Here is a 140,736-nt window from a genome sequence, read left to right on the forward strand (position 1 = left end):
ACAGTTTTTTGTCTATTTTTCCCATCCCGGCCTCCCCCGCCCCTAGCTCCCCACCTCCCTCCCATTTCTACCCCCCTTAGTTCTCGTCCCTGTGTCACTGAGGCCTCTTAAAGGCAAGGGTCTTATGTCTCAAGTATTTTTTAGCTCTTGGCATCTTGCCCAGAATGAGCCTTCAATTAATATTCGTAGAGTTGTCACTGAATTAATGTAGCAGGTGCTCCGGGATGACAGAAAGAATGAATGAATGAATGAATGAATGAATAAACACAGTCTTAAAGCTTTTTTCCTTTTCTATTCCCTACATGCACTTGGGAGTCTGTGACTGACAGGTTATTCTAGGAGGCACACTGTTTCCTGGGCAAATTACTTCATCTCTCTGTGGTTCAGTTTACTCATCTCTAAGATGGGAAGGTAAGCACCAACTACTTAACAGGGTGGCTATGAGGATTAAGTGAGAGAATGAATGGAGAGTGCGGAACACAGTGCCTGGCGTACAACCACTCCTTCGAATTTAGCAGTTATGATCTTTTGAATTATAGGAAATGTGGTATCCCTGACCCCATGAGCCTCTGGAAGACAGACGGGCCCCTGGGATCCACCTCGGCCCCCAGGGCATCAGCATCTGCTCGATGATAGGCACGCAGCCAGTGGAAGTTCGAATTGCATGGTCTGCGCTGGGGCCTGGGCATCTGTCTGTTTTTAAAACCTCCCACAGGAGTCTAAAGATGAGTCAGAACTGAGAGTGAGAGGTGAGTCAGAGAGAGAGTGAGGACGGGTCTGGGGGGCCTGCAGCTGAGGCAGGCACCTGGGTCAGCCTCAGGCAGAGCAATGAGCAACTGGAAATCAGAATTTAAAATGCAATACCATTTACATTTGCATAAAGATGGAAATACTTAGGTATACATGTATAACAATATGTACAAGATCCATATGTGGAAAACTATGAAACTCAATGGCAGAAATCAAATAATTAAATAGATATTCCATGTACCTGGATAGGAAGACTCAATATTGTTAGCATGTCAGTTCTTCCCAAATTGATCTACAAATTCAACGTAACTGTAAGAAAATCTCAGCAAGGTACTTTGTGGATACTGACAAATTGAATCTGAAATTTATATGAAAAGGCTTCACTCAGAGAAGCCAATGCAATAGGAAGGAAAAGAATAAAGTTGTGAGACTGATGCTTTGATGTCAAGACTTACTATAATGCTACAGTAATCAAGACAGTGTGGTATTTGGGACGGAATAGACAAAGCAGTCAAGAGAAAAGAATAGAGAGCCCAGAAACAGACCCACACACAGAGAATCAACCAAAAGGAGCAACGGCAACCCAATGAAGAAAAATCCCCTTTTCATCAAACGGCGCGGGTACAACCGGGCATCCACATGCAACAAAGTGACTCTAGACACAGACCTTACCTCCTTCACCGGAATGAACTAAAAATGGATCATAGCCCTAAGTCTAAAATGCTAAACTGTAAAACTTCTAGGAGGTAATATAGGAGAAACTAGGGGACCTTGTGTTTGGCAATGAGTTTTTAGATACAACACCAAAAGCATGATCCATGAAAGAAAAATTTGGCAAGTTGGGTTTCATTGAAATTAAAAACATCTGCTCTGCAAAAGGCACTGTTAAGAGAGTAAGAAGACAGGCCACAGACTGGGAGAAAATCTGTATAACACACATCTGATAAAGGTCTGTGTCCAAAATACACAAATCACTCTGAAAACTTAACAATATGGACACAATCCAACTAAAAAGTGAGCAAAATATCTGAACATACACCTCAGCAAAGAAGACCTACAGATGGCAGACGAGCACATGCGAAGGTCAAAATAATATGTCATTCGAAATCACAAATTAAATCAGCAATGGGATACCACTGCACCCTTGTTAGAATGGCTAAAATCCAGAACACTGACAACACCAAGTGCTGACGAGGATGTGGAACAACAAGGACACTCTCATTCACTGCTGGTACGGCCACTTTGGAAGACAGTTTGACAGTTTCTTTCAAAGCCAAATAGTCTTACCACATGCTCCAGCAATCATATTTGCCCAAATGAGTTGAAAACCTGTCTCCACACAACACTGTAAACAAAAGTTTATAGGAATGGTATTCATAATTATCAAAAATCAAAAGCAATGAAGATGCCCCTCAACAGGTGAGTGGATCAACAAATCGGCACACCTATACAATGGTGCATTATCTACTGATGAAAAGAAATGAGCTTCAAGCCACGAAAAGACATAAAGGAAACTGAGATGCACATTGCTAAGTGAAGAAGCCAGTCTGAAAAGGCTGCACACTGTGTGATTGCAACTATATGATACCCTGGAAGAGGGAAACCGAGAGAGAGAGAGAGAGAGAGAGAGAGAGAGAGAGAGATCGGTGGATCGGTGGTTGCAGGGGTTGTGCAGAGGGGAGGAGGGATGAACAGTAGAGCACAGGGAGCTTTCGGGGCAGTGAATTATTCTGAATGACACCATAATGGTGAATACATGGCATTATATGTTTGGCAGAACTCATAGGATTGTACGATACAAAGAGTGAACGCTAATGTAAACTACAAACTTATAAAGTTAACAATCACATCATAGGATCATCTATGGTAACAAGTATGCTTTACTAATGCAAGATGTTAATAACGGGGGGAAGGGGAGAGGAATATATGGGGTCTTTCTGTGTTTTTTGTTCAGTGTTTCTGTAAATCTAAAATTGCTCTATGGAATAAAGTATATATACATACTGAGCCATGGGACAGGGAGAATGGCACTTTCTGTGGCAAAGACCCCAGAGGCGGTTGAGTGCATAGGGGACTTGGACCAGTGAGGAGGGGGCTGAGGCCCCATCCAGACATGGGCCTCCCTTGACCCCTCCGGCCTGCCACATTCCTCCTTCCTCCTTCTTGCCCTCCCAGCGGCCCACTGAGGGTGGAGGGGAGTTGGCCTGAGAAGCCTAGTTGGGCGTCCTGGAGGACCGGGCTCTCCGACCTACTGCCTGCCAGGCCAGCATCAATGCAGAGATGGGTTTGGGTTGGTGATGGATTGAAGATGACTGGGTCACTGGGCTGGAGCCCCGCGCCAAGGGGTGCTCTCCAACGAGTCCCCGGTCCTGTGGGGGCTGGCCCTGGGGCGGGAGGACGGGGTGGAGGGTAGTGGACGCCACCAGGTCGTGTAGTTCCCGCTCCACCCGCTGTGATGCGAGAGGCCTCCGCAGCAGAGACCAGAAGAGGGCGCCGGAGGTCTAGCGGACCCGAGTTGAAGTTCTGGCTTTGCCACCACCCACTGTGTGGCTTTGGGCAGGTGATTCCCCCTTTGCGCTTCACTAACCCTTGTACCGCAGGGAAAATAAGTGCCTAGAGAAGGAGGAGGTGGTGCATGCAGGTTCAAAGAAGCAAGAGAGGAGAGTCCTCGCTCTGCGTTCCGCGTGCAGTGAGCGCACGGCCAGGGGCAGAGCGCTCGGGCGAGCGTGTGCGCCCCGGCTCCGGTCCAGGCCCCCAGAGGCTGCGGGCTCCCGGATCTCCACTTCCCGATACTTACAGGGCTCTCGCAGCTCCTGCCTTTTGGGACCACCGCCGCTGGGTCACCTCTTTCGGACGCTTCTCGCGCTGCCCTGGCAACTGTCACCAGGGAAGCCACCTGTGCCACCCTCGTTACGTCACCACGAATCTACGGTGCCCGAGAAGGGAGTCCAGAAGTGACCGAGGTTCCAGAGTCCTGGGTGCGGTGGTAGGGTCTGGAAACAGGCGCGGCGGGCAGGAAGGGGGTGTCGTGTCCCTGGAGACTTTAAAGTGGGTCCAGTGGTCCGCTTCTGGAACATACGTTTTGAAAGTTTTGTAGACCAAAGGTTCTGCACAGAGGTGCGCATTCCGCATTCCCGACCGGGAGATGAAAAGTGAACGATCCCACCAGGAGTGTCTTTGAAAAATGATTTCTTAAAAAAGTGGGGGAGAGGTCACGTGTTGATGGTGAGTGGAAAAAGCAGGACACGAAATAGTTATTGCTACATAAAGTTATGTTTTTAAAAACTGGGCGCAGAAACAAAACTGGGAGAGATGCGTGGAAACGGCGGAAGATACTGGATTTGGGGGCTGGAACGAAATATGCTGTTTTTCTGTTTGCACTTCAGAGGGTTTTAAATATAATGAACACGGCTTATTTTCATAGTGGAAAACACATCTGAATTTAAGCAGCTAGTCTATTCAGGGCTATTTGGGGGTGGGAGACAAATTTCTAGGAAAGGAGATCCGAGGAAGGTTCCCAAGTATTTATCCAGGCCTTTATAATTTGAAAATCTTCGGATATCTCAGAATTGTCTTTCTTTTTAACCTCATAAGGCACCCACTCGTAGACGTGCACGGAGATGGGATGGGGCACCAGACCGCATTTTGCAGAACTCTACACAATATCACAACCAGGATATTGACATTGATACAATCCATCTATCTTGTTCCGATTTTCCCATGTTGACAGGTATTCGTATGTGTATTTGGTTCTATTCAATTCTATCACATGTGTGGGTTTGATCGCTGAAGTCAAGACACCGACCCCCTAAACCACAAGAATCCTCCCTTGTTGGGCTTTTTAACCACACCCACTTCCTTCTTGCCCCGCCCCCTCGCAGGTTCCTAACCCGGTGACCACTAATCTGTTCTCCATTTCTAAAACTATACCATTTCAAAAATGTTATGTAAATGAAATTGTACAGTATGTAACTTATCAGAATTGACTTTTTTATTCCCTCAGAATAATTCTCTGGAGGTTCACCCAAGTTGTATCAATAATTTCTCTGTATTGCTCAGGGTTTTCCGTGGTTTGTTGAACCATTCACCCCCTGAAGCACTTCTGCGCTGTTTTCAGTTTGGGGCTATTACAAATAAGGCCGAGACGAACATTCCTGGACGGGTTTTTGTGTGAATCTAAGTTTTCATTTTTCTGGAATGCCCCAAAGTACAGTTGTATGGTGATCACACGTTTAGTTTCATGTAGAAGACACAGCCAACGACAGGATGGCTGTAGAGTGCCTGTACCATTTTACACTCTCCCCTGCACTGTCCGGGTGATCCAGTTTCTCCACATCTTTGCCGGTGTTTGATGCCGTTGGTTTTTTTAGTCATTCTGATACGTGTGTGGTGGCATCTCATTGTGGTTCTAATTGCATGACGGATACTTACACTGGACTTTTTTTTCATTGCGCATACTTATTATCTCTCTTTGGTGTGGTGTCTGTTCCTGTCTTTTTGCCCAATTTCTAATTGTTGAGTTTTGAGATTTCTTTATATATTCTAGATACTAGCCCTTTGTTGGGTATGTAGTTTGCAAATATTTTCTCCCATTCTGTAGCTTGTCTTTTAATTCTCTTTACATGGACTTCAGATAACAAAAGTTTCTATTTTGATTAGGTCCAATGTAGCAATTTCTTTCTTTTTTTGGATAGTGCTTTTAGTGTCAAGTGTAAGAACTCCTTGTCTAGCCTTGGATCCCAACGGCTTTTCCTTATGATTTTCTTGAAGTATTAGAGTTTTATGTTCATGATTTATTTCGATGTAATTTCTGTATAAGGTCATTTGCTTTGTTTTTTGTCTATGCATGACCAGCACCACTTGTTGAAAGTTATCCTTCCTCCACTGCATTGCTTTTGATTCCTTGTCAAAATCAGCTAGTTGAGCAAACTCAACAATAACAGTAAGTCCAACTGGAAAATGGGCACAGGACTTGAATAAACATTCCTCCAAAGAAGATACACAAATGGCCAATAAGCACATGAAAAGATGCTCAACATCACTCACCACTAAGGAAACACAAATCAAAACCACAACGGAAAAAAAAACACAACGAAATAACACTTCATACCCAATAGGATGGTTGTTACCAAAAAAGTGGAAACGAACAAGTGTTGGCCAGGATGCAGAAAAATTAGAACCCTTATGTGTTAGTGGAGGGAATGTAAAAGGGTGCTGCTGCTGTAGAAAACTTTGGTAGTTCCTCACATTGCTAAATGGAATCACCATAGATCCAGGAATTTTCCCCCTGGGTATATGCCCAAAATAGGAAAGCATGGACTCAAACTTTTACACTGATGTTCATGGCAGCATTATTCACAAGAGAGAAAAAGGAGAAACAACCCAAGTGTCCATCAATAGATGAATGGATAAACAAAATGGGGTGTATCCACGCAGGGGAATGTTATCTGGCCATAAAAAAGAATGGAATTCGGAGATATGCTACAGCGTGGATAAACCTTGAAAACATTAGGCTAAGTGAGATATCCCAAACACAGGACAAATATTGTATTATTCCACTGGTTAGGTACATAGAACATGAAAATTCAGAGACAGAACGTAGAATAGAGGTTGCCAGGGGTGAGGAACATGGGAAATGGGAGTTACTGTTAAAGGTTATGAAGCTCCTGTTTGGGGTGACAAGTTCTGGAGGCGGACGGTGATGATGGCTGTGTAGCACTGTGAGTGTACTTAGTGCTGCTAAATTGTACACTTAAAATGGTTAAGTGGTACATTATGTTGTGCATATTTTACAATAAATTTTTAAATGATTTTTAAAATATATTTTATTGATTATGCTATTACGGTTGTCCCATTTCCCCCTTTACTCCCCTCCACCCTGCACACCCCTCCCACCCACATTCCCCCCCCCTTTAGTTCATGTCCATGCCTCATACATATAAGTTCTTTGGCTTCTACATTTCCCTTCCTATTCTTACCCTCCCCCTGTCTATTTTCTACCTACCATCTATGCTGCTTATTCTCTGTACCTTTTCTCCCTCCTTCCCCCTCCTGCTCCCCTGTTGATAACCCTCCATGTGATCTCCTTTTCTCTGATTCTGTTCCTGTTTTAGTTGTTTGCTTAGTCTGTTTTTGTTTTTGTTTTAGGTGTGGTTGTTAATAATAGTGAATTTGCTGTCATTTTACTGTTTTTTTTAATCTTTTTTTTTTCTCGGATAAATCCCTTTAGCATTTCATATAATAAGGGCTTGGTGATGATGAGCTCCTTTAACTTGACCTTATCTGAGATGCACTTTATCTGCCCTTCCATTCTAAATGAAAACATTGCTGGAGAGAGCAATCTTGGATGTAGGTCCTTGCCTTTCATGACTTGGAATACTTCTTTCCAGCCCATTCTTGCCTGCAAGGTTTCTTTTGAGAAATTAGCTCATAGTCTTATGGGAACTCCTTTGTAGGTGACTGTCTCCTTATCTCTTGTTACTTCTAGGATTCTCTCCTTATCTTTAATCTCGGCTAATATAATTATAAATGTGCCTTGGTGTGTTCCTCCTTGGGTCCAACTTCTTTGGGACTCTCTGAGCTTCCTGAACTTCCTGGAAGTCTATTTCCTGTGCCAGATTGGGGAAGTTCTCCTTTATTATTTGTTCAAACAACTTTTCCACTTGTTGCTCTTCCTCTTCCCCTTCTGGTACCCCTATAATTCGGAGGTTGGAATGTTTAAAAATATCCTGGAGGTTCCTAAGCCCCTCCTCATTTTTTCAAATTCTTGTTTCTTCATTCTTTTCTGATTAGATATTTCTTCCTTCTGGTAGAAGGTACTCCGTTGATTTGAATCCCAGTTTCCTTCCCATCACTATTGGTTCCCTGTACATTTTCCTTTATTTCACTTAGCATTGCCTTCATTTTTTCATCTAATTTGTGACCAAAATTCAACCAGTTATGTGAGCATCCTGATTACCAGTGTTTTGAACTGTGCATCTGATAGGTTGGCTACCTCTTCATCGCTTAGTTGTTTTTTCCTGGAGTTTTGATCTGTTCTTTCATTTGGGCCATTTTTTTTTGTTTTGTTTTGACACACCTGTTACATAGTGAGGGGTGGAGCTTTAGGTGTCCACCAGTGTGGGGCAACCCACATTGCTGCGTTGTGACGCTATATGTGGGGGCGGGGTCTGAGAGGGAACAATGGTGCTTGCTCCTCTCTCTGTCGGATTTCAGTCACTTCCCCTGCTTCCCACAAGCAAACTGGACCCTTCTGGAGCTGATTCCCGGGTAGGTGGGCTTGTGTACATCCTAGGACCCTGTGGGTCCCTCCAACGACTGTGAGGCTGGGAGTCTTTCCCAGCACCTCACCCCCCACAGGTGTTTTCAGTCAGTGGTTTGAGGCTTTCTCACTGCTGGGGCCCTGGGTTGTGTGGTTCGTCTCGCTCCCCAGTTTCGCCTGGTTTATCTGCGCGCGAATGTGGGACCGCCCGGTCTGCCAGCCGCCTTGTTCCCCATGCCCCTCCACAATCTGCAGCCTCACTGGGTCTGCCAGCCACAGCCAGGCTGAGAGCCCTCTCTGCCCCGGCCGCCCGACTCCGGCCCACTTACCAGTCTGAGTGAGTATGTTTTCTTTAACTCCTTGGTTATCGGACTTCCATACAGTTTGGTTTTCTGTCAGTTCTGTTTTTTTTTTTTTAATTGTTGTCCTTCTTTTGGTTGTGCAAGGAGGCACAGTATGTCTACCTATGCCTCCATCTTGGCCAGAAGTCTAATTTTTAAAAATCTTCACCCAAGGATGATTATTGATTTTAGAAGAGAGGGGAAGGAAGACAGAGAAACATCAATCAGTTGCCTCCCATATGCACCCTGACCGGGGATCAACCCCACTACCTAGGTACATGCCTGGACCAGGGATTGAACCGGCACAGGATGACACCCCAACCAACTGAGCCACCCAGCCAGGGCTACAGTACGATTTTTTTTAAATCCTCACCCAAGGACATGTTTCCATTGAGGAGAGAAGAAGGGGTGGTGGTGGGGAGAGGAAAAAGAGAAACAGACAGGCAGACAGACAGACATCGATGGTTTGCCTCCTGTATGTGCCCCAATAAGAGACTGAACCCAGAACCTAGGTAAGGCATGTGTCTTAACGAGGAATTGAATCAGCAAAGTTTGGTGCACAGAATGACATTAACTGAGACGCACAGCCCAGGCTACAACAAAAAATTTTTTTAAACATTTATTTATCTTTAGAGGGGAAGGAGAGAGGGAGAGAAACATCAGTGTATGGTTGCCTCTAGTGTGTCCCCTGCTGGGAACTGGCCTGCAGGGAACTGGCTTGCAACCCAGGCATGTGCCCTGACTGGGAATTGAACTGTGATCCTCTGGTTCGCAGACCTGCGCTCAATCCACTGAGCTACACCAGCCAAGGCAACAAAAATTTTTTTAAATTACTTGAGCATATTCATGTGAGTCTAATTGCTCTTTTTAAATAATTCCCAGATTAGGTCCTTTCCATATTTCACTGGAGCTCCGACTTTAAAGTGGGACCTATATCCACACATTTATTTTTTTAAAGATATGGTCACCAAATAGGTTTACCTTCACCGAAATTGCACTCATATTCTCTCCCTGCAAAAAGCTAGTGTGATCTTGCTTTCAGTGTGAGAAGCAAAATTGAAGTAAACTCCATCACAAGTATAAATACCTGTGTTTCAACTCTGTGACATTAGTGAACAGGGTTGACAGAGGTTATAAACCTCACCTTTCTTCTTAAAATAGCAACAGTACCCTTATTACCATTATTCTCAAGTAGATTACGGAAGTGCTTTGTAAACTGGAATGCTCTTTAGTTTTATTACAGATTTAGCTGTTTTGCCTCAAAATGGAAGTAAGCATTGCGGCAGCTTAAAAAAGGCTCCATGTGGCTCTCCCCACCTCGGGGCTCTGTGCTGATGGGCCTCAGCTTCTCAGGTCCAAAATAGAATTTGGTCACTGCACCAGGAGTGTCTCTTGGGGCTAGACCTATGTCAGTCATGGTATTAAGTGATTGGCACTAAGCCACCAGTTTGTTTACTTTAGGGGATTGTGACCCATATATCCAGGACCTCGCCCTTCCTGGAACAAGATACCCAAGAAGCCAAGAGTCATCAAAAAAATATTGTGGGTATGGATTCAGAGCAAACACAGGCAAACTTCCTCGATATACTCTGCTCCGCCCCCCCAGGGTTAAGCCTTATTATACTTCTCTTCACAGTGGGGAGCTCCGACATAGATTAAAAATGTTCATTTTTTCCAGGTTCAAGTTCCTTCTGGCTGGAAGGTGCTGGTTATGCACTCAGTTCTGCCTCTTCCACTCACCCTGGTTTCGGGCTTTCCTGGGCCACCAGCCTCTCATATTATCCCCCGTATAGTTTATGTTTCAGCCTAGTACTGTTTTGACTACAGTCAAGTCTTATTTCACCTGTGGAGCTATTTTGTCTAAGCAGTGTTTGTATATGTGGTGCTCATTCATCATATGCTGACTTGAGGAGAAAACTTGAGGTTCTGCCAAGGTTCATTAGTCCTTAGTCCCCGGGACCTCTCTGATGGACGAGCCCGGTTCTGGCTGCCCCCACGCCCTCAGCACAATGCGTGGGTGACACCACTCACATTTGCCCTAAATGTTCTCAATTTCACTCTTAGTTCATATCGCTGTCTTTCAAGACACATGGATGAAAGTCAGCTGGTCTCAGTGACAATCGGTTTCCTCCTGTCCGTTCGGTCCCCAACCCCCGGTGCGCGTCCTACTTTTTAATTCACCTCCTCCACAGTAAAGGCCACTTGTAGGTGGGAGCCCCGTCCTCCTCCTTCTAAAGGCCAACACAAGTACTGGCTGAGGAGTGTCAGACGTGAAAGCTGCGGCTAAAGTAGGAAGAAAGACCAGACTCGGGGCCCGACGGGGAGTGTGTGCGTGCGGGGGAGGCTGGAGAAGGAAGGCCAGTGAGTGTTGTGTGAGTGGGAAGACCTCTGTGCCCTCCCTCCCTTCCGGCTCGTGTCTCTCCACGTGACCAAGGGTCTCACGTTCTGGATGTGTGCCCCAGCTCTGTTGCCTTTCTTAATATGTATTTATTTTTAGAGAGGGGAAAGGAGGGAGAAAGAGAGGGAGAGAAACATCAACGTGTGGTTGCCTCTCACGTGGCCACAGCCAGGGACCCACCTGCAACCCAGGCATGTGCCCTGACTGGGAATCGAACCAGCGACCCTCTGGTTCGTAGGCTCACACTCAATCCACTGAGCCACACCAGCCAGGGCTTTGTTGTTGTTGTTGTTGTTGCTTTTCTATTGTATGGCCTTGAATAGCTCAGAGATTTCCTCATTGAAAAAGTCAGGATAATGCGTACTTCAGAGTTTTTGTGTGGAACAAATGGAAAAGAGCATTAAAGCATTTTATACATTGCAAAGCAGTGTGCATAAAGTCAAATATTATCACAATGGAACATGGATTGTTTTAAACTTAAATATGGAGAGATTGGCAAATAGGTATAGTTCACTGTGATCTAGAAGAATGTTGAAAAGCTTGGGTTCCACTTTTGATTTAAGGAGTGCACTGAGCTCACTGGGAGTGGAGGGGAAATTCAGGGAAGAGGCAGAGCAGGAGCAGAGGCGCTGGGTGGTGACAGGCAGGGGACTCTGGCGCCAGCAGCACCGCTGGAGCTCGGTGGCAGGACAGGAGGTGAAGGGCCCAGGTTTGAAGTGGTGCCAACAAGGAAAGGAAAATGATACATCTGAATGTCAAGAGGCTTTGCTTAGGAAAGACTGGCAGGACTTGGTGACTCGTTTACTAATGACCAAGACAAGAGGAAGCAAAGATGCTTCCAAGTCTGTGCCCAGAGTGATGGTGGGGGGTGGAGCATCAGGGACAGGCACCGGTGAGCGAGGCGGGGGGCGGGGTCTTATGTCCACCAAATGTGGACGTAAGACAAGCTGACCTCAGGGAACAGGGCTCCTGCTGAAAGGCGGGGTGGCATTTCCACCTCACACGGCAGAGCTTGTCACTCTGCAACACTTCAGTTGCGCTGGGGACAGGGAAAGACCTAACACCAGCAGTGTAAGAAGCTCAAGTACTCGAGAAGACCTCTTACTCTTCTTACACTCCTCTGAGGGGGGCAAAGGGACGCTGGCCTCCCCTCAGAACCATTCATCACTGCCGAGTTTAGAAGGCCTTCCAGCTTTTGTCTTGCTAGGAGCCAGTTCTTCTGCCTCATTCCAGTGGCTGGGGGAAAGCGGGCTTCCTGTGGGAAGCAGGCTGGGATGCAGGAGCGCTCGCTGCCGGGATGCTCGCGGCTGGTCCTCCCAGGAACCCGCATCAGGTGAACCGCTCACCGAGAAAGCTGGGGCTCGTCCAGGTTCCTTTCTCCCATTTCCCCGTTCTACCTGAAGGGCTTTCAAACAGGGCCAAGTGTGTAAATAACTGGCAGTTCCACTATGTGGCACGTGAGAACTATAGAACACCTTATGTTCATTCAGCTCTGTTCCGGCCTAGTAGGTACGTTGCCACAGGCTGCAAATTGACAGCCTTGGTCCTCAATTCCAAGTTCCTGTAGCATTTCCTCATCTGAGGCCGTAGGCATGGCCCATGTCTAACCCTCCGCTCCAAAATTCTGACTGATGCAGAGGTCGGGGGTACTTTTGGGTTTTATGTAAGTGTGGAATCAAATTCTACCTCTAATTACGAGGTGTCACTGTTGTTCATTACCTAGACATATGTAAGTTCTTTGGGGACAGCAGGATCCTGGATGTGAAAAAAACAAAATCTACTTTTTCCAAGCATTGATAGGTTGCCTCCTGTACCCACCTGGACTGGGGACCAGACCCAGAATCTTTCAGTTACAGGGCAATACTCCAACCAACTGAGCCACACTGAACAGGGCCTCAGGGGTTCCTTTTGACTCCTACAGGGAACTAGGTGCCCCAGCCAGATGTTCCTGCTGCATCCTGGTCTCAGTGACAATGGGGGCTACTATTCATCATGCTTTTGGTAATCACGTAATTGAGCCCAGCCTTCCCAGCTAGACTAAGCTGTAAGCACAGGGCCTATGTACCTCCTGTGCTGTTCCATTCCCAAACTTAACAAGAGTTCACAGCAAGGATTTGCTGAGTTTACTAATGCACCAGGTGCTGTGCCCTTCACCTTCACCATTGTACTTAATCTTTCCAACAGCCCCAGGCCACTGATACTGTCACCATCTCACAGGTGAGGAAACCACGGCCCCTTGGCCAGCCGGTGGCAGAACCATGAAGTCAGGTCTGATTCAGTGAAAAGCAGCATCCCCTGCACTTCAGCTACTTTGACAAACTTCCACGATCTGATGCCAACCCACCTACTCACCCACCCTCCTTCCGGCAAGCAACCCTCTCACGCTGTCCTGACCCCATGACGGGGGCCGCCATCACCAACCCCCCACTCCCGCTTTTCTCTCCATCCTCTGGCACTTGTCTAGATCAATTCCTCACAAATTGGTATTTATCTATTTTCACAAAATCAGTAATATACTCGAAAGATGCATTTTCCGAAACTTGTTCCCAAACTGGTTCTACAGAAGGCTTATCCTTTCTGAAGTAACCTTTAGGGTTGCCTACAAGCATCTCCTACAAATGTCTACTGGAAGCTGACTAAAGTTCCTAAGTAATAGCTTATAAATCACTTTCTTGTACTCATATAACAATCTGTAAGATAAACAGGGTCATGGAAATGACCTAGACCAGCCTCAGTTCACAGCTAGGAAGAGACTGAGAAAACCTGACCTGGCCCAGGTTACGCAATCAGTGGTGAGCCAAAACCACGCTATTGCCTCTAATTTTATTTATGATATAAACAAAATTAATGCCCCCCCCCCCCCCCCCCGGCCCGCTGCAGCATTAATTGCACAAAGCCCAACATTTCAGGTCTCTAACACCTGTCAGCAGCTACCACTTGAGCGCACAGGCTCCTGACCCAAACCCACAACCTTCTCTAGTGATGTGACCTTGTTGGTTACTTGAAATGCTCACACCTCAGTCTCCTCCTTTGTGAAATGAGATCATAGCTCCTCATGCTTAAGGTTGTCAGGAAACCTAAATGACATTATACTTGGGAAGTGTTTATAGCAGCGGGCAGCACACAGTAAATGCTCAATAAACGTTAGCCATCGTTGCTGTTTGGGAAATATTCTTTAACTGTGGCTCCTACTAAAGGCCCCAAATGTTCTTTCTCTTTTCTGGGGACTTGATTTTTGTGCCACTCTGGGGAATGATTTCTTTTTCCAAATTGAAATAAATACAAGACATTCGATGTGTTCATCTACTTTAATAAGCACATGTACCATGTTATCACCATGGAATGTAAGTCGGGTCAGACAGGAGACCTTCCCAGGTGCAATCGAGCCTCTGCAGCGCACAAGTTTGTGTGTGACGTCTGACCAGAGCCTGCGCTTACATCATTAGCCACCTGCATTACAGGTAAACTGTTTAACATTTATGATGCTTCCAGGGAAAAATAAACATACTGCACACATTTAAAAATTGTTTTTCAATATCTTTGCATTAGCACTTAAAATACTTCTACTTCAAAGTGGCATTTAAAAATTACTGTCGTGTAACAGCAGCAAAAATATAATTCTGCAATTACAAAGTGGCTAAATTAGATCCAGAATCGTCTTATATTTACAAGTATGACTCTAAAATAAGTATTACCCTCTAGCAGCTGTTATCAGCATTTTAGGTTTGGTTTAAACGCACACACAGACGTCCGGCTGTGGGGAGGTTTACAACATTGTATGCGATGCACTGTCCTGAACGGGTTTCGAGCCAACCAGCCCTAAAAACAGAAGTACTTCTCCAGCCCACAAGGCAGGAGGAAAAGAAAGCTGGGGCGAGGAGGGTTCCCACATCACATCGAAAGCACGAGACATGCACCGCAACTGGGAGTAATTCAGGGCTGGCAGGATGTCTTCGTTAGAACTAATTTCACCGGAAGAGATGAACAAGGTGGACACTTCACTACTATCAAGTGCATTTAAAAGTGGCATGTTTCTTATGTGCTCATCTGACTCCTCTGAACGACCCAGTTAGTGACCTAGTCACTAAAAATTTAGGCACCCAGCAAACCAAGCCTGCAAGTAAGGAAGCCCATATTCAAATTACCATGTTACTACTGTCTGACCCACTCAAACAATTTATTTCCAACATAAATACAGAACCTCAATGTGAGATCTCTATCTACAGCAAATACCACCACCACGACCGAGGCCGCAGCTGTCCTTCTAGGGTTTAGATTTCGCCCAGAACTCCTTGTACATGGAGTAGCCCATACCTAAAGAAAAAAGAATGCTGGTTAAGCACTGAAATATTTTTTCAATAAAACAGTTCCTAAAATAGCTACGTGCAACACCTTTGCTAGCATGCAGTCTTTACAAGGGGAACCAGACTGTGGGTTGCTTACACTTTTGCCTTCTTAAACAATTTCTGTTTCTAAAATTATTTTTACAGTTTCCCAAGTAGCTTAAGGCTAGTATGACTAGCTCAGACTGTTCGATATTTATCTGGCAACTTTAAAAGCTGTCACTCTTGCTACATAATATCAGATAAAGTCAGTGAATCATAAAGCCAATAAAAGCATGTAATACCTGCATTAAAAAGATCTTTTCAACCTTCAACTCAACAGAACAGCAACCATGTCTCTCCCACATAATGGACTTTACTTACTGGCATGTCTAGCCCCTCTGGCGAAATTATAAACTCAGTGATGGACAGGGTTATCTTTTCTTTCTTTCTTTCAAACCTTAGTAAGATGTACCAGGTGGGACAAAAGAAGGTTATAGTTGTTCATATAGAAAATAATTCAATAATAAATAACAATACAAGAATAAACTGTGTTTTCTGAACTCACAACTGTAAACCCTACCTTTGCCCCACCCTGTATCAGACAGTAAAATGATGTCACTCCTTGAACTACTGTTTATCAATTCACTTCTCCATGAAAATAAACATGATATTTGGGTACTGTCTCCTAATTAGCTTTAACAAAACAAAAAAAAGGAAAAGGAAACAAAACTAGCTTTAAGTATCTACACTGTTTTGTTAACAAAGAACTCCATTCGCGGGGACCACAAATTTGAAACTTCCAGCAGGAACCCACCGAGAGTCATGGCGCCCACGACGAAGCCCTGGGCGGCCACGCGCATGTGGATCAGGTGGACGGACATCTTGGTGCTCCCCCTGCTCTTCAGTTTATACAACCCGTAGGCGACGATCGCTGCGAACCCTGCCATCCCTGAGAAAGAGCCGCCATTATGTCAGACACGGGGGGCAGGGAACCAGGATGATCTTACCATGAACCAATGTAGTTGCTACAGTTTTTAGAAAAATGCTTTAAGAAACCATTCATTAGCTAACATACACACCATGTTTTTAATCTTCTCCCCCCAGAACCAAAAGTCCAAGGATGGTAGCAAAAACTAGCAGATTCAGGAAGTTTCAATTTTAAAAATGTGGGTTTGTGACGCCAGTATATAAACTGCTGTAAGGGAGCCAGGGGAGTCCTCCTTCCTGTGCTACTTCCCCCTCTGATGGGGATCAATTAATATAACAGAGGCTGGAATAAACCATAACGGTGAGTGGAACAGCTTTTACAAAGTCTGTTGAGTCCTTCTAGCACATCACCAAGACTACTAAGGGTGGTCTTGGGATTCCCCAACATGTCACTGATATAAGAGTTAATAAAACAAGACATCTAAAGACACATAGAAGAATTTTTATAATGAGAGTTATATCATGTAAATCTCAGCATATCTGAATCACATATTAAAAATTTGAAAATAATGCTTATGGATGAACTTGATGAAGGAGCTGATTATACTTCGATTATTACAGTACACAAACTGATTATTAGAATTCTAGGTAAAACTTACCAATAGGGACAAATGGTGCCTCTTTGGCTTTTCGGATTAATTTAGATCCCTGACCTTCATCATATGAAGAAAGAGAAACATCTGTGTTGGACGACATACTGATTGAAGAATCTTCCTGAAAGACAATTTCCATGAGGTTCTGCGATTGAAAACAACTAGGACATTAAATGACTGGATGTATGTAAAATAATCCTAGTTTCCACGAAACCTGGGATATGCTATCCACGAACTGGAAACACTACTTGTAGAGATCACCCGTATCTTTGCCCCACAGCGACTTGCAGGGAGGGCCGAGTGCACGTACCCCCGCTGTTCTCACGTCCCTCCATGCCACCAGTTCCTCGACCTTGCTAAGAACAGTGAATTTTAAATTTTTGTCAATTAAAATAGTAGCTATTCATTTTTTGTTTCCATCCTTTTATTTTTTCTTCATACTTGATCATACTCCTTCTCGCCTCTTCCTTATCGTGTTGAAAATCCTGCTAAGCACTTTTAAGTGTAGTTGAGTGTAGGCTTCACTGCTTTAAACGTACAGCTGACTCATTCACCCCAACACACTACCTGGATCCAGGTACACTACCTGGATCTGAGGCGTGACGCTCCCATTGGGGTTGGAAATGTCTCACTTTAAACCTAACTCATGTTCAGCTGCACTGATACACGGCCTCTCAGTTGTTTTATGACTGAGGGTCATCACTTTTAACATCACTGCAGCAGAAAAACCAAACTACCCTCAGGGTCCTCTTAATAAAAGAACAGCTAAGCTTTAGTTCTTTCTTCCTTTACATACTTTCTATTTCCTGGGTTTCCCTCTTAAAATTCTGTACTTTCTATTAGAGTATTATTCTTTTAAATGGTATCAAAAAAGGCAAGACACTAGCCTGGTCATTATATGGATATGGGGGCATTAAAAAAACAACAAAGATTCATCTCAATTCTCGCCAGGACTGAGGGCTCCCCTCTCCCACTTCCGTCACCTCCCTTTACAACGGAAGCCAGCAGGCTGTTTCATCACAGCGAGGTGATGACAAACCTAGTTTCACCTTTGTCACTGTAACTATACACTTCCTTCTTCACAGAGAGTGTCTGAACTGCCTGTAAACTTCACCCGCAGATAAAGTAAGGGAGTCGGACACAGCATGGAAGTGCCCAGGTCTCTGACTGGTACCAACTGCAGTGAAGCCGAAAGTCAACTGCCCACCCCGCTGCCCATGTAAAATCCCACCGTCACTTCTGGGTTTTTCGTGTGCTCCACACTCCCTTTCTTACCCATAGCTTCCATTTAACACTTGGCTGTTCAAGTGTTGTTAGTGGTGGGCTAAGGCCCTCAAAGAAAACCCAACTCTAGAGGAGAGGTTTACTACTTAAGTTTGAAAAGTCATCCCTCAAGCCCCCGTCTCCCCTGGCAAGAGTGGATGAGTCTGTCATCTGACTGAGAAGACAGGCCCAAAACCCAGAGGAGTTAAACAGCATTGCAGAGCTCCATATAAGGAAACTCAGACTAGAACTAGACTTTCTCTCTCTTTGTGCTCCATTACCTGCTAATTGAATAAACCCCTACTTACTAAGCTTTTATTACAGGTCAGGGCAAAAGTAGGTTCACAGTTGTTCGTGTGGAAAATAGTACTATAATTAATAAACAATAACACAAGAATCCACTCGGTACTCACGTACTCACAACTGTAACCTCCAGCCCTCTATATACAAGGTCTGACAGCTCAAGGTTTGGGACACTCACGGTGCTATCTGAAGAGATAACACGCAAACACAGAAATAATCAGTGGTTCAAAATTAACTTTTTTAAAAAAAGAGGCATGAGTGTGATTAGTTGCCAATAGTGTAACAGAGACAATGAGAACTAAATTAAGATGGTGATATCTTTTAGCTCAAGTACATTTGGGAAATTTCACAGAGAAATGTTTGCGCATGGCCTTCAAGAAACTACATAATGGACTAGACAGAAATTAAACGCTACATTTATTTTAGGCTAGTATATGCCCATTAGTTGCCTTCATAACTAACCATAAACTTCTCAACGGGCATAACTTTGATCACAAATTCTCCTTCCGGCTCCCTCGCAAACCCCGTTTTAATCACGTTAAACGTCTCACTGATGATCCCGACGCCTCCTCCAAGTCTCTGCGCAAGCTGACTCCTCTATCGCTTCTCCCTCCCACCTCGTTCAGATACTTGCTTTCCTGGCCAACTCCTCCTGCTTTCCAGGTTATGTTAACTGACCCCTAGGAAGTCTTCTTTGATTCTCTACGTCTGCGAAAAATGTTTTGGTTCTGCAGTCCCTAGAATGCTGTTTCCTCTATCAGAAGTCTTGCAACTGCCTGTTTCTCTCGCTACAACCCTTGAAATCAGGAAGCTACACCTGCCCTGCTCCATACTGTACTACCTGGCACAATGGTTTGCGTACAGTAAGTACACCACAAAGTGCTGAACGCATTTAAAAGTAGTATTTCTCAACAATTAAAATTATTCTAAGGTAACTTATTCAGGAATATTTAGTGAAAAATAACAATTATAGACACTTGTAGAATTTAATCAGTAAGAAAAATGCCAAACTGTATATACCTAAGTGCTCACTTGTTTTATTTCTTATATTCATTCTATCTGTGAAAGAAAAAATGAGAACAAGAGTAGGCCTTGGTTTCTTGCAACCAGGAGACAAAACTATTATATACCACAATCCACTTTTAAAATCTAACCTTCTTTTGCAGATATGAAAGCATTTTCTTCCTTTGCCTTAATTATTCCTAAACTAAGAAGCCATTTGGGAATTGTCTTTAAACGTGAGAAAGCAGGTACTTTGTCCCCTACACTCTCACATCTGGATCACTACAATCGTCCAAGAGGCGACTGAGAAAAATCTCCCCCGACCCCCACAGGAAAGCAGACGCTGGCTGCTCTGTCCTGTATGTAAAAGAAGAACAGAAGGAAATCCACTGGTTTCACTGCTCATAGTCTGTGAAATCTATATGGGTAGGGCTTTCAGAAAGCAGTCCCTGGGGTAAGAATCAGGATGGGGGGGGACCATGTGGTCATTATTTCCTTTACGGGACTGATGATAATAATCTGTGTCTGACCCAGAACACTTTGTGTGAACATTTCAGTATAATATCATTAAAGAGGAGTATTAAAAATCCAACACTGAAATCATATTACATTTACACTGCTATAAATTCTAACCCTGTTATATTTATATAACAGGGCCCGAATATACGATTTTGATAATTCTTTCTAATCACAACCTAGAAACTTCCCAAGTATCATGATTTACAGCATCCTAAATGGAAAATGGTTAATTTTTAAAGTCCCAGGATCAGTAACTATAAGTCATGTAATTTGAGAACAACTACTCATGGTTAATTCTTGCTAATAGCTTTCTTTTGCAGATGGAGAAAGGATTAGAAAGGGCAATGCGAACTGCTCAGCAGCAGGGGGACATGTTTCTGGCAGGTGCCACTAGAACCAAGCTCCCCTGACACACCCCTGACACGGGCAGGGCGCTTTTGATTGACAACATATTGCCAAGCCATCGATCTTATTGTGGTGCCCATACATTTTTGATCTGAAAAATATTAAAATCCACTCCTTTACAGAAGCTGCATCTCCATCTTTGAATTGTGAAAGACAGGCTAAGACATGCCTAAAATTAAATGGAACCTCCTTCCCCAGGGACTTACCTAACAATCTCAACTGTGATTTGAAAATATTTTTTCCCCACTAGCACCACTTTCAGATTTTCCTTTGATCATTTTCTCATCCGCACACAGCAATGAACCCAGATTCCTGTTAGAAAGTTGAACAGGTGCATAAAGAGGCACCAGTAACCAAGACATTCAAAGCCAGAATAAAAAAACCAAATTATTCTGTCCACCGAGTAAGGTGCTACTACTGACGACCTTTCCAAATGCATAGGGGCCTAGAAGAGGCTTAAGGGAAGAAACGCTGCCCAGCATCAGGTGATGCAACAAACCGAAGGATCTTCACCATCTATCACTTCGCTCTCAGGAACTACTATCCACCCACAGTGATCTCACATTTTGATTTGCATCAGTCACAGCTTGTTTAGAAATGGCTGCCCAGGCTCCATCCTGAAATTCGGACGGACTCAGCCTGTGTGCGGCAGGGCCCGTGAAGTGTGTATTAGCAGAAGCACCCCTCTGTACCCCTTGTACAGAAGGTAGAAGCAGCCCTGGTACAATCGACTCAAACATGTTTGTCCTGCTGGTACTTCAATCTGTCACACCTTTTCACTCAAACCGGTCCTGCTGGACAGTGCCTTTAGTAGGGATTCCCCGGAAGAGCTGCTTCCCACACCGGTAATAAAAAGACCGGGTTAGTAAGACTGCCAAATCATTTCGGCTGCTGCCACTCCAAAACCCAGACAATGCTGTATAATCGCTACCCGGAAAAGACTCAAATTCTGCCACAGATGCTTCAGACTGGGCCCGGGGCCTTCTCACTTTCCTAGGGCAGGAGGGTCGCCGAGGGTGGGCGGAAACCCGTCAGAGAGAAGAGGAAGTGAGGGCTGGAATGCTGGATGGTTTTCAGTCCTCCTCTTAACCTTTCCACCTTCCTCCCATCTCTCTTCCTGTGACCTTGCCAGGACACCAAGGACGGGGCGCTCGCCCTCCCCACTCACTGGATTCCGCTCTCAAGGCTTGGGGCTCCCATTTCGGGTCACTCATTATTGTCCCACCCATGAGTCTGTTTTTCCAGCCGCGATTCACTGCACAAGCGTTTGCCTCGTCTCCGCGCTGGCTCCACAACCTCTCACCCGACAGGGAGTCAGGCCTCATCTTTGTACCCCCAACCTCCAGGAATCACGAGGTCTGGCCTGAGCCCCGTCACTACACCTCGCCCCCCTTCATCCCAGGCCGCGCCCCACGCCCAGTCTCGCGGCCTCCAACTTTCCTAAGGTGCTCTCGTCCAGGTCAAGCCGAGCGTGACCCCACTTAGTCCCGCCCCACATTCGGCGTCCCGCGTCCCCAAATGCCCCTTCACACTTCACTTACCAACAACAGGACCGCTCAACTACCAACCCGCCTCTGACCCCCGCCCGAGCGCGCCGTCGGGTACGCTTCTCCCGGTCCCACTCGCAGCCCGCTCCAGCCAATCATAAGGCCGGTCTCGTTAGCGGGTGGGTGCGTACGTAAGCGCGGTAGGTGGGGCGGTCCGGAGCGGGTCGCGGATTGGATGGGGCGCTGCGCCAGGACCCGGAGTTCCGGACTCTCGCGTGGGGATAGCGTCAGAGGTGAGCGCTCCGAACGTGGAGTTTTCGCGAGGGCGTCGCAGAGGCTCTGGCTCTTGGCCGGGCGGGACCTCGGGTTTCTCTCGACCTTTCCCCCTCGGGCAGGGTGGCGAGCAGTGCGAGCGCCGTCTGCGGAGCGCGGGCGGTGGGAGCGGTCGATCTTTTCTGCTCCCCCCGTGAATATCGGTCACAAACACGCGCTCTCGGGCCGCGGTGGAGCCCTTCATGGAGCTGACACTTTAGCTGGGGGCAGCCACGAATCGCCAGCACCGGGTACCTGGAGCTGTCACCTCAGCCAGAGCGGAGGAGGTATCGCTGAGGAAAGAAATATCAGAGGCCCCTTGTGACGACCTTCCGGGGACAGAGGCCCTAATTTGTTCCCAGAGTAGATACTCAATAACTGTGGAGCGAATCGATGCAAAGTGTCAATGACTGTACGTTCGGGACGAGATCAGTCTCTCAGCAAAAACAGGCAGATTGCCACGCGTGCTGTCGTACTGTTGGGAACTAAGCACCATGGACCAGGGTTTTGTTTGTCTCATAATCGAGTTAAGACACATGTAGGAAACTCTCATGCTATGTTCGATAAATGAAAAACGCCATACTTGATTATGTAGTATGCATTGAGTTCCTCGAAGGCGCATATTTTGTCTGGTTCATGCCAGTGTCTCGAACACTGTTTTTGAGTTTGGCAGGAGTCTAATAATGTTAAATGCAGTCAACTGGAGGGATTCAAGGATAAGGGATAATCAATCAGGGACTCATCTAAGATCATTAAAGCGATAAAAGAGCTGAACACACTTGAAAATGAAGGTAAACCGGAAGTGTTTTCTAGAAACACAAAGGCCAGTAGCAGCAGTGACCACAACATATTCATTCCTGTAGGGGATTTATACAAATCAAAATAATGTTAGCTTATTTGCTTATTAATACCATTGCATGAACTAATCCCATTGTGGTTCTGGCGTGGAGGTCAACGAGTAGGGGAAGGGCAAACATTTGTGACTAAAGCAGAGTAAGAGAGTAATGGAAAGTGAATTTAAGCTACACTGGGGAAGACTTTTAAATACTAATTAAAGAGCTTGGACAGCATTCTATTAGGTGCCCCTTGAAGCTTTTGGAGTAGGTTGCTGACAAGGGCAGAATGCATTTGAGGTCCTTGGTAGTGAAATAGGATGGATTAGAAAAGAGATACTAGTATCCCTCAGCCAGAGAATTAAAACCTGTTCAGAATGTAGCCCGTTATGTTCTTTGTTTTGAGACCATATCCTGGGCCTTAGGGGTATGAAGGCTGCTACACGCAGTAGTGGCCTCCCTCCACCACCCCAAGAAGGACCGCTGCTGTGGGGAAGCAGTAGTCCTTACAGTCCAGTCCCCCAGGAGAATAGCTAGGGTCTGGACCATCATTAAGTTCCATGTTGGAAGACTGCCCTGAAGGGCTACTCATTATGTTACAACTCTGTACTCTTTAGACCGCAGAATCATGGAATAGTACTGAAGCTGTTTGTTAACTTCCCAGGCACATTCATAGCATGTTCAAAGTGGTTTTTAAAAAATTTATCTGAAAGGTAGGAGCTTTTAAGCAAACAAAAGAGTCTCTCAGCAAAAAGTAATTGGGTCCCTCGCTGGGCTACTTATTACATTGTCTTATAGGAAATGCTATTTCCCTCCAGAAGGAACAGCTGATAATTATATCTGACCACCATGTTCTGCTCAGGTTTAAGACAGTTTTTCTTTTTTCATAATTTATATATTCTAGAACATTAACTCTGAAGGTACCTGGTCCACTGTTCCACCCTTTAGGGAGAATAGTTCTAAAACACAATTTCAGAACTCTCTAGAGGGTGAAAAGTCACAACCACATTTTAAATTTTAGAGACAGGATGGTAGTTTTAAGAACACTGACTCTGGAGTTTGCTTTGCTACTTACTAGCTACGTGATGTTCAGCACATTACGTAATTATTCTCTGCCTTTTTCCTTTGTGCAATAATAGGACCTACCTAATAGGGCTCTTCAGAGGGTTAAGTGACGTGTAAAACCCCAGCATTGCTGGGCGCATAGTAGGTGCCATATACATATTAATGATTATATTTCTGGTTTTTTGGTGACTTCCTGCAGGTCTTAGCTTACCTGCAAACACAACAGATGGTTGCACGTGTGTGTGTGCTTTGCACTTTAAAAAGTGCTTTGGTTACAGAAGATTTACATGAAAACCATGAATATCACTTACAACCAGGCCTTGAGCAGATAAGAAGAAAGGGGCTGTCAGGCACCTTCCCTGCTTTTAGTTTACACCGTCTGCCACTTTTATGTCATTCATTTCAGTCAACCGTATAAGATGTCATTAGGAACTGGTGTGGCAGTAGGATTTATGTGTTTATGTAGTGACATTTTCCTTAGCAAACAAAAATATACTTTACATATTTTAGTCTCAACTTGACTTTTCCACTGATGCCCTCAGAATTATTTGTTGTTTTTGTTTGGAGCAGCTGCATTCTCTTTAACAAGTGCCAAGGGGGAGAAAATGAGGTGGAGTGGGAAGGGCACTGGCCTGGCGCCCCGGGGGTTGCTGCCATGTGTGAAGTCGAAGACCTGGGTCTGAATGCTTTATTATGATGTTGAACCAATCATTTGGCCTCTAGGAACCTCAGCTTTTTAATCAGCAAAATGGGGCTGTTAATAAGAACCTTGTAGGGTTGCATTGCGTAATCTAAATAACCTCCAAGCCAGCAAGATCAAAGTAGCCATGGAAATATAAGACACAGTATAGAGAATATAGTCAGTGATATTGTAATCATTGTGTGTGATGTCAGGTGGGTACTAGGCTTATTGGGGGTCACGTAAGTTATATAAATGTCTAACAACTATGTTTAGGAGAGAAAAAAATGTACATGTGATCTCTATATCTTCCCCCGTTCACTCAGTGCGCTGGTTTCTGTTCTTATCACACTAGGTAAACTACAATAGTGAAGGACGTGGTTCAGTGGACATAACTCAGGCTCTCTGCCCCCATCTTACTTGACTCCTTTATCTTATTTGACACCATAAATCTTCCCTTGACACCTTTCCTTTGGTTCTCCTCCAGGCTGGTCTTCTTTCTTCCTCACTGTCACTGAAGTCACTTCCTCTGTCCCGTAAGTATTGGTGTTTCCCAGGGCTCTACGCTCACTCTCTCTTACTTTCTTCCCTCTCGGGATGATCTCATGCATTCTTACGGGGTTTTTTTAGCTTCATCTGACTACTGATGCTTTCTTCGCTCTCTGCCGTATTCTTTGCCTCAGCTCTGAAACTGTCCAGGGTGGGGCAAAAAGTAGGTTTATAGTTGTGAGTTCATGAAACACAAAGTTTATTCTTGTATTATTATTTATTAATTATTGTATTTTCCATACCAACAACTATAAACCTACTTTTGCCCGATCCTGTATATTCAGTTGTATCGGACATCTCCACCTCAGTATTCCAGAGTCCATGATGTGTCATAAGTGAACTGAATTAATCATTCCTTCTCCTCTGCTTCCCCCTGCCTGGACTCCCTGCTCCCCATAAGCTTACAGTCTCTCCTAAACTACTTGACTTGGTTGGTGGAACTGTTTTCCATCCCTTTAACCAAACATGAAACCCAAGCAAATCCTCTATGCTCTTCCTCCTTTTGTCCACGCCCAGTCAGTGAAATCTGAGCAGGGAACTGAATGATGGGCCAGCCCTTTGAAGATCTAGGGGAGGGTCTATGGCAGAGACGAGACTTCACTCTCATAGTACTTTGCTCTGACCATTCTGGCCCCCATTTACCCAACCCCTGCAGTGAGGTTGAGAGGATCATTTCCACAGGAAAGCACTTAAACAGATGAAATTAGGAAGTACATTTGTATCATTTTAGGCTTGAGACAAAAGTGTTTTCACTGGCAATGTTTTCACACAAAAAGCTATGAAGTTGTTACTGAGAAATGGATGTTGGATTCATTGTACCTCCTTAAAATTCCCTTTTTTCTTCCTCAGTTATAAGGATGGGAGTTGGGGGGTAGGGGAGATGAGTTCTGTGATGGGCACAGAACTCCCCTAACTCAGCTGAAGCCTTCCTGCCTCTTCACCTTGTTTGGAAGGCATTTAGTTTGGGGTTGACAAGACAACCATGTCTTCTTAAAAATTTGTATACTTTTATATCCCATATATTGTGTTATTAAATGTCTTTTCATGGAGAATGAGTAGGCAGAATTTGGTCTTTTTAATAATCCATTTTATGTGGTTTATGTCCTGATTTTAAGTTAGAAATGTTTCAGCCTTACATAATCTGTCACTAAAATGATTGACTTACTTTTATACTCTGTGTTTGTACAGGTTTGGGACTAGATTACATAGAAACAGGATTGATTACGGGAAGCGAAAGCTTTCTGTTTACCGCAGGCGAACAGCTCTTTTGATCCGAAAGGCTAAACATGATCTTCCACCTGGACCCCCTGGCCGGTTCCTAACGGTTGGTAGGATGTTGAGTACCCGGTTATGCATGAATATTGGGTGACAAGCACCCTACCCTGGCAGCAAAGCCTGCTGCACCTGGACCCACACTGCCTGGGGCTGTTACGCACACAGGAGGCCTCCAGTAAAGACTGGGGGGGACTCGGCTATCTTTTTGCAGGGGCGAGCACCTGAGTTCAGTGACATTGGCTGCCTGTGGGCTCTTGTGCCTTCTTAATTCTGAAAAGAAGCCTCCCGCCTCCCCTCCACGGCCTTGGACACTGATAGCCTTTCTGCTTCCTGGCGCTCCGGCTCTCCCAACAAGGCTTTAGGGCTATTTTTACAGTCTGTTAATTCTCTGAGAATGAGGTGCCTCTTCTGGGAGGCACTGCGTACTCAATGGGCCTGCAAATAGGTTTTTATTGACTGATCTCCAGGCTCTCCAAGTCACTTTGCCCTCACGTTGAGTGGAGGGCACCATCTGTTGATCTCGATGGCTTAATGAATTGAGGGCTCATAAATGCAGCTGCCATCTGAATGGGTTCCAGTTCCAGTAAGGACAAAATAATGGATGGAAAAGCTACTTTTATGGCACTGGGAGAAAAGTGGGTTATGCAAACAGGCACTTCACTCAAATTGGTGGCCCTGCATGAGGCTCCCTGTGCTGCTGCTTTTGCTTACGGGCAGGAACCTGCCCTGTTCAGAGAAGCCTGGACCCAAGTTCAGGATGTGCTGACCCAAGTTCACTCAGCAAATCGGCAGTCAGTCTTGTTGATCTTTTCAGAGAATGACTTTGGGGGGGTTTTAATTTCTTTTTTTGTATTTCTATTCTCCTTTTCATTTATTTCTCTTCTGATATTTATTTTTTCTTTTCTTTTGCTTGTTTTGGGTTTACTTTGCTCTACTTTTTCTAGTATCTCAAGTTAGAAGGTTAATACATTGATTTGAGATCTTTTTTTTTTTTTGACATGGGCATTTACAGCTGGACATTTTTTATAAGCATTGTTTTCACACCATCCTGTCAGTTCAGTGTGTTTTATTTTTGTTTTCTTTCATTTCCAAATATTTTATAGTTTCTCTCGTGATTTCTTCTGTGACCCATTGGCTATTAGAAGTGGGTTGTTTCATTTCCACATAATTGTGAACTCCTTTAATTTCCTTTGGTTAATGATTCAGTTTAATTCACTTTTGGTTGGAGAACATGCTTCGTATGATTTCAGTTCTTTTGGATTTATCGAGACTTGTGCACGGCCTAACTCGTGGTCTGTCCTGGAGAGCACTGCGTGTGTGACAGAGGAGACTGTATGGTCTCCTTGAGCAGTGTGTTTGACTCATCCGGGTTTGTAGGTATCACTTTTCGCCCAGCAAAACATTATTGGTCCTTTGAGTTCCAGGTCCAAAGAATTTTGTTTGTCGAGTCTTCCTTAATCCCTCTTATCAGCTCCCCCAACCCTGGCATTGACTATGTCTCAAAATTGTATCTCCAAACCCCTGAAACTTTCCTTCTAGCGGTAACTTTAAAGCAGCCATTGAAAGGGTGACAGAATTTGGTGGTAATTGACCAGCTCTTAAACCGTTGAGCCCTGGAGTACTACTTTAGAGACTGGAGCAGGAGGACAAAAGCAGAGCAGTCTACCTCTGGGGAGCCTATGCCTTGTTAAGACGACAGTATTTCTCCGTGAGAAACCCTTAACACGGGATCTGACCGAGTGCCTAGCAGGGCTCTAAGAGTTTGGGCTCTTTTGCTCAGTCTCACTATCCCTGCATGAGAAAGGGACTGGTGCATGGAGTTGTGAGGTCAGAACAGTCCTCGGAACTCCCGATTTGAAGCCGTCCATCAGCGCAGAATCCTCCAGCAGCTGGTTACCCAGCCTTCACTTGGTCATCTCGCTGCAGGGAGAAGCCCCAACACTCTCCATCAGGACTTGATGATGGCTTTTCACCAACTTGGGGCAGTGAGGGAAAACTGAATTGTTTTTTAGCCACTGTATACACTTCAATCTTCCCCATAAAAGAAACTGTAAGCCTTAAAGTGTGAAATCAACAAGGAGCGGAAAGAGCTCTAGTCACAAGCTTTAATTCCAGTGGAGAGGTCAAAGGATACTTACACTGTATCATACTTTGATGTCAGGTGAGGAAAGTTAGATCAAGTTCATCCTGGGAGGGTCATTTTTGGGGAAACTAAAATGAGTCATTTTCTGAGGCCTATTGTCCTAGAGACCACCTGTGTGCTAATGTGCTGGGGATGTCCGAGGGTGTGGGGTTTGGACAGATGGATTCATCCCACATACTGGTAGGATTCTATTCCAATTCCGGATCAAGACTGATGATTTCTGGGACTAATCAGGCTATTCCTGCAGATTTCTTATCAGGAATACAGTGGGATGGTTTTCAAGCCAGAATGTAAACTCTTTTCTCTAGAAATCTCTGAAGAAAGAACTACAATAGGAAATAAAAGCCCTGGCCAGGTAGCTCAGTTGGTTAGAGCATGGCCCCAATGCACCAAGGTTGCGGGTTCGACCCCAGGTCAGGACACATACATTCAAGAATCAGCCAGTGAATGCGTACATAAGTGAAATGACAAAAATCAATAATTTTCTTTGCCCTCCCCCAAAGAAAATTATAGTGTAAAGTAAAATACCTACAATCTTGGTGATGCACATTAAATAAAATCAGAGGATAATACAAGAACTGGCCCACAGTTGCATATAATAGTGGACTAAATGAATGGTATTTTTATCACAATCGTCATGGTAACATTTATTGACAGCCAGTCGGAATACTACTGGGCAAAGCGCTCCAGGAGAGGGGACCACTAAGCCATTTGGTACTGGCAAATTACAGAAGGCTCAAAGCAGGTCCCGTGCCTGTCCCTTGAGCAGGGTGCAGGGGAGGGGAACATAGGTGAGGTCAGTGAGAGGGCCACAGAGGTTGTGATGTGTAAGGTACACACTGCACAGTACAGAAGGCTGGAAGCCCGGGCTTCGGTAGGGGCAAGGCACAGGGAAGCTGCAATCCACGCAGGTGGGTCAGGGCTCTTGGAGCTTTCCAACAGGAAGATTAGCTCACTAGGTGCAAGTCAGTCCTCCACGTGACTCTGTGCCCCAGGCCATAGCCCCAGTGAACTGATGACTAAGGCAGTCCACCTATGACCCGCCAGGAGTTCCCTTTCCAAGGAGGTCAGGGGAGAAAGTGGGAGTGGTGGGCCAGGCACCTTGGGCCATTCTGGGTGGGCCAGAGTGAGTCACCTTCCACAGCGCTGATACCAGGAGATCAGGCCAAGGGCTTTTGCTTCTGCTGCTCCTTTTCTTCACCTTTCCCCCAATTCTGGTTTTGTCAGTTTTCTTGTCCTTTCACTTTTTTGGTGGGGCCCTGGAGTTGAAATAGCTCTCCCCTGATAGGTAGGGACCCTGGGCCCAGAGAGGAGAAGGGGCCTGTCCTCCGTCCTACAGCTGGTTTCAGAGTCAGGGCTGGGAAAACGGCCTCTGGGCCACCAGCCCCTCGCACGCTGGCCTCCGTCACGAGGCTTCTCTCTTCCAGTCTTCCTCACCTTGTACCTACTGAGAGGCAAAAGGGACACAGAACGGGACATGGCAGAAACTTGAAGCGGTTGACCCTCAACCGTAAAGTGCCCCAGGAACACGCGGAGAGGCAGGAGGACCTCGGGGCAGAGGCTCGTCTCCCAGGGCCCTAATCGCAAGAGAAAACCCCGTTTTAGGCCACATTTAAAAAAATGGAAACTGTGAACTAACAAACTCTGTGACCCCTTCATAGGCCTCTTAATATTTTATTATACAAATACAATTAAACACTGAAACCTCTTTTCAGTATTTTCTCTTTATTACCCCTTTTTAAGTAGTTTTTTTGAAGCTTTTAACTTACAACTAAGATATTAGTTGTATTTTTCTCCCCTGATGAAGATGAGGAGGACGCATCTTTTCTGCCTGAACTGCCCAGTGACCCTGCTCCTCTGATGACCACAAGGCCACGGTGGAGGGCGGCTTGGGTTGTGTCCCCACGTCGAAGGGAGTGTGCGGTTTCCGTGTATGAAGAACTGGAGGTGCTGGTCTCTGACTCTGGCTGATGGGCACACCGCTGCTTCCTTCTGCAGTGCAGTTCCCATAAGTAACAAAATCTGGCTTTTAAATTTCATCTCTATCCCCCTCCCCCAACAGTCTGGCAGAGTCAAAAACAGGACACGGGGCAGCACAGACGGCAGGAGGAGCAGCAGGGTGTTGCAGGGGAACACGCGCCGCCTGGTGAGGCCTCGGTGTGGTCTCCTGTGTCCTGCTCCCTCGCCGCCCACTCCTGGCCATGCGGTGGCGAAGTTCTGCCGCTGTGCTGCCCTCCTCTTCAGAAAGGCTTCGTTGGTCTGTTCCACTGTCTGTCTGGCCTCTCTTGTGCCCCTGTCCTCTCAGACCCCTCAAAAGCAGGTGTCCTCTCTTTGTCCCGAGGCTGGATACGTGCTCTGTGGATGCTTCCGTCTGGGTCAGGAAGGGAACTCCAACTTTCCCCACGCCAGGTAATTTTAAACATTTCGGCCCCACTTCTGATTAATTTGTAATCGGGGGGCCAGAGAGGACCCAAAACTTCCAAGACTGATCCTGGGACCGTAATTTACTGAGATGTGTGTGGGGCGGGGGGAGGAAATTCTCATCATGGTCTCCTTGAGTCCAGAGATCTGTGAGAAAATGAGGCCCAAACCTTAACTGCCACCTAGGAGGAGTATATTGATAAAATCCTTTTCTAGGAAGTTTTATATATTAATGTGGGAAAAAACCCTGACAGCACAATATCAACACTTCTACCTTTAGAGGGGGTATGCGAGTTGTCACTTATGCCTCCTTATTCCAAATCTACCCCTCATTGCTTTTCTTGTATAGGAACATTTCTTCCTCGGCGGCAGGCTCACTGTCATCAGTAGGGGGAGCTAGAGGGCAGATTTCATCCGTAGGAGCTGGTGGTTTTGAATCTTCTAGCTTCTGCCTGCTGAGAACCCCAGCTGCAGGGAGGACACTCATGCTGGCCAGGCAAGGCCTGCGGCATTCTGCCTGCCAGCCTGTGGGGCTCTGGCCCAGACAGCCCCTCGGCCCTCTCTGCCCTCCAGGGACTGACGGCCACCACAGCCTCTGCAAAGAGCCTGCGTTCCGGCCTTGGGGGCATGGGGGCAGGGCGGGGGCGGGGACTCCCTTTTCAAGTCAATTCCTTCTCCAAGTACTTTCCCTCTGCCCTAGAGTAGCCCTCAGAGTTTGCTTTTATCCCCTCATAGCATTTCCCTTTAAATAATTAATAACTTCTTATATTAAACTTTTCTTTTTCCAGTCATGGTGGTTACTGTCTCCTCACTGTCCTTCCGTGGGACATCATGCTGAAAATGCAATCACTAGTAAACAAAACAGCACCCTATTCGGTCAAGGTTGTGATAAATTAAAAAATCATTGAACATGTGAAAATACACAGGTCCAGTTGTTACTAGAAGTTACACAAAAGGAGTCAGAACCAGTTTACTCAGTCAGAAATCATATCTATGAGTTTTCTACGGAGAATCGGTATTAAATCACTGAGTGGGTTAATGGGGGTAAAATAAAACTCTTACAAAATTTGGGGGCCTGGGGTTTCTGGAATCTCAGAGAACAGATTCTCCACTTTCCTTCAGCAGCATCGGCACCAAGAACAGTCCAATAGCAGCAAGCTTCCACCCCTTAAGGCCCCGGAGCTGGCGCACTGGGGAAAAGGGCTCCGGTCCTTCTTTGTGATGGAGGAACTGCACCGCTGCTGGGGGAACGCGTGGCCCAGGTCGCCCTGGACCCGTACTGCCCAGGGGGTAGATGGTGCATCAGGAATGTGATGAAAACTTTCCTAAAGGTTGCATTTAAAAAGTAAAAAGAAACAGGTGAATGGGATTTAAAAAATATGTTTCATTTAACCCAAAATACTGAAAATACTGTGTGGAGGTATAATCAGTATTAAATCTACCAGGAAGAATTACATTCTTTGTTTGTACCAAGTCTTTGAAACCTGCTGTGTGCTTTGTATTTGCAGCACTTCTCAGGTCAGACTAGTCACATTTCAAGTGCTCAGTAGCCACCTATGGCTAGTGGCTATTTAAGAAATATATATTTTTATTTATTTAGAGGGAGAGGAAGGGAGAATGAGAGGGAGAGAAACATCGATGTGTGATTGCTGTTCACATTTCCCCAATTCAGGACCTGGCCTGAAACCCAGGCGTGTGCCCCGACTGGGAATCAAACCAGCGACCCTTTGGTTCACAGGCCTGTGCTCAATCCATTGGGCCACACCAGCCAGAGCAGCTAGTGGCTGTTATATTGGACAGTACAACTCTAAGTCATGGTTTGACCACGCACACTCAATGGGACTGACACTCTGGGAGACAGTTAAAATAAAAAGAAATTGCATTAAAATAGTGAACTTCATTCTGTAGCTTTACTGATCATATTAATACTGTATTTTTCAACCATTTTCTTGTATTAGATACAAATGAACATAGTATTTATTATGTACATTATTTAGGAATCAAGATTCTCAGTATAAAGGAAAAGTACAATCAGAATCAAGGACGGGAGTGGAACACTGGAGCGTTACTGTTGATCTTGTTACTCAATCAGGTTAATGTTCGCCCACATATCGATGTGCAGAATATAGACATGGTTAAAAATAGCAGTTAGGGGACTGTTGTAGACCACTCTGCCTGGTTTTAGGAATTGTATCTTGATCCCTTGTGGCTCAGGGCGAGGGACGACCTTTGGAATGTGGCCCGCAGGAGACAAAGCTTGTCTCTGGTAGCAAACGCTGACTCAGTTCCTCTCCCTGCCCCCAGAGCTTGGTCAGAAGTCAATGACCGGTAAGACCCCTCACAGCGGGGGGCAACCTAAGCCAGACTCGATCACTTGGGAGGCCTTCTTAGAAGGACTTGGGGGGCTGCAATAAAGAGCAATAGACTCTCACACCCCCCCCCCTTTTGACAAAGCCAGAGTCCCCATGTTCTCTGGGAGAAGTGCTTCCTGGCTCTAATCCCCTTAAGCCTGAATACCTGTTGGGGAGGGGTGCAGCTCCTTGCCTTGCTAGAGCATGTCCTGGGAAAAAAATCTGGCATCACAAAGACTTTCTGAAAAACCTGTGAAATCTTCTCTGCTAGGAGTGCTTTCAGTCATATGTTAAGGGTTCCAGCAGGAAACCCTAAAACTCTGTTCCTGACAGACTGACTCATACTAAGCCCTCAGATTTCTTTGAAGTGTTATCTACTGTTTGATCCTTGCCCCCCTGTATTCCTGTGTATTACAACCCAATAAAAGGCCCTGGAGGAGGGGGTTCGGAGCCTTTCTCTCCTCAGAGAACCTGGCCACTGCCCACTTCTCTACCACAAGCAGATCACCGTCTCGACTCCGTCATGTTCACTTTCGTCCATGGCACTCGGGGACGTGCAAGGAAGTCGCTCCCACAGGGGACACTTTCTGACTCAAGGGAATGTTATAGAATGAACCTTACATTCTGACCTTGAGTCATATGTGAAATATCCCAAATTCAACCGAATCTAATTCTAAAGACCCTCGGGAGTCACACAGGTCTGTGACTATGAAAGAACATATAATTCCATCAGGTCTTCATCTCTTTTTTTTTTTTAGATTTTAAAAATTTATTTTAGAGAGAGGGGAAGGGAGAAAAACATCAGTGTGTGGTTGCCTCTCACACGCCCCCTACTGGGGACCTGGCCTGCAACCCAGGCATGTGCCCTGACTGGGAATCAAACCGGCGAGTGACAGTTCGCTTCGCAGACCGGTGCTCAGTCCACTGAGCCACCCAGCCAGGGTTTGTTTGTTCATTTACTGGGAATTGACAGGGTTCTAGGGATTGGAGCAGGGAGGGTACTTATAAATATTTACATGGTGGACCGCTTCCTCTCAACCATTTCCCTTTACATAATCCAACTGCTTTAATAAGTTAAAACTGTCCCAAGGAGGAAGTCGTACTTCCAAATCCAATGCACGAGACTTATAAGTGTTCGTGTGGACACAAAAAGAGCCCCACACTAAACCGACAAGCTCAGGGGAGGCCTGCATAGTGGGCGGGCCTTGCAAACTCAGAGACCAAAAGAAACCACATAGGATGGTCTGGACATAAAAAATTCCTAACTAAAAGCAAGTCACGGTGGGTAGGCAAGTACTACTGGACCTGCAGCTTCCTTGACAAAGGTTAATCCTTCCCTTAAGTGAGCCTATTATCTGTTTGCAACCAAGATACCATTCCTTTGGAATGACAGGGTAATCTCTTCCATACCCCTGAAGGCACAGCCTCCCACACAGAAGTATAAGGCCTGAGTTCCTCTGTAGCTCAGGCCACCTTAGAAGAAATACGGCACATGTGTTCCAGCAGGACGCAGGGGCTATGAAAGGGAATTTCAAGAGAGAGCCCAGACAGAAAGAGCCCTAGGATGTTCTCTTGACCATCCGTGAGGATACAGGATAACGAGCCACAACTACGTGGAAACCAACGGGAAACAAGGTAAATCTGGGTTCGATTCACAGACCACCAAAGCCCTGCGGCAGCTTTAGCTTAGAAGGGAAAGGGGGTTACTGCCGGATGTCCGAGATGGGCTGAGTAAAAATCACGAAGTTTTGCAGAACTGTGTGGAATGTCAGAAAACTAAATCCAGGTCTGGTGTGTTAAAAGGGAGATGGCTGAGCAAATACTATAGGATTCTCAAGTCTTGGCCTTGTTTACCACTGTAGTTCGCTGTGCATACCAGGAAGGGCTCTCTCCCCTGCCCCTTTCTTCCCACCACGGCTCTCTCGAAGGTCTTTGGTCGTGGTGGTCTGTGACCACCCAGCAGTTGGTGCACAGCAGATTTTAGCATTGCCTCTGAAGTTCTGTATTGCTGCATATTCCACCTTTGAGACACAGCGTGCCAGACGCTACAGACATTTCCCCCACCAGCCCTGGCTGGTGTGGCTCATTGGATTGAGTGCCGGCTTGCAAACTGAAAGGTCGCTAGTTCGGTTCCCAGGCAGGGCACAATTCTGGGTTGTGGGCCAGCGCCTGGTTGGGGGTGTGGAAGAGGCAAGATGTATCTCGTGCATCGATGTTTCTCTCTCTTTCTTTGTCTCTCCCTTCCACTTTCTCTAAAAATAAATAAAATCTTTAAAAAATGAGTTAGCATCTTTAAAAAATTCTTTTTCCCCTACCTAAAGACCCCCTAAGCACAGATCTTCCTTGACATCCTGTGGGTGTTGGTCAGCTGCTTTGGAACAGAGCAATCTCTTCACCTTCAGGAACTTTGGTTCTATGCCCCTTTCTAGCTGTAATCCTTGGAACTTGGATTTTTGAACTTGAGCATTGTAATCCCCATTGTAAAGCTGGTGGGGATTCTGGAACAGGGCCCAGGACAACAAGGAATGCCAAGGGGGCTCCAGAAAGTAAGACATTGGCTTTTGCCTCTCTTAACAAGTGAAGAATAAAACACCGCAGGAACTTTACCTCTGGCTCCAAGTGGATAGAAGAAGATAGTCATAGAATTGAAGAAGAATCCAGGTTCTCTGTAAGAGAGGAAAAATCCTTCCGGTGGTTCAGGTAGATCTTAGACACTGGTGAGCAATTATTAAAAGTAATAAATTACAAATCATCCTGATTGCAAGATGAACTCTAGGCATTCACCATGCTACTTAGGGTTTGCAGGACTGTGAAATTAGTTCTAGTCTGAAAGGGCATGTTTACTGTCGGGGACCACTCTGTGTGGTTTCTGAGACTGCAGCCCCACTAGAGCAAGCCCTGAAAGGGGCTAGTAGGTCTCCCTGGAAAACCAGGTAAAAATGCAGGGAGAGGGCAGGCATGACCCGACTCTAAACACAACTCTAACACTCTGACACCGAGGGCTCTCCCATGGGAACCAGGCCTGATGAATACATTATATCCTCTGAAGCCTGCTCTGCTTTGTTTTGTACAGCCTGGATGATATAAACCGGATGTTTAAGTTCAAGGCATAAGGAGTTTACTCTTTATCTCATAAAACACGTCTTTAAAGACCCTCTGGTGTCAGCATGACTAACACCCTGACCTAGGACAAACTTCTGGGTTCCTTCAGTTATCTATAGATAATACCTGTTTTTGTATAACCTTTTTGACATTGACAATTCTGCATGTATGCTGTATACACCTACACGTACCATTCCCCCAAAAAGACATTCAGGAGAAGGGCTCAGGGCATTCCCCACTAGAGGGAATCACCACCCCCTTTCCTGCCAGAACAGCAAGATTTTGTCCAGGATGACTTATTTCTCATCCCAGAAAAATGAGAGGGATGGGAGGATTCTGCGGGCCAGAGTCCCCCCACAATTTATTAGCTCCTCAGTGTATAGTATAGATAGTATATCTGTCAGAGGGAGGGGACCAAGAGGCAGGCAGCTGCTATCATCCCCAGAATTTCACGTCATCCATCCTGAAGGATAAACTCTGAAGTAGCTGAATCCTTCATGTTTGACTCTTTGCGGAGAAACTCTGACCTTCCTTGTATATCTTCAGTGCCTTACTGGACATCAACTATGACCTTTTCTAAAATATACAGTATCAGACATCCCCTTTTAAATAGCTTTCTGAAGTTTGCTAATACAGGTTCATCAATCATAGGCCTAAATGTAAAACCCAACATTATAAAACTTGTAGAAGAAAACATAGGAGGTAACCTGTGACCTTGCGGTAAGATTTTCTTACCGCAAGATTTTCTTAGCTAAGACACAAAAAGCACAATTCATTAAAGCCATTTATGTTTAAAGTGATTATCGATACTTATTTATTTATTTTATTTTTAACTATTTTCCTCTTTTTTTTTTTTCTTTTTTCCTCTTAAAGCAAGCCCTTAAACATTTGTTGCTGTACTGGTTTGGTGGTAACAAACTCCTTTAGCTTTTTCTTCTCTGGGAAGCTCTTTATTTCTCCTTCAGATTTAAATGGTAGCCTTGCTGGGTAAAGTAGCCTTGGTTGTAGGTCCTTGCTTTTCATCACCTTGAATATTTCATGCCAACCCCTTCTGGCTTGAAATGTTTCTGTTGAGAAATAGGGTGAGTCTAATGGAAGCTTTCTTGTAGGTAACTAACTGCTTTTCTCCTGTGGCCTTTAAGATTCTCTCCTTGTCTTTAAGCTTTGCCATTTTAATTATGACATGTCTTGGTGTGGGTCTCTTTGGGTCCATCTTGTTTGGGACTCTCCTCGACTTGTGAGTCTTTTTCCTTCAGCAGGTTAGGGAAGTTTTCAGTCATTATTTCTTCAAGTAGGTTCTCAATCCTTTGCTCGCTCCCTTCTCCTTCTGGTTTCTCCATGATGTAGCTGTTATTACTCTTCTTGTTGTCCCAAAGGTTTCTTGAACTCTTTCCATTAAAAAAAAATTTTTTTTTTTGGCTGCTCTGCGTGTTTTTTTCTATCTTGTCTTCCACATTGCTGATTCGATCCTCTGCTTCACCTAACTTACAGTTTAGTCCTTCCAATGTATTATTTATTTCAAGATATTGCATCTTTACATTGCATTCTTTATTTCTGACTGGCCCTTTTTGAATGGTTTCTATGTCTTTCTTCATGCTATTGAACATCCTGATAATCATTACTTTAAACTCCCTACCCGATAAATTCCATGTCTCCATTTCATTTCGTTCTCCTTCTGGAGAATTCTCTTGTTCTTTTACTTGAGGCCTGTTTCTTTCTTTGTCTTCCCATGCTGGCTGCCTGTTTGTGTTTGTTCCTATGTGTTAGGTAGATGTGCAAAGACTCTGGTGCGGCAGACCTATGTCAGATGCTGCCCGGGCGACTCGTTTGGAGCCATCAGCCATCCGCAGCATTCGGCTCCCTCTGCTGGGCCTGGGTGCGTGCAGAAAGAACCAAGCTGCACGCCAAGGCCTCAGGAAGGGTCAGCTAAAGTCTCAAAGTCCAGGATACGTAGCAGCAAACAAAGTTTTGTGTGTTGGGCCTGTAAGAGGCTCTCTGCGTCTCTAGCCACGTCTCCTTAGCAGACAGAAACCCCGCTGCTTTTCACAGCTGGGTATTGTTTGGGTTCCTTTCCTAGTTTTTCTGCTCTAGGCTATTGAGCCCAGCTTGGGGTTTAGACCCCACACTTCTCAGTGGGAACCCCTTGGCCCCCGAAATATCTTTCTGGAATTTCAAGCTGTTGCCCGTGGGAGCTCAGCCAGCCCTCTGGGGCCTTCATAGTTCCTGCCCGTCTCACTGTGGCTTCTTCTGGACGTCCTCGGTTATAAGGCTTCAGTCCAGCTCGTGTTCAGTTGGTTATTCGGGACGATTTTTCTGTGATTCAGTTGTATTTCCAATTTGGTCCTAGGAGGAGGTTACTGTAGCTTCCGCCTACTCCGCTACCATCTTGGGTCTCCCCTGATGCCACTTCTGACGCTGGACCACGGGCAGCCTTCAAGCCCCACCATGTAGTTCCAGCAGGGAGACACAGGCAGGAGAGTGGGGCAGTGAGGCAGGGGAAGGAGGGCCGACAGCAAAGGGTGTGTCATCAGACCAGTTACCCCTGTGGGGAGCTGAGGCTTAGTTCCTGCTGCAGAAACTCAGGGGAACAGTATAAAACACACACCTCAGAGTTTATTCCACCCCAGGAGTAAAGAAAGTGGGGTATTTCTGCACCAGCTTGACCTAGTCATTGGTCGAGGGCTCTGAATGGGGCGGGGGCCTATTTCCCTGGGACTTCTGGCATGCTCCATTCCGGGGGGCAGGAGGTAAAACAGGCTTTGTTGGCCAGAGAAAGGCCTCAGACAAAGCACTGCGGGTGTCGCCAGTTGGAAGTCAGCCGGTGTCCTCGGGGTAGGGGAGGCCAGGACCCCCAGCAGCACCCGCTACAGAAGCTATGCCCTGGGGTTCTGGAACTGAAGTCAACAGGAAAACATGATCCTATTTTTCTGGGACAGTTTATTTTCTTTGGAGACCCCACCCCCTAGGATATTAGAAAATAAATCCCAGTCACTTTGAGGGCTGCCCCTTCCCCAGATTTGCATCAGTTCTAGGAGATTTAGTTGGTGCCCAGGCCCAGGCAATTTTTATGCCACCTGGTTCTTGGTGGCTCTCTCCATATGGGCCTCCTCTGGGATGTCATTTTCCACCTCCCTCGTGGTCACCAGCCCTATCCATCCACACTCAGTACGGTCCACTAGCGCCTCCAGGCCGTCCGTTGGGTGCTCTGTTTAGCTGCTGCTGTGCCAGGCTAAGGCTTGGGGTGGGGCTTACTCACCTGTAGCCTTACTCATCTCAGACTCACCATGTGCCACGCCCTTCCGCCCTTGAACCCCACTGACTCCGGCACTCTGGCCAGGAGGCAGGGCACAGGGTCTCTAATGTCTAGCCTGACTTGCTTCCCTCGGGCCTCTCATCTCCACAGCCCAGAAATAATTTGCTAGCTTGATACAGGACATATGAGAACCATAACTTCCTCAAACTCTTGTACTCAAAGGACGAAGAGAAATTCGGGAAACTTTCCTGAGGCCAGGCTGTTCCGGTGGAGGGAAGGTGGCTGTGGGAAAACATCTGTCAGCATTGCAGAAGGTCCCTACCTTCCACGACCAGTGTGATATGATCATTATCTCTTCTGCAGAGGCTCCCTCTGCTTCGCCCTTTATGTCCATCCTTGTAGCGTGTGTACCAGAGATGGGAAATCTGCCATTTTAAACAAGGCAGGGGTTCTTAACTTGGGGGTCTGTGATGTAATTCAGGAAACCCTGAATCTGGGCAGAAAGAAAATTCACATTTTTATTTTGAGTAACAAAAGTAACACCTTCGATCATGACTGTAGGCAACAAAACCCAGTGCATTAGCAGGACATTGTCACAGGTATCTTGAAATGTCATTCACACTCATCGCTACGGCAGTCCTTGTAAGACCTGTCGCTGATCTCTTTAAATGTGTTAACAGGAGAATGCACGTACCACTGCAGCGTAAAGGTGTTTAAAAACACCTTCAGCCCTGGCTGGTGTAGCTCAGTGGATTGAGGGCAGGCTGCAAACCAAAAGGTCGCCAGTTCGATTCCCAGTCTGGGCACATGCCTGGGTTGCAGGCCAGGTCCCCAGTAGGGGCATGTGAGAGGCAACCACACACTGATTTTTCTCTAACTCCCTCCCTTTCCCTGTCTAAAAATAAATAAAATCTTTAAAAAAATACCCAAAAAACACCTTCACTATTTCAGGATTTTTAAACTTTTTGTTTTAAAATGAAAGTATCTTAAGATAACTGTAGACATGCATTTGTAAGAAATAACACAGAGCCACCCCACATGCCTCTCACCTGGTTTCCCTGAATGACATCTTGTAAAACCAGGCAGCGCCGCAGGGCAACCGGGAGTGGGCGCGGCTGTGCTCCTCGGAGCGAGTCCGGGTTTCCCCAGTGTGGTGTGTGCGCGTCTGTGCGTGCGCGTGCGTGGATGTGCGTGCGCGCGTGTTCAGCTTGGTATGATGTTATCATGTGTGTGGATTCAAGTGACCACCAGAACAGCTCTGTCACCACCAGGCTCCGTCATGTTGTCATTCTTTTGTTCTTCCCTCTGCGCCCCTCCCTGAGCCCTGCCCATCTACGAGTCTGTTCTCCATTTCTGCTGTTTTGTAATCTCAAGAATATCACGTTATGGAATCTGCACCCTTTTGAGGTTTACATAGTTTACATATTTGCAAAGGTATGCAACCTTTACTGATTGAGTTTGCTCCTTCCTTCCCTTGAGGGCTGTCCAAATAGTTGTGTAGATAATAGTGCGTTCCCTCCCTTCCTGAGTAGTGCGCCCCGGTAGGCAGGCACCAGACTCGTTCCACCATTTGCCCACAGAAGGACATTTGGGTTATTTCCAGTTCCAGGCTGTAACTGTTTTTTTAAACGTGTTTTGTTTTATGTTTTTTTAAATATTATTCTGAGAGGGAATCCAGCCCTTCGCCACACTGCCCCAGGGACCATTGGCACAAAACTTTGGCTCTTAGGCAAGAAGTCTGTATCTGCATATCATTCCCTTCTAGCCACAGGGACTGGGTGGGGACGGAGATGGGGAGAGGCAGCATTTAGAGCCTGGGCCAGGTCTCCTGTGCCGCCGGGTGGGACCTGAGGCAGCTGGTCTGTCATCTCGGCCACAGCCCCGAGCTGATCTCCACTCTAATGGGGGGCAGACAGGGAGGGGGAATGAGGGGGGCCCCGGCACACGGCACCCTGAAACCCAGTCGTCGCCCCCAGCCAAAGGAGTAACTGCCACACTCATGAGCGAGTCACAGGAGTGATTTTCAGGAGGCAGGTAGAGTAACGGGTCGAGCCTGCAGCTGGAGCCGCAGCAGTGGGCGGTGAGCCATGGGTGGGCCAGAGAATTCGAGGAAGCAGATGCTAAGAACCAGAGGTAACAGTGACAAGATGAGCTTCTGGGAATTGTAGCGAGGCAACAGTTCCCTGCCAGAGGCAAGCCCATTTCATTCCCATCGAAGGACAATGTGCCCTCAGCCCACACTGTGTTACACTTGACCTCACCTGCTGAGGATTTAGTCGGAGGAGTCAGGCCTCACACTGTGATAACCACTGAGATCCCCAGTCCCACCTCAAGTTTCGGGTGGAATTTGGGCTGCCTCCTGCTTGTTATGCCCACAGCTATCTGTGGTCCTTGCTGGCCTTGACAGGAGTCTGGTGGCCAAGTGCCAAGGAATGCCAGTGGGTAGGGAGCCAGTCGGGGGAGCAGGCTGCTAGAGCAAGGTCAGGGGCATGCAAGGGTCTGCGGGAGGAGACCATAAGTGGGCAAAAGGAAGCCGTCGCCATCGTACAACCAGGAAAGAATGAGCAGGTCTGGGCGTTGGCTGCCCGAGGCTGCTCACCTTCATGAGCAGAACCACAACCAGGCAGCCTGTGCCTCCAGCTGGATGAACGACACCAGCCGGGAAGCATCAAACCCGAATCAGATCAAACCCCCAAGTCTCCAGTGTCCATGAAACACAGAGCGCAGTGTCAGTCAACAGCAAGGACGCATTCAGCACAGGGCAGGCTGCGCAGAACCTCACATGCAGGATGGACACCCAGTTTCCTCAGGCAATAAGGAAAGATGGAGGTGGGAGAGAACCTATAGATTTTTAAAGATTTAAAAAATGCATCAGCCACTCACAGCATGTGGGCCCTATTTGGAACAAAGAAACTTAAGGGAAACACCAGTGAGGTCGGTGTCTGGGTTATTTGATGGTGTTAAGGAATTAATGTTACCATAACTTTTTAAAGGGTGACCCTGGTCACGGCCCTTATCTTTTAAAGACACACACTCAGGTATTTATAGATCACGTGATATGATTCCTGGTATCTGCTTCAAACAATGTAGAAAGGGGTGTGTGGGTAGAAGTGTAGGTGAAAAAGCTTGGTTACTAATAGATCACTCGAGGCTAGATCATGGACATAGGGGGGGTTCATGATTCTATTCTGGTACCCTGAGGGGTATGTGTTTGAAAATTGCCACAGTAAACAACTTACTAGAACCACAGAACTCACCTGGTGAGGAGAGAGAGCATCTGGTTGTGGAAGGGAAGTGCAGTCAGCCAGCTGGCTGGGGGTGGAGGGTAGGAGTTGGGGAGCCAGGCCACCCGGACTGGGAGAGGGACGGACTCCTGGGGAGGGCCTTCTGGGTGGAGAGACGGGGTAAAGGGGTGAAGGAGTGGTCAGGCAACGTTTCCAGTTCCAAACTGTTGATTGGCAGCCAGGTTTCAGTTTGAAAGTGTCGAAAAGAAAATAAGTTGAGGGGAATGAAATTGGATACAGAAAGCTGGCGGCTGCCCCCGCCTGCCGCCACTTCCAGGCTCAGCTGTGAGTGCTGCCAAAGATTTATAAATAGCCCCAGTAAAATCAGGGGACACTGAAGTTGTTCGTGAAACTTACTGTGCACACACCAAGGAGACAGTGTGTCAACTGGGCGCACACAAACCAAAACAGAATCAAGCCCAGGGGTAGTAGGTTGTTACAAAGCAGTTTATAAAGTGAGAAAGCGGCGAGTCTTTAGCCTTTACAGCAATTGGTTGTAATACTACAATTTTCTTAAATGATTAAAAACTTGGCCAGCCTTCTACCAACCTTGGGAAACAGTTCAAGTTTTGCTCATGATTTTTCAGAGGCATAAGCAAGAAATGACCAAGGTCAAGTTAACCTTGCAAAAGAAACTAAATTAAGTTTGTGTGTACGTCTAGACTGGTTTTGTCTGCTCTCGAAGTTTTCAAGGCTGATTTTTTTCTTTTCTTTTTTTTTTATTTTTATTTTTTACCATCACCACTTTCCAAAGCCCTACATGGCATTGTCTCCTTTGCTTGGTGCCCGAGGGTGTGCCCAGCCGCAGCTGCTTGCCTTCCCTGACGTCGGGCTGGCTGGCGGGGCGTCCTAGCCTCCACTCATTTGTTCCCAGAAGCACAGGTAGCAGTTTTCATGGGCAAAGTTCCGGAGCGAACAATGGGGGTCAGAGCTGATGGGACTATGGACATTGTCAAGTCCAACCCTCCATAACTGCTCTGCAGACAGGGGAACCGAGCCCCGGAGCAGCCCCAGGGAGTGGAGTCTGCGTACAAACAGCACTGGGGTACGTCTTCGATAAGAGCAGGTCACCTGGGGAGTCTGTCTGCATAGAAACAAGTGTTCACTCAACAGATTCATTGAGTGTTTACAGCTTGTCGAGTGCTGGCTGGGCTACACGGCAAGGGATCCTGAGATGGGTAAGAAAGAATTTTTTTCCTGGAACAGCTAACTAGGTCTGAGTTGGAGGGGCTGGCGGAAAGGGAGGAGGAAAGAGTTGAATAGAAGAGTCACATATGTTATGGCGGAGAGAGCAGGAGTGTGGGAGTCAGAAAGTCAGGGGGCCCCTCCTATGAACTGCGTGTGCGCTCAAGTGACCCTCCATCTCTGAGCCCTGGCAACCGTGTCAGCAAAATGGGCGTGGTGGCTTCAGCCGGGCCTAGCCCACAGAGAAAACATCTGGAGAATGACTGCATGAACTTTTACATGTAATTTATGGTTGAAGATGTTTTGACAAATGAGTAAAGATATTGATTCCAAACAAGTGTATTTGTACCAAGGTAAGGGACCGATCGATGAGTGGTGAAACAGTGACACCCCACCCACCCCCACCTTGGCAGAAAGAAGCCCCCACCCAAGACCCTGAGCACAAGACCCCAGGCAGATGTACAAAAGGGAGACAACCCATGTTGGGGGCCGGAGGGGGCCAGCCAGTGGGGTGATGCAGAAAGAGGACTCGGAGGCGGTGGGAAGGAGCTGGTCTGAGATTCTGGCACAACAGCTCATCAACACAGGCACTAACAAGACTTGCGGTTTAGAGATTCCAGTTTTAAGACCTCAGGGATGAATCAGACTGACTCTCCTGGGGCCTCAGCCCACAATCGGGTGACCTTTGCCCAAGGAAGACAGATGGAGAGAAAGGGACCAAGCGAGACACAGCGTAAGATGGGAGCCAACCTGGGAGCCAACCTGGGGCTCTTCCATCAAAAAGCCAGTTTGTCAAGAGCCGGCCGGGCTGTGGCGGCAAACCAACTGGCTAGCCCTTCATTTCCTGCTCTGTGTGGGCAAAGGGGGCCTGCAACACCAGCAGCCCCCCAGGTCACCTGGACGGATCCCTGCTAGTTTTACAGCCCGATGTTGAGGGGCCTCTTTTTCCCAGCCCTCCTGGTGCAGGCTGGGGAGCCTGGTGTTGGCCTGGGACCCCTTGCTCCTCCTGGGGCACCTCCACAACCAAGACATCCCTCCCGATTCTTAACTGCCACACCTGGGCATGGAATTAGCTCACCACGTCTCCATCCCTCCTACCAGTCTCCACATGGCTTCTTCTTTATGTCCTTAGTTAAAAGAGTTTTCTATTCAGCTCCTCTTCAGGCGGTCCTCAAGGGTGGTTACTGTATGATTTGGTTGTAATTTTGCTGTGGTCATGGAGGAGGTGAGCACAGTTTACTGTCGTTCACAGTTCCACCATCTTCCTCGCACATCGTAAAGAAAGGCCAAGAAGATGAGTTCAGGGGCTTCTCCCTTCAGTCCCCCTCCTCCTTGACTAGTTTCTCTAGCTGCTGGGCACTGCTATCACTGCTTTCTTACGGTAAAATTCCAACTAGTAAATATGCACATAGAAAGAACGATGGAAGTGGATAATCACCACTTGGCAAATACTCCAGTGTTTGTGGTCAGAGAGTGTCATCAGCGGACACGGCCCTGGGGACTGGTGGGAACAGCTGGCACTGTCCCCTGGGTGGGGAACACTTCCTCTGCACGAACTGACTTGGGCAAGTGCTGTCCAGCTGTCCACCCCTTGGGGTTCTCGGCAATTATCTCTGCAGCAGAGCAGAGAAGGGGGAGTCAAGAAGGCAAAACGCAGGATGTGAGGTTAGCTGGCCCCGCTCCCCGGCCGGACGGGGCCGGGACAGGGCTGGAGGTGTGACTGACGAGATCAGTGGGTGACGTGCGTCTACCTGGAACTCCCTGCCCCTGGAGTCTTCGCTGACTTCCCCTGCCTGGAACCTGCTCAGTGCCCACAAACAGGCCCAGCCCTTGCCGGGAATAGGTTTCAGTGAGTTCAAGGGAAAGACACTGCAAAGACCCTGCATTGCCCCCACGACCTGCCCTGTGTACCAGGGGATAGGTGCTTGATGGACGGTGGCTGCGAATTCAGCTCAACAGGAAACAGGTGGTTGAGATTACAAAAGAGGATGAGCCAACCGGAACAGCAAAATAATGGCGATAATGGAATAAAATGAACATCCTCGGGTTCACGCTGATAAATGAATAAATAGATAGGAGGGAGGGTCAGTTTTTTCTTAAAGTCAGATTCCCGTTAATAAATGTAGACGGGGTGATGGAAATAGACAATCACCACTTGGCCAATACCGCAGCACTGACTGTCAGAAAGTGTCATCAACAGATGCTAAAATTAGTGGGCGAAAGTATGGTAAGAAGCAGGATATTTGCACAGTTTTGAATGACCTCCTCACAAGATGCTTAGTAATTACACGTGAATAAATCGTAATTTTATAGTGAGACATTCTGGCAGACAGACACCACTTTTCCGAGTGACCAAAGTTAACACTGTCACTCCTGGGCCACGATGAAATCGTGTCCCTCTGGCATAATGGGCTGGGAGGACGCCGCATCACTTCTGTGGGGTCCCTGTCCGAATGCATACCCTCGGTCTACTTAGGAAGAAGCGTCAGACTGAAATTTGGGACATTCTGCAGTTCTTGAGAACTGGGGTGGTTAGGAAAGACGAAGAGAGACTGAGGCTGCGTTGTAGGACGGACAGACTGACACAGCAGCCGAAAGCAGTGTAAGGTTCTGCTTTAGACCCTGGACCAGAGAAAGGATGTTCGTAGGGCAGCTGCTGACATTTAAATAAGGTCTCTAGGATAGTGAATAATGCTGTGTCCATGTTCATCTCCTGGCTTAGAGCACGGTGCTGTGATTTATAAGACGTTAACATTAGGGGAAGCTGGCTGACGGGTATGCAGGAATTCTGTGCACTATTTTTGCAAGTCTAAAAATTACTTTGAAGTAAAAAGCTTTAAAAAGGAAGAGGAGGGTATGAGGAAAGAACCTGTAGCATCCCCAATGCGAGCAACAAATGTCGACGGAAGCTTTCAGGAGTTTAAGATGGAACTTTATTGGCCAAAGTTTCAAAGTTTTACCTGCGCAGGGGCGAACTCTCGGGGTGTCCAGAGACATGGTGCCAAAATGGCTGCAAATGAGAGTCGCTCCTGGCGCTTACAGCCTAGGGTTTTTATTGGGGTGAGCAAGCAAGCGAATACAGAAGCAGACGTAGCTGTTAGCAATTGGCTATCTCGAGAGAACACACATGGCTATGTTCTCTGCTTGCAACAATGGATACTTTTCTGCAAAGACAAGGTCATGCACAAGGCGGTTTATCTTGTTCAGCACTCTTTGTACTTTCTGTACTTAATGTCTTCCTTGCTGAGACAGTCTGGAGCCTGCCTCGGGTTCCTCTTGGCTACTTTTATCTAATTCCGGGCCTAACAAACCCAGGTTCTAGAACGTAACTGTTCCCCAGGACGGAACCAGGACACTATGGCTTTTGTTGGGCGGCTCCCTAGGCCTTATTCTCCCTACTGGTAACGGGCGTTTGGACTAGAGACTTGGAGACCCACCCACCTGGAAGGGCCCCCTGCCCTGTGTCGAAGTGAGAACCCACCGAGGGTTTGGTCTCCACTCTAGGTGGCCTGTGGACCCCAGAGAGAAGCAGATGTCTAGGTGCTTGGGCACTGCTCTGGGAACATGCATCTTTCACCATCCCTGTCAGAGGAGGGCACTGTCAATACGACTGGAAAACCAAGGCTCAGAGAGGTGAAGCCGCTGTATCTAGGTCACACAGAAGGTACACACAGAGCCAGACTCAAGCCCCACTCTGTGTGACCCCAATGCCAGTGCCTGTAACTACCTGGCATTATTCGATTGCTGCTCAATAGGGTAGAGGCAACAGGCATTCACCAGGCACCTGCTGCCCATCAGGCTGACAGTGAGGCCAGAAGTGAAGGTGGCTGAGACATTGACCCTGGACCACAGATGCTCTCCTGGCAGAGAGCTGCCCTCATAGTGCCCAACATACAGTGGGCAGTGCGTTACACACACACACTCATTCATTCAGGCTCTGCTCTTGCCCAGACCTGGGCTCAGGCCGGTGGGTCAGATACAGTCCTTACCCTGGGAGCTCCTGACCCGACAGGGGAGTGGGCAAGGAAATAGGCAGCTAGCTATGTAGAGACACATGCTGTGTTGGGAATGGTGGGGGGAGAGGGAAGATGGTTTAGGAAGCCTAGGAGATGAGAAGATTGCAGACACACCGTGGGTGAAGCCAACACTGTACCGCTTGAAGCAAGTTATAGTCAAAGAAGAAAAGCTGGGTCGGGTTCAAGGTAGGATGCTGCTGGGGATGAACGGAGTGGGAGGTTGGGAGGGCCGCCTAGATAGGGTGTTACAAGCTCCAGGGGTTCACCACTGGGGGTGTTCTATTCAAGGAGACGTGGTTGTCACAAGGTAGTTTAATTTACTTGCAGCAAATAGAGGAGACAGGATCTATATCCAAAGCTGTCTCCCAAAAGGGAGACTTAGCCATTGCTTATATACACTCTTCGGCCAATTACATGTTGATTTCTTCTTTGTAGTTGGCCTCACTCATCAGATTGGGTTCTTGTCAAGCTCATAGTGTTTACAGCTGCATCTGCAAAACAGTGTGCTACAGTTTAACATTTGGCAAGGCTGTATTTAATAAGAACTGCCCAGACTTAGAGACCCTTGTCCTCTCTAATGATTCCCCCCTGAGATTTGTCACTTTTCATCCTCAGGGGACTAGACTCGAGTATCATAATTCTGTAACCGCTTCCTGCTGAACAGGGGTGGCATGTGTCTTTGACGTAGAGGAGGGAAATTCTCTGGCCACCGGACTCATGAGCCTTGGGTGCCCTAGGTGCCGGGATTTGTTAGAGCAGGGGTGTACAAAGAGAGCGCAGCTCCGACAGGAGACATGTCATAAAAGGCAAGGCAGAAGCAGGGGAAAAACATCAGGGACCAAGACGCTGCCTCTTAAACTCACAAAGATGTCCGCGAGGGAGAGATGGGAAGGTGCTGTCAGGTTCGAACCTTCTTCCCATGCGATTCAGGACGCAGAGCCATGGTTTCTATTCAGGAATCAGTTATTGAGCTGCTAGGTCTATCCGGGACTTGGAAGGACAGGCAGGGTCTGGGCAGAAAGTGACCATGCAGACCCCAGTGGATGAAACACAGCAATCCCAGAGCGGGAAGGGACACCATATCCAGTCGGTGTTCCGTGATTACTCAAGCTCAGTGACACTCGCCATGTGGGCAATCGAAGAGCTGCTCCTCGTGACGCACCTCGGCCAGGGGAGGCAGGACAGCTCAGGAGGAAGTCCAGGCACAGCCCTCTGCCTCCGCTCTTCTGGGGCAGTGCACAACAGAAAGACCTCCTGTGGGGGCAGGAGACACTCCGGGGGTACAAACGTGTGTGTGTGTGTGTGTGTGTGTGTGTGTGTGTGTGTGTGTACAGGAGACACAGGCGGTGGGGAAGTCGAACACATGAGGCCACGTTGTTCAGGCCCACACAGCACGAGGCCCTCCAGGATCAGACATCCTGTTAGACACCATCCCCTAGTGAGCCAGCTGTATAGCTGCAGCTAGGAGACCAAAGCCCTTCTAAACATCAACAGACAGGGAGAAAGTACCACTAGCTCACAAACTCTCTGTCCCTCAAACCCACTGCCCAGGAGGCACTGGGATGAGCTTTCAGATGAGCAGATCATCTGGGGTCTGTATAACCCACAGATTCCATCTTTCCCAGACTGGCTACTCCCCAGCTTTGGAAACTGCTAGTAATCTTCCAGAGAGGTGTGGTCAGAGACATGTTTTCCAATAACACTGTTTGAGAGAAAGAGTGAGAGAGAGGAAGGAAGACAAAGAGGGAGAGAGAAACATTTCCTATATAAGCCCTGACCCAGAATCAAGACTGCAGCCAGGGGTATCGGGACGATGCTCTGACCAATGAGCTGCTGGGCCACAGCCAAGCTGGGCTTATTATCAGTGAGAGAAAACAGTGTGTGGCTGTGCAGCCAGGCTGGGCTGGGGCAGGGTGCCTTCAGCCTTCAGTCAGGATGTGTGGGGGATGTCCGGAGAGCGGAAGAGCTTAGGAGGAAGAAGGCATCCTCTGTACTTCCCTGAGTAAGAAGGACCCCAGACGCTGCAGCTGTCCTCCTGCGCACATCTCCAGGCAAGTGGATCTGGCTCTGGTACGTTATGTCCACTTTCAGAGTGGGCAGGGGCGGGGTCCCTGCTTAGGGACTGCAGGGAGAGATTGAACGCGGTGGCCTGGCACACAGGGCAATGGGTGGGGAGAGGGAGGTGTTACCAGGGGTCGCTGGGCAGCTTTCCTTTCCCTCCACGGCGTCTGTTGGAGCAGTCGCCCCAGGGGCTGGGGAGTGAGGTGGTCTGCTGGCCACTTCCCAGCTTGACTCCAGCTCTGACAATCTGCTTCATGGAATCTGAAAGCCCCTGAGAGTTGGTATCAGACATGGCTGAGCAACCTCAGGCGTCTACTCTCCTCTCTGGGCCTCAGTTTCCCCAGCTGTACTATGATGCAGACAGACAAAATGGTTTTTAAGGGTTCCCCCCTCCCAGGGCGGACGTTCCCCAGCTCTGTGATGTTTTGCACACATCCACGGTCTTTCCCGGTGCTCCCCATCCTCTCAGGACTGCCTCCCAAATCTCAGCCTCTCCTTCTTCCCCGAACAGTCCCAGGACCCCCCCTTATCCATGCCAGATGGAGCCAAGTGTCATTTTAGTGGCTGGAAGAGAAACCGATAGTCATTGCCGTGCATTCATTTATCACAAAAACTCCCCCAAGGAGGCATTTTATAGGTGAGAAAACTAAGGCTCAGAGAGGTTAAGTAATTTTCCCAGGGCTAATCAGCCGTTAAGAAGTGGACTGACCTATGCTGTCTACCATGCTGTGCTATGCTGCGTGTGCCACCCTCCCGGGGCTGTTGGTTGTGTTCCATTTTGAACCAACATAATGCTGAGGTACAAATGCAGGGAGCCCCAGAGGTAGACTTTCAAGCAACCACAGCAGAGGCTGAAAAGTGAGAACAATTCGGGAAAGATGTGAAAACCCCAATTTCTTTAGCTGCAACAGGTCTTTGAAGAGTCAGGCTCAAAGACTGCTTAGTTTTTATTCACTGACATAAGCTTTGAGAGGAGGGGTTTCCTTGTGGTTTATCACTGTCACAAACATCCCCATTTCCTGATGAGGGCCAGGAAAGCACTGAATAATAATGTGAGGTCCCGGGGGAATTGCTGTGGGGAGCAGGCAGACCTCACCTTCCCCGGGGAACAGGAGGCAGCATGTTAACGGAGGAGACTCCTGCCCTGCTGGAGACTGGAAAAGACCACTCTCCTCCAGCCAGACTCCGATTCTACACGTCTAGGGAGGTTTCGTACAGCAGACAGGGCTCTGGGCGTGAACACAGACAAGATACGCCAGGACGGTCCCGAGGGTAATTCCAAGATGGTGGTGGGTGGGGAGGGAGTCTAGGGTCATGGGGTGTTTTTTAGCCTCTCTTCTATTTTTTCTAGTATTTGCACATTTTACATTGAGCATATATTACTATTGTAATTAGGAAAAATAACATGTTTAAAAAGGGAAGAGAGAAAGACAGCGACTGTTCAGTGGTCCAGGACTCAGTCAGTGGTCAGAGCCGTAGGGTCAGCTCTGCCCAGCTTGTGGTGTGGCCCTGGACTTCTTGTGAAACCAGGGAGGTGGCACCTGCTGCCTCTTCCCAAGGGAGCCAGGGGGACCTGCAAGGACCGGGGTGTGAAAGAGCGTCGGGGAGTACAGAGCTGCGTGAACATGACAAGGGTAGTTACTACTGTTTTTCTTGTATTTTTTACACTGTACTGAACCCAAATGCAATGATTTTCATGGTGGACCACGCAGAGGGCAGCTGTCTCCCTGTGAATCTAAGGAAAGGGCTTACCCCAGCGTCTGGTTCAGGACACAGGCTCTGGGGCCAGCGACAGGGGCTTGATTTCCAGTCTTGAAATCCACTTGCTGTGTGTCCTTGGGCACATTACTCCCCCTCTCTGAGCCTCCTTTACTCATTGGTAAAATAGGAATAATGGGAATAATAAATAGGCCCATAAGGTTGTTGTGAGCAGTTAAGTGCATTAATACATATAGACTTCCAGCTAAGATGGAGGTGCCTCCTTGCACAATTACGAGAAAGAAAACAAAAGAAACTAAAAACAAAAACAACCAGAACTGCCAGAAAATCAAACTATGTGGAAGTCCGATGACCAAAGAGTTAAAGAAGAAACATTTGTCCAGACCGGTAGGAGTGGCGGCCTGGCAGCTGGGGTGGAGAGGGCCAGGCAGGTGATGCGGGCTTGGCAGTCCCACATCTGCGTGTGGATAAACCAGGAGGGACAACTGGAGAGTGAGATAAACCGCACAACCCTGGGTTCCAGAGCAGGAAAAGAAAGTCTCAAAAACCTGTGACTGTAAAGACCTGTGAGGGTTACTGTGGCAGGAGGAACTCTAAGCCTCACAGGAGAGTTCGTTAGAGAGACCCACAGGGTCCTAGAATGTACACAAACCTTCCCACTCAGGAATCAGCACCAGAAGGGCCTAATTTACTTGTGGGCAGCAGGAGAAGTGATTGAAAGCCCCTTGAGAGCTGAGCAAGCGGCGTTGTCCCCTCTCTGACCACTCTCCCGCGTACAGCAGGGAGGTGCGCTGCCCCGCCCTGGTGAATATCTAAACCTCCACCCTTACAACATAACAGGTCCACCAAGATGAAGAAATATGGCCCAAATGAAAGAACCGATAAACTCCAGAAAAAGAACTAAGCAATGAAGAGATAGTCACCCTATCAGATGCAGAGTTCAAAACATTGGTAATCAGAACGCCTACAGAAATGGTTGAGTATGGTCACAAAATAGAGGGAAAAGTGAAGGCTATGCAAAGGGAAATAAGGGAAAGAAACTGGGACTCAAATCAACGATGTGGAACAGAAGGAAGAAAGAAACATTCGACCAGGACTGAATGAAGAAACGACAATTCAAAAAAATGAAGAGAGGCTTAGAAACCTCCAGGACAACTTTAAACATTTCAACATCCACATCATAGGGGTGCCAGAAGGAGAAGAGGAAGAGCAAGAAATTGAAATTTTATTTGAAAAAATAATGAAGGAGAATTTCCCCAAGCTGGCAAAGGAAATAGACTTCCAGGAAATCCAGGAAGCTCAGAGAGTCCCAAAGAAGTTGGACCCAAGGAAGCACACACCAAGGCACATTATCATTACATTACCCAAGATGAACAATAAGAGAATCTTAAAAGCAGCAAGAGAAAAGAAGACAGTTACCTACAAAGGAGTTCCCATAAGTCCATGAGGTAGTTTCTCAAAAGAAACCTTGCAGGCAAGAACGGGCTGGAAAGAAGTATTCCAAGTCATGAAAGACAAGGACCTACATCCAAGATGACTCTATTCAGCAAAGCTTTCATTTAGAATGGAAGGGCAGATAAAGTGCTTCTCAGATAAGGTCAAATTCAAAGAGTTCATCATCACCAAGCCCTTATTATATGAAATGTTAAAGGGACTTATTTAAGAAAAAGAAGATCAAAACTATGAACAGGAAAAGGACAACAAACCCAGAACTTTCAAGAACTGAACCTAAAAAGGAAAAAACAAAAAGTAAGCAAACAACTAGAAGACAAACAGAATCACAGAAATGGAGATCACATGGAGCGTTATCAGCAGGGAAGGGGATGGGGGAAACTGGGAGAAAAGGTACAGGGAATAAGAAGCATAAATGGTAGGTATAAAAGAGACAGGGGGAGGGTAAGGACAATATGGGAAATGAGAAGCCCAAAACCTTGTATGTACGACCCATGGACATGAACTGAAGGGGGGAATGTGGGTGGCAGGGGAGGTGCAAGTTGGAGGGGAATAAAGTGGAGAAAAAATGGGACAACTGTAATAGCATCATTAACAAAATACACTTTAAAAATACATACAGAGCTTGGTGGATGGGACCACAACTGACTTCTTTTTTTCATTTATTAATTTGAGAGAGAGACATCAATTTGGTGTTCTACTCATTGATGCACTCATGGGTCGTTTCTTGTATGTGCCCCAACCAGGGATCGAACCTGCAATCTTGGCGCATCGTATGACGGTCTGACCTAATGTGCTAACTGTCCAGGGCCACTCTTTGCTTCCTTTGAGAGGTAATGTCACTTAGTGTTTGAGAGCCTGGACTCTGGCTTTCAGTTCCCGACTCTACTGCTCACTTGCTCCGTGATACTGGGCCAGTTCCCAATCCGCTCTGTGCCCGTGTCCTCAGCTGTAAAAGCGGGCTAATAACAGTATTCAACCTCCATGAGGTAAGTGAGAGGATAAATAAGTTGGTGTATGCAAATCCCCCTGCCCCAGCGTCCAAACACACTGGCAGGGCCCCGTGGTGGTAGCTGTTATATGATTGTGTCGGACTTAATCCTCACAAAGTCCTTGGCTGTACTTATTTTATGGGTGAGGGCACAGGCCCATGGAAGTCAAGGGCTCCTGGACAGAAGCGCTGACTTCACCTTGGGACCGTCGGGGCAAACTGAGTGGGGCTCGGAGACCCAGCCCTGCCCCGAGCTAGTCACTCCCGAGTTTTCTCCCTGCGGTCATTCCGGTGGCACTGGCTTCTTTCATACCTTTCTCATGAGGCTGTCACTTCCTTTTCCTGTTTTCCATTCACAGAGCATCTGCCTCCCAGCCGACCTATTCCGGGTCCTGAGTGATAGCAGCTTGTCTGTCTCTTCTCCAACGCCAGTCTCCCTGCTTCACCCCTATTTCTTAATGAGCTAGCCCCGACTCTGGGCCTGGTTCCACATCTCCACTCTGCACTTACTAGCTACGTGGCCTTAGGGAAGTTCCTCAGCCTCTTGGTGACTCAGTTTTCTCCCAGGTACAATAGAGATAAGAGTTTCTGCCTCGAAGTGTTAGTGCAAGGATCAAATGAATGCATGTGTGTGAAATTCTGGGAACAGATCCCGGCTCCTAGTCAGTACCATGTAGGTGGTGGGGGTATCGCTGCTGCCGCTGCTGCCTGCCCGGTGCGGTTTAATACCCGATGCCAGAAGGAGGGAAATGGAGAGCCCCACACTGTTAACCAGTCCCCCAGAGGCAGGTTGTCCGCCACTTGTGCCCCCACATCAGAGCACTTTCTGCATCCAGACCCTGCGGTCAGGGTGTGAGTAATGTCACAGCTCCTGCCTCAATGGTCCCAGCCGCAGGCCAGGCTGGGACCTCGGGATGGGAATGCCGGAGGTACAGGCAGAGGCGGGCCCACCCAAACGGGGGCGGGGCCCTGTCCAGGCCTTGGGACTCCATCCCTCCGGGTCCCTCGCCTGCTTCGGGAGGACTGAGTGGGATGGAACAGGGATAGCCGCAGGGCACATGCCGTGACACTGGTCCAGGGAGGCTGCACCAGCTGGAAGTGGCATTTGAATGTGACTCAATGGAATAGTGTGGGCTCTGGGCCAGTCACGCTGCACGGTCACGGGCTCCCAAGGCTGCTGGGACAGAGCCAGCCTGGGCGGAGAAAACACTTTCCAGGAGGGTCTTGGCTCAGCTGTGTCCTGGGTGCCGTGGGGTGGCAGGAAACCAGGCAAGGAACAAGTGAGCAGGGAGAAGGGAGGGGGAGAGGTGGCTGCGCTGATTAATCCCAGGATCCTTTGGCGAGTGCGTCTCAGCTGCCAGCAACCCCGGGGGAGACTCCAGTCCATCACAGGAGGCCAGTTGACCCTGCAAAGGTGACTCTGCTTTCAGGAGCTGGATACGGAGGCTGGCAAGTGACCTCCTGTGAGGGCTTGGGGGGTGGGAGCAGGGGTCACACTGGGGCAGTGGCCCTGGCAGGCTTCTGGGAAGGGAGGGTTCAGGTCACATTTTAAAGGATATGACTTTTAAGTTGTAAGGAAGCCAGCAAAAATGACTATCCACTGGAAGTGATCTCAAATGTTAGTTTTGGTTTTATATTTTTGAAAGCTGGGGTGGCCTCTGCGGTCCCTTTCAATATTGTTTATTTGTTCCCTGGTCTCCGCCGCACTGTGGCCAGCACTCTCAGCACGGGTGTGCTGAGGACACCTGAGAGGGGATCTACCTGTGACCCCGTCCTTGAGCTCTTGGCTCAGGAGGAGGGCAGCTGTGGGACTGATGTGGAAGGTGGAAGAGGGAAGGTGGTGGGAGACAGACGGGGTTCGGTCCAGCTCCACGGGGTCCTGATAAGGGCTGTGTTGGTAAAGGTGGCGGGGTCTGGGGCACACACAGGAGATGGGGGGAGCTCCAGCTCGTAACACATGCCATGGTGTAAGCATTCCCACCATGATCTATTTCCAGCTACCAATGTGCCATCAGTGAAAGTAGAATTGATTAATTCCATGGCTGTCGGCCGAATGCCTCCCAGACGTGGCACAGCTGGCTCCAAGTCGTGACTGACTTTGAAGCTTCTCTGCCACTCGTTGCTGAGGCTAGAAGTCCTACTATCATAGGCTCATCTTTCACATCCAAGTTTAGTCCCTGTTGAAAGGGGAGCTGGGAGGAAAGGGTTATCACATCTACCTTGTGTTGCTTGAGCCATTTAATCCTGGGTCCATCATTCAGCTGGTACAAAGCTGTGGACATCGGGGCTTCACTTCTCCAAATGTCAAGTTTCCTCATCCGGAAAATGGGGATCATAGTAATGCCACTTCCCAGAACTGTGGTTAAGATTAGATACAAAATTGCACATGAACATGTAGTTCATAGAAGGAACCCAACCAACACGGCTGCCTCCCTGTCTAGACGGGTGGGGCCTTACCCTCTCTCTCTTCGCCTCAGCGGAGACCTCTCTGAGAGGCCTTAAGACCCTCAGGAGGACACAGGACTCTCTGGCCAGAGATTCTTGCTAAGTCAAAGCTAGAGCCAGCCCAGGCCAGCAGCCTCAGACATATTCACCAAGAGGATGATGTTGTTGCCCTAGAGACAAGCTATGGTTTGCCTCTGTGCCCTTGGCTTCCTTGTAGGCGAAGCTCAGCTGACCTTGCCCTTGCTATCCCTTGGGGCCTTTTGAAAGGATCCCACTGTAGCCTGCACAGAGTTCTTTGGATTCCCCAAAAGTTCTACCAAGCTTCACCTGGGGTTGCCTTACTACCTGCTAATTCATACTAGGATGTAAATAACTGATACCTCCATTTGTTTCACTTAAGGTGTTGCTGGGTAAACTAAATGAGTTCAGGCAATTGGAAAAGTGAAAACAGAGCAAAGGAAAAACCAGAATGGGGCTAGAAGAGCGGTTCAGGGTCGGGTGAGGGGGGTAACAGAGACCTAAGGACAGGCAGAACCATGGGTTCATGGCTCAGTCCAGCCACTGACTACTCACTGAATGCTTTGCATAAGTTGTTCCCCTTCTCTGAGGCTCAGTTTCCCCGCCTGTCAGTTGAAGGAGGTGGACATGATGTGCTCTCACTCCCTCGTTCTGAGATGCTTAGAGCACAAAAGGTCACAGCAAGGATATATTACCTATTGCCACTGTATCAAATACCACACAATCGGTGCCTTAAAACAACCCAAATTTATCGTCTTAATGTTCTAGAGGTCAGAAGTCTAAAATGGGTCAGCAGGGCTGCATTCCCCTTGAGGATCAGGGGGAAATCTGTGCCTTGCCTCTCCCAGCTTCTAGAGAAGCGTTGTCTTCGACGGCGTTACTCTGACTTCTGTTCCCATCTTTGATTCAGGTGTTTCCGCCCCCTTCCCACGAGGACATCTGTGATTACGTCAGATCATCTAGGACACCCTCTCCATCTCAAGGCCATTGACAATCACATCTGTGAAGTCGCTGTTGACACACAGGTAACATGTTCTCAGGTTGCAGGGATTAGGATGTGGACGTCTCTGGGAGGCCGTTACCTGTGGACCACAGGGATGCGGAGTTTTGCTTTGCTCATTAAAGCCTTTAAGGCATTAATGGTGGACTCTAAGGAGGCTAGACCAGCCGAGGAGGGCAATGTCCTGGCCAGCTGAGACCTCCTGAACCCAAACCACACCTCTCTCAGGTGGCCCCTTTCTGTAAGCTGGATGGGTCGGAGCAAAGGCCAAGGATGAGACAGAGTAGGGACAGGACACTGTTCCTGGAGTCTGTAGACTCAGGATTCACCTGGAGCTCAGCCAGTGACTTCCTATGAGATTGTGAAAAAGTCACTTTGCTCCTGGGTTAAATGGTGCTGACAGGTCCTCCCTGGTTTGCCTTGCAGGACTGCCATAGTGGGTCTGAAGGTGCCTGGCCAGATCCCAGGTCTGCATGGGGGTGTGGCTGCTGTTGTTGATGAGAGTGATGGGAGGGGCTGGTGGCCTCAGTCCCAGAGTGAAAAACCAGGAGGCCCTGAGAGGAGAGGGAACAGCGTGTTCTAGGTGGTGTGGTCTAACCTAGGGCCTGCTGTCCTGACATCCAGCTTTGATCAAAGCAATCAGGTTTGGTTGTTTGTTAAAGAAAAAGTCAAAGACTTTGAGAACCCATGTCAGGTTCAAGTTCAGTGCTGACAGACCAGGACTGCTGGTGTTTAATCAGGGACAACTCCTGACTGAGAAATCCTAATCAGGCCCAAGCACAGAAGAGTGTTTCCTCCTTCAAACCTCAGAAGCTCACAGACTCCCAGTCATGTGTTGGGGGAATCTTTCCTGCTGCTCAGAAAAGGGAGAGGCTCAGGGACAGGAGACCCCAGGTGCACAGGCAGAATGGAAGACCAGGAAAGGAAGGTATAGGGCCAAGTTCCTGAGGCCAGTCAAGAGCACAGCCCGGCCCTGGAGAAAGCCACCCACTCTGAGCTCCTGGGGTGGTGACAGGGTGTGTGTGTGGCTTTCACAAATATCTGGCCCGGATGCCATGCCAGGAGCCCGAGGGTGGGACAAGGAGTGGGAGGGCGTCAGGGTTCCCCTGGGACAGGCCCCGCCTCCGCGGCATCCCCATCAGCTCTGAGATCACAGTGTCAAGGAAACTAGAAGCATCAACACTTATTTCAAAATTCCACCTGGAAAAAAATAGACAAAACTTCTATCAGGAAGGGCTGGGAAAAATGTGAACAACATCTGTGTAAAAAGCTAAAATTGTTACTATATAAAACCATTTGTAAAATGCGAATCCCACTCATTAAAACAACAAATTATTCACAAAAGGAATATAAACTGGCATTGAATGTATTAAATAATCCCGTCTTGAGGACTTCCGGCCAAGATGGAGGTCTAGGTAGCTACCCTTTGTCTCCTCACACAGACAAAAGAAAAACAATGACATATTTAAAAACAAAAAATAAAAATAACCAGACTGCCAGAAAATTGAACTGTGTGAAAGTCCGACAACCAAGGAGTTACAGAAGAAACATGAGACCGGTCGGTAGGAGGGGCAGAGACAGGCAGCCAGGGCAGAGAGGATGAGTGGCAAGGCGACTGGAGGGCCAGGTGGCTGAGGTGGTGGCTGGCAGACCGGGGGTCCTACATTTGCACGTGGATAAACTGGGAGGAACAACCGGGGAGTGAGAGGGACCGTGCAACCCAGGGTTCCAGTGCGGGGGAAATAGAGCCTCGGAATCTCTGACTGTGAAAATCTGTGGGGGTTGTCCCAGAGCGAGAAACTCCTAGCCTCTCAGGAGAGTATGTTGGAGAGACCCTAGAATGTACACAAACCCACCCACCAGGGAATCAGCACCAGAAGGTCCCAGTTTGCTAATAGGTAGCGGGATAAATGACTGAAAGCCAGCCTAGAGTGAAGCAGGCGGCACTGTTCCCTCTCCAAGCACTTCCCCAATACAGGGCCCCAAGGCAGTGACGTGGGCTGCCCCGCCCTGGCGAATATCTAAGGGTCCACCCCTTACAACATAACAGGTGAGCCGAGACAAAAAAATATGGCCCAAATGAAAGAACAGATCAAAGCTCCAAAAATAGAACTAAGCAATGAAGAGGTAGCCAACCGATCAGATGCAGAATTCTAAACACTGGTAATCAGGATGCCTACAGAAATGGTTGAGTAGGATTGCAAAATAGAGGAAAAAGTGAAGTGCAAAGTGAAATAAAGGAAAATATACAGGGGACCAATAGTGAAGGGAAGGAAAGTGGGACTGAAATCAATGGTTTGGAGCAGAAAGAAGAAATAAACCACAGCACTCTTATTAGGGACCGAACCAGAATGTGTCCCTCAACATGAGCCGTGCGGGAACTCTCGAGCATCTTCTTTGCCTTATCCTGTTGCTCACTGCTATTATTATAACTGTTCTTGTCCTTTTAGAAGCCCTCTGCATTCCCCAAATGCCCCAAATGATCCACACCTTTCACTTTCCCAGGAGCAGCAAGGATTCTCCCTCAGTTCGCGTCCAGACCTTCTATGACCTCTGCACAGAGGTAGCTGAGGTAGCACCACAGCACTCCACCGATCAGGACGTACTCCAAGTACAATGTACTCCAAGTACAATGTACTCCAAGTACTATGGGATGCATTCCTCCAGGGGATGTCCAGCACTCTTCCTGGGAACTAGTTTCCACGTGGCTAGAATTAGATCGACCTAGCTGGCATTTTCTTACTCTTACTCCCTCCTCTCTCTTATTCACCCTTACCAGACCCCTCTTTCAACATAGCAGTTCATATAGCCCACTTCTTAAAGTTAAATTACTGCTGCTGGCCTTGCCTCTCCGCCCGTAGCTGGGGGTATGTCCAACCCCTACCGCCAGGTCAGTAGGGTAATGTCTCTTGCAGTCTGGTGTCTTACCAGACACCTTTCTGCCCACTGGTACTGGCACTCTCCCAAGGGTCCCCTATTCTTGCACGTCATCAGTCACTTGCATGCCACCTTTCCCTTCTGCATCATCAGTCAAAGGAGTGAGGGAATCCCAGTTGGCTCACTTAACCCAAACCAGTGCCAATGGAGCTTCATAATCCCACAACCCTCTCTCAGAAACATCTCCAGACTCCCCCTGACCTGGTTACCAAACCCTGGGGTCGTTGGAATCCAGAATCCTGGAGACAAAACTGCTTTCTTACATATTCACTTCCCATGACTCTCACTGGCACAATTCCAACATAGACATTCACCTACTGCAAAGGCAGGCCAGCCAGAAAAGTTAGCTTCTCAACCTTCTTTCTCAAGAGGGCCAGGACTGTCTTCTCCCCCAGTACCGAGATCGCACTGTGGGAGTTCATTATGGGAAAGGCAGGGCTCTGTCTTCTCTGAATTTGCAGACCAACCCTTCCAAAATCCCACCATTGACCCCAGGCACAGCATCCCTAGCTGCACAGGACTTGAATACTGGGGCAACTATTACTCCAGGACTAGAACACTGGTTAGCAGTAGATATGTTTCCATGGAAACCCAGCCCATTCTGCGGACAGGATACAGAGTTTCTGCAGAAATCCACCCCTGCAGAGTATCCTGGAGAAACACTCTTCAGGGCTATATTGGATTTGTGGATCACGGGTCTAGTGGACCCTGCCCCCCAAGATGGTCAGGGATCTGCTCCCTGGGGTACCTTCTTCCTGACGTGTCAATCGCATGGGAAAATGCCTCACTCCCCTCGCGGGTCAGGGACTCTTATTCAGAAGGGTCGGCCCATTGATCCCCACGATAGCGGTGCTAGGAGTCCTCTCCAAGGCCGGGGCTGTGGCGGGTGGCGCCTCCCTAGGTGTTCATCACCAAGTTATCTCTAGAAACAGCAGAGGCACCGACCAAGACAGGGAAAACCCTAGCTGCACTCCAGGATCACCCAGACTCCCCAACAGGGGTAGCCCTTCCGAGCCAAGGGCCCTAGACCTGCTCGCAGCATCAGAAGGAGGGACATGGCTACACCCCAGAGACGAGTGCTGTTTCTACGTTAACAAATCAGGTCAGGTCCAACAAAGCATTCAGGGTACACTGGCGTCTGCTTCTAAAATCAAGGATCTGAGTCCCTCCATAAGTCCTCACTCCTGGCTTCCATGGGCTCCCTTCTCAACACTCCTGTCCTGATGCTCAGACTGACTGTGCATCTTTAACCTGCTTGTAGAGTTTATATCCTCCGGGCTGGAGCAGTTCAAAAACCAATCAGGGCGGTACTCGTCCCGAACGTTGTTATCAACCAGGGCAAGAGCAAGAACAGCTCATGGAGGTGCTCAGGGCCAGCTCTACGCCCCCTCCCAGTGGGAAGCAGTTCCAGAAGACAGACCTTCACCTATTTATCCCTGGCTTTGAAAACATAAGAAAGAGCAGCTTGGGTTGAAAGGGTCAGGCCGGTTCCCCAGCCCGCCAGAGTGCTCCTGACTCAGTCAGGCCAGTCTCCACCCTCGGGCCGGCCATGACTCAGTTGTCCTGACTCGCTTGGTAGCCTGCGGCTTAATCCAAACTGTCTCCTACCATGCACAATAGACACCTGGCATCAGCCACAACAGCCGGTGGCCAACTGACCCTCCAGTACCTGGGAACAGCCTGCCCTTTGCCTAAACCGCTGTCCTGACTCATCCTGGACCCTGAGGCACCCGCCCGTAAGAACAAGAGGCTAACCCCTCCCTTATCCCTGCCCCCCAAACCTCATGCTTTTTGTTTTAAAAACCCCACTCCTGCCTTCTTCCGGTGCTGAAGTCGACCCTGACTCGGCCCACCTCTCAGCACAGCATCATATAAAGGTACTTGGGTCAGATCAGCCGGTTCCTCCCACCTCTATTTCTCGCCCCTCGTCCATGTCTAACGCCTCTTCTCCTGCCCAGGCAGCTGTCGTCTTGAATCCTGTGCCCGTCATTCCCTGGCTTTTCCCTCTCATCTCTTTCGACTCCTATGTGTATAATACATTTCTCTTAATTTTATTAAAAGAATATCAGGTCTATATTTTTACAGGACTTCGAAAGACTGGACATTTTCCAAAGGCCGCCGGGTGGCGTTGAGGGCGGTGAGGAAGGAATCTGGGTTGCCACTCACATTTTGGTCTCAGGTGCCTGAGGCGCTGGCGATGCCATTCAGTTAAAGACCCAGGCGAGGAGGGGAGGCTGGTGGGAAGGTGGTCCACCCGGGTCTGAGTAAAGCAGTAATTTAAACTACCAGGTACTGAGCACCTACTATGTTCTGGGCATTCTTCATAGCACTGGAAGTGCTTCACATGAAACTTGAGTCCCACAAGAACCCACGAGTAGGCGCTGGTATTGTTATCACTTTGAAGATGGGGAAACCGAGGGATGGAAAAGTTTAGCTGTTCTGAATCTATCCACATAATAGATCACAACTTTCTGCTACAAACCTAAACATTCTGGTTAAAATAAAATGTAAAACGTAAAAGGAAATGTTGATCTAAAACAACATTTATAACTGGAAGTCTTTAAATAAAAGCAAGGGAAATTCTCAGAGGAAGGAAGGAAGGTTCAAAGCCAGAGTGGGCACACCAGACATTTATAGGTAAAACAAGCCCCAGTGAAGAGAAGCTCTCATTTAAAAAACAAACATAAGCTACACAAGAAATAATTAAAAGCCACCCATGAGGAAGAGAGTGGAGACACAATAAATAGATGAATTGGTAGCCCTAAATAATAGGGAAAAATAGGAAAGACAGTACCGGTCTTTCTAAACAATGAAGGAGGAAAGTTAACCGGAACGAAAGAAGTGGATACTAAGAGAACACCTGAGGCCAAGTCGCTTACCTGAGGTGGCATAGTCAGCGATAGGCTCAGCTCCCGCACCTGTGCTCATATTTGCTGGGCTGCAGGTGTGGAGGTGAGGAGCCCATTGGACGTCCCAGAGCGGTAGAAATGGGGTTAAGAGAGGTGGGATTGCCCGGCTTCACCGTCTGTCTCTCACACTACTCTCTGGTTGGCAGAGCTCCAGGACTGGGCGTATCCTCCCGGCATGGCCACCACTGCCCCCTCTCAGCCGCTGCTCACCACCAAGGTCGCCAGTTCTGAGAACAGCACCTCCTTCTATGACTACGAGGACTACCTGGACCTGGAGGCCTTCCTGCTCTGCAGAAAGGACGAGGTGCTGTACTTCAGCAAAGTCTTCCTGCCGGTCTTCTACAGCCTGGTCTTTGTGCTGGGCCTGGGCGGGAATCTCCTTCTGCTTGTGGTCCTGCTCCGGTACGTGCCTCGCAGGCGGATGACAGAGGTCTATCTGTTGAACCTGGCTATCTCCAACCTCCTGTTCGTGGTGACCCTGCCCTTCTGGGTCATCTCCGTGGCCTGGCATTGGATCTTTGGGAGTTTTTTGTGCAAGGCGGTGAGCACACTCTATACCATCAACCTCTACAGTGGCATCTTCTTCATTAGCTGCATGAGCCTGGACAAGTATCTAGAGATCGTCCACGCTCGGGCCCACCACAGGCTGAGGGCCTGGGTCAAGCGCTGGGTCCTTGTTGTCGTGGTCTGGGCTGTGGCCCTGGCTGTCTCCATCCCCGACATGATCTTCGTGCAGACGCATGAAAACCCCAAGGGCGTGTGGAACTGCTATCCGGATTTCGGGGGGCACGGGACCTTCTGGAAGCTCCTTCTGCGCTTCCAGCAGAACATTCTGGGGTTTCTCCTTCCACTCTTTACCATGATCTTCTTCTATTCCCGCATCGTCTCGGTCCTGGTGAGGCTAAAGCCCCCAGGCCGGGGCCGGGCTCTGAAGATAGCCATCGCCCTGGTGGTGGCCTTCTTCCTGTTCTGGTTCCCGTACAACCTGGTCTTGTTTCTGCACTCGCTGATGGACCTGAAAGTCCTATGGGACTGCAAGGTCAGCCGGTACCTGGATTATGCACTGCAGGTGACAGAGACCATTGCCTTCTTTCACTGCTGCTTCACGCCTGTCCTCTACGCCTTCTCCGCCCGCTGCTTTCTTCCGTACCTGAAGGCTTCCCTGGCCACGGTGTGCGGGTGGCACCATGCACCTTGCCCTCCCCAGGCCCCACTGTCCAGCTGTAGTGAGAGTAGTAACCTCACTGGCCAAGAAGAAATGACCAGCGTGAATGACCTTGGGGAGAGGCAGGCTGAGGACTCCCCCAACAAGGAGGGTGTGAGGGAAAAGGAAGCCCAAGTGGCCATGCTATAGTCTGATGAGAGTGGATGGGACCCAGCTCAGTTGGGCATCCACCCAAATTCTTCTCTCCAAGGGTCTCACTGACGATGTTGCTAAGCCCAGCGGTCAGTTTTCAGCTCTCAGCCATCACCAGCATCCGCTCACTCCTTCCAGGACATCATACTCCCTGAACTGCTGCAACAGTTGCCCAGCTGACCTCTGTTTCCTATCGTCATGCCCTCCTATCACTGATTGCAGTGGTCCCCAACCTCTTTGGAACCAGGGACCAGTTTCTGTAACTACCTCTTTGTAATTCTTAATCCCCTCACCTCTTCATTCATTCCCCCACGCCCGCCTCCCATCGAGGAACCATCAAAATGCTCTCTGGGCCCTGGCTGGTGCGGCTCAGTGGATTGAGTGCTGGACTGTGAACCAAATGGTGGCTGGTTTGATCCCAGTCAGGGCACATGGCTGGGTTGCGGGCCAGGTCCCCAGTAGGGGGCGCATGAGAAGCAACCACACATTGGTGTTTCTCTCCCTCTCTTTCTCCTTCCCTTTCCCTCTCTCTAAAAATAAATAAATTAAATCTTAAAAAAAAATTCTCTGGGTCTGTGATTCTATTTCCGTTCTTCCTGTTTGCTTTGTTTGATTTTGAGATTCAATTGTTGATACATAAGTACTTTTGGCCATTTTATTGTTCATAGTTTTTATCTTCCTTTATTTTATTTTTTTGGTATTTATTTATTTATTTTAAATTTAATTTTTAATTGATTATGCCATTACAGTTGTTCTATTCCCCCCCTTCATTCCCCTCCACCCTACCCCCCATCCCTACCATTACCCCCCCCTTTAGTTTATGACCATGTGTCTCAAGTTCTTTAGATTCTATATTTCCCATACTATTCTTGCCCCCCCATCTATTTTCTATCTACTGTCTATGCTACTTATTTTCTGTACCTTCTCCCCCCTTCTCCTCCTCCCACTCCCCTGTTGCTAACTCTCCTTGAGATCTTCATTTCTATGTTTCCACTGCTGATCTAGCTGTCCTTTTAGTTTGCTTTTGTTTTAGGTGTGGTTGTTAATAATTGTGAGTTTGCTGTCCTTTCACTGTTCATGTTTTTTTTTTATTTCTTTTTCTTAGGTAAGTCCCTTTAACATTTCATATAATAAGGGCTTGGTGATGATGAACTCCTTGAATTTGATCTTATCTGAGAAGCACTTTCTCTGTCCTTCCATTCTAAATGAAAGTTTTGCTGGATAGAGCAATCTTGGATGTAGGTCTTTGGATTTCATGACTTGGAATACCTCTTTCCTGCCCCTTCTTGCTTGTAAGGTCTCTTTTGAGAAATCCATTGACAGTCTGATGGGAACTCCTTTGTAGGTGACTGTCCCCTTATCTCTTGCTGCTTCTAAGATTCTCTCCTTCATTTTAATCTTGGCTAATGTAATGATGATGTGCCTTGGTGTGTTCCTTCTTGGGTCCAACTTCTTTGGGACTCTCTGAGCTTCCTGGATTTCCTGGAAGTCTATTTCCTTTGCCAGATTGGGGAAATTCTCCTTTATTATATGTTCAAATAAGTTTTCCACTGGTGGCTGTTCCTTTCCCCCTTCTGGTACCCCTATAATCTGGATGTTGGAGCATTTAAAGATGTCCTGGAGGTTCCTAAGCCTCTCCTCATTGTTTTGAATTCTTGCTTCTTCACTCTTTTCTGTTTGGCCACTATTTGCTTTCTTCTGGTCCACTCCATTGATTTGAGTCCCAGTTTCCTTTTCATCGCTATTGGTTTTCTGTGCAATTCCATTCATTTCAATTAGTTTCGCCTTCATATGTTTCTCTAATTTGTGGCTATAATCAACCAGTTCTGTGAGGATTCTGATGACCAGTATTTTAAACTGTGCGTCTGAGAGTTTTGCTATTTCTTCATGGCTTAGATTTATAGGCTCTGGGGCTTTGAGATCTTCTTGAGCCATTTTTGGTCTGTTCTCACCTATTAAGTATGAGGAGCGGAGCCTTGGACTCCCAGGTCGCTGGGTTGTGATGCTGTATGTGGGGGCGTGGTCAGAGTAGGGAAATGGCGGCCCCCTCTGCTGTTTCTCGCCGCTGAGTGAGGAGCAGGGCCTTAGGTGGTTCAGCAGGGCCGGGCCACTCAGGTCGCTGGGTTATGACGCTGTATGTGGAGGTGGGGTCAGAGCGGGGAAATGGCGGGGCCCTCTGCTGCCGCTTGCCGCGGGGACCCGCTGGGTCCTGTTTAATCGCCCACTCCCTCGCTTGTCTATCCACGCACGAATGCACGACCACATTCAACCAGAAGCCCTGCTCTCTTGCTGTTTCCCCCGAGGTTGCTCACTGAGTTGCCCACCAGGTCCAACCCTGCGCCTGGATTCCACGCGCCTGAGTCCGTCTGACCAAGTTTTCCTGTGCTACCCCGCTCTGCCAGCTGCTGGTTTCGCCCCTCTTACCGGTCAGGCTGAAGAATTTGTTGTTAACAGACTTCCGAAAAGTTCAATTTTCTGTGTTCTGGCTGTGTTTTCTGTTGCTAATATTTAGTTGTCTCTAAACTTGGTTGTGTGAGAAAGCACGTCATTTCCACCTATGCCTTCATCTTGGTGGAAGTCTATCTTCCTTTTTTAAAATAAATCCCTTTAACATTTCATACAATAATGGGATGATGATGATTAACTCCTTTCGTTTTTTTCTTGCCTACGAAGCTCTTTCTCTGCCCTTGATTCTAAATGATAGCTTTGCTGGGTAGAGTAATCTTGGCTATAATGCCCTGCTTTTTCATTACTTTGAATATTTCTTGCCAATCTGGTCTAGCCTGCAATTTCTTTTGAGAAATCAGCTGACAGTCTTATGGGAACTCCATGTGGGTAACTAACTACTTTTCTTATTGCTGTATGTAAGATTCTCTCTTTATCTTTAATCTTGGGCATTTTCATTATGATGTGTCTTGGAGTGGGCCTTTCTGCACCCATCTTTTTTTGGATTCTCTGTGCTTCCGGACTTGTATGTCAAGTTCCTTCGCCACATTGGGGAATTTTTCTTTCAAATACATTTCCTTTTTTTGTGCTCTTTCTCTTCCCCTCCTGGCACCCCTAGAATGTGAGTGTGGGACCTCTTAATGTTGTCCCAGAGGCTGCTTACCCTACCCTCATTTTTTTGGATTCTTGTTTCTTCTTGTTCTTCTGATTGGTTGTGTTTTGCTTTCTTATGTTCTGAATCATTGATTTGATTCTCAGCTTCATCCACTCTACTGTTGTTTCCTTACAAACTGTTCTTTATTTCAATTAGTGTACCCTTAATTTCTGACTGGATCTTTTTTTTATACTGTTGAGGTCCTCACTAAGTTCCTTGGGCATCCTTATAACCAGTGTTTTGAACTCTGCATCTGACAGATCGCTTATCTCTATTCTATTTAACTCTTTTTCCTGCCGGGAGGTTTGTGTGTGTGTGTGTGTGTGTGTGTGTGTGTGTGTGTGTGTGTGTGTCCTGTTCTATTTTTTTTTTACATTTTTTAATTTAATTATTTTTCAAGTACAGTTTTCTGTCTATTACCCCCAGCCCAGCCCACCCCACTCTGTGCTCCCCACCTCCCTCCCATTTCCATCCCCCTTAGTTGTTGTCCATGTGTCCTTTATACTAGTTCCTCTAAATCCCTCCTCCTTTTCCCCTGAAATTCCCTCCCTTCTCCCCTCTGGTCTCTGTCCCCCTGTTCTCTATTTCAGTGTCTTTGTTTTTATTTTGCTTGCTTGTTTGTCTTGTTGTTTAGCTTCCCGTTAAAGGTGAGATCATAGTTTTGATCTAGTCTTTCATTTGGACCATGTTTCTTTGTCTCTTCATTTGGCAGCCTCCCTATGTTTGTTTCTGTGTATTAGGTACAGCTGCTTTGACTCCGTGTCTTGGTAGTGTGGCCTCATGTAGTAGGTGTCCCGTAGGGTCCAGTGGCACAGCCTCCCCTGTCACCCAAGATGGGTACTTGAGGTATGTGTTTTGTGTGGGCTGAGTAACCCCTCTTCTTGTAGTTGAGTCTTGGTTGCTGTTGGCAGATCAATGGGAGGGATTTACCCAGTCCAGTCAGCTGCAAGGACTGGCTGTGACCACTGACCATCATCCTCTACCCTCTGTGGAAGATCAGCTGTGCAGGGGCAGGGTGGTGGCACTGTGATGTCTGTAGCTGCCCACTGGTTGTGCAGTCTCTAGGGTTTCCCCAGTGGTGGAGGCCAAGGTCTCCCCGCACCTGTGTTGCCTGGCGCCACCCAGTCTGAGCTGTAAAGCAATCTGAGATGGCTGCTACTGGTGCTGGGCCTGGGGCTCACAGAGGCCTGTTGTTGCTTGTTTAAAAGGATTGAGGAAGTTGTGAATCGTGAGCCAAGGCCAGCCCTTCGTGTGGAAAAGATGCTTGGGTGGGGCCGTAATTTCATTGGGGTGGAGTCTCAGGGGATCTCCAGGGTGAAGCAAACAGTGTTAGCCAGGTGGATGGAGTCTCAGATATGGCACCAGCTTGCTAGATCAGTTGTGGGGAAGGCTTAGCAAAGGGACAACGGCCTCTGCTCACCTTGACGCCAGACATTTCAGTTTCTCCCTGTGTACCACTGGGGCCTTTCAAGCTGCCACCCTAGTGCTGGAGCCCAGAGAGAGTGAGCCTGAGTAGGTGAGTCCATGTGTGGGTTCTCTAAGAGGAACTGCTTGGGGCTCCAGAAGTTTCTGCCACTGACTCAGTCCCCCCTGGTTTTTGTAGCCAGAGGTTGTGTGGTTGTCAGACTTCCATTCAGCTCAATTTCTGATGGTTCTGAGTGCAGGTTGTTCTATAGTTTAGTTGTAATTTTGATGTGGTTGTGGGAGGAGGCGAACCATCTCTGTCTTTGTTGTCATCATGAGTGGAAGTGTTTGTATGGCCATTTCAATATTTAAGATGAATGAAAATACACAACTTTTTGGGCACAGTATGCTTTATTATTTCAAGAAAGGTAAAAAGACAACTGAAATGCAAATAAAATACTTGTGCAGTGTATGGAGAAGGCACTGTGACTGATCAAACGTGTCAAAAGTGGTTTGCAAAGCTTCTTGGCACTACTGACATTTTGGCCAAATAACTCTTTGCTGGGGGGCCGTCTCATGCATTGGGAGATGTTCAGCAGCACCCCTGGCCTCTCCCCACTAGAAGCCAATAGCAGGAGAGAGCGGACACACTCAAAATATCCATCAGTGAAGTTACTGGTGAAAATGAAAAACGTGTCTTATTTTATGGGGACTTTTTGGCCAACCCAGTACTCGGCACCCAACAGCCACAGTGGTCACAGCCTTCACTCCCATCTTCAGAGAAACCCCAGGCCCGCCCCCCACTAGGCTGCTCCTGCCCCTCTAGTTCAGCCAGGGAAATAGTGTTGTTATTTTGTTTAATATCGCAGCCTTGGCTGTGGCCCCAGGGTCGGGAGGCGCCGGCAACATGCCACCTGTGGGCGGCCCACGGTGAGGGGCAGCAGGGCTCTGTCTGGGAGCAGGGCTGCCCACCCTCCACCCTGTGAAGGGCGGTGAGAGCGTGCAGGGCAAGTTCTGCCTAGGAAATCACCTCTTTTCTTCCCCAAGTTCTGGAATTCCACCCTCAGCATGTCATGCCTGACTTGCTTAGCTATAAGCTATCCTCAGAGAATACACACGGTGGGCTTTTCTCTGAGGGAGAGAAAGATTGGTTCAGAAATGAGGAACTGGGGACAGAACTGGCGGGTCAAGACAGGAGGTGACGGGGTGCATCCCTGCGGGTCTCAGTCTTCCTGCTGCCGGCGAAGGAAGAGTGGCCCTTGCAGAGGGTGTCTCCAGCTGTCCCCATGCAGGGGCCCTGGAACCACGGGTGCCAGTGGGGGAACTGGCCTCCATGTGCCCACTCCAATTCTGGGTGCTCCCTGCTTCCTGGGAGGCCCGTTGTCATGGGGAACATCCTTGGCGGTGGGATGGGACACCTGTGTTCACCCCACACATGACCCGCCAAGGCTTCCCTGGGTCCCAGGCTCACCCTCCAACTGTGAGGGCTCCACGAAGTTGCTGTCGGTTGAGACCTTCTGGCCCTTACTCAGTGGACTTCGGCTGCCAGGCCTTCCCCGCCAGCCTGTGCACAGGCCGGGCTCCCGGTCCGCATTCTTTTGGGCGTGGGGGAAAGGACAGGATGCGGCACCGAGGTCTGCGCAGGGTCGAGGAGGTATGGGAAGGCCTTGCCACTTCGCTCCACCCCACGGCTGCTCGGGCCCAGGGCCTGGCTCTGTGAGCAGGTGGCTGGGAAGCCCCGTGTGAACAACCCCCAGCTTTGCAGGCCCCTTGTCCCTCTCCTGTGCCCCATGTGGAACAGGATGGGGCATCCTGTCTTCTCTTAACCAGTCAAACCTCTATCAGGCTCCATGCAGATGCCTGGGCAGATGTCCTCAGCTCAGGCCTGTTTTCCTGGCAAAACTCAGTGTGGAACAAGCAACCTCAACAGAAGGGAGGAGGCGGTCAGAGATGTGGGAGGGGGTAGCAGGGAGAAGCCCCACTGGGTGATGCTGGCAGGGGGTCCGTGCTGCAGGGACCCCTGCACCTGCTGCCACAGTCCCAGCCCTGGCCAGGGTCCTGCCATCAGCCCTCCCAGCCCTGGTAAGCACTTCTGGTGACAGGGATTGTCTCTAGTTCATGTGCCGGAAAGCTGAGGGCAGGCAGGGAGGGGAAGGAAATGAGTTGAGGGCATAAAGTAAACTAGCCGAGACTGGAAGTCTGGTTTATATCATTTAATCTGCATCTGGGGAATTGGGGGGGTCGGAGATGAAAGGATAAGATTCCAGGTCCTATGGACTCCAGCACGGGGAAGGAGCAGGAGGAGGAAACCAGGACGGAGAGCAAGGACTCCTAGCAGATGCGCTAGGACCACAGGAGGTGCCGGGGAGCCACAGGAACAGGAGGCCGGGGGATGGGATGGGTCACATCTAAGAAGGCTTCAGGGGTAGCCGGCACTGGGGTTGGCAGGAAAAGCAAGCAACACACTTTACAGACATTTCCACCAGGAAAGGCTGGGAAAAAGTTGGATTGCACTGCGTGGAAAATTGGGGGACCAACTGTAGCAAACCTTAAATGTCAGGTGTGTGAAGGGAATGGGAAGCTGGAAAATGAAACGGTGCCAGTTAGAGGTGCTTTTGGAAAACAGCGCCTGACAGCAGGGTGAACCGCGGGCCTGCAGGTGGGTGCAGAGGGAATGACATCTGCATGGAAGGCAGCCTTTCTGCAGACCCGCTGTTCCCGGGGCAGCCACCGGCCGCAGGCGGCTCCTGCACGCTTTGCATGTGGCTGGCCGGAACCGCGGCGTGCCTCAAGGGCAAAAAGGACACGCCAGAGTTTTGAACACACAGTACAATACGCAGATGATGTATTATATATAGAATCGTACACCCCAAACCTATATAATTGTATTAACCAATGTCATGCCAATAAGTTCAAATTTTTAAAAAAGTGCATTCCAGATTTTGAAGGCAATTCTACAAAAGAAATGTAAAGCTATTTTTTTTCATATTGATGATGTGTTGAAACGCTAATATTGTGGCTATGTGGGAATAAGTAAAAAATATCATAAAAATGAATTTTACTTGTTTCTTTCACTTAAAAAAATGTATCAACTAGGAAATGGATTAAAAAATACCCATGCAGCTTGCCTTATATTGCTATTGAGCAAGACTATTTTTAGAACATGACTTCCAGAAGACATGGAATGGAGTTGAGAAAAATTAAGTGGGGGGCAGCTGGGAGCTGCTGTGCCACTCGTGGGGACCAGCTTCTGTGCCTCGAGGCGGGCGTTATCCCCCAAGGGGATTCTGCCAAACCCACTGCGAGAGATGGAGTTTTAAAGAGACAATGATGAGCCTGTGAGGTGTCTGGAAGGAGGCCAGGGAGCAAGGAGGACAGAGGTGCCAGGACAGAGGTAGAGGGTGCCACAAAGCCACAGGGAGCAGTAGCTGGTCGGGGGTCTGGGGCTTCAGAGGGGCAATAAGAGGTGGAGACCCCCAGGGCATCCCCTGGCCAGGCTTGCGGCCCTCTCGGCTGCGCTCAGGCGGGAGACCGCAGGCGGTACCGGAAGCGCACGTCGTGGCTGGGCTGCGTGGTGCCAAAGCCCCAGCGCTGGGGGTCCACGGGCGGCATGGGCATGCCAGGGTCCACCAGCTCCAGGTCGAAGTGCGTGATCATGAGCAGGACGAAGAGCTTCATCTCGCTCAGGGCCAAGAACCTCCCGGGGCACATGGAGACGCCCGAGCCCCAGGGCATGGTATAGTGGTGGATCTTTTTGCCTGCCTTGTAGAAGTCCACCTTTCGGCTGCCGTCGGGGTTGAGGAAGCGGTCGTACTTGAAGGCCGTGGGCTGGGGGTGGATGTCAGGGTCCATGTGCACTGAGAGGTAAGGGAAGAGGGCCACGATGTCCCCACCGCGGAGTTGGTACTCCTCCCCGCTGGCCATCTGCAGGGTGTGGTCGCCGTTCACCACCCTGAGGAGGGTGGGCGCTGCCCGCAGGCGCAGTGTCTCCTCCATCATGCTGTCCAGCACCGGGGTGTGCTGCAGGGCACTGACCTCGAACTTGAAAGACTGCCCGGCCTCCAGCCTGGCCTCCCCCAGGACCTGGGCAGCCTCCTTTCTCAATGCCTGCATGGCTTCTGGGTGCTTCAGCAGGAACAGGAGGGCCCAGAACGAAGTGGGCCCCGTGTTCCCCTGGGAGGCCCAGAGCATCATGAAGTTGAACTTGTCCTGCATGTCCGGGGCTACTCCCTGCTCCTTCAGAAACTGAAGCATGTAGGCTATCCAGTTGCTGATGCCATCCTTCTCCAGGCTGTGTTTCACGGAGAGGGTCTCGTGGAAGAGGCGCTGGAGCCGGCCCACTTCTAGCCACTCCCGGGGCCCCAGCAAGGAGTAAACGAACCTGGGGAACAGGCGGTCATACTTGCGGAACTGCACAAACAACTCCTCTGCCTGCAGTAGGTCCTGCTCCGTGTCTTTCGTGTAGCCAAACAAGCTCAGGTAGCCGGCCTTGAACAAGGCGTTGTAGCAGAAGTGAAAGAGGCCGTCCTCTTGCCAGCTCCTGGCATCCGGACGCTGGCCCGTGGGCCCCAGTATGACCAAGGAGAGGCAGTCCCGCATGGTTTTGTTGAGCTCCTCCAAGCCGTCGCCCATGAGGTGCTTGGTGCTGGCTGAGTGTATCATCCGGTGGTCTCCTGGCCCCGAATGGTACCCAAATACCTTTAGCACCAGTTTTTCGGCATACTCCACAAAGTCTAGCTTCCTCTTCACATCCCTGAGGATGGGGCCGAAGGAGAGGGGGTCCATAAGAAAGGTGAAGTACTGGCCCCCGAGCTGCACCGTGAACACATCTCCGTGCTTGGCCCTCATGTGCTTCAGGAATTCCAGCATATTCTTCCGGAAAGCCATGGCGTGGCCCAGCCAGGGCACAGAGCCCTTATCCAGAGGGGGCTCCTGGGGCCTGCGCTGCCGGAGCAGCCCCCGCAGGCACAGGCATCCCACCACGACCACCAGCAGGGCTCCCAGGACCAGACCACAGAGCACCATGGCTGTGCACTCCCTGGTTAAGATCTGGACACGCTGCTCTCTGGGTGCTAGCGAACAGCTGCGAGGCCTTGACTATGGGAAGGTCTGCCCACCTGGACCTTGCCCCGTGGCTGCGAGTTATAATAAGTAATCCTGGCAAAACAGCAAGTGGGAGTGGAATGAGCGCTTGCTAGAGCTTGCTGCTCACGTGGGAGACCATTGGGACCAGGAGACAGCCTCTGGCTTATGGCCACAGCCTCCTTGCCAGCTTCAGACAATGCTCTGGCCTTTTCAGACTCAGCTCCAGCATCTTCTCCACAATGCCTCCCTTGACCTCACTCCCATCCCCTTGGCTTGCTGACCACTCACAACTTTATTTACTCATGTGCACTAAATAAAGTAATGATTCACTAATTTGCTATTTGATTTATCAGAAATGCACCAAGCTCTCAGTTTCATATCCACCCTCATTTCATATGACTCCAGTCTCTGAGCCTCTGGCCTCAGGCCCTGTCTCTGGCCCAAGTGGCTTGCACACTTCTCTAACCAGTACAGGCTGGAAATCTTGAACCTGGGAAATGCTGGAGGTAATAGAGACCTCAAACCAATGGCTTTATTTCACAATAGGGTCCCAGTGAAACAGGGACTTTGACAGCTGCCCTGGCCTGGGTAAGCTGAGTTGACTGTTTACTCAGGGTCTCTGTGACATTTCAGGTCAGGTCCCAAGGAGAAACCTGTGCCATTGACTCTGATGTTTTAGTCTAGCAGCCTCATCCATTGTTGCAGTAGGCGAAGTTCAGACTCAATTCGGCCACTTCTGGTCACTCCAAGTGACTCTAACTTTCTCAATGACCTGCAAACAGGGACTCTGTCTCCTCAAATAACCAGAGGATTCCACGTGCCCTCCTGAGTGAGTCTCCTTTGCCTTTTGCAGCTCCCTTCCACAGGAGCTGGAAATACGCACACTGCCTCAGTGAAGTCCCCTCTGATTGCTCAGGGCACAGCAAGTACTCAGCGCCATTAACTTTCTCCAGCGTTAGAATCTACTAGGAATCTCTGGGCCAACTCCAATGAGCTGAACTTTGTCCCCCAGTTTTCGATGGGGGGCAGCACCATCTCCAGGCATTCTCGCTTTTACTCATTCATTTCCTCACGCCCACTCGTTCATTCATTCCCTCCTTCCTTGGAACAGCCCCATCTATCCACCAAACAGATATTCACTTGCCACCTACTGCCAGAAATTTTGCTACAATCCTGAGTGAGACAGACACAGTCTCTGCCTTCTTAGAGTTATGGCCTAAGGAAGGGGAAAAGATCCTAAATCATTGCCCAGAGAAATATGTCATTCCAATTGTGTAGAGCTGCAAAGGAGAAGAGCAGAGTTGGAAGGGGGTGGGGTGTCAGGAAGACTCCATTAATCGGGTGGTAATTAAGTAAAGGCCTAGAGGATGCTATGGAGGGCGGGACCAATAAACTGGCATTGGTCCCATTGAGAAGGCATAAAGTGTCTAAAACAAAGCGGAGTCATTCAGGTCAACCAAGATGGCTGCCAGTCAGTCATGACACTTTGGTTCAAGAGGGAAACTACCCAAGTCAGAGCAGACACATCTGGCGAGGAGACACACCTAAGATATCCCCACATGTGACCAGAACAGCCATGTCCGCAGAGGGGGACCACCCGTAGATAGGCTCCTGGGAGATTCCCCGCTTGCCATCAGCAGTGCCAAGACATTTATCAAAAGACCCAGAAGGGCGGAGTGCACCACTTTCAAGGTATACCTGAGGCAGGGCCAGACCCCTGCAGAGACAGCTGAGCTCCACACACCAGAGTGTTGCTCCAGGCCACACCAATCTCCCTGGGCATCGTCCGCTGCAGGCTCTGCCCTGCTGGACTGAGGACTTTGCCTGCCCTGCTGCCCACCTGGCTCTGGAGAATTTTTCTTGCAAGACGCTGACAATTCCCTTGCCCACCATGGTATCTCCCAGCCCTGCAGACTGAGATTCTGGGACTCAGGTTCATTATGCCCCATCGATTGCTGTGTGCATATGTTATATTTCTCTTAGATTGTGAGAGTGTGAGTAGGATATTAGTGTGTGTTGATGTTCTACTTTGAATGAACCTGCATTTAACAAAAGCTGAGTGGACAGCATGGTTACTGTGTGTGAACCGTGTCTATTCCTTGGTGCCCAGCTGCTGAGCAGGCAGCAAGCAGAGCAGCTGCCCATTGACTTACAGGAAGGACTCTATCACGAACATGCGTGACAAATGCCAGGCCAGGTCAATGGGAGTTGTGCGTGGTGGTGGTGCCGCTAGAGGTGGGGTGGGTGGCTCAAAGCATGTGGCAGAGAGCATTGAGGTACAGGGTGTGCACCCACTCAGGCCAGTGTGGCTGTAGTGCAGGGAAGAGCATCCAGCAGGGTACAGGCTCCCTAGGCTCAGCATGGATGCTCACTTTGGTCCATCGCGCTGCACAGAACCCTCTCACACCACCCGGGCGTCAGGATCCAGCCCCTGAAGGGCCACAGGATGGACAGGCAGTGACTACTGGCTTCCACGGGTGGAGGCTGGCCTGCCCCAGGGAAATCGGCCCAGGTGGCTGCCTTCCCAGCCCTCCTAACCCTCCCGTGGGGACCTGGGGACCGCGGCCAGCGATCCACAGAGAGCAAAACAAAGCCATCACGGAAGCTCCGCGGAAGGGTGGGGGCGAGGTCACGAAGATCCGCCACAGGGTGGCCTTGGAGGGATCAACAACATACCAGGCGGCCTCCAGGTAGGCGCGCTCGGGCAGTCTCAGGCCCAAGAGCAGGAACGGCGGCGGCGACTCCTGCGCGACTCGTGCACGACTGCACCTCTGGGCCAGCGCAGCAGGCGAACCTCAGTGCCGGGGCGCCCTCTGCCGGTCGTTGCTGGGGATTTGCACCGACTCGCTGGGAATCTGTCAGCTCCTCTGCAGAGCATCAGTAAAGGAGCCCGGCTGGGGTCCCAGGAGGACTGCAGCCCGGCGCGCCTCCTTCCCTTCCGCCACCGCGGTTGCCAAGCCGCGCCGAGGCGCGGACTCCCGGAAGCTCTCACCCTCCATGCCCCGAGGGAGCCTCGTTTCATTGTCCTGCAGCATTTTGTGTGCTTGTTTTTCGCTCCATTTGCACATTCCATGGTGGGCAGCGGGGTGGGTTGAGTTCTCTGAACAGGGCGCCAGCGAGTCTCTGGTCCTGTCTGCTCTCGTCTCCCGAACCCATGTATCGCCCAGGACTTTGAGCAACTGGGCACCGACCAGAGAGGGGGGTTCTGTTGACCAGTCGTGGTTCCCACAGTGGGGTTCTCTGTGGGCGCTGTAGTCCAGTCGCACCGTCTGTACCCCAGTCTTGTTTGCCCTTTGTTCCAGTTCTAGAGGACATCAGCTGCTCCCCCAAGGCCTGCCACGTGCTGCCCCCCATGCGCACCTGTGTGTGCTGCCCTCCCCCGCCCCCGCCCAGGATGCAACAGTGGCACCGTTGAAATAACTAGAGACGCGGGGGAGAGTCATTTCACGCTGCCTACAAATCCGGTAATAGTCTCCCTTAACTTAGGGGTGGGCTTATTTATGGTTTCTCCATCCGCCTAGCCTTCAAGGATCCTTCCTTTTTCCAGAAATTGAAGGAAACTTTGTCGTGGCAGCTGGGCTCTTGACTGTCTGGCCCAAGGTTAACCAGCTGCCAGTCAGCATCACATACCCCTGTGTTAACCTAACACTAAGCTAAAGCGAGAGGCAGCCAGTGTTTATGTGAGATCACAGGAGAGCTCTTCTGGAAGCTCTGATTCAGGCAGAACCCCAAACAGTGTTTCGATTATGGGCTAAGGGGAAGGGGAATGATTACGTGAATAGAAAGGACTAAACGTACCAACAGATAATGGCCAGACTGTATAGAAAAATAGAAATCTGACCTTCAATCCTCAGTAACCAGTCTAGGAAGCCAAAATAATTCCCGTAGCCCCCCAAAGCCAGAATGTGATGAATGCAGTCCCTCAGCCAATTGCAAGGGATGTTTCGCTTCTAGCTAACCCTCATGCCAACACTCTCCAACCAGAGCATACCTGAAGCCTTCCCTTTTTTCTACTGTAAACCTTTGCCACTTCTCTGCCTGCTTGGAGACTCTGCCAGATGCAAGGAAGCGACTATGGCCGACTCCCTTGCTATAATAAACTCTGAGTAAATCGTGTTTGCTTGTTCTCATATGGGTGGTCTCTGTTTATTTCCACAACTCTGTTTGAAAGCTTAACTTCCTGATGTGCTGTGTGATGCTGGGTAAGCCACTTCCTCTCTTTGGGCCTTATTTTCTTCAACTGAAAAACTGGTTCAACGTGTGTTTTATTCAACAAATATTCCTTGGCCCATAGAGAATTTGGGCCCTCAGAGGTGCTAGACATTGGGCAGCTGTCAGAGGCACCAAGATGAACCTATCGAGGAAGTAGGTAGGCTGTTCTCTAGAAATGTAAAACCCAGTGAAGGAAGGTGGAAACGTGAACAGGACTAGTCAAGTGAGGTGCATGCTGCTGTGTTAGTATCCACGCTGCAAGGGTGCAGCGAGGTGGATGAGGGTGGTCAGTGGGAAGACCGCCCGGAGGGGATTCCCGGAGGCAGCCTCCCCTCGGGCTGCCCGCTCTCCTACCCACCCCGATCCCTGCAGCGCGCCCCTGAGGATGGGCAGTGCTTCAGTAATTCTCCTTCTCTGAGGATGAATGGACCTGCCTGGCCCCACTCAGGGGCCCTGTACAGGGGCGTGATGCTGGAGAATTGTGGGGCTGTGGCTGCCCTGGGTAAGGCCCTTTCCCCTTGGACTGTGCCTTGGCCCTTCAGAGTTTCCTGGTTCCTTCTTCCTCAGAGGCTCAGGTGTCTTGAGAGCCCTTGGCCGAGCAGCAACTTCAGGCTCTTGGATTCTTAATGGCCTGACCTCAGTGGTTCCTGGGAAGTAGGAAGTCCTGGTATCGATTCAGGCCTCACATAGGACCTCCCTGCCCCGGGGTGAGAGCTGCCCACCCCCCAGCCCTGTGTTGTGGGTTACAATGGGAAGAGACCAGATTCCTGGTGCCCCACTGAGGTCCCAGTTCCCCATCTATCAGTTTGGAAGACCTGGCCCAAAACCAACCCTGTCTTGCAGATGTCTAAACTTGAGCTCTCCAAGAGAGAGCGAGAACCAGAAAGCTCCATTCTTCTGTGAGTGCAATTGCCCATTTGCTCACTCACACTCTTTGAACATCTGCTACTCTGTCTACTTCCTGACCTTTGGAAGCCTCTGCCCCCTCTGCCCTGGGTCTCCTGCCCCTTTCCCTGGATGTCCTTTTCTTGTTCTCCCCAGTAATGTCCCTTCTTTCCCCTCCTGTCCCTCGAGACACTGGCCTGGGAGGAGCCCTGGGGTTACTCTGTGTCCCCCCAACTCACCCGCCTGTCCCATTTCCTTCCCCGCGAGCAGCATTTCCACTTCCCAAACCGGCCGACTTCCCAGCTGGAGTGAGGAGAAGCACCTGGTGCGCTGCTCCTTGGGGGGCGCTGGATGGACAGGGCCCGAGGGCACGTCCTCAGGTGAGTGGGGACACCTGTGCCAGTCATCGGAGCAGTTCCCTTGTCTCCATCTTTACAATCCTCCATCTTCCTGACACCCCACCCCCTTCCAACTCTGCTCTTCTCCTTTGCAGCTCTACACAATTGGAATGACATATTTCTCTGGGCAATGATTTAGTATCTTTTCCCCTTCCTTAAGCCAATCCGAGGGTGTGTGTTCTCCCCACGTAGCGCCGTCAGACACACGTGGGATCACTTTCTGTCCTGTGCCCACGGTTTCCCACCTTCTCCTTTTATTCATCCTGGTTCCTCTGGTGCCGTCTTTGTTCACCTTTTCTCCTCGTCCCCGCAGTTCTTACTTACCAGGGCTGCTGTGTCTTTACCCCCTGAATTTTCTGTTTACTCCGATCTGAGGCGGCCTGTCTACTTTCCTGGCCGGCTCCCAGTCTCCAGCAGATAGAAGTTATAACCGCCCTTCAGAGCATCGTGGCCATCTCTAGCATTAGAAATCAAGACGTTTCAATAGCCCTGGTCGGTGTGGCTCAGTTGGTTGGACCGTTGTCCCATAACTGAAAGGTTGTGGGTTCGATTCTCGGTCACGGCACATGCCAGGGTTGCTGGTTCAATCCCAGGTCAGGGTGGACCATACACACAGATCCCCAGTCCAGGAGGGTACGGCAGGCGACCAGTTGATGTTTCTCTCTCACACAGATGTTTCTCTCATTCCCATCTTCTCACTTTCTCCAAAAGCAATGAAAAAAAATGTCCTCTTGTGAGGATTACGGAAAGGAAGAAGAAGTCTCAATAACCCCGAACCACAGGGTTCCTAGTCCTCAGGGACGTCCGGTGCGGAAGCCCTGGCATTCCTCCTGTAGGGCCCGCACAGGGCTGTGCGGCTCCTGATTCCTCGGCAGGAACGTTGCCTCACTGGCCCCGTCCCGTCTTCTTCCCCCTGGGACACTCTGTGGTCACAGCGAGACTCGAACTCTTCCCTCAGCTTCTCCATTCTCACAGTTCCTTGTGGTGTCTGTCTGTCTTTCCACGTAAGCAGCTCCCAGTTCCAACTGGCTTACAGAGTAAAGAGGAATGTATTGCTTCCTGTAACTGGGAGGCCCAGGGAGAGGGGGCTGCAGGTATTTTGAGCGGAATTTGAATCTCTGCTCGTCTCTGTCTCCCTGTGTGTCGGCTTCGCCTGCGGTCTGGCTCCTCTCCTGGGGGCGAGGTGAGTGGTCGTCGTGAACCGCGCCCGGGGGAGCAGCGGGACAGGCCTGCTTCAGCCGCCGCTGCCCAGAGTCCTGAGTGATGCTCCCAGGAACCATCCTTAGCCTCGTGCCAGCTCTGAATCAATCAGTGACCAGGGAAAGGCTGCCTGCTGGCTGACAAGGCCCTGAGTCCATCTCTCAGGTAGTGACTAGGGTGCGACCACTGGCTCAGTTTAAACCAGTTGAGGGGCCCTTGCTAGGAGTTGGGGCTGGGATCGTCCCCACCCAAAGGGCGTGGCTACTCCGTCATGGGGGAGGGGCGGGATGGAGGGAAGGAGGTGGCAACCGCGGGCTCCGCACAGACAGGATCTCCTGCTTCCTCCCCCTGCCACCCAAGGGAATGTCCCATCTGCGCTTCAGGCAGGAAGCCAACAGCTAAGTTGTTCCTTCGGCCAAACCCCAACTCCCCGACCTGCAGCGGACCCAGGAGCACAGGCTCCTGTTCCCCGGCTCGCTGTTGTCTCAGAGAACCGAATCCTCAGGGAACACATAGTTCTTGGCTTCAGCAGCATCAAGAGGTCATCATTTGAAGAGCGTAGAGTTGACTTGTTTCCTGGGAGGCATCCGACGGGAGTTACAAAGAGGTGTTTCTGAGCCAGGCCCGAAGAATAGTTCATCGGAGCGGACCTTTGTGCGTAGAGGTGTCCACCATTAGAATGAGAAGGGGCCTCTGGGAATGGCTGGGGGAGGGTGTGAGGTCACTTCGTAGGGATGCTGTAGACAGCCCCACGGTTGACCCTTTGGGGAAAGAGATGGCAATGGATGGACGGACAGGAGGAGGGAAACCGAGAGACCGCCGTCTCCTGACACGGCCTCCGAGCAGCTCTTGGCAGGCCCACCCTTTCCCGCTTCTTTCTCAGGCAGCGGGTGTACGAGACCTTAGTCTTTCCTATTTCTTCTTGACATCTTAAAGTGAGCGGTCCATGTTTATTTTGGGGGGAACTGATGGGCCGACAACTTCCCTGCCTTTATTTCCTGTCCTTCACATTCCCCTGCCTCTCGAGTTTCTGGTCGTCGTCTATTTCCAGTCTTTCCACCTCAGCTTTCACCTCTGCTTCTTCCCTCACGGCCCCGCCCCTCCCACTGAGCTCCTCCCCCTTCTGTGTACCTTGTTGTTGTCCATTTTGTTGTTGTTGTGTGCCACCCTGCCCTGCATCAGAAGGCCCGGCCCGGACACATGTTCCCCTCGTGCCGTGGGGCCTGGCACGGAGTCACCCGGCTCACAGCTTGCATGGCGTACCCCCAACTCCTCAACCAAGAGCCAACCCAACCCCCAAGCTTCCAGCTTCGACTGGAATTGGCACGGTTCATTTAATTCGGTAGGTCTGGGGTCTTGGACTCAACGTGAGCAGATGGCCCACAGTCCAGCAATATTTAAAAGTAAACACTTGTGTTTTACTCATGTGTTAGTTGCCAGGGATCCAAAATAGTAATATATGGCTCTTGTCCCAGAAGAGCGCACAATCTAATAATAGGACATTATACGGAAACGTCTAATTACAGCAAAATGTGATGCTGTAGGAGAAGTGTGAATCAGAACCTGCAAGAACGAGAACGGAGAGGGTAGGGAGGAGGCAGCCCGCCCAGCTCTGCCTCAGGCGGTTTGGGGAGCACTTTTCCCAGCAGCCCCGGGACCGGGGTTCAGGAGAAGACTGCGCTTCCTTGTGGTGTGAAATGTGTGGGGCAGAGTCTTCTTGCCGCTCCCCCTCTGTGCGTGACAGGCTCCAAGCTCGGCTTCTGCTGGCGAACCACAGAGGATTCTTGACTTCTGACCAGGTCTGCTGCCCTGAATCCTGGTTTGTTCTTCTCCTGCTATAAACTGGACCACCTGGAGGGAATTCTGACGAGTCCTCTTTAGATTCCGTTGAATTATTTCCCAAAAGCACCTCTCTCCCCATGCTTAGCCTGACGCTGGGATGCGCAGCCCTCGGGAACTCTGTCTGGTAGATGCCTTTTGCTTTCGGTGGCTTGTTGCGTGTTAGCTCTGTCTTTCCATTTCAGCTAGATCAGGGTCTCTGAGACACAGGGGTGGCACTGGAAGAGAAATGGATATATTAATACCACTTGGTGACTTTAACCCAAGGCTGAACCAAAGCGTAGAACAGCTTCGCTGTGGAGTGTGGCCACACGGTGGTGCTGTTTACCTCTTCAAGGCCTCGTTGTTTAAGACAGCTCCCTCTGGCACCGTGATCTGGGACCACCCGGCTGCATCCAGTCCCGCCTGCCAGCCCTGAGGCTCAGTGCGTTCCGCCTTGGCGTGCCTTCTGAAGGATTACTGTCTGCAATGGCGAAAGCCTTCAGGATCCCCGTTACCCGAGATCCCTGGATTTGTCCTCAGAGGCTAACCAGTGACTGCCGACCTTGAGAGGCAGTGACTGGCTTCGGGAAGCCTGTGGGACTGGTGCTGCCCCTCCTTCACCCTCTAGACCAAGGGTCCCCCACCTCCAGGCCGCAGACTGGTACCAGTCCTGGCCAGTCAGGAACTGGGCCACACAGCAGGAGGTGGGCTTGAATGCAGTGGGCTTGAGTCATCCACAAGACATACCCCCTTTCTCCGGGTGCGTGAAGAAATGGTCCTTCCACAGCACAGGTCCCTGGTGCCAGAAAGGTTGGGGCCTGCTGTCCGGGTGTGGGAACAGGGTGGGGGCATCACAGCTTCATCGAGGGCTCTGGGGACACGGCTGTGGTCAGGGTGGCAGAGAAGAGCTGTCCCTTGATGAGCCCCCATAAGGCGTTAAGCTCCTTACATTCACTGTCTGTTTAAAACTTTCCAATGCACGTCATGCGGTAGGCATTACTCCCATTTCATAGACCAGGAAACTGAGGCTGGTGGGCATGGGTGCTCTCCACAGGTCCTCTTTCTCTGGGTGAGTTGTAAGATAGCACCCCACCCCTGCAGCATTCACACCTAACTTAGGGAGACGATTCTAAAAGTACGTTTAATCAGAAAAAGGCGACAGCAACTTAAAATTGATGAAAGAGGGCTGCTTTTATTGACAGGAAAATAGTCACAATACATTGTTAAGTGAGGAAACGCAAGCTTGAGAGTAGCCAGCTGGTCCTCAGTGGAGGCGAACAGTGAGAGGGTTGTGCCCACTGCCCAGATTGGGGAGGCTTCCCGGGCTCCCCACCTATCACCCCCCTCCAAGGGCGAACCACGTCCATTGTGTACTGCTGGTGAGTGCTGTCTGCTCGGCACACAAAGGAAGTAACTGACTGTGTATGCGTTTAGGTCCGGATGCTTTCACTGCATTTAGCCTGTGAGATGCATCCATGTTGCTGCATTTAGCAGAGGCCTTTTAAAATCACGGAGCGCCGTCCCACTGAGCGAATACACTGCTGGTTGGTGGACATTTGGGTGTGGATAAAGTTACTATGAACCTCCTTCTACGTGTCTTCTGGCTGACGCGGTCACTCACCTCCTGAATATTTATAGGGTTGTTTCCAGTCTGAAACCGCGTGAATAACGCTGCTATGTATGCTCTTTACCTAGCTTTTGGTGCCCATCTGCAGGCGGTTCTGCTGCGTGCAGATCTGGGAGCGGGCGTGCTGGGTCGTGGAGCACGTGGATGTTCCGTTTCAGGAGATGGCCAGAGTGTCTTCCAACACGGCGCTAGTCTTGCTTGCGATGGACATTAGGCACCAGTCCCAGGGTGTGTGGCAATGTTCCCTGGATGAGTACGTGGAGAGGGAGGGAGCAGGGGGACAGATTGTTAGCATTGCAGACATGGTTTGTCACAGAGTCACAGGCACGTCTAACACTGATTCTCATTAGTTAGCTTTCATCTTGGAGGGCAATGCTTCAGCCTGGTCCTGGGTGCTCGCAGGGAGCCTGGCTGCGGACCGCTGGGCTACTCCAGGTCTCCAAAAAGTCCAGGCACTGGATGAACATCAGGAAGCTGTTAACCCAGGTGCCAGCCCCCAGTGAACTCCAGGGCTGTGGACTCCATGCCCTGCCCTCTCTCCACCAAGGAGCGTGCAGACTCTTCTGTCCTGGGAGACTGTGCACCCCCAGAGGTGATTCAGGGCACACGGGTACTGTCTGTGCTTCCCATAATGGAGGAGTCGGTATCAGCCATGTTCTCCAGCTCCCCGAAAGGGGCTGTGGGGTGCCAGGAAGAAGGGCTTGTCTTTCTGAGGCTTTGCAGGGGAGAGCGATGGTTTTGGCAACTCTGAGCAGGTCCCTCCACATTGCTGACTCACAGCGCACCCACGCACCTTGGAGCTGGGATCCGGGAGCTGGGATCCGGGAGCCGGGCCCTATGTTCAGGAGTCCCTGGCCTCTCGCCTCTGCTCATCAGTGCCCAGCTGGCAGGACGGTTCCTTCCCAGCACCTGGGACCCTGCTTCAGCAGCTGCAGCTGCCTGAGCCCTGGGCAGGGCTTTTATTGTGAAAGGAGCTCCCCCCTTCCGCGCTTTCGGGGAAGTGGGGAGGCTGGGCCGGGAGCGGCAGGGACTTTGCAAACTCTGCAAATGTCCCTAGCTGGTCTCGGTGGCTCCAGGCTGTGGGAGGATTCCCGCAGACCCCCAGATCCTGCGCACATTCGCCCAGACCTCCCCCAGTAACTCCACCCAGGGAACATCCCGTGGGCATCGCTCGCCCAGGAGTTGTCGTGGGGCAGCTTGGCTGCCAGGAAGCTGTGGACCTGGGTCTGAGACCCCACGTCCAGGAAGCCTTGGCGAGCCGCCGTGCCGGGCGGCCCGGGTGCGGCAGGATGAGCTGGTGAGCCGACTGAGCACCGAGGAGCGGGTCCAGTCACACCGAGGGGGACATGGTAGGAGCTGCAGGAGGGGAAGCGCTGCGGAAGGGTGGGGTGGGCGCCCAGACAGGTGGCCTCGGGGCAGCACGCAGAGCCCTCGAGGCTTCTGGGGCCAGAGTTGCTCCCCAAGTTTCCATGGGAGCAGTGGCAGCTGTCATTTCTGCACCCAGGACAGGGGTGGTCAGCTGTGCTGCTTCCCCTGGCAGAAGCATCGGGATTTGGGGCTTTCATTAGGACCCGCACACCCTGGCTGAACTGTAACTCTCTCTCCACTCCGCACGAACTTTCTCCGCAGCGCAGGAGAGGAGAGGATTCTGGGGGGCAATCAGGGCTGCCTCTGATGGGTGAGGCACCTGGAAGTCACTTTATGTACTGGAAAATGCATGTGAACTTTATATTATCTTCTATAACTGAGCCACATTTGGTAAAAAGCAATGCCCTACATTTATGACCATAGAACCACATTGGCCCTGGTAAGGTTCCGACGCCCCGCTCCCAGTGCCCCGCCCCCCTCCACCTCCCAGGACCACAGGGCAGGTGTGGGGGCGCTGGTCAGTCCGAATGTCATTCGCAAAGCTGGGAACCCCGTGAAAGTAGCTCTTCCATCAACCAAGCTCACAGACACCAGGAAGCAGGAAAGATAAACACTTTGAGAAAGTGACCCAGACAGGCAGGCACTGGCTGGAACCAGCCAAGGACCGGGCGGGGGCCAGGAATCCTCGGGAGGAACTTCGGTTTGCTCCTCCGTAAAAGGAGAGACTGGACCAGATGGCCATGGAGGCTCCATTTGGCTCCAAAAGTAGATGATGGGTGAATGAGGCTGAAGTTGGAGCCTAGCCCTGGTGGTGGTCTCTTCTTAGCATGGACAACTTAGAGGGTGGGAGGAAGAAGGGGTTCTCAGCCCTTGTTCTGACTGCTCCCCAGAAATATTTGGGGGGGCCAGACCACAGGATGTTTTTTAAGGCTCTCCGGGTGATTGCAGCATGCAGCCAGGACCGAGAACCCCAGGCCTCAAAGGCTGAGGGACAAGGAAAGTGGGGGGGCTAAAATCCACCCTCCCCTGGGGTCCCTCCCTCTGTAGAGCAGCCATAATACCTCTGTCTCAGGTCCTAACATGGAAGGTTTGGGTGAAATTCCCCAGGGAAATGGTACATGCGCCTCTTGGGGACCCTTCCACAGAGCAGCCTCTTTAAACTCATCAAAACTGGGCTGTGAACATAGTCAGCTTCTCTGAAGAGGGAAGCCTTTATGCAGTCATTCCTCACCACTGCCGTACTGGGGGTCCAAGGTACCTAAGAAGGGAAAGCCCAAGTTAGAAATACAAAGTTAATAGTCTGGAATCCTTGAATGTCTTTCCACAAAGTAACCCCAGCGCTGCAGGACCTGAGGGTGTCTCTGGTCCTCCTGTTGGGGTGCTGGCCTCTACAGGACTGGGGAGCAGGTTCCTGAAGTTAAGATGGAACCCGCATTGCTCTTGTTATGGTAATGGTGGGAGACCGGATGTGCGCTGAATCTCTGAACTTGGGTGAAAAATAGTGGATGAAGTTAAGACTCTTGCTGCTAAATTTTTAAAGTTTTCTTTCTGATTCTTGGGGGGTAAGTAATTGACAGCCATCCAGCCAGCCTCTGTCTTCAGGTAACCATGGATACCATTGTGCTGTGCCTCCTACCCTTGAGTATTTTAAAGAGTTGAAATCATACTGAACGTGCAGATTTACAGCCTGATTTGTTTTATTTGCCTTTTTATCAGAGTGTGTCTCCATGACTACCTCTCTGCAAAGAAACCGCGTGCCCATGTTTTTAACGCTTCATTCCAGGATTTCGATAGCCATCTCCTTGCCTGTGGACCTTCCACCTCGGGGCTGTTTTCAGTGGCACCTGGCCAACCGCTGGTGGTCCCTGGACACAGGGGGGTCTGAGAGCCGGCTAAGTGGGAATCGGGCAAGCTCTTGGGGACAAATTGCTTCTTCGGCCTCTGCATCTCAGATCTTGCTGCAGCCAGGTACCCTCAGGGGCCCAAAGGGCAGGAGGCGTCTGTCTTCACTCTGTGCTGAGGGGAACGGGGGTCCCAGGAGAGCGCATGCATGGGTCAGCTGTCCCCACAGAACCAAGATGAAACCCCTGGAGGTGAGCTCAGAGGGGAGTCTCCAGGTGAAGGAGCTGAGTTGGCCCTCAAGCCAGCCCAGGGCCTTGGTCTCTTAGCTCTTCCGATCCTCCCACCACCAGCACACGGGTCCCATCACAGACACAGGGTCCTCTTCGCAGCCTGGAGACATTTGGGGCAGCTTGGAGTGGTGGAGAATAGGCAAGGGGTTTGAAATCAGAATGGGGTGTGTGCCAGACGAGGCCGCCCTGCGGCTCTGAGTAAGCCCTGGAGTGCTCCTAACCTCAGGCTCCCTCTCTGTAAAACGGGGGGGGGGGGGGGGGGGGGGGGCGGTTAGTAGTGGGTTGTTCCAAGGAGCAAATGGAATCAGAGATGAAAACACTCCACGCCCCGGAGGTGCTATAGCAATGAGGGTTTCCCACCAAAACAGGCTTTCTTTTCGTCAGGGCCTGAAGCAAACTGTAAGGAAGTCACCACGTGCTCCTCCAGCACCAGCCCAGAGGTGCACTGGGACTCCTCTCTAAGTGCGGCCAGGCAGTTTCTATTCTCAAATAGTTTCCTTGCTCCTTTAAATCTCTCCCTCCGGCAGGCAGGAAATGCCCAGTCTGCGGGAGACAGCTGCCCGGTCTTTGTTCCCGGGCATCCTTGCTGGATGGGAAGGCAGCCGGCCCGTGCAGGGCTGGGTGAGGCCCTCAGGAAGCCAAACCGGTTTTGGAATCAGAACTGGGAATCCAGGCCGCCCTCGGGGCCCCGCCTGACGGAATCTGACACCCTCTGTGTTGTGGTCACGCCCCTCACCTGCAGCTCCTGCTGCATACCTGTGCCAGGTGAGCAGGTGAGCGCGGGGCTGGCTGTGAGCACAGGGTTTTAACCAACCCACTGGCCCCAACCACAGCAAGCAGGAGTTGGTCCAAAAACAGTGGGTTGGGAGTGGGGGTGGAGGGTGGATTGGCCTCACAAAGAAACGAGTCCCTTAGCTTTTCAGGGGCCAGCAGGAGAAATGGACTTCAGATGGGCCCCAGAGATGTAGACACCACCCCCACGAGAGGCCGGGGAGGTCCAGCGGCACAGACACAGGAGCAGACTGTGTCTGGCTTCCTCGAGGCCCGCGAGACACCTGGGCTGCCTTCGTTTGGACAGTTTTGGAGGTGACTGCTGAAGTACTTCTGTCTGCGGCACCTGGGGCGTCTGGGGCACAGCCCCTGTGCTGTCCGGCGTGCCCACACTGGCCTGTGTCTGACGGCCTGACCGTGAGGATGCCGCAGTGGTTTGTGGGTGGCCCCTGGGCTGCCCTTTTCTGTGTGGACCCCTGTGTCCCCCTCAAAACACTGACTCATATCCCTGGAAGCGGCCAGGGTCTGGCCATATTCCCAAGGGCCTGGCCTGGTGGTTCCAGAATGTGAGGTGCTTTGAGGTAGCGGCTGGTGAGTTTGGGGGTGAAGGAGATGAGAGTGGAGGGCAGGGGAGGGGTAGAGAGTGAGGAACCAGTGGGGCCTCGTGCTGGTCTCCAGGCCTCGACTGGTTCCAATGACATTTGTCTCCCTTGGGCAGGGTCTGGGCCAGTGGCTTTGGAATTCTTGAGTGGCACATCTGGAAGGCCACAAAGGGGAATTCACAATCTGTGCAAGAGTGTGTTACTGTTTCCTCTCTTCCTGCTGCCTTGGCAGTCGGTTCGTTCATTCATTCATTCATTCATTCATTCATTCAGAAAATGCCTGCTTTACGGCTACATTGTAAGGGCAGAGGTGCAACAAATAACACAGATGCTGCTTCTGGGGAATATGCGGCCTAGGGAGGCTGCTTGCGTGTGCCTGCGTGTGCACGTGTGTCTGTGCACTTGTGTGGGTGTGCATGTGGGGTGGGCAGGTAGTCGGTTTAGGGGAGAGGGAAGCACACAGACACCTTTCGTTCTTATGAGCCAAACGCTCTGGTGAGGATGCAGAGAGGCGGGAACCACCTGCTGGATGCACCTGCCCGAGCAGCAGGGGGGACAGGGGGCTCCAGGGCAGGGTCAGGGGGCATCGAAGGACAGCCCGGATTCTGTCAGGTGAAGAGAAGAGAAGAGTAGCCATGACACATCTGCCAGAATAGCCAGAAAACAAACCAGCCTGACAATGTCAAGTGCTGCCCAGGACACAGAACGACAGAAGCTCAGTGGGAACCCACAGCCACACGGCTGCACCGGGAAGCAGTTTGTCCGTCTCTCCCGAAGTCAAACACACGTTCCCCATGCACCCAGAAATCCTGTGTGTTTCCCCGAGAAGAATGACAACTTATGTCTCTATAAGGACCTGGATCCAGCTGTTTACTGTAGCTTTATTTATGATCTCCCCAAACTGGCAACACCCCAGACACTCCCTGGCTGTAGACTGGGTGAGCACATGGGGAGCCATGTTTGCCATGGGCTCGGCCGTGAAGAGGAAGGCGCTGATCTGTGCGGCCACAAGGCTGAGTCCCAAAGGCACTGGCTGAGGGGAAGACCTCAGTCCCGAGGGTTCCGTACCGTGGGACTTAGTTTGTATGACACTCTGGAGACGCTGAAACTGTAGGGATGGAGGACAGGCGATCGTCGCTAGGGGTGGTGGACGGAGAGGCTGTGACTGCCCGGGGGCTGTATAGGGGAGGTTTCTGGGGTGACGGAACTGTTAGGTGCTGATTATGGGGGTGGTCACGTGAGTCTATACATGCGTTCCACCTCCTAGAACTGTACATTAAAAATTTTACTTTTTTGGAAGGAAATTTAAAAAAACCGTATAACAAGAGAAGGAGGGAAAGGCAGCCTGGCAGAAGGAACAGCCTGTGCAAAGCCCTGGAGGCACACGTCGGCCGGGAGAGAGTTTGGGGGGACCTCCTAGAAATGGGACTGGAGGCAGAGCCTGCCTCTGGGGCGTGAATGGTCCCCGCACCCAGCCAGGAATTTGTGTGGTTACCCGAGACAGAGCCAGCAAGGGAGGGCTTTGAACTTGGAGAGGTGGGGTTGTGTGTGCATTTTGGAGAGCAGTTTGGGGGTGGGGTGCAGTGAGTGGAGTGGGGGGGTGATCTTGATCCTGGTGACGGTGGCAGCAGGGAGAGGAGTGGGCCCTCCGCCGGCAGAGGGAGCAGCGGGGAGGGAGAGCCGGGCAGGAGAACGTCCAGCCCTTGGCAACCTCCGGTGGGGAGCCGGAGGACAGGTCAAGAGTGACTTCGGGTTCTTGTCCAGGCATCTGGGTGTACGGGCCTCTCCTTGCATCCTGCCTCCCCCTCCTCATCTTCACTTTTATTGATCCAATGCGCCCTTCAGTCACACTTAGAAGTAATCATGATATAGAAGTAACTTGTTTAAAAATGATATCAGTCATTTTAATTCTATCAAACAGATAATTATGTTATATTCTTAACAGCAACGCTGAAGCTTTGACACTTCCCCCTTAATCCTCTGAACTGGTTTGGCCTTGATAATTGTAAAGATAGGATAGGTCCTGTTGCCATGCTAAATGACGACGGTCATTATGCTGCTTTGCCGCCTTGCCCTCAGTCCTCCGTGTCCTCTGTGCCCTCTGCCGGCCAGCGCTCCCACACTGGGCCCGTCCTCCTGGCTGCAGGCCCAGCCGGCGCCCCTGCTGGAGGGTGGGCGGGGCTGCGGCCACCCCATCTCACCTGGCCCAGCTTCCCTGACTGCCGTGGGCTTGGGTTTCTGCTAAGTGGCAGTGGGACGGGGCGGTGTCACATGTTGTTTACTTGTGGGCAGTTTTTGTTTGGCTTTTGAGGGTGTTTGCTTGCAATGAGCCAACAACCTCTTCAGAACCATCTGGAGAATTCAAATCCTTCTGTCTTGGCTTAGGCAGCAGGTTCGTGGTTCCATGTTTAGGAGCCAAGTCGGGTAGGGATTTTTCCAGATACACCATCAGCCAGAAAGCTGGTCAAAGACAGCGGCGGGGATAGGGCTAGAAGAAAGGAAGGGGGAGAACAAAGAGACTGCTTGGAACCAGAGCTGTGTGGACAGGAGACCAGGAGACTGAGGCTGAGGCTGAGACAGGAAGGACCAGCGTGGCGGTCCTCCCACCTGCGGGCCCCAGGCTGGAGCAGATCGGAGCGCAAGAGTGTGCCCTGGGCTGGGGGTCCCAGCAGGGCGCCACCCTGCAGCAGAGCAGGGACGCTTTCCGCTGGCCTGGCTGGTGAGGACTGACTGCCACTGCCTGCGGGTACGTCCCCCCGCCCAGGTCAGCCCTGCGTTCCTGCCCGGGAAGCAACGTCAGCAGGACTGCGCTTGTCCAGGGCATGGCGCAGCCTTGCCTCTGTCCACACTGGTTTTGCACCAGCGCCATGAGGTGGCTTCCAGTGCACCCAGACTGGGGAATTCTCCAGGAACACTGTCAAGGATTTGAAAAGTGGCTTTTGTACTTCTAAATGCTTGGGGAAGTGTTTCAGTGGCGAGGGAAGACCCAAGATAGTCAGACCTGTAACATCTAAGGGTCACAATTTCAAAAAGTGTGCAGCAGCCTTCATCCTTCTCCCCAAAAGAGGTGAATGAAGTCCAGGCTCGGGGACAACCGATGGCCCCCAGAGAAGCCGCAGAGGGTGGGCCATGGCACCCTGCTCCGATGGCACCCTGCTCCGATGGCACCCAGCTCTGAGGCAGGAGTGTTTGCTGGGGAGAGGGGCTGGAGCCAGACTGCAGCTGTGCTTGGCTGGGTGGGGGCTCGGGGTCGCACTGTCTGGGGCACCTGGGTCCAGTGGAGGCGGAGGCTGCAGCCATCCGTTGGCCTGGAGGCTGGGATGGCCAGTGAATGGCTGTGTGGACATCCATCCCCCCGCTGGGAGGGGGTGTGCCGGCCACACAGGCCTCTTTCTCCCGGACTGAGTGGCTCTGTTGTCTGTCTGCACAGAAGCTCAGTGTGCAGCTCCTGGGGGACCTGGACCCCGGCTCGGGACCTGGCCGTTTCTGGTGGGTGGCCTCCTAGACAGCATGCGCCTTCCCTGCGGGTCGCCCACACCCCAGCCACGGTCCGCAGGTCCTGGTTGGAGTCAGCTGGCCAAGTCCGGCCACCCCCAGCTACCCGCACTTTTCCCAGAGCCCTAGAGAGCCCGCTGCAACGACAAAGGTGCTATTGTATCTCCTTCATTCCAAACGTTTTCTCCTGCAACTCTAGTTAAAATCCCTTTGGGGAGGGGGTGCATATGGCTGACTGGGCAGTGCCCCCCCTGCTGGCAGTTAGGTGGGGCTGTGGCTGCTGGTTCACACTCATCTCCCTGGCAGGGGCCCAGTGTGGCCGGTGTCACCCACGACTGCCACAGTTCTGCACTTGGTGTGCCTTTACAGCACTGAGGACTTTGGAGCACACGGCAATCAGATGTGAATTCGAACTCTGCTTAGCACCTTGGCCGAGGCCTCGAAATTTCACCTCTCAGCCTCAGTTTCCCCATGAAGACAGCACTGCCCCCTTGTGGGCTGATGTGTAGGATGCTGTGATAAGTACAAATCACTTGGTACAATAGCCACCCGCAGGCAGTAATGTGCTCAATAAGTGGGAGTGGTGATGACCTTGTCCCCAGGGCAACAGACGGGGCTGGAGGTGCAGCAAGGCCTGGGAGTCCAGGACAGTTAGTAGGACCCTGCAGGGAGCTTCAGGGGCAGCGTGAGTTGGGGGGTAGCCTTGGATCCTAGCTCCCGTGAGAAGGGGCTCTGGATTGGGGGACGTGTGCTGTGACTGGACCACCTTCAGGTCAGCCCATGGATCCATCCGCCCCTGTAACAGTGAGTTAGAGGAAGACGCAATCAGGTGGTAGACGTAAAAGCAGGCCTAGTTCAAGGTTCCTCTTCTTTTTAACAAAAAATTAATTTTCCAGTTACAGTTGACATGCAGTGTGATTGTCGCTTCAGGTGTACGGCATAGTGATTAGACATTCACACACCTTACCAAGTGGTCACCCCAGGGAGGCTAGTTAGGGTTTCTTGACCTTAAGATTCAGGGGAGCCCTAAACTGTGTTGAAGGAAAGTTCCATCTTTGACTGAAATGCAGCGTATCCTCAACGACGCATGTAGGCACCAGCCACAGGAGGGTTAGCAGAGCCTGCGACTGTCACCAGGAGGAGACAGGTATTTCCGGTCATGTGCGTGGAAGCAGATACTTTGAAATATCGCTCTCACTCCTCGCTACTTTGAAAGTGCCTTTGTCAGAGCATCCCTGTCCCGGGCAGCCCAGAGAGAACGCGCTGAATTCTTTTCAGCAGTCCCCCACCCCCACCCCAGCCTGAGAGCAAAATGTACGGCTATTAGTCCAAAGGCGAAAGGACAAAATTCCCAACCAAGGACAGGGGCTCCAAAATTCCGTCTGTCCATGGGGTCCCCACACTGGTGCTCTCGTGAGCTGGAACAAAATGATAATTCAGCCCTGGCTGGTGTGGCTCAGCGGATTGAGTGCCGGACTGCGAAGTGAAGGGTCGCCAGTTAGATTCCCAGTCAGGGCACATGCCTGGGTTGTGGGCCAGGTTCCCAGCAGGGGGCGTGTGAGAGGCAACCACACATTGATGTTTCTCTCCCTTTCTTTCTTCTTCCCTTCCCATCTGTCTAAAAAATAAATATAATGATAAAAAAACAACCCCAAATAGTAATTCAGTTTGGGGCAGAGAGAGGGCCCTTGCGACCGGCAGGGCTGCTGCAGCGTATAATCAACATACAGACCGGAGCCCAGTGACCAGTAAACGAAGGGAGAGACCAAACACACACCAGTTAACCCTTCTCCTGTGCAGGAGCGCCCGCCGCGGCCTGTGGGCGTGGTCAGAAAGCTAACGCCGTGGTGACAACAGTGACAATAGCAACCCCAGTGAACCCGACTCTGGGCCGGGCCCTGTTCTGACTGCTGTGCCTACAACAGCTCCTAGAACTCTCTCAGTGCTTAGTGGAGTGATTTCGTTCTCATGAGTGACAAGTCACACTCTTTTCCCACCAGAACGTCACCTTCATAAGGGGAGTGGCATTCGTCCAATTGGTGCTGGACACATCCCTTCTGTCAGGAGCAGTGTTGGCTCAGGCGCATCTGCTCAATGAACTAATGAGTGGGCCCTCCTTGGAGGCAGGTATTGTTCTTATCACCATTGTACAGATGAGGAAACCGAGGCCCTGGGCCACCAGCAAGGACACAGTGGAGCTGAATCAACCTCCAGACAGCCTGGCTCTGAGCTCCTCCTTAAAGGGCTGGGGATGGTAGGGAAGCCTGATGGGCTGCCCCCTCCTCTGGGCCCCAGAATGAAACTCGGCAACCAGCTTGGGGGCTGGAGAAAGGTCGTGGTGAGCAAACTTCTCCTGGGGGCTCATCTTTCGGTTGGGGACTCAGTGGGGCCTCCAGGAAGGTTTGGATGTGGGTGCTCAGTCCCTTGCTGAGCCAGTGCTCTTGGGCCCTGGGCCAGCCCCGCGGAGCCTGAGGACTTGCGGCCTCCCTGGCGAATGTGCATGAGCCCGAAGAGGCTGTTTGTCTTTCTGATGACACGTAGGTTACTCTGTCCCTGGAGCAGAGACCAGGCAGCTGGCTGCACCAGGGACCTTGCACAGATGCGCACATTCCACACTCCCTCCCCGTGCTGGTGAGTCAGAGCTCAGTTTGGGACGTGGGCTGGAGCACTGCTCCCTCGTGATGGGGCCGGGAGGGGGGGGGGCTGGGAGAGGCAGCCCCACGAGCCGGGGCTCCTTGCTCGGTGCGCGTGGTGCAGAAATTTTTCTTCCTGCCCACTCTCCTTCCTCAGCGACCCACACCTCAGGTGACAAGCAGAGTCACAGGAAGGTAGTTTTGTGTGTGGCTGTGTCTGGGGATTGGCGAAGGAGTCTGGGATTCAGTTACTCCGTCTGAGGATGGTCAGACCCTGGGCAGGTCCTGTTGGTCCCGCTGCTGGCTCCGCCCCCTGCGCTGCTGCAGCGCCCCCTCTTGGCCTGACTATTCTGTCTCCCAAGCAGCAGGCGTTCAGTGAGCAGGCTGCTGTTCTCTGGAGAGAGTGGGGGAGGGCGGGGTCGGCAGATAGGTCTGGGATTCACAGACATGGGGACAATCTTCAGATCGGAAAACAACACATCCTTTTCCAAAAATGCACCCGGGGCTCCCACCCAGGGCAGTCACTGCAGATCCTTCTCCCAGCCGCCCATCACAGCAGCCCATGCAGCGAGGAGCCTCCTCTGCCGCCGCCCCTCCTTCCAGCTGATGTGCGTGCGTGGCCTGGGAGGCTGAGACAGTTGTAAGCATTCCACAGTTACCTCATCTAATTTGAACGACTGCCCTGTAAGGTCCTGTCTTAGGTTGGCTTCCCCCAGAAGCAGACCTTCCAACAAGGATTCCAGTGCAGGTAGTTGATTTGGAAGGGCCAGGGTGGGGTGGAGAGGGGAGCCCTGTTTGGGAGGTAGGGTGCCTGCTGCCGCATTTTCAGACCACGGCCCTCGCTGCCAGCATGCCCCTGGGGTTCTGGACCGGCCTGGTGCCCACAGGCGCCTCTCCACAACCAGCACCCTCCACCCCAGCCAACCCCTGGTGTCAGGGGGTGGACATTTCCTTGGGCTAACTCTTGGTCACAGTCCCTATAACACTTCTAGGGAGCTGAGGTTGTCAGGAATGCAAACAGGAAAAGCACATGCCTGCTTTGTGAATACTTTCCTTCTGACATGTGCTGTTTTAGAGCGCCACGCCCTTGCAGTTAACCTTCAGATTGTCCAACAAGCCCCTGAAGTTTAGTTTTGATTGTATTAGGGGCAGGATGCGGCATGGAGAAGACTAATTTCTCCTACTCAGTAGTGTTGCCTTTTAAAGTCTTGTCCTGGACCTGTTTCCTGAACTTCAGGATAGTTCACATTTTCTTGAAGATAAAAAAAAACTCATTCTGTGGGACCCTGTGGCACCGCCATGTACTGATGAGGGACCCAGGAGATGCCTGTCACAGGAGGGCTTGTCGTTCCCTTTCCACCTCTGTCCCCCACCCTCTCCGCCCCTGGCCAGCAGATACCCCATTCCAGATGCCCGGGCATCAGATCTGCAGCTCGGCAGAACTCTGTCTCGCCAGGGCTCTGGCATCATGAACTAGTCGGGAAAGCCTGCCCAGGGTCAAGTGCTGGACCAATCTTCACTTCATGACCCAGAGGAGCTGAGAGTCACCTTTGCAGCTCCTCTCCTTGGTGTAATTTGGGGATCCACAGTCTGGGGTAAGGGACCCTGCCTTCTAACACTGGATGCAGCTTAATTCCAACAGCTGTGGTCTCATCCAGCCTGCGCTGGGTTTGGCCCAGCCAGACGGGGGCAGGAGGCCAGGATGGACGAGAAGGAGCCAGAGTCGTGAAATATCGGTCTGTCTCTGTGTGGCTCGCGCAGCCCTTACCAAGAATGTGGACAGGGAGGCAGTGCCTGCTTGTTTATCTAAGGACGCAAAGCTGAGGGGAATGCTGAGGGGCTGACGTCGTCCCTTTCCAAAGGGAAGTGAGGTTTAGGGTAGGGCCACCGCTGGCTTCCAGGAACACCTCCCGTCACCAGGGGTTTCGGGGAGGCATTAGAGGCAGCAGGGAAGGTAAGGGCGCGGGTCGTGAGAGCCCTGGCACTGGGTGCTCTGGGACACCGATACTTCTATTTATGCGGCCAGCGAGAGGCAGTCACACTGGTTTGGAGGCAGTGTGTCCGAGGGCCAGTTGGATCCTTGGCTGGCTGCTCTTTCCTGCGGGCTCCAGGGACCCGGCCTGCTACCTCCGGCCCCTCCCTTTGCCCCGAAGTTGTGTGTGTGTCTTCTCGAGGCGTCCTCCGTGCAGCTCCCAGACCCTTTGTGTAGGTCACCCACACCCTCCTTCCCTCTCCGGCTTCTTCATATGACTGGAAATGACACAACATGGAAGCTGGGTGGATCAGAAATCTGGGCTGACCATCACTAGTCCCTTCCAAATGGAACAGGGCCAGGGTGGGTCTGGGATCGGCCCTCCTGGGCCACAACCCCTGTTAGGTGGTCTGGGGTGTTTCTCAAGACGGATGGTCTCAGAGGGTGAGGCTGCTCCCGGAGTGTCCCTTCTCTGTGGTTTTATTTTGTTGAGACTAGACTCAGCGTCTGTTCTAAGGTAGGAGGAAAAGCGAAGAGTGTCTCCATTTTTTTGTTGTTGTTTTAAGGGACTGTCAAGGGTAATTTCGATTGGGACTTCGTTTTCTCCTGATCTGCTCCACGAGAAGCCAACAGCCCCGTCAGCTGGCGCCCCACCGTGCGGCAGGCCTGTGTTTGCCACGGTCCTTGTGTTTTCCGTCCCATCGGCTCCAGCGGAATGGAGCCGTTTCTGTTTTAATGTGGAATTTCTCAAACACTCTGTGGGCCCCTGGGGTCCCAGGACCCGTCTGCGCCCTGGCTTGGAGCTGGGCAGCTCAGTGTGGCGGCCGCCAGCCTCCTATTGAAAGGTGGCCAGTCTGAATTGGAACATGCCTGTGTGTGAAATCCGCATTGCATTACAAAGATATATTGCAGAAAAAAATGTAAACTGTCTCATCACTACTTTTTATATTGATAACATGTAGAAATAATAATTTTTGGATGCATTTAGCTAAGTATAAAGATTATTAAAGTCAGTTTCCTCTGGCTTCTGTCCTCCCCCCTTTGAAATGTGGCTGATGATGGGACATTTAAATTTCCACATGGGGTCGGGACCCCAGTTTTGTCGGGCAGCGTGGGGCTGGGTGGGCAGAGGCTCGGAGCAGAACTCCCTTCTCCAACTCCTCCACCCTCCAAGGTCACGCTCAACCAGTCCCACGCTCCTGGTTTCCTGACCCTGGTCCCTCGCTTTCACCTCTGAATGTTTGGGAACTCCAGGTGCTCATGAGACCCCCATTTTCTTATTGCAACGCCCCTGGTCTCCAAGTTCCATGAATTTCTGAGAAGAAGCTCTGGGCTAGGGACCTTCACCTTGGTGCTTCTCCTGATTCACCCAAGAAAACGATTATTTTATTTGGTCCCATCACCCCTTCGAACGACCTTTAGTTCGCCGTGGGTAGGTATGCACTTTTAAGGAATATTAGATGAGCACAGTCAAGCCCAAATCATTCCCAGCCAGAGTCATCTGGTGTGTGAAGAGGGCAGACTGCTTCCGGGTCAGAGGTCTCCAGAGTGGGCCTCCCTCACCTCCACGGGCACCCCAGACAGTCCACTGTGTTACGGTCTGAAAAAATCAGAACTTTCGGTTACATTTACTCTACCTAATCCTTTTATGATTTTTAAATTTCTTGTTCACGTTTTGTAATGAATACATTGACGTAGCGCTCCCTGCTTTTGATTCGTAAAAACTGGGAAACAACACCTGTAAACGGTTGTACCAGCAAAGACGTCATCGGCAGGTTTTGAGACCTCTGGTCCTAAGAAAGTGGTTGTACCCCCTAGTGTGAATTGAACCCCACCACTGTGTCAGTTTTGAACGTGTGCCCTTCATTCTTTCGCTCATTCACTCACACATTTACTGAGGATCTACCAGGCAGTTGCTTTGGTGGCCATTGCTTTGGATTCTGAACCGGTCGTTTTTCTGCCCGCCTCTTGGCTGGAAGAAGTCTGGGTGGGCTTCAGGCGCTTGGGGGATGGAGAAGTGAGGAAGGGAGGCCTTTTTTCTGGGGCTGGCCAAGGTGACCTTAGTGCTTGCCATGACTTCACAGAGACGTCCAGTCAGGCAGCAAGGGCTGCTCAGGGGGCCAGGGGGAGGGTTGGCGGCTCCAAGCGAAGGCCCACTGCTCCTCACTGAGCTGTGAGCCTCCGAGGCCCCGCACACACTCTTTCCCCGCAGTCCCCTCGGACGTCTAGATTCATCTGTCCGACGGTTCATTAATTAATTAAGACACAGAGCATCAACCAGCTAAAGAGGGATCATTGCAGGGGCATCCACACCCACTCAGCCATCCTTTTCTTGAGAGAAGATACTTCATTGGATAACTAACCACGGCTTCCCCTGGCTTTTCTCCTCATCTATCAAACATGAGAGAGCCTCTCAAAGTGTGTGCAGTTTTGAGTGTTGCTCATTAACTTCCTCTGCAGAAGATGAGGATTTGGGTCTTTTCCCACTTCCACCGCACACACACACGCAAACACACACACACACACGTACCCTTCTCATCGTTCATCCTCCCAATGTGATTAGATGATAATTTTGGTTAGATCAGTGTTTACATAACTATGACTAACAAATTGCCACGAACTCGATGGCTTAAAACAACATGAATTTATTCTCATGCAGTTCTTGATTCCGGAAGTCTGAAATGAGTCTTGCAGAGCTGGACTCCAGGGCCCTTCTGCCCAGCGCCCCCATGTCCTCTGCAGCCCAGGCCTCCCGCAGGATGGAGCTCCGTGTTCGATCCCCAAACGTAAAAGCACCTCTTAGCATTTTATGTTCCAAATGAAATGAGGCCGAGTGGGCTGAGAGGGTTTAAACGTCCACTTCTATTACTGTTTTTGAAAAATCGTTTTTATTTTGTCCGGGTTGCTGTGTCCCTGAGGCTATGGGAGCGCAGCAGCAGCAGCAGCGCTGGGCAGACAGCAGGGGACTCGTTTGCTTGCAGGGCACGTGCTTCCACTCTGAGTCGGGAGGTCTTGCCATAACCCCCTGCCCTGGGCGGTCAGCCCCGTCTGTGCCGAAAACCTCTAAGAGCCTTTGCCTGTCAAAATGCTTTCCTCCCGGTGTGCCAAGGAGAGCCCTTGTGTGGGGCGGTTAGGGCAAGGTGAGGAGGAGGTGAAAAGGGATTTTCATCTTCGAGGACTGTTTTCTGTCCTTAAGAACCACTGACTAGCCTGGGCTGTCTCCTCGACCGGCACCCACTGGCTGCGGCAAGTCAAGACTCCGAAGCCACAGGTGGCAGAATCCCAGGTTCCTTTCCCACGCTCAGCCCCTCCCTAAACTCCCCTCTGTCTCCAAGGTTCTCAAATCTTCCTTCCTCCCTCCATTTTGAACCTTCTGTGGTGGAGCAATGGGCTCTGGGGAGAACTCACATCCCGCCTGCCATGGACTCTCTAGGTGACCTTGAGTGAGGTGCTCCTCTAAATCCTAATTTCTATAGTTGTAAAATCACCAGGTCAGTGCGTCCTTGCAGGGACTCGAGAGTGCCCAGTACGTGGAATTGTGCTTGGGAAGTGGCTCCTGTTCATGGGATCTGCTGCAGTCACCTCTCAAATCAGATCGACTCGGTTTCCTGGCCACGGTCTGGAGAATCCTTGAGCCGAAAGGAACCTGGTCACCGTCTGGTTCTGGAAAGAGCAGGAGGCGTAGAAACCTGCCTGGTTTTGAGGTCAAGTCCGAGATCTGATTTGAGGATAACAGATGATAGGAAACCTGCTTCTGATGTCACCTCTCGAGGTGCCCAGAGTTGAGCGGGTCAGACGGTAGCATTTCTCGTTGATATTCTTCTATTTAATAAGGCGGGACTGGAGACACAACAAAGTTATTTTCATTTTGGGAGCAAATCGAATGTGGCCTGAAAACATGCTTGTTTTCCATTGACTTGTGCAAACTGCCGGCCACCTCCCCTGAGCTCGTTCAAGCGTCATTTTACAAAGGACCTGCCTGGTCCCAAAGAGGTGACCCTCCTTTGAGAGCCGGGCCCACCCCGGAGACCCAGCGCAGTTTTTCAGAATCAGAGCTGCAGCCGCCCCTCCCCAAGGTGGCCCAGCGACTAGGCCGCCGGCTCTGGAGCCAGACCACCTGGCTTCGTGTCCTGGTGGTGCCCTTGCTGGCTCTGGGGACTTCGGGTCACCCCGATTCTCCGTGCTTTGTTTTTCTCGCCTGTAAAATGGCATAATGAATACAAACACCAGTCTTGTAAGACTGGCACGCAGCTTAGAGGAGCCAAGAGAAGCAAAATTCCCCCAACAGCCCCAGGCACATAGCGTAAAATGTATAAATGCCAGTTGTCATTCTGTGGGTTTTTTCCCCCTTTTTTCTTTTTCCTGGGAGTTGGCCAGGCCAGAAATTACAGGGGCAAAAGTTCTTTCTTGTCTTGAAGTTGCTGATGTGGAAGGGAAATCACAGCCCTCCAGTGACGCTGAGCGAAGTGGCCTGGCCTGGTGGCGGCGGAGCGGGCAGCTCCAGCCTCCCCGGGCCCAGCAGGCCCGACTCAGAGAGGGCCGCCGCGCGTCTGGAGATTCAGACGGGCTGTGCCTGTCGCCTTAGCCCACAGAGGCCTGTGCCGGCCCAGCTCCCCCCGCCGGGGCCTGACTCTGGGTTCAGCCAAGGGAAGCAGGGTGTGACGAGGTCGGGTCTGCCGCAGTACTCACAGGACATGTGCTTTCAATCCCGCTCTCTGACAATATGCTTACGTGTCACCTCTCACCCTGGCCACGGCTATGAAAATTACTTCATTGACTTTTAAAAATGGAACAGAAACTGCATTTCCAAAACCTTTGTCAGTCTCACTGAGAGTCTGACTGGGGATGGATTGATGATCAGCCTGTGGGGGGCTGTTTAGAAGAGGGCAGAGGTCAGGGAACGGCACAGAAGGGACTGTCACGTCTTTAATGATGACTCAGAACCAGAGCCAACCTTGGTTTTTACTGCACACATAGCACCACCATCACCACCACCACCACCATCACCATCTTCACCAACATCCCCACCACCACCACCACTACCACCACCGTCACTACCATCACCATCACCACCAACATCACCACACCATCATCATCATCTTCAACACGTGGCTCCCCTCAGTCTTTTCTCCCACCCAGGAAGCTCCCATCAAGACATCCCTGCTGTTAATTCCTCTTCAGCAGCCGGTGGGTGTCGGGGTTTGGAGCAGGGCATTTGGGGGGTGGTCTGGGGAAGGGGCAGCTAATGTTCCAAAGTGAGAGGCCCAGTTCTGGCTTCTCCCACAGCAGAAGACCATTCCTTTCCCTTTGACCCTTTAGAAGCCAGAAGAAGTCTCCTGCTGGCGGTTGCAGTTTGAACTGTAATCAAGTCCTTTCCTCCCAGTGTCCTTGTTTCCCAGACGCAAAGGCCACCAGCGTGTGTTAGAATTGTTTTTAAAGTCCTTCTCAAAAGACCTCGCTGGTTTCCTCTCCCCATGGCATCTGTCCATCTTCTGGGGACACTGGTTCACAGGACTATCTGTGACCAGGTTCCACCACCATCGTCACAGCCTGAGCCCCATCTGCAGTGACAGGACTTGTGCTCTTACTGGTCGAGGGAAGGACGCCACACTTTGTCACTAATCCGCCTTACTGTTACTGTGTTATTTCGGGTGGACAACATTATAATTCAATACTTGTGTACACTACACAGTCTTCACGACTGTAAACTGAGTTACCATTCGTCACCACAGAATCAAACTGCCATCTGACCAAGGGCCCGCATTGCGTCCAACAGAAATCACCCAGGGGTCTGCATTCGCTGGGTTCTGCTGCAATGAGGCCGAATAACGAACGACCCCAACATCTCGGTGACTCACAACCACCTACACCTTTCTCTTGGTTACAGGGCTCAGGGGTGAGTTCTGGCTGCCCCGGGTGCCTCACCTGGGAATGACTCCCCTTTTGGTGGAGCACAGGTGTGCCAGGAGGCCAGTCTCACCGCACAAGCACATTTAAAACCTCGGCTGGGCACAGCATATGTTACGGCCACTCACATGCCGTCGGTAAAAGCAAGTCCCGTCACCCAGTCAGGGACCACGGGTGGGGGCGCGCTCCACCTTCAGTGAGACGTGGCCAGGGGAGAAGGAAGGGAGAGCGGTGAACAGACAGTCCCATCACTGACACTTCATGTTTCAGGTCTGCCCTCCTGCCCAGTGCAGAGATGACAACAGGGAGCTTGGTGGTGGCTCCTGTCCCCAGCCCAGCACAGTCCCCGGCTCCTCAGGGGCCCTGGCTCTTTACCAGGCTGCCCCCCCTTCCCTCCGTTGCTAGGGAAGCAAAACTCACTCTTGTCAACTCTCAGTCTTTCCTTGGGTCCCTCCACCTACTCCCCCCCCCCCCCCCCCCCCATCCTTCCTCTCCTCTCCTTCCTGCACGCCTTTAAGCCCGATCCCTTCCTGTACCGTCCTGGGTACCTTGGGGCAGGGCCTGGGCAGGGTGAGACGTTTCTCATGGCCAAGGTGACCTCCTTCTGGCGGACCCTTGTGGTTTTATGATGAAAGAATTTCTCTTTCTGACTACCTTGGGTCACGCTCTCAAATATCTCTACTTTTTAACTCCGACATTATCACAATATGCCCAAACCCGGGAAGGGGCGTGGGTCATTTCTCAGATCCCAGGAAGACAGGGGGTTCAGAAAGTGAAGGCAGAAAAGGGCCGATCCCACCCCTCATTTAAATGTACCAAACCATGTGGTGGACCCTTAACCTGTTTTGGTGCGTATGTCCCCCCCCCACAACCCTTGGGGGGAGGAATGACCTCACCCTCCCCAACTCTGGAACTGAGGGAATGAGGCAGAGAGGCTGTGTAACTCGCTGTTGGGACGCAGCTCGGAAGGTCAGGAGCTGGTCGAGAACTTCGCTTGTGTCTCCCCCAAAGCCACGTCCCTGCAGCTGGGGCAGATGTGACGGGGCGGAGGGGGGGGCCGTGAGCATCTTCTCTGATAGACTAAGGGGCAGCCTCAGTACATGGGTGGGAGGTGGGATTTGAGGAGGGAGAAGACAAGGATCCCCTGTAGAGCCAGACAGTGAAAGACCCCCCCCTTCCTCTTTCCCTCCTGCCCCCGTCATTGTGGGGCCGTGTGGGAAAGAACTGGGGAGGTAGGGCGGGGTCAGCTGGGGCCTGGGCGGCAGTGGGGCCCCCTGGGTTCCGCCAGCAAACTTTCTAGTGTATCGGGTGCCCCCCTTGCGCTTTTCCTTTCTCTAATGTACCCTTTACCATTCAGCTGAATACTGAGTTCTCTTCAGAGGATTTTTTTTCACTTTGATCAAAGCTGCTTTTCTTTTCCCGGAGCCTCGCTTGGGTGGCCCGCGGGGACGTCTGCTCAGGGCCGTTTGGAACCCTTCTCCCCGCACAGACCACACTCGCCAGCTTCCCCAGGTTGGTCTGAAGCTGAGGGAGGCCGAGAGCGGGATCAAAACATTCCGTCTCCTTGAAGCATTTTAAAAAGAGGATTTATTTTTTCCCCCATGGGATCCACACGTTTGAGAATCCAGATGATGAATCCAACTTGAATTCATATTTTTCTTTTTAGAAGGAAGGCCAAAAAAAAAAAAAAAAGCAAAACCCAAACAGAGTCTTTGTCCACGGCCATTTCTCCTTTTAGTTTTAATTGGAAACACGGGCATTCTCACCAGCTGCGCGAGCCCGGGCAGACCTCAGCGCTCCGAACTTTTTGCTCTCCTCATCTGTCAGTAGGAATGCTGCGGTTCCCGCCTCTGTGTTCTGGAGGATCGAAGCAGAAACCAACGGCCGTGCAGTGAAGAGTTCACACCAAGGAGGAGGGGTGGGACCGGACACCTCATCTTTCGGGGCAGCCCCTGTAGGAACCCCCGCTGCTCCCCCCAGAACTGCACACGCAGCACTGTTTGCTCGGATGAAAACTGGAAGCGACCTGAGCAGCCTTCCGGCGGAGGGACCGGGAAAGGCGCTGGGCGCGTTCCCCGCTGAACGCGTGTGCGGCCCTTCGGCAGCGCTCCGTCGACACAGACAGCTGTGGAAAAGGCCTCCAGGCCCGCTGCCACGCCACCCAAAGCCAGGTGTGGACTGGTCGCCTCCTTGGTGCTAAAAACCGTCACCATGTGTGGCAGACCGAAAAACCGGTATAGCCGCTAAAGGCAACTGGGCGGAGGTTTCTCAATATATTACAGATGGAACGACTGACCGTATGTCCTGAGTTGAAAGGGTTACAAGATGAATCAGTTCTGACTCCAAAGCCTGGTGGCCCCAGCTCTTCGCAGCCCCCATTGCTCCCACAGGCTCCCAAGCTCCTTCCTTCCCTGGTTTTGATTGAGTAGATGTGGGTGGGGTATAGCCTGTGAACTTGCCTTTCTGACAAGGTCCTGAGCGATGCTGTTGGTCCCGGCGCCAAGTGCTGAAAAAACTCCCTGCCCCAGGGCGTGTCCCTGCCAGCACCTGCCGAGCTGGTGGCTGACTTCCTTCTGAGCAAGAGGGGCAGGCAAAAGTGGCGGATTCCTGCCACCGGCCAGGACTTAGTCGAGTGGCCTCGAGTCTCCCCTGCCTGCAAGGGAGGCAGGCGGCACCATTCGTAGCTGAGCAGCTGTGTGCCCCTGGTAAGGCGAAGAGTGTTTGTGGGAGACGACAGAGTGGCCCGGGGACACACAGGGAGATTAAGAGAGGGCCAGCACCCAGCGGTGGGGACAGATGTGGAAGAGACCCTGATAGTGCGTGGTGACCAGGGTCATTTGGTGGTTTACTCAAAGGGGGAGCCCCAGTTTGCCTGCAGGGATCAGCGGAGCTCCCCGGATGCACACCCGCTGGGCTTTGAGGCAGGAGGGCTGCCCACGGCGCTGGCCTCCCCGGAAGGCAGTGGCTTGTCCTCTCCCCTCCGCGGGCATCTGGGAAGGGCCTTCCTTCACCATCCCCACTGCTTGGTCAGCGGGGGCTAACGTTATCCCAGGTCTCAGATTTTCTTTTTCTTTCTCCAGGCGTCTTGGCTCTGGAGAAAGCTACGTGGCAAGAGGCGGTTGGTGGTGGCATTCTGCCTCCTGATGACTCTGTCTGTGATGGCTGTCACCTGCTTCCCCGCACAGCCTCAGGCGGCCATGGAGCCCCGGGGGGTGATTGGCACCCCTGACCCTCACAGCCTGCAGGCTCTGAGCTCCCGCTGGAGGCCACAGACAAGAAGCCTGCGTTTCTGGAGAGACTGGGCCCTGCCCAGGAGTTCCATCCCTGAGTGTGCCGAGGAGCAAGACCACCGAAGAAGGGGAGTGGACAGCAGCAGGTCCCCGGAAGGGGCAAGCCAGCATGCAGGGCGGGTCAAGAGGGACATTGCTTTGGCATCTGTAGGAGATCTGAGGCTCAGCACTCAGCGTCTCGTGCTCCTGAGGGAGGATGAGGTCAAGGGCCCAGGAGCCAAAGACCTGCAACCCCCTTGGAAGGATGGTCCTGTCCGGGAGGTACAGAGTGAGACAGACACCATGGCCAGCGCCTTCCCAGGACACCGGAGAGCTGATGCTGGACCACCCCTCTGGCCCCATCCAGCCCGAGGCACGGACCTGCCAGGAGCTAGGAGCAGAGCTTTGACTGGTGGGCAGAGAGCAGGGGGTCCCACCTCAGCTGCAGGCGCTCGTCAGTGGCCTGGCTCTCTCAGGGAGCTGCAAGAGTCCACCTGGTGTGCTGCTGAGACCCCTGGCCTGGGGGCCAGTGGGCAGGTGCCCCCATGGCTCACAGAGCACGATGTGCAGACCCTCCAGCTGCTGGCCCAGGGGGAGGTGGTGGGCAAAGCCAGGGTCCCTGGCCACGGGCAGGTGCTGCAGGTGGGCTTCTCCACGGAGGGCACCCTTCGGGACACATCTCCGGGGCTCGGTGGACTCTGCTCCCGGGGGCTCTGCGGCCTGATCAAGAGGCCTGGAGACCTGTCCGAGGTGCTATCCTTCCACGTGGACCGTGTGCTGGGGCTGCGCCGGAGCCTTCCCGCCGTGGCCCGGCGCTTCCACAGCCCCCTGCTACCCTATCGCTACACGGATGGTGGCGCGAGGCCCGTCATCTGGTGGGCTCCCGACGTGCAGCACCTGGGCGACCCAGACGATGACCAGAACTCCCTGGCCTTGGGCTGGCTGCAGTACCAGGCCCTGCTGGCAGGTGGCTGCAGCGGGCGGGGCCGGGCCTCCTGCCTGGGCATCCACCGCGCCGAGTGGGCGCGCCTGGCCCTCTTCGACTTCCTGCTCCAGGTATGGGGGCGGGGCCGGGTGGGGCTGGAGAGCTGCAGGGGTGGGGCACAGCTGGGGACTCTTCCCCTGGGGCCTGTGTCTTGACCACCAAACCCCACGTGGTCAGCCTCTGTGGTTATTTTTCCAGTCACTGTGAGCTAGAATAGTTTGCGTCAACACAGCAGAGCTGATGGTTAAAATTTTCAGGAATTCTGTGGCCTGATTGTGAAACACAGGTGTTTAAAAAATTAAATTATATAAACCAAATATATAATAATTCTATTAGCAACAAAGGTAAGAAACATTCAGAATGCATTACTTCCTAATTCTTTTACTGCATTTTTCTCATTACCCCTGCTGTCGAGGTTAGTCCTGTCTGTCTCATGATCACTGTGTGATGGTGGTTACTCACCTCCTGCCAGCTTCTGCCCGGTTCCAGCTTGGAACCGGCCCGGGGTTGGGGGGGCGATTCCACGGAAACCAGCACAGGCTACGTATGGGGACTCCCCCACCCCCGGGGGAGTGAAACATTTACCAGCTCAGCACTGTTTATAATGTTACATCCATGACTCAGCAAAGACTGGAGGTGGTTGTGAAATTTGTAAATGAGAGAGGGGGAGGGGATGGAGAAAGAGGGCAGAGAGAGAGAGAGAGAGAGGCGGTATCGGTCCCATCCGGGCACTGGAGAGTGAGAAGGAAGCCACAGGGCAGCCGAGGTCCCTACTGCACCGGGAAGTAACCTAGAGTTCCTGGGGACCCTGGGGGAGGGGCTGGAGTTTCCAGGACCGCCAGTCAGGGCAGAAGGGTACCTGGGGGACTGCAGGTGTCAGCCATGCGCCGACTGGCCCCAGGCTGCTCTGCGGCGCACGTCCGTGAGCCTCTGTGAGTGTCCCACCAGCACGGAGCCCGGGCCCCACAGCGGTGACTGCCGGCCCTCCCTGTGTCATGCCCCTGCTTATGTTTTGGGATTAGCTTCACAGATAAACCACGTTGGCTTGAATCCTCATCTCAAGGCATGTCTCTGGGGGAGCCGGGTCCAGGGGTTGCCGTGACCCAGTGTGGTTTCCGTACACAAGACCCTTCGTGGAATGTACCTGAGACAGTGCCTGGTGAGTGGCACATGCCCCATAATAAGCAGGCACTGTCCCCAACACTCGACATGAATCAACTCATCCAATCTTCATGGCAAACGTATGAGTGAGGCATGACATTTACCTCTATTGCAAAAGTTGAGAAACTGAGGTCCAGAGTGGTGAGGTTACTCGCCCAAGGTCACGGCTGGTGGAGCAGAGACGCAGCCTGGATGGTCTGACTCCAGAGCTGGCCCTCTGTCACGGTCACTGTTCACCTGGCCATGACTGAAGGCAGGAAGAGGGGACCTTCTCAGGGAAGCCTGGGGCCCTGAGACCAGAGTCACCTGTGCGCCTTGTGAAGCCCCGTCCCGCTGATGTGCACACAGTGGCTTTCTGCTCCACGCAGAGGCCCTCTGTCCGTCTCCTGGGCTGTGGCGTGGGGCCCGCCCCCGCTGCCCAGGCCCGCTGCAGGATGGAAGCCACAGCAGCCAAAGCACACACAGGTTGGGCGTGTGGTCAGACACGACTCAGCTGGCCTCGTGCCAGCCCTTCCCTGGGCTGCTGCAGACAGGTCAAGTCAAACACTCCCGTCCGGCTGACGCTGCCTTCCTAGAAACCACTGGCAAGCAGGAGAGGCGGGGCTGTGGGCTTCCCAGCACAGGAACTGGAGGTACCTGCTCACGGGAGTGGGTACAAACCCCACACACGGCCCACTCTGTGGTAGGCTTGCTCCTTAGTTCTGTGTGCTCCGGATGAACCCTTGTTCTCCTGTGTGTGTGTGTGTGTGTGTGTGTGTGTGTGTGTGTGTATCACAATGTACCACTTACCTGGACACACAGTACACAAGAACTGCACACATACACCTTCCTCATACCCCCCACACACTATGCTTTGCAAACCCTGCGTGGCCCTCTGTACTAGTTAGTGATTGCGGAGATAAAGCTGGGTAACAAACCTCTCCAACACTCAGCGGCTTCAAACACCTACGGTTTCAATGGTTTCTGCCAGAAACATGGAGTGAGTGTAGGAGGGGACCCTGAGTGGCAACGGAGAGGCGGCCCCCGCCAACACCTTGCACTCAGCCTGGTGAGACCCTGAGCAGAGAGCCTGGCAAACACGTGACAGGTTCCCGACCCACAGAAACTGTGAGATGACATATGTGTTCCCTTAAGGCGCTGACCTCCTGGGAATTTGTCACGCAGCAGCAGGACAGGACTTCCTGAGGCAAGGGAGGGCCCAAGGTGCGAACACGGTGGGGACCCCCTCGTAGGCCACAGCCCTGCACTGCTCGGGCCTGAGAGGGGGGCGCCCCGCCATTCCTTCCTCCCCGCCCCAGGCTGGCCTCTGTTGAGGCATTTTTAAAACCGTTGGGCCATATCTCTGCCCCATTTTCTGTTGGGCTGTTGGTCTTTTTCTTAATGGTTTCAAGAGCTTTTTAGAGTTTGGGGAAATTATTCTTTTGTTTCCGCTGCACTATTTCTCTCGGGTTCAATTGTCGTTAAGTTCTTTACAGTCTCCTTGCTGTGCAGATATTTAAAAAATTTTATGTTAAAATTATCAATTTTCTTTTACCAACTTCTAGGTTGGTATCTTTTATTTTAAGAGGCCATCCTCAGTTCAGGGTTATTTTAAAAACTCTCCCATGTGTTTTCATATGTTTTTGATCCATCTGGATGTTTTTTTAAGAGATAAGGTGCAAAACAGTGATTTTTTTTTCTCAAATGGCAACCCAAATGTTCCGGCACCATTTGTTAAATAATAATCTTTACCCCAGCCTGAAATACTGCCAGTTTCCACGTGTATGTGGGTCTATTTCTGGGCTCTTTTCTGTGCCCGTAAAGGCTCTATTTATATGCCAGAATCACACTGTTTTAATTACTGTGCTTATATTTTATGCTAATAGCCGGCAGGGTGTAGTCTGTCTCTTTGCTCTGTCTTAGGATTTCCCTGATACCCTTGCACACTGTTCTCATGAAACTTAGTCAGCTCGGTATCTCCTTCTCCTTCCCAAGTCCTTTTGGGGTTTTATCGGAATCCAGTTAAATTGGTATAGACTTAGAGAGAGAGACTTTATACCCTAAAATGTAGCGTTTTCTAGCCGAGAATAGGATGCGGCTCTCCAGGTATTCACGCCCCTCGAAGCATCCCGACGTCCCCTTCAGCTGGATCCTTGCGTTCGTCTTGGGTTATTCCTGGGAATTTCATCTCCTGCGGCTGCTGAACACGGGGCCTCTCTCCTCCTCTGTGTTTTCTGGCCGGTAGCGCTCGGTCTGAGTGGGGGCCCTCATCTCTGTTTATTACTTTGGTTACTGGCCACCTGCTAACTTTGCTTTACTTCAGCCATTGCTGGGTTTGTCCTTGGTTTTCCAAGTTCATGCTCATTTCATCTGTGATGCCAGTTCCATCTTCTCACCGCCTCTTCCCTCTTTCTCTCACCTCACAGCATTGGTGGTGCCTCCAGAGCAGTGGTCAGTACTAACGCACAGTGGGCGCGACTTGTTTCTGCAGGCTTGGGGCGATTTCTAGTGTTTTTGTTGTGGAAGATTCATTTTTTTCAAGATTTTATCTATTTATTTTAGCAAGGGGAAGGGAGGGAGAAAGAAGGGAGCGAGAAAGAGAAGGAGAGAAACATCAATGTGTGGTTGGTTGCCTCTCATGTGCCCCTTGTTGGGGACCTGGCCTGCAACCCAGGCATGTGCCTTGACTGGGAATCAAACTGGCGACCCTTTGGTTCACAGGCTGGTGCTCAATCTACTGAGCAATGCCAGCCAGGGCGGATTCATCTTTTAATAGCTGCTGGGTTTTGTGTTGATGTTTAAAAGTGGGAGTGATCTACACACGTCTTTTTAGATAAGATCCAGTTCTCCTCCACTCATGTCCTCAAAGCCCGCCAGCTATTCATCCAGATCCTCAACTGGTGTCTCAACTTCTTCCCCAGGCTTAGAGCAGATGGGGCATCCTGATGGGCCTCCCTGGAGCCTCTGGGGAGATCGGCCTTTGTCAGGAGGCCCCGGAGGAGAGTGAGAGTTTGTGCAAGTCAGCTCCGCCACACCCTGACCTCTACAAAGCCTCATAAAATCTTTAATAGCCAGCCAGTCTGTGTGGGACCAGTCCCCTGCCCTCCCCGGAGAGGGAAGCTGCCACCCTACGGTGATCTGACCCCAGGCTGCAAGCCAGCCCAGCCCAGAGCCAGCCTTTCCACTGGAAAGGGCCCCGTGGCTGCCCCCACGTTGAGGGAGGGCTCCTGCCTGGTGGGGTGGGAGTCGGGGGAGGTGGGGGGCGTGGGCCGCCAGGGATAGCCAGTGGCTCTTTTGGAATCCACTGGCCCAGGTCATTTTTTTGAAAACGGGGAAAAGAATTTAGTTCTGAAGGGCCGTGGGAATGAAATTTGTACTTGGTCTGGTTTGGTTGCTAGTCGCTGCTGTTGAAACTGCATTTCTCTTAAGTGGAGAGAATAGCAGAAGGCACAGCACAGGAATCGAATCTGGAAACAGGGCCCCGTCAGGCCCTTTCCGTTAGATATTTAATTAGGTGAAGAATTTTGGAAGCCAGCAAGGCATGTGCTGGAGGGGCCAAAATCCCTTGTAGCTCTCTCTGGAAACAAACATGGCTGCAGGTTGAAATCGGCACAGAATGGCCTGTGCGGTCTCCCAGTAGACACACGGTCAGCACCAAAACCCAGGCCTCAGGCCAGAGCTCTGGAGCAGCTGTAGACGAGGCAGAGGGTGTGGCTGGAAACCCCTGCCGGCCTGAGGCATGAGCAAACACTCTTGGTGTGCAGGGCAGGCTGCTGGCCAGGGAAGCAGAGCAGAATCCCATTGGGAGCTGGAGGCCACCCACAGAGCCAGTGAGGACTGTCCCCAGCGTGTGGCCCAGGGGCCAGGCCTGGGTGCTAGGCCTGGTGGAGACACGCTCTGTGCCACCCGCCCTCAGAAGAGGTGTGTCCCCACAGGTCCATGACCGCCTGGATCGTTACTGCTGCGGCTTTGAGCCGGAGTCCTCGGAGCCCTGTGTGGAAGAGGGGCTCCGGGAGAAGTGCGGGAACCCCGGTGAGCTGCGGCTGGTCCACATCCTGGTATGTGTCCTCACCGCCCAGACTCCGGTCTTCTTGTCTCCTTCAGAAGATGCTTCGAGCGAGCACAGAGATTGTGCAGCCCTGTGGGTTCCCAGTCCTGTTCCTTTTAGCAGCAGAACTCTTTGTTTGAATAACATATACAACTTAGAAAAATGCAGCCTTAGAATGCGGTCGAGGTGTCGGGTGGGGCAGGAGCCTTTTTCACAGACTCCACTGTCCCCAAGAGATGCCAGGGAGCCCTGAGGGCCCCTGGACGCTGCGTCAGAATGCTGCATCTGGTTGGACAGACTCCTTGTGCTAGTCAACATGCAGATTGTGGCCTGGGATGAGGAGGGCATTTCCAGGGCCATCTGGCTGGTTGATGGCAGCGACAGAGCTCTCTCCTAGGGCCTGATAACTCTGCGAGGCAGGCTGACCAAAGGAACACTAATGTGCTGCCCCCGTTGAAAGTGCCACTCGGGGTGGCAAGCGCTGTGCCAAGGCCATCAGAGAGAGGCCCTGGGGTTCAGGATGGCTGCTCATCCTGCACAAGGAGTCAGGGGCCCCTGGGCAGGAGGCAGTGAGGCCTGGTGTCCATGCAGCCTCACCAGACCGGCTGCTTTGGGTGGGTGGCCATCAGCATGGTGTCCCAGGCTGAAATTCACACAGGACACACCAGCCTGGCAGCCAGGGCTGCTGCAGAGTCTCTGGGTGTTGGGGATGCTCCAGCCCCGGCCCCCAGAGCAGATCACCCCTTCCTCAGTCAAAGGTAAGGCTGTCTGTCCATCATTTGCCCTGATGGGCAGTCACTGAACTGACCCTTCAGTCTTCAGAGGGAGGAGCCACCAGGCTGCGAGGGACAGGTGACCCGTGCTGTGGGGAGAAGGTTGGGGAGAGGGGTGAGGAAGGAAAAGAGGCGGAGAGGGGGGAGCAGGATCCTGGAGACAAATGTTCATACTTTGAACTAAGGCCACTGGAGAGAATCATGAGAAATCGCCATGACGTCCTGCAGAACGTGCAGAAAGGGGGAGTGTGCACAGGGTGGGGGAGGAGCTGGAAGAGATGGCCTTTCACCTCCCAAAAGCAGCAGGGTTGGGAGGTGTGAGAGAATTCCCCGCCGCTGGGTTTAGTTTTGAGGAGGTTTAGGAGACGCTAACTCTTCTCCTGTCGAGATGGTGCTGGGTCGGTGCTCCCTGAGGAGGAGAGTGTCCCGTGTTCTCAGTGACGCTCAGGGACACGCCCAGGTGTTTGGGCACAGGTGTGTGGGGGGTAGGGGTGAGTGTGCACATGTGCCGTCCACCCTGCAGTCCTGCTGGGCAGTGTCCCCCCTGCACCTGCCGCTTCTCACTGTGCTCCTCAGCCCTCTGGCCACCAGGGCGAGACTCGGCCCCTCCGCCCGGCAGTCCTGCAGGATGGCACTGTGGCTCAGGCCTGGTTTGAACCAGCCCGCTACTTATTAGCAGTGGGACCTGGCGCAAATTACTTCTTTGTGCCTTGTTTCTGGAAAATGGGGCTCACGCGAGGGGCCCCCTTCTAAGGGTGCTGGGAGGGCTCAATGGGGCGATGCCTCGGGGACTGAGCAGTGTTAGCACCGGGCCAGCTGGCAGCTCAGCACCTGGGGGCCATCGGGACAAGCAGCAGGGCGGATGGTGGCACGGGCAGCTCAGGGCCCCCAAGCCCCTCCATTCCCCTTGAGAGCGACCATGGGCACCAGCTGGGCTGCCCCCTCACCCCCTCTGTCTCTGCCCCGCTCCTTCTTCCCCGAGGTCCGGAGCAGTGACCCGTCTCATCTGGTCTACATCGACAATGCCGGCCATCTTCAGCGGCCTGAGGACAAGCTGAACTTCCGGCTGCTGGAGGGCATCGATGGGTGAGAGCCGAAGGGGCCGGGTGGGGGTCAGGGGCTGAGACCTGACGGCCCTGCTGTACACTGTGGGACCTTAAACCGTGGCTCCTGAGAAGCCCTCCATCCACTGTCAGACAAAAGCCATTAGATCTGGACCCCCAGAGGGGATAGAGCCAGCAGGCCCTTCGGCTTCCGGATGGAGTGTCCCCACCCCGATATCCTGAGGGCCTCCTGGCCCCACAGACCACCGGCTGCCCTGCCGGGCTATGGACGAGCTGACCCTGGCCTTGTCCCGATGGAGCCTGGCAGCCTGTCCTCCTTGCCCAGTCCTGGCAGGCAGCTCGGCCTTCCTGGGAATCTTTCTGGCTTTTGTGAGGCAGAGCAGCGGGCATCGCACCGGGAGGGCAGAGACGATTTGCCCGGCAACTCCGTGGGATGGGCCCTGCCCGCAAACTTTATCCCCTTCCTGCTGCCACAGCTGAGCGGGCGGGAGAGTCCCGGGTTGTGAGTCAGCGAGGGCGGGCGGCCCGGGACTCTGCGGGCTGGCCGATCCTGCTGTGTCCGATGTAGCCTTTGGCTTCGCCTTTCACCAGAAAGCTCTAAAATCACGTTTGCTTTTCCTTTCCATTCTGACATTCGGGGACGTTCGTCCAGGTTTCCGGAGTCCGTGGTGAATGTTCTCCAGTCCGGGTGCCTACAGAACATGCTGCTCAGGTCCCTGCAGAGGGACCCTGTGTTCTGGGAGAGCCAAGGCGGGAGGCAGGGGCTGCAGCAGGCTCTGCTGGCCCTGGAGCAGCGCGGACGGGTCCTGCTGCGGCACATCCGGGAGCACAACCTGACAGTCTTCAGGGACGAGGACGCGTGAGCCCCCGTCGCCCAGGCAGGGCTCCCACCTCGGTGGTGAGGTGCTCACAACACAACCCGAGCGGACGAGCCCCCGTGCTGATGGCCACGCTGCCCCGAGCTCACTCGTCTGAAGACAAATGGGAAAAGCCAGAGCCGGGAGGGCACCGCGGGTGTCCTGGGGTGTGTCACCTCCCTGGGACGATGCCTGCCCGGGATGGGTGGTGGGTTCTCACTGTCCACATTGGTTTCTGCTCCCTTGGCTCTGGTCATTTACCTCCTTGCACCAATAAACACATTAGAGGATGTTCTATGGACTGTTCTGTGTGCTGTAAAATTGTGCCTCCCACATGCCTATGCAGAGCTGGACAACTGTGTGTGTGCACATATATATGTGACATGTGTACATGCCCACACATGTACATGAGATGAGCCTAACTAAGGGTCTTCATAGAGTCGTCCTCGTGGCCCAGAACCGTTGGGCTGACAGTCGACTCAGGTCTGAGAAAGGAAATACCAAGCACTGTGTCTCTATAATAGACTTCAGATGTTCAATTCTCATTCAGCTGTGTTTTCAGTTTAAGACTTATAAACGTAACACATACTCACCAACAACAAATTTCGTAAATGATAGAAGCACAGAAGATAAAATGTCAGAAAGCCCCAGAAACTTCCGAGAGATTTTATTGACACTGACGCTGCATGTAAATGAAACTGTAATAAAACCAGTGTCATTTCCATTTCTCCACTCCTTTCTTTTATGTTACTGTTTTCTATATTCTGTGTCAGCCACCTGGGTTGACCCAATTCCTTTTTTTTTTAATAGGGAAAGTTTTGTTTTTCAAGATTTCATTTATTTATTTATTTATTTTTAGAGAGAGAGGAAGAGAGACATCAATGGGAGAAAGAAACATTTGCCTCTTGTAGGCGCCCCAACCAGGGGCCGAACCTGCAACCCAGGCACGTGCCTTGATGGCAAATAGAACTGGCTGCCTTCTGCTTTACGGGACAATGGCCAACCAACTGAGCCTCATGGGGCGGGGGACCCAATTCTTATTGATGACTATGAGGAATTGCGAGGTGGGGACATGCCATGCTTTATTTAGTTATTCTCATCATGATGAACACTAGGTGGCCCCCACTTTTCACCAGTTGTAAACAATGCTGCTATGAACATCTTTGTGTGGTGAACATCTTTTGCGTAGTAACAGTTATTACCGTGTGGATTTCCACATCAAAGGGTGTGTATTCGTATTTATTGTTTTTGAGAGAAACTGTCAAATTGCCCTCCAAAATGGTGGTGTCGGGTTCCACCCCAACCAAGAGGGAGGGGCCTGAGTGTCCTCCCACCACCCCGTCAGCACTTGCTGTGTTCAAACTTTTCCTTTTTACTCGACGGATAGGACACCAATTTTAAAAACTGTATCTCTGTAATCATTAATGAGATACAGTTTGAACTGTATCTCAGTTATCTTTTCAATGATTCACTAGTCCTTTGTATTTGATTTTTTATGAGGTGTCTTTTTCTCTTGAGATGTTTGTTCTTTCCTCGTTAATTTGGTAGAGATATATGAATCTAATTAGTGTAATCAGTCTTTTTCCTGTTGGTTGTGTTGTAAATATTTTCTTCCAGCCTGTCATTTGTCTCTTGATTTTGTTTATGGTGTCTTTTGCCAAGTAGAGAATTTCAATTTCCATGAGGTCAGGTCTGTTTTACTTTCCTTTTCAGTATTCTTCTGAGTTTCATGTCTTCTTATTTCCAGATTATTGAAATAATTTCCTCTGCTTTATTCTAGTATTTACCTAGAATTTCTTTGACATAATTTTCAAATAATAATTTGACTTTTTTATTTCACAAATGTGTGTGTGAATGTGTGTGCTTCATGAAGACCTTTACTTAGTTTTGTCTTACTGCCTTGGCTGGGATCTCTGGGTTAACTTGAATGATAGTGGTAGTCGTAAGCATTCTCATCTTACTCCTGACTTTAATGGGAATACCTGTAGAATCTTGCCATTGAGTATTTTCAGGTTCAAAGAGATAGTTTCTGATAAGTATCTTTTATTAAGTTTAAAATGTTTATTTTTATGCTTAGCTGACTGACTTTTTCAAATCAAGAATGGGGATTGAATTTTGTTAAATGCTCTTTCAATGTCTTTATGTTTGGCTGAGGTATGTTAGTCTTTTAGGAATGACAGGATTTAATTTGCTAACTTAGAATCTTTGCATATATATATATTCACATGTGGCCTAAGATTCTCCTTTCCTGTGCACTCCACGATCCACTTATTATTAAAGTTAAGTGGGCCTCATAAAACAGAATCAGAATTTTTCACCTTTTTAACACTGGAGCAATTTAAACAGAAATCATGTATTTTGCAAAGATTTGATAGTGCTCTCCCATAAAACCATTTGGGCCTGGTGCCTTTCTCCAGATCTTTTACAATCTGTTCAAGGCACCTCTGTATTGATGTGGGAGAGGCAGTTTGGGGGCAGGGGGTGGTTACAAACACACAAACAACTCTTACGCCAGCATATTCAGTAGGCACAGGATGCAGCAGTGTCCTGGGCAAGATCTAGGTCCCTGGTAGGAGGGGTTTGGCTTCAGAAGGTTCAGGTATTCCTCTTAAGAGCATCACTACATTTGTCTTCCTTTGACTTCTTATATTTTCTCCTCTCCCTTTGTTCCTTTGTTCTTCCCTAGGACATCCTTCTCAGGGGATGTTGCCCTTCCTGGACTCAACCAGGGTTCACTTAATAGCCCCCACTCAGTCCCTGCCCTCCCTCTTGCCTGAGGACCCACCTTCAGCCAGAGCTGGGAGCAAGACCCTTGTCACCCCAGAAAACGTTAAGGAGAGAGGAACGTGGAGAAATTTCCATCGCTGAGGCAGAGTTAGGGCTCTCCCATTGATATGTGGGTGCTCTTTATTTTCATATTGCTTGACCCTGATTCTTAGAGGGTAATCTAGGGGAGGCAGCTGGCCAGCATCCCCTAGGGGCGACCCGAGCCGCCCCCCAGAGCAGGTTTCCTTGGCATGGAAATAGGTCTGGGTGGCTGCCCGGGACAGGCAGGGAATCCCCCCAGTCTGCGTGGGGGTGTGTGCACTCCTGTGGAGTTTCTCTCTGAAGACACCAAACCAGGACCTTCCTGTCAGTGAGCAAGGCCCCAAGCTTCCGGAAAGCACGTCTGTGTCCTGATGTGAGCAGGTCTGCTCAGCCAGAGAAAGAGGCCATGGGTGGACAGTTGATGGCCCCTCCCAGGCTGCCCAGGGCCTGTGGACCACCCGAGGCACCATTGGGTGGGGTCCAGCTGTCCTTGCTTAGTCCACCTGGCAAAGACACCATCTCCTGACCCATTCCCCTCAATCAACACTGGCCTCTTCCTCTGGGGAGGGGGTGCGGGGGTGCTCCAAGTCCAGTTCCGTCCAAGTTCCCAGAAATCCAGGATTGAGCCCCAGCACCAGCCCCTGCCTTGGCCACTCTTCAGCTGGGAATGGCTGTTGGCTGTGGTTTGGGGGCACAGGCCTCTCGATGTGTGGTTGCCTAACAGGTGCCCTGGACTTCCTACCTTCTGCTTCAGAAAGTCTTTAAATATATACCCATGTATCTATATTTACCCTCGATTTGTTTTTTAGCTTTGCCTTTTGGAGGACTGGACTTGAATGCAGGAGCCGTGAGTTCCGATCTGAGGTTAGCTCTTGACCAAGAGTACCTGCTATAAAAACCATTAACTTTTAGTCCTGGCTGGTGTAGCTCAGTGCACTGAGTGCCGGCCTGTCAACCAAAGAGTTGCCAGTTTGATTCCCAGTCAGGGCACATGCTTGGGTTGCAGGCCAGGCCCCCAGTAGGGGGCGTGAGAGGCAACCACACACTGATGTTTCTCTCCCTTTCACCTTCCCTTCCCCTCTCTCTAAAAATAAATAAAATCTTTTTAAAAATGAAAAGATCAAACCCACTAGCATTTCATGACTGGTGGCTGTGTACTAGGCACAGTGACAGTGGTTCACCTCAACCTGACGGGCAGACGTGATTGATTGTCATCTCCATTTTACAGATGCAGCACAGAGGGGTTAAATAACTTGTTCAAAGTCACCCAGCTTGCAGGTGGAAGGGCCAGAATTCAAACCCAGGCAGGAGCCATGCTAACGCCTCTCAAGCCCAGAGCCACCAGTGAAAGATGCTCCCAGCACCTTCCCCCGCCCCGCCCACAGAGCTTCTTCTTCTGACCCCCTTGGATTCAGAGGCGGGGCCGCCGTTCCCTGGAATGTGGAGCGGCAGGCAGAGACTCCACAGCCAAGCTCGGTCACATGGGCTTGGCTCCCTGCCCATTGCTCTTTGCTGGAAAGTCTGCTCAGTCTATGAGCTGCGTCTTTCCTGCAAACTTGAAACTTCAACCGCTTTTTATCCTTTTCAAAAAGCACGCTCAGCCTCCCTGTGCGTGCTGCTTGCTCTGTGCCTCCCCTGCCATTACCTCTGGAACGAGGAGGATGTGCCAAGGGAGGCGAACTGCCAGGGGTGGGGATGAGGACATGCCCACCAGCGCCAGATGCTTCCCGGGCAGGAGCTGCCTCGGTCTGCGGGGCAGAGGGCAGGGGTGGGAAGGGCGTCTGCTCCGCTGCACGCGGATTGGCCTTCGGCGAGGGCCCTGACAGAGCGTGCCAGTGAGGCCATCGCAGCCGCTGGCCACTCAGCTGCCCGACTGGCCCCGCCTAGGCCTGACCCTGTTCCTTTGCACCTCGCCCAAAAAAAGCCATTCCAAGGAAAATGATGGTATTTCCCAGCAGCAGAGGCTGACAGCAGGAGCAGAGGTTCGTGTCTCCCTAGGTACAATTCCAGCAGTCCCCCAAGCTCTGCAAATCGAAAGCCCTTTCAGCCACTGGTGCCAGAACTCCGATCCCATGCTGTGTGGATGTCCGTGTTTCACTGCAGACACCTCTGTGGGGAGTTACCGGGTGCAACCTCGGCCCCTACAGGAAGAGTGCATACCTGGCACCTTTCTCCATCTGAAAGGCTCAGGTTTCTGGGTCATCTGGCCTCCAGGGCTTGGGTAAGGCATTCCTGAGTCGTCGGGACTCGTTTATTACAAGCCAGGTGTGCTGCTTTACCCGGAGGACTTCCTAAACGCCTACAGCCACCCCAGCTGCAGATCCTCACTGCAGATGAAGATGCTCAGCTGGGCAGGGAGTGCGTTGCCCTTGGCCACACGCAGAGAGCTGGCAGAGTCTGCCTGTGAACTTGGGGGGTACCGCCTGGAGTGAGCTGAACACGGACAGCAGCCTCCATGCCAAGGGCTCTACCTATACTCCTTACTGCAAACTTCAAAACAACTGGTAGGCTTTACTGCTCCCATTTGACAGTCAAGGAGACCGAGGCTCAGAGATGTCGAGTCACTTGGCCAAGGTCACGGAGCAGATAACTGGTATAGCTGGGATTTGAAACAAGCTCGTTTGACTCCAGAGCCTCTGCTTGTACCACCCACCCTTCTCTTTCTCCCTTCCTCTCTCCCTCCCTTCCCTCAATTCATTCCAAAAATCTTAGTGAGCACATTTCCCCAGAGAACACAATTTGGAAGGAGTCAGAGGCCGTGTGCTCGGTGGCCACATGCCCCAGGTGTGTGGAGGCAGGCCCAGGTTTGCTCCATCTGGTCGTCAGAGCGCGTGCCTTGGCGTTCTGTTTGGAAAGCAGGTCCCTGTCACCAAGGATGCAGCTGCGGGCCCGAGGAGGTCAGAGGAGGCCACAGCGACCTCGGCGAACATCCCAAGATGTTCCCGGTGGTCTGGGCTTTCTGTCGTCTCACCAGAGTGCCCGAGGCTTGCCAGGCAGCTCAGATGAGACCCTTCCTGAAGGCCCACTGCCGACCACCTGCAGGTAAGGGCTGTCCCTCTGGTTTGGGGCTTTTCCACGGACGCTGGCCTTTCTTCCCCCGTGGAACTGCCTGCACTCCGCTCCAAGGCAGGAGGAGGGCAGATTTCTGATGACCCCTTGGAGGGACAGCGAGGAGTGCCCCCTCGCCTGAGCATCACCGGCCCTCCCGCCCCACACCGGAGACCTCTGCCGGCCGCCTGGGGTTCTGGGGAGCGCTGCCCCAGGGATGATGCTCCTTTGGGGTTGGGGCCCGGTAGGGCATTCGGGTATGGGGGCCGGAGGCTTTCTTAGGGTGAGTGGGGGAGCTGGGGTAACCTCTGGTTTTGCCCAGCTGATGAGTCACCAGGTCTCGAGGAAGTTACCCAGGGAGGAAGGCATCTCTAGGTGGAAACTCAGGTTTCACTCAACAGCAGAGACAGAGTTCAGTCTTGGTCTTAGGGACGTGGAAGGGGACAGGCTGGCGAAAGTGCGGGGAGGGCAGGACTCTCCCTCAGGAGGCCTAGGGGAGGAGATGGAGGTGTCGGACAGAGGGACAGGAGGCAGACAGAAGCCCAGGGGACCCCAGAGGTGGCGGGATATGAGCGAGGGGTGCCAAGACTGGATGCACACCGGGCTGCCTTGTTGATGGAGGAGGCGGCCCACGGGAGGTGGGGTCCGAGGGGCTTCCTGAGCAGCCAGCTCCCCGCCTCCCCCCGGAGTCTTCACCTGAGTCACTGATGGGCTGTTGTGTTTAAGAGGCAGGTTTAAAGCAAGCAGCCTCGAGAAATAATACCCTTAATGGTAAACACACTTTAATAATTCCTATATAATAACAAGGAAACCTTGCCTTGTTATTTCTAAGTTTCTGAAGTGTCAAAAAGTGCAAATGCGGAGATGATGGCGCCATCCACACGGCGGGGGGGGTGGGTATGCGTGGGCAGAGGCGCTTGTCCAACTCTTGGAGTTTTACACCGAAACCTGTGTATTTTACAAGTTAATGAAACATCAATTTTTAAAAAATATGTTTAAAAACATGCAAAAGAAGAGCCAGCAATACTTAGTGCTATCAAAAGGTGGGTAGGACTTGGGGAAAGGGTACCAGTTTCTTAGGCCACACGCTGGGTCAAAGTTCAGCCATCCAGAGCCTTGTGTTCAAAGAATCACCTTTGGTGACATGGTAAAGCGTTCATGTTATAACGTTAAGAGGAAAGAGTACCAGGACGAGACTTCACGTAGGGCAGGATTTCAGATTCGGAGAAAGTGACTTGGACCCAGGCAGAAACCCACTGGTTCACGGAAACCAGGAGCGGAGGAGCCCCTTCTGTCACCGTGCAGACTCCAACACCCTCACTGAGCGGTGGGCGCCCCCTTGTGGGGGCGGAGTGCCTTCCCGGAGGACCCGCGAGCAGCGGAGCTGGGGCTGGGGGCAGGCGGCAGGCCTGTTCACTAGGGAGCTGGAGGGGACAGACACGGGGCTCCCCAACATCTTGAGCTGAGTTTTCCCTTTGTCACCGAGGTGCAATGTGCATGTATACAGTGTGTAAAACGCACTAACCTCCAGTGTAAGCTGATGCTTGCTTACACAGCCAGCCAGCCACGCCATGTAACCCTGAGTTACAATAACCCTGTAACTCAAATCAAGATTTTTCCCACTTCCCAGGCCCCGCGCCCCCACCCCGTGTCCATCATCAGTCCTTCCTAGCAACCTCCGTTCTGACCTTCATGACCACAGACTGGTTTCTTGTCCTGGGATTTCACATGAATGGAACCACACAGTATGTGTTTTGGGTCTGTGAGATTTACGTCGTTGCAGGAGCCCAAAGCTCACTCTTTTTCCATTGTCGTGTGCTTTGCATGAATTTACCTGCCGGCAGACATCTGGGTTGTCTGCAGCTTCTGCCTAGTCAGAGCTGGGACTGGTTTTGTGCCCGTCCTCTGGGGACACGGGCACTCGCTTCTGGGGTGTGTACCCAGACGCAGAGTTGCGGGGAGAAGCAGTAGCTGAGGCGTGTCTTTAGTGGGACTGCCTAGTGGTTGCGCCACCTCTGCCCCGGCAGGGTCAGAGACTTCCAACTGCGCGGACCTGTCCTGGTGGCTTCCTGCGGCAGTCTGGGAGGGTGGCGGTGGAGGGTACAGTAGGGAGACAGATATTGTGGGTAAAATGTCATGGAGGCACATGCTGACCACAAAAACATGCCCCTCAGGTCCCCTGCCATGAACCCACACTGGCACTGCGACCCTGTCCCACGGCGGCTCACATCCAGGGACCAGACATGTGTGGGACAGACAACCCCGGCTAAGGGACCCGGTTATCCTGGTGCACACCTTTAAGAGCTGGAACGCCCTCCTTGACCCCCTCTCCCTCTGTCCCCCATGGGAGTCGGACCAGCAGGAGAGTCTCCCTTTGAAGGAGAGGGGAGGACTCTTTCTCCTGTAAGGACAAATGTGACCTGGGGTTGGCTCCCCAGCCCTGTGTGCACGGAAGCCAGGTAAAAGCAGAGCGTCAGGTGTTTGTTGGGTGACACTGCTGACCCTGAAGTTGACCTCTGCAAGAGGAGCCATGTCTGGATGGAGTGACTCCAAAGGGATGAACTGAACTCCCTGGGAAGAACCAGAGGTCAGGCTCCCTGTGGGCAGGGACCCTTACACCGGGCATGTCCCCCGAGGGACCCTGGGGACTATGACTGTGAGTCGTGTGACAACGGCTCTGGTAGGGCTTCCGAGCCAAAGCGTCCCACACAACTACCGCTGTGGGTCTTGTGTCCTCACCCTTGAGTAGTCACTTCCAGGGGCAGGGGCAAGAGAATGGACCCTGGACTGGCGTGAGGACCCCTCTCCTGTGGAAGACAAGAGCCTGACATTGCCCTGCCACCCTACCAAGTGTCCTGTCCTATGTCCTTCTGAGTGGACCCCACGCCAGGGGTGTCTGTCTTGGCCTCGTGAGTGTAGGTGTCCAGCTGACCCTGAGAAGCGCAGGTGGTCGCTGATGTTCCTCACCAGGCCCTCTCCCACCCACTCCCAGGCTTCCATCCCACCTGGGTGGAATGGTGACCTTCACCCGGCAGTCAAGGTGAAATCCAATCAGCCAGCCTAGCTTCCCAGTCTTTGACGCCTCCCTCTGCTGCCCCCCTGTGGCTGGCAATTGGGACTAGCGGGCATCTCCCAGTACTACTTCCTACTGTCCGATAAAAAACTTGACAAAGACGTTGCAAAGCATTTAATGTATGTCCCTTCACGGGGCTACAGGTGAATTTTATGGTGATGGAAGCTGATGACCCACCTGCCCAAACAACCACATGATCGGTTACTTGTAGTTTCCTTGTAGAAACCTGGGTACCAGCCAGAAAGACTGGGTAGGGACCAACATGATCACCCAGAAAGAGGTTCCGTTGGATTCTTACCTTCCTTCTCCCCCCTCCTCCTCCCCCTAAGGACCTTCTCCAGAGGTGTGGATGCTCAGGATGCGAGGAGACAGGGGTGGGAGTGTCCCACTGCAACAGAGCACAGGAGTGCTGCAGACCCCACACCCCAGACGCAGGAAGAAGACAGAGGCACAGGCCCGGGGCAGGCCTGCTCAATAAATAAACCAACGTCTCCCAGAAGCCACCCGGCAGGGGGCAGGCAGTGGGCCCAGGGACCCTGGGTCGGGGGAGCCGCCCTCCCGAGGCCTGGCCTTGCACGCTCGCTACGTGTTGCACACCAGCACATCTGCAAAGGGTCCCAGGAGGAGCTTGTTGAAGATGCATCGGACCCACACCAGGTAGGTGGTGAAGGGCTTGATGTTCTCGGTGAAGGTGTGGTTCTGCAGGGCCAGGATGTAAGGCACGTAGGTGTTCTCCCCCTGCTCCTGCAGCCACACCTCGTACTTCACCTCCCGCACCTTCAGGTACTTGAGGTTCCAGGGGATCTGCCAGGAGACGGTGAGGCGGGCCTCGGAGGCGCCCTGCACCGACGCCTGGCACCGCGCCTCCCGCACCTTGCCCGGGTACAGGCCGACGGTCCGCTTCTGCTTTCGCGGCCCTGGGCGGCCCTTCACCACCCGCCGTATGGTCTGGATGAGGGATGGGATGTCCACCTTGGTGTCCTGGTAGATCCGGAACAGCCACTCGGGGTTGCGGCAGCAGAGATGTCGCGGGACCTCCTGGCTCTGCAGGATTCGGGCCTGCTCCGCCTGGTCTAGGTGGGCGATGCCCCCCTCATCCCAGGGCCGCTCAGGGTGCGTGACTGTGTTCTCTGGCACCATGTTCCGCCAGGCGACATAGTGCAGGTCCATGCCGGGCAGCGTGGCCAGTGTCTTATAAGGGGTGTAGTGGTCAGGATTGACGGCATACGGGAAGAGCTCCACCACGGTGGCCCCACGCGGCAGGAAAAGGGCGGTGACCAGCTGGGCCCCGTGCATGCTGACCAGCATGGAGGCGTTGCTGACCAGCCCCACGACATCAGCAAACATGTGGTCTTCTAGGGACACCGTCACTGTCTTCATCTGGAACTCCTGGGCCAGCGCCAGCAGCAGCTCCGCCTCATTCAGGATGAGTCTGTTCTCCGTGCGGCTGAACACCAGAATGTACTCCTCACCTAGTGGGCCCCCCGCCAGGCTCACATTCAGCTTTTCCATCATGAACCCCGCGAACTGCCGGATCTCATTGCCAGAGACGAGGATGTTGGCCTTTGGGCCCTGGGGCTGGACGAAGCCGTACTGGTACCAGGTGGTGATCTTGGACAAGCCCACGAAGGCATCGGAGAAGCACAGCAGCCGGCCCAGGGTCTTCAGCTGAGCCCGCAGGAGAGGCTGCTTGGGACTGAGAAGCTTGTAGAGGTCGAAGTGCGCGCCCTCGCCCCAGCCCTCCATGAAGAAGAGCCGGGCCTCTCGGGCCAGGCCGGGGAACTGGCGCAGGGTGTAGAAGAGGGGCAGCAGGTCATCATGGAAGACGTGCATGAGGTTGTCGGGGTTGAAGCGGTTGGCGATGAGCGCCGCGTCGGGCACGAACACCGGCTTGGGCAGGAAGCGCAGGGCGGCGGCCGGCAGCTCTGCGAAGTTGAAGTACTGGGTGTTGTGGTCGTCCACGGTGGACAGGTCGAGCAGGGCCGGCTGGAAGCGCCGGGAGCCCAGGTTGGGCAGCATGACAGATGCGTTGCCGTGGAAGAAGATGAACTCCTCCGCCTCGTTGGAGTAGCAGAGCCACTTGAAGCGGCAGATGCGGTCGGTGTGCGTGCGCCCCGTGCACACCATGTGCGTGCCGCCCTCCATCAGGCTCTGCAGCGCCTTCGGGTAGTCGATTCTCAGCGTTGGGGCCGCCTCGGGCGCCTGTCGGCCGACGGGCCAGCTCCTCCTCCAGACTGGCCGCATGCTCGCGCAGGCGCACGTGCTTCCACAGCACGGCCGCCAGCACCGACACCAGCAGGGCGTTGAACACGGCCGAGAGCTGCATCCTACCGCTGCCGCCAGTGTGGGGGCGCTAGTGAGATGATGGTGGCTGCCAAGTGCCACAGGCCATGCTGGTGGGCTCCCTGAGCACCAGACGGGCAAAAGCCTGTGGGAGAGAAGCACAGGGAACAGGTGTTGGCACAGTCTGTCTGTGGCTGGCGCTGTGGGCCAGGTACGGGGCTCGGCCACCAGACCCGTGTGCCGTTCCGCACATGAGCAGTACAGTGGATCAGACCCCACTGCTTCCGTGGGCCAGTGCGCATCTCTTCACCTTGACTTTGGGCTTGGCCAAAAAAGAAACAAGAAAGAATCAAAGAAATCACTAATACATGTGCAGAATTCTGAAGAGGAGAGGACTCATAAAGTCATATTCAGAAGAGATAAAAAATGAAGCTCTCCCTGGGGGGGCACGAGAGGAAGACTGCATGGCACAAGCAGATGCGTGTTCTGCTCTGATTTAGAGAACAGCTTCCAACAGAAAGCGAGGCTAAAACCCACACACCCAGGACAGTCAAAAGGCAACACCCTCAGGAAAACGAGGGGAGAAGAGAGGAAAGACCACCTCCAACCTGAGTGGGAGTTGGCCCTGGGCACTCGCCTCTCCAGTGGGCACTCTGCTCCCCGCCCCTCCTCCACCAAGCAGGTGTGCTGCAGTGAAGGCAGCAGAGGGCGATGTGGGGCAGGGGGGCCCAGGCAGGAAGGAAGTCAGGGTTTCCCTTGGGCCAGGGGGCTGTAGGCAGCAGCCAGTCTACTGAGCTCAGGCCTTGGGACGAAGCTTATGGGAACCAGGTGACATGGGGGTCAGGGGACTTGTGGGCCAAATGGGCAACTCGGCAAGAGCCAGTCTTGGAGACTGGGGATGGGAGCAGACTGTTTATCACTGAGGCTCATCCTCCGCCCACCCCCTAGGCCACTGGGCTGGTGCTGACAGCAGGCAGATGAGCACAGGGATCTCCCCTGGGCCCTGCAGGCTCCCAGGAACCCTTCTGGGGGAGCATGGAGAGGAGGGCCTGCAGGGGCGGGGGGGGGGAGGGGTGGGAGGGGACAGAAGGGCATGCTGGAAACCGGGGCACTGAAGCACCGGGCCCCAGCGCAGAGCGCCTGGGGTTTCTAACTTGACAGCTTCCGAGCCAGGGCGCCTGCACCGACGCCCGGTGGGAACAGATGCACAGACACCACCCTCCCGGGGGTACAAGAGGCACGTCCACACTGGCTGCCAGAGTAGCCTAAGAATAAAGCAGTTGCCCGCGGTGGTGACAGGCCTCACGCACACCCCTGTCCCTTCCCCTGTCTCACTCCTCCACTCCCCCACTCATGTTTGTTGGGAACCAGTGCAAACAACCTTTCTGCACTGGAGCCCTTGCCTCAGGCTCTGCTTCCAGGGCAACATGAACTGCACAGACACTACAGTATTTCACCACCGCGGACACAGACGGAGAAGCCACCCTTGGACTTTTACCTGCTGGGAAGTCACCCCCGGTGATGTGGGAGGGAGCCAGCAAGCACTGGGGCAGTCGCGGCCATTACAGGGGACCCACACTCCCCTCTGGGTCCCCACCCTCCATGCTGCTCAGCTAAACCAGTAGAACTGAAAGATCAATCAAAATCCTCAGAAGGTTTTCAAAGGAGAACCGATGGAGGCAGAGTACATTAACCAGACCCCTAGTTCTGAAGAAGATCAAAGAGGCCTTCCCCCATCACCGTATAAAACGTTTCTGGATAATGAACACAATTCCCAGGAGAAAGATTCAAAATGGTGAACAAACAGCCCTGGCTGGTGTGGCTCAGTGGATTGAGCGTGGGCCTGCAAACCAAAGGGTTGCTGGTTCAATTCCCAGTCAGGGCACATGCCTGGGTTGCAGGCTAGGTCCCCAATGGGGAGTGCGTGAGAGGCAACCACATATTGATGCTTCTCTCCTTCTCTTCCTCCCTCCCTTCCCCTCTCTAAAAATAAATAAATAAAAAAAATCTTTTAAAAAGTGGCTTTTTAAAAGCAATGGACCACATTGCTTTGTGGGCCACAGCCCCGGGGCCATCCCTTTTCTCCAGGCTAGTTGTCACTGTTCTGGGTCTGCCAATACCTGGGCTGTGTGACCAGGGACTGAACACCCAGGTTACAGCTCAGGGTAATGAGGGCTGGGCAGGCAGCTGGCCTGGTAGTACCTACTTGTAGCAGTCTGCTCGGGCCGCTGTAACCAAGGACTGCAGTCTGGGCCTAGACAACAGAAATGTATTTTCTCAGTCCTGGAGGCTGGAAGTCCAAGATCAAGGTGTGGTTCCCCCGAGGCCTCTGTCCTTGGCTGGCTTGCTGCGTGCTCACAGCCTCTTCCCTGCATGTGCACAGAGGATGGGGCCTCTGGTCTCTCTCTCCCTGTTCTCCCAGGGACACCAGTCCTACCCGACCAGGGCCCTGCTCCGATGACCTCATGGAACCTTAATTACCTTCTGAAAGGCCTTGGGGGTTTAGGGTTGGACTGTGTGAATTTGTGGGAACACAACTCAGTCCATCACACTACTCTGTGGGTCTTTCCAGGGAAGACAGAAATCCACCTAAGACGTGAAGTGTGCTAACGTGTAACTTCCGGCAACCATTAGCATTGAAGGAAGATGAGGTGCAGGCCCAAGGGCTGGGAATGCTGGCCACCCCCACAGTGCCTGGGTCCCCAGCAGCACAACAGCCAGAACCAGCTGCCATGCACCGGCCCCTCCTCCTGAGCAGGGCGGTGGAGCTCGGAAACCACCAGCCCCAGGCTGCAGAAGACCCTCCAGCCAAGACAGCATCCACACAGGGTGTCACATCATTTTCCAACAGTTCCACGCCCAAGGGCTGTTCCTAACGCTCACTGAGAATTGCAGCACGCTTGTTTCGTCCCCCAGAAGTGCTGCGACGGTAGCTGCAGCCTGGATTACTCAAGCTGAATGACGGAGGCTTTCGGTCCTGCATGGACGTGTCTCATGTCCCATCAGTTAGAAAAGCACAAACTGGTTCCGATGCCTCAGATGTCTTCAGAATGACCTCTCCCACCCTGTATTGTTACCAGACGCAGCATATAAAACTGGTACTGGCAACCCACTGCCTGAATGTGCCCCGGAATTACACCTTTGCAGGGTCGCGGGTTTTCTGATGAAAGTATTTAACCCTTTGCCAAAACGTTGGCAGCCTCTGCGTGCTCCTTGTAAAACCTGGCGATTAACTGAGCAGACACATTTAACACTTAGTTAAGCGCTCAAATCTCAGACTAAACCTTGACATCAATCATTGTTTCATTTAAAGGGCAAAGCGGAGTCAGAGCTGGAGACAGCGATCCCAGGTTCCCAGCTGGTGACTGGGGCTCGACTTCCCCATCAGCAAAGGGGGATGGAATGCCTTCAAACAGGTGGACCCGACAGAATTCCAGTCTGTGGGACTCGGGTGCAATGGACAATGTCAGCCTTGGCTGAGGACAGCCCAGCCTCCCTCCGGCTCACCTGCACCCTCTCCCCAGCCTCCCAACGCAGAAACCTTCAGCCACACAGCCTGCTTTGACACCATCTGGTTTCTGCTCGGCACAGTCACCTGCAAGTTACAGCTGCCTGTGTGTGGGTCCCCTCTGGCATCGCGGAGTGGCACGACGGCGCACCCGTGTGGCCGGAAACGGAGGCCAGCAAGGACCAGAATCGTGACAGCTGCTGCTGAAATGCTCAAACAGGAGACCTGGAACACGCCTGCACCAGTTTCTCTAGGTGAAACTGCAGACTCAAACAAAAGCCATTCTTACAGGGATGCTCAGACCCCACAGTGGACACACAGCCAGTGGGACCCCTGGGGCAGGTTTGAGAGGACTGCTGCGTCAAGAGGGGCAGAAGACGATTCATCACACAAAGCATACAACACTCACAGGTGCCCAAAGTGTGCACAGAGCACAGGTGCGTGACAGGAAAGCGCCCTGGTCGGGGCTGGGGCCTATCAGAGAAGCGACCTGAGGGGCGAGGGAGTGTTCAGCGAGGTGTTGGAGGTACTTTGGTGGTCATGGGGGATAAGACAAACATCTCCATTAAGTGCTCACATGTTCCCATGGGCAGTGACTGCTACAAACCTGTCCACAGCAGGCACTGCCACGCCCAGCGATCACACCTGTCTGCTCAGAAAGTCCTGAGGCCGCTAGGCTCTTCACCCATCCCTGGGCAGTAGTGGCCGGGCCCTGCACAGCAAGGCAGGTAGGAACGGGGAGCCCGGGCTGCAGGCCAGGCATGGCGATGCCAGGAGAAGGTGGGGCACGAAGCTGCCAGGGCATCTGTGGAGTGCCCCGGCTCTGCAGGGGAAGCTGTGTGCTGAGTGGCCAAGGCCCCAGTGGTCCCTGCCGGCCACCCGGGGAGCCTGGAACACAACATCCTCAAAGGAAGGGAGAGGACAGACTCTGGCTTGGGTTTTCTTTATTTTTTTAGAGGGAGGGGATGGGACAGAGAAAGAGAGAGAAACATCAGTGTGTGAGAGGAACATCAATGTGTGGTTGCCTCTCACGTGCCCGCCACCAGGGACCAAGTCTGCAGCCCAGGCATGTGCCTTGACCGGGAATGTTTCGCTTTGTGGGATGACGCCCCACCCACCGAGCCACGCCGGTCAGGGCTGGCTCGGGTTTTCCTTTGGCCTCCTCACCATCCTAACAACAGCAGCAGCAGCAGCATCACTGGCCAGTTACGAGGTGCCAGGTTCTCCACTTCACAACAACGGTCTGCATTTTACACAGATGGTAAAAGCACCGCCACAGTTTGGACCTGCCCAAAGCCACACAGGAAGCCGCCAGGGGGCTTGAACCTGGGCAGACTGGTGACGGCATCCGTGATCTCGTGTTTTCTTCTTTGTCTCTGAAATTCCAGACTTAAATGAAGTTGCATGTATACTATGAAGAACTCTCCTACGGTTCCACCAACTGTTAATCCGACACATTTTGTCAATCCCTCTCTCTCCTGAACCATTTAAAAATAAGCTGTAGACATCTTGCCCCTCTAGCCCTTGAGATACTTCGGCGTATATTTCCTAAGAACGAGAACATTCTCTTACGCAACATGAATTCGGGAAGTTAACATTGATGAGCGATGGTTATTAATCTGTGGTCCCTATTCTGTGGCCCAGAACCCGATCCAGGGGGAAGCATGGCATCCCCGTTAACAGGTCTCTCTAGTTCCTTCCAGTGGGGGCGGCTTCTCGGTCTCTCCTTGACTTTGGTGGCCTTGACCATGGTAAGAGTGAGGGTCAGTTCCTTCCCAGTATTTTTCTTAATGTGTCTGATGTTTCCTCACGAGCAGACTCTGGCTGTGCACCTTTGCCAGGAATCAGAGCCTTCGGGCTCAACCATGAAGACGACGCTATTCCGGCATGGTCAAGGTCAAGAAACGCCATCCTTTGGGGGATGCTGGAAGGAGCAGGGAGGGCGCTTCCCCAGAGAAGAGAAGCCCCGGACTCCGGGCAGTCTTCTGACACCGGAGGGGCTGTGTGGCAAGAGTGAGGGTGCCCGCAAGGTGGGGGGGCTGCAGCCCTTTCTAACTGGCTGGACGCACGTGCATGGTGATGCCACATGCAACCCAGGCCCCCAGGCACGTGTATGGACCTTAGGCGCACCCCCAATTCCCAGCAGCCGGCTGCCACCTTGCCCCTGCCCCTAGTGCAGCGGTGTGGGCCGGTCCAGGGCCCTGAAGTAAAGCCTGCAGAAGAAGTCACGGGGAGGAGGTGTGTAGCAGGTAGGGAGGAAGAGGACTTATTTAAGGGTCGGGGCTGTTTACACATGAAGGGACCGGCCACTCTGTGGGTCCCTGCCTGGAGGGAGGCCAGCAAAACCAGGCCAGCCTGTGAGGGCAACTTCACAGGTACAAAGTGGGGCTGGTCCTGGGTCCTGCCAAACAGGGCTCATGTAGGGACCTGTGGTGGGACCCAGGATCAGCACCACCCAGGAATATTGGACATGAAGATTCCTGGGCCTCCCCCGGATCTGCTGACCCAGGATCTCTGAGGGGTGCCCGGGAACCTGTGCGTCCCAGTGATTCTCACAGGTGCTCAGTGTTAACGAGGACTGCTAGGAGGTTTTGCGAACACTCCCCAAGTCTGCAATTCCATGCTTCTCAATACCCAGCAGGGCATTTCTGTCCAGCCCAGGGCAGCCAAGTGCTTTGATAGAGGATGACCCACTCCCTGCATCAAGGCTCAGTAAATTCTGTCCCCAGCCTTGGCCGAGATGATGCAGGAGCCCACGCGCCAGGGCACACCAAGAAGCCTGCTGCTCTCAGAGGCTCCTCTGGCGGAAAGTCTCCCCAACCCGTCCCTCCTCACACAAGCTGCGCTGCTTGGGGCGTGAGTGGCAAAAATCCGCCCTGGGTTTTCTTGGCCCCAGATAAACAGGGGAAGTGTGGAGCTTGGGTCTGAAGCAGCCACCAGTGGGAGACATGGGGAGAGGCCAGATCCAGCGGTGGCTTGTGTCGGATGCCTCTCCACTGGCAGGGAGAGGAGGGTCCCCTGAGAAATGAGCCCCTGAACAGAGCAGCGCTGGGCCGCTCCTCTGGTTCCTTACAGTGACCACTTACAACCCGGCTGGAAGCTCTGGGACCCAGCACGACCGTGGCCACTCCTGCTGCCACCCCAGGGTGTGCCATGATTCCCCCTGCAAAGCCCCTGCTGGAGGACGCCTCGGGGGTCTCCCCACTGGCGTGTCTAAAACAGCGTGACACAAGGCACTGGACTGGGAAGAGCAGAGACAGCAGTGACAGTGGCCCCATGGCAGGCCGGGATCCCCAAACCCTTCCTGGCCCTGGCTCTGGGCCGAGGATCCAAGAAGGGACCCCTGCGACACTTCTCAAAATGGAGAAGAGACGACTCTCAGCAGGAGACTAAGCCACCAGCAGTCGCCAACAGCATTCACCCCCAGCAGAGCAAAAAGCCTGACTCTCTGACGGGTGCTGGGCCCCGGGACCGAGGAAGCCACAGGAAATGGAAGGATGGATCACCATCCACGCTGGCTCAGGAAGACAGGGGCTGGCTTTGAGCAGAGGGCGGAGGTCAATGCCACCACCATCTCGTGTTACTGAGCACCTACTATGTGCCAGGCATTGTCCTCAGCCCCCTTCCTGCCCCTCTTCATTTAAGTTTCACAAAAGCCCTCCGGCAGGGACCTGTGCCATCTGCATTTGCTTGGACCGTGAAAAGGACTGAGACTTGGTGGAATGAAGCGCCCTGCTTTAGGTCTTCCAGCTCAAGCAGGGGCACCAGGGTTCAAGTTTGGGCCTGACTCTGAGGGGCCTGCTCCCCAGCACTGTGTCCCTCTGCCATCAGACTCAGAAGTACGCTTAGTGACGGAGAAGCAGGGCAGGCCTCGGAGCAGTGCGCTCTTGTCACCAGAGGGCAGAGCGGGCGTGGACGGCCCTCCACTGTAACTTAGCAACCCAAGGCTTCACCCATGTACCCGCTCCCCACCGGCCGGGCACAGAGCTACACGTGGTGGTGGGAGACGTGGGGCGCGGAGCCATTCTCTCCCCCAAGGAACTCTGGGTGCACCGTGCCGTCACCATTACCACGCCTGTCCCGGTGCCGTGCCGAGAGGGGCGAGCCATCAATTTAGAATTACAAAATCCCACTCTTTAGACACGAAAGGGCCCTCAGAAATGATGTGCTCCAACCTGTTTTGGAAAAGAGGCTTTGAGGGGTAGTGTGGGCCCTCACAGGCCACCAAGCCCAGAACGGCTGCACACTGGCCCAGCCGAGGCTCCCCCTTTTGGGTGGGCCTCCCCTCTCCCAAAAGCAGAGAGCAGGCCCAGAAAGAGGAAGGCAGCTCCTAAATAAGACCACTTCTCATAACCAAGCTCTCCACGTCTCACCGGACGGTGCCCTCCCCCCGCCCCACGGGCCCTTGCTTGCTTCAGCCGCCTCTTCCTGACACTGCGGCTGCCAGACCCGCCCGGTGGACAGCCCCCTTCAGCCTCACAGGACCTCAGACAGGGACAGGAGATGTGCAGCCAGGCTGCTGAGTCCAGCGGCGTCTCCACGTGGTCTGAGAATACCCCTGGCCCTGATGGGGCAGGCTGCCCCAGGTTACGGCTGTGCTTCATAGCAGCAAAGACCGAGAGGTGGAGAGTTAAACGGCACCGGTTCTGGAGCTGAGATGCCAGGAAGTGAGCTCCTGTCCTGTCGCTTGGCAGCAGCGTGATGCCAGACCATCTCTCTTCCTTCCTTTTCACGTGCAGAAAGCTGTGCATAATTAATGCCTGCAACTGGAGGGCCTGGAGATAAGGATCCACCTGTGAAACCATCGCCGTCATCTGCACAAGCCTGACCATCAGCTGTGAAAGCTTCTTCCTGCCCTCTTACTGTTACTATCAATTTTATGTGATAAAACACTTAGCACATAAGATCTACCCTCTTAGCAAATTTCGAGTGTGTAGTAACATACACGTATCCTTAGCGGTAGGCACTGGGCCGCACCGCAGGTCTCTAAGACAGAGTTCTCTGTGTACCTGAAACTTTGCGCCCTTTCACCGACACCTTCCCGCCCCCTCCTCCAGGCCCCGGCAACCGCTCTCTGCTCTCCGCTTCTATGAGTGTGACTGTCTCAGACCCACCACCCACGCAGCGTCACGCAGGATTCGTTCTTCTGAGTCTGCGAGGGCCAATTCTGCACCCCGGCCAGCCCCCATCTCCTGGTCTGAAAAACAGACACGACACCTCCCCCCCAGGGTGGTTTTGCAAATTCAAAGAGACAATACCAGCAAAGCGCACTGCCTGACAACCACTCTCATATCATTACTCTTAGTCATAATAGCGAGGAAACAACTCCCCTTCGCTGGCTCTTACTCTCCGCCCGGCGTGACCGTGAAGTCCTTCCCATGCATTATCCCATTGATTCATTTCACTTCCAGGGCGCCAGGTCAGGGTCGTTAAGCAAATCACCCCGTGTCACACAGCCATGAAATGGTGGGGCTGGGATTCCAGCCCAAGCGTGACTCCAAGGCCTATGGTGACACGTGTGGGTCCCTCTTTCACATTTGTCCTCCCACCCCGTTTACAAAGCCCCTCGGGAGCCGAGTGGGCCCTGGGGGAGAGCACCCAGCGGCAACCAAACTGGGAGTGATGAGGACCCTAGGGAAGGAGGCATTTGGTGATTTAATTTTCCAGTTAGCTCGACAGTCCCGGGAAGCCTTTGTTTAGAGCTAAATATTTTCTAAAGCAAAGCCTAGAGCAAGAGCTTGCCAACCAGAAGGCCAGTAGGAAAAAAGCCGCAGCTGCTCTGACAGCCCGCCACGTGGAGGCCACCACGAGGCACACACACGCCAGGGTGTGCTGGAACCCGGCCGCCGGCGCCCCGCCCTCCTCCTCGCCGGGCATGGCCACTCTCCATTTTCCTCGAGGAGAGGCTGCCCACCCCTGGGGAAGACAGACCCTGTGTTCTTTCCTAGCTGTGCCTTCCGGGGGGCTCAGGTTTCCCATCTGTTCTGGGAAAGAGCGAACTGGAGGTTCTCCAAGGCCAATGAGAGCAGAGAAGGCAGCGAGTCCCTGTCGAAGACAGAGCTGGGCTCCAAGCTCACTGCCAACCTTCTCTATCAGAGGCGACCATGAGTGCTGACCTTTGCCAAACAGACATTGTGGGCCGGACCCCAGGCTGCGACTTGTGGGGACTGTTTCATTTAATTGACACAGCTACTTAGTGATGATGACACTTTTATTCCCATTTTGCAGAGGGCAAAACAGACCCACAGAGGGTGAGTGACTTGGTTATGGGCAAACAGCTGGTAAGCGAGAGTCAGGGTGCGCATGTCCAGCGCATCTGGGGAAGAACGGCTGTTCTGTCTGTGCCCTTCCCACTAAGTCCGGCGACCCCACCATGCCAGGCACTGCCTCCCACAAGGGTAGGCTTTGCGACTTGTTTGGCATAAAATAAACAGACCCTGGGCGCCTACCACCCAGTGCAGGGCTTTGGCCTGAGGACCTCAGACCCTGGCGGAGGATTTCCATCGGTGACCCTACACGGGGTTCCTACACATGGGGTCCAGAGTCCACGGGGCCCCTCCCTCAGGGGCCACCCAGGCACCCTCAAGCAGATGTAACAGGCTCTTATCGGCAGACTCACAGTGGGTGCCCTGTTGAGCCCCAAGTAGCCCAGGGATCGGGCTGCAGGCCTGTCCAGGCACTGCCTTCAAAGGGAGCTCGGGAGGCGCAGGCCCTCTTCGCACACCTCGGCTGGCTCCCCACCACCCGCGCCTCTCGCGCACCGTCATCCCCCAGGCAAAGGGCTTGGGGACTAGCTGCAGTGCCTGCCAGGGGCTGAGGGCTTCATTGGGCAAAATCGAGCCCGCGATACTAGGACCCCCAGGGTCCACCCCCCTGACCCTTGCCCACCTTCTGAGCCTCCCTACACGTCACCTCTCCGTTCGGCAAACTCCCTTCGGCTCCCCTTCTCCCGAAGGCCCGGCGGCCCCGTCGTCCACAACCTGGGGATGTCTAGGGGCCCATCCCGCAACTCCAAACCCAGCCGGGTCGCGAAGCCCTCGCTAGCACCGAGCGCGCGCGACTCACCCGCAGCCGGGGCTCCACGGGGTTGAAGCCACCTCTGCCCACTCGTGCAGAAGTGCTTTCTGCTTTGTCCAAATCCGCCGCTGCAACGCCACCCCGGCACGGGGAGGCCCAGGCGGGGAGCACAGGCAGCTCCGCGCCGTCCCGTCTGCCACCACAGGGCTCGCGTGCCCGCTGCGCGCCGGCCAGTCGTGGGAGCCGGGCGCGGGAGTCTGTGCGAGTGCGCAGGCTCGCGGGCACAGCCACCCAGCCGCCGGCCAGAACTCACCTCTCGGCTTGCGGAGTTCTGGGAATTGTAGTTTGAATCGGGAACAAACCGACTCTGTAATCGGCGGGATCCTGGGAGTTGTAGTTTGCTTTCTGGGAGAGGCTGTTTTACTTGGTGTTAAGCTTTCCAATTATGGGAGTCCTGATAATAAATTTAAATGCAACTTAAGCCAATAATCAAATGCTATTTATAAAATCAAATTAAGTATGTATTTTGCCATATATAACGTGCAGTTTTTGACCAAAATTTTGAGGGGAAAATGAGAATGTGTATTATACATGGGTATACTAATTACATACCATGGATATAATATATATAACATTCCCGTGTATGATGCACACAGAATAATATATTATTATCTTTTTCAAACGATTTTATTTATTTATTTTTAGAGAGAGGGGCAGAGAAGGAGAGAGAGGGAGAGAAATATCAATGTGTGGTTGCCTCTTGTGTGTCCCCTGCTGGGAACTGGCCGGCAACCCAGGCATGTGCCCTGACTGGGAATCGAACTGTGGTTGTTTGGTTCACAGTCTCATGCTCAATCCACAGAGCTCCACCAGCCAGGGCAAAATAATATATTATTATATCATATATAACAACCCCATGTATAATGCACACAAAATGACATATTATTATATCACATGTAACAATCCCATGTATAATGCATACAAAATAATGTTATTACATCACATGTAACAGTCCCGTGTATAATGTGCACCGAAACGTAGTGCGCATTATCCACAGCAAAATACGGTGATACGTTCCGGTGCTTTAAAAATGTGGTGTGAGAGGTTACTTAAATACAAAACGCCATCCCTCCTGGGCATTGCTTCAATTGCCCCGACCTCATCCCAACCTGTGCAGACCGTCCAGCTCCTCACGGGCAACCGATCCCAACTCTCGCAGCTGCTGTGCCCGACACTAACTGCCGGCGCTCAGAACGTGCATGCGCCCTACCTCTTCACTTATAGGCCTCTCGAGTGTTTGCTGGGAGAGATTTGAATTTCGCTCATTTATCTCTTTTATGTATTGACCTTGGAGAGAGCAGGGAAGGGAAGCACTGATGTGTTGTTCCACTTGGTTCTGCATTCCTTGGTTGATTTTCCCATGCGCCCTGATCAGGAATTGAACCCACAAGCCTGGCTTATCTGGACAAAGCTTAAAGCAGCGGAGCTACCTGGCCAGGGCCTGTTTTGGTTTTAGTTTTAAAAAGCTCCTGTGTTGAGTGTATGGTCCTCTGCATGAAAGCCGATGCTGGTCAGCTGGTGGAAAGAGGCACCAAACAGCCCAGAACAGCGGCCCATCACTGGAGTGGAGGCAGGTGGGGTTTGTGTTCTTTTTTGTTGTTGTTCAAGTACAGTTGTCTCCATTCCCGCCCCCTTCCCCCCCCCCCACTGCTCCCGCCCACCCCAGCCATCCCCACTTCCCACAGGTTTGTGTTCTGGTCAAAGCAGTCTTCTGACTAGGATCCTAAAGGACATGGCCTGTGGGTCCCTGGGACCCAGTTTGTGGACCATGATGATGCTTCGTTTTATGAGCCCATCATGTTTTAAAGCCTATGTTGGCCCTGGAGTGTGAGGTAGTGCTTTGTATGTTGGTAGAAGCTTTAATAGACTGGAAGAAGCAAGTGCTTTCTTTTTATGCCCAAGGGGGGCCCGGTAGCTGGCTTTCTGAGGTCTGGCCAACATATCAGTAAATCGACAATACCGATGCAGCATCGAGTTGGGTGTGACGTTCCTTAAGGCCGCGCCTGGCTCCCTTCCCCTGGGGCTGCATTGCCTTTGTACTTCTTTGTGTGAGTGACTCCCAGACCCACACAGTCCAAATCCACATTCGTGATCAGGTCGCTTGGGGCACAGCTCCCCCTGGCTGGCCTGCCAGCATCTCCAAGTCTCCGTGACCAACATGATGACGGTAACGATGAGGATGTTCTTAAAACACATCTGCACATTACGTTACTCTCCTTCATTTAAAAGGCGGAGTCAACTTCCCTTTGCTTTGAATAACTTAGCGACTCAGTAGCAAGCCTTACTGACTCATTTCTAATAGAGAGCGTATATCAAAAGTGATGCTCTATGACTTCTGGAACTGGGTCATAAAAATGATACAGCTGCTCTGTGTGTGTGTGTGTCTTTGGAACTTAGCCGTCCTGCAGCGAGGCAGCCCGGGCCGCACAGAAGGACGAGCACGGCTTGACTGGTGAGCTCAGGCTGCCATCAGAACATCCCACAGACTGGGAGGCTTAAACCACAGAAACCTGCCTTCTCCCAGTACTGGAGGCTGGGAGTCCAAGATCAAAGTGATGGCAGGTTTGGTTTCTTCAGAGGCCCCTCCCCATGTGGCCCTCTCTGTGTGGCCTCGGCAGCTGGTTTGCTTCCCCCTAGAGCAAGTGATCTGAGAGGCTGGGGCAGAAGCAAACCTTTGTGACCTAGCTGCAGAAGCCCCACACACTGTCCTTGCGCAGTTTTTCCATTGGCCCCACAGGTCAGCACCGACTCGGTGCGGCAGGGGCCGGGCATGGGCGTGAACACCAAGAGAGGGGAGTCGTGGAAGGCCTTCTTGGCTTCCACGGTAACAGCAAGAGACACCATCTGTTCAGTCCCCGTTGTGTGCTTGGCTCCGGATGGAAATGATCTCATTTAACCCTCATTACAACCTTACGCAGGAGATCATTTTTGTCCCTAGTTTACACAGGAGAAAACAGGCGAAGAGTCATTAAAAATCTTGCCCAGGGCCGCAGAGCTCAGCAGATGGAGGAGGGAGAGGCACTCAGCCCCGGGTGACCCCGTACCAGGCCCTCCCCTCTCTCCTGGGGCCGAACCCGCGGAAGCTTTCCACCCCTTCGGCTCGCTCCCCACTGCCAAGTTCCATAAATCCCTTCATTGTCTCTCCTCCTCCTCCTCCTTTTCCAGCCTTGCTTTTACTGTCCTGATTCAGGGTGGTCCTA

General features: G+C 51.7%; 5 protein-coding genes across 9 annotated transcripts; 2 read left to right on the forward strand and 3 right to left on the reverse strand.

Annotated features, from left to right (window-relative positions):
• Window positions 1–14,044: 14,044 nt before the first annotated feature.
• HIGD1A (HIG1 hypoxia inducible domain family member 1A) lies at window positions 14,045–21,781 on the reverse strand. The gene is made up of 4 exons (XM_037148343.2): window positions 21,689–21,781; window positions 16,662–16,776; window positions 15,890–16,024; window positions 14,045–15,064 (listed from the first exon to the last, which is right to left on the reverse strand). The coding sequence occupies exons 2-4, from the start codon at window positions 16,756–16,758 to the stop codon at window positions 15,015–15,017; spliced, it is 282 nt and encodes a 93-aa protein (XP_037004238.1). The 5' UTR covers window positions 16,759–16,776; window positions 21,689–21,781; the 3' UTR covers window positions 14,045–15,014.
• A 126-nt stretch (window positions 21,782–21,907) lies between these two features.
• On the forward strand, window positions 21,908–65,532 carry ACKR2 (atypical chemokine receptor 2). Of its 5 annotated transcripts, XM_053669423.1 has the most exons (4): window positions 49,858–50,172; window positions 54,081–54,167; window positions 57,699–57,813; window positions 63,781–65,532. In XM_053669423.1, exon 4 carries the CDS (start codon window positions 63,810–63,812, stop codon window positions 64,986–64,988), a length of 1,179 nt encoding a protein of 392 aa, XP_053525398.1. In that variant the 5' UTR covers window positions 49,858–50,172; window positions 54,081–54,167; window positions 57,699–57,813; window positions 63,781–63,809; the 3' UTR covers window positions 64,989–65,532. The 5 variants fall into 5 exon arrangements, with proteins under 5 accessions (XP_053525401.1, XP_053525400.1, XP_053525398.1 ...); XM_053669426.1 differs by lacking the exons at window positions 49,858–50,172; window positions 54,081–54,167 and adding an exon at window positions 21,908–21,927; XM_053669425.1 differs by lacking the exons at window positions 49,858–50,172; window positions 54,081–54,167 and adding an exon at window positions 30,616–30,636.
• Window positions 65,533–71,674: 6,142 nt separating this feature from the next.
• On the reverse strand, window positions 71,675–74,617 carry LOC119051535 (5-beta-cholestane-3-alpha,7-alpha-diol 12-alpha-hydroxylase). The gene has a single exon (XM_037148373.2). The coding sequence runs from the start codon at window positions 74,518–74,520 to the stop codon at window positions 73,015–73,017; it is 1,506 nt and encodes a 501-aa protein (XP_037004268.2). The 5' UTR covers window positions 74,521–74,617; the 3' UTR covers window positions 71,675–73,014.
• Window positions 74,618–85,927: 11,310 nt separating this feature from the next.
• Window positions 85,928–116,034, forward strand: GASK1A (golgi associated kinase 1A). The gene is made up of 5 exons (XM_037148374.2): window positions 85,928–86,072; window positions 106,684–107,928; window positions 112,933–113,055; window positions 114,801–114,904; window positions 115,535–116,034. Exons 1-5 carry the CDS (start codon window positions 86,070–86,072, stop codon window positions 115,743–115,745), a joined length of 1,686 nt encoding a protein of 561 aa, XP_037004269.2. The 5' UTR covers window positions 85,928–86,069; the 3' UTR covers window positions 115,746–116,034.
• A 9,123-nt stretch (window positions 116,035–125,157) lies between these two features.
• Window positions 125,158–137,726, reverse strand: POMGNT2 (protein O-linked mannose N-acetylglucosaminyltransferase 2 (beta 1,4-)). Its single transcript, XM_037148371.2, is given in 3 exon segments — window positions 125,158–126,882; window positions 126,884–127,096; window positions 137,525–137,726. Coding segments are annotated over 2 exon segments (1,743 nt in total). The 5' UTR covers window positions 126,995–127,096; window positions 137,525–137,726; the 3' UTR covers window positions 125,158–125,250.
• Window positions 137,727–140,736: the final 3,010 nt, after the last annotated feature.

This window comes from Artibeus jamaicensis, unplaced genomic scaffold (assembly GCF_021234435.1).
Source record: "Artibeus jamaicensis isolate MK-2021 breed Jamaican fruit bat unplaced genomic scaffold, CSHL_Jam_final contig_519, whole genome shotgun sequence".
In the NCBI taxonomy this organism is placed as follows: domain Eukaryota; kingdom Metazoa; phylum Chordata; class Mammalia; order Chiroptera; family Phyllostomidae; genus Artibeus; species Artibeus jamaicensis.

Coding starts and splice junctions, on each gene's coding strand:
- GASK1A (XM_037148374.2), top strand. Junction 113,056..114,800: donor TGCGGCTGGTCCACATCCTG/GTATGTGTCCTC, acceptor TTCTTCCCCGAG/GTCCGGAGCAGTGACCCGTC. Junction 114,905..115,534: donor CTGCTGGAGGGCATCGATGG/GTGAGAGCCGAA, acceptor ACGTTCGTCCAG/GTTTCCGGAGTCCGTGGTGA.
- HIGD1A (XM_037148343.2), bottom strand. CDS start 16,758: ATGTCGTCCAACACAGATGTTTCTCTTTCTTCATATGATGAAGGTCAG. Junction 16,025..16,661: donor GGCACCATTTGTCCCTATTG/GTAAGTTTTACC, acceptor GCTCTTTCTCAG/GGATGGCAGGGTTCGCAGCG. Junction 15,065..15,889: donor CGTGGGCGCCATGACTCTCG/GTGGGTTCCTGC, acceptor TTTTTTCTTTAG/GTATGGGCTACTCCATGTAC.
- LOC119051535 (XM_037148373.2), bottom strand. CDS start 74,520: ATGGTGCTCTGTGGTCTGGTCCTGGGAGCCCTGCTGGTGGTCGTGGTG.
- ACKR2 (XM_053669426.1), top strand. CDS start 63,810: ATGGCCACCACTGCCCCCTCTCAGCCGCTGCTCACCACCAAGGTCGCC.